Here is a 125,791-nt window from a genome sequence, read left to right as displayed (position 1 = left end):
AACATGCCCAGGTTGTGGGCCCGATCCCCAGTGGGAGACATGCAGGAGGTGGCCAATCAGTGCTCTCTCTCATCAATGTTTCTATCTCTCCTTATCCCTTCTCTCTAAAATCAATAAAAAAAATTTTTTTACCCTGGCCGGTTTGGCTCAGCAGTTAGAGCATCGGCTTGTGGTCCAGAGAGACCCGGGTTCGGTTCCTGCTAAGGGCACGTACCTTGGTTGCAGTTTGTCCCCGGCCCTGGTTGGGTTGTGCGGAAGGCAGCCACTCGATGTGTCCCTTTCACGTCGATGTTTCTCTCTCTTCCTCTTTCCCTCCCACTCTATCTGAACAAAAAATGGAAAAATGTCCACAGGTGAGGATAAAAAAAAAAATTCTTTTCTAAGGGAAGACTAGATAAAGAGGAAATCAGTTTTGAAAAGAGCCCCTCGTGTCATGGTTTAGAAGAATACTGAAAACGTAAATTGACTCCATTGCTCTTTTGAGATTTATTTCAGTTTTGGCTCATCTTCTTTTTGGCCTTGGGGCCTGACCTAGTGCCCACAGTACCGTATGTTCCAAAGGATTTGCGTGAAGAATGAACAAACACATCGCTTCCTGGAGGTGAAGGGGAGTGAGCAGGCAGGAACATCTGATTTGATGCCCACTAAAAAACCACGTGCCTCTCAAATATTAATAACCTACCCAAAAATGCATTGGTGCCAACACTGGACATTTTAAACACTTTAAAATATTGTTTGATATTGTGTTGGTTACTATCTGTCCATTGTACTTGTTAAAATATACAATAATGTAATTTAAAAACATGTTAATAAGTTGTTTATGCATTTTATTAGAGCATTCTTTATTTTATTTTTATGTACTCCGTAAAGCAGGTAGACTGCTGCGCGGCTTTGCATCAGCACATTGCTCTTCCCTTTGGGCTGCACAGCAGTGTTTCTTCTCCGTAGCCAGGCAGTGAATTGTCTTCATGCTCTACAGTTACAAATCAAGAGTGAATTTTTAAACTACCTGTTGCATTTGGAGGCCCACTATGTAGCACTTGGGTTGTACTGTTTTGATGTACTACTAGCAAATCTAGGCAGCATTAAGAGAAATAGGGAAATCAACGGGATTTAGAAAAAGAAAAGTACTTCCATTTGAGAATGGTTTGAGACAGCCACGCATAGGCGGGCGGAAGCGTGCGGTGCGGGTTCTCAGCATTAGCCTGTGCCTGCGTTTCCTGGAGAGCTTGTCAAACCACACATCGCCGGCTCCACTCCCTGAGTTCTTAGAGTATTTGATTCAATAAATCTGGGGTGGGGCCTGTGAATCTGCCTCTGAGAATCTCTCACACGTACCCAAGTGATGCTGCTGCTGCTGCTGCTGGTCTGGGCATCACACTTGGAGAACCAGTGGTTTGGAGGCCTTTAGAAGTTGGACCAGAGCAAGAATGAGGGAAGGGGAAGGCTTGAGGTTGGCCCGGGTATCCTGGGAGTGCAGCAGCTTGGTAGAGTGGAGCCAGGGAAGAGGGTACATAGACAAGTGCTGAGGACTGAAATGTTGGGGTGCAGTGGGAGGGGCGGCTGGAAGGAGAAAAGCTTCTGAGATGGGGAAGGAATGGGCAGAGGGTGATGAGGACACGGAGGCCAGGGAGGGCCCCACAGACTGTAAACGGGAGTGAGGACGGGTCTGGGGTGTTGGCTGCAGAGGAGGGACGGGCTGTCACTTGGATGGTGGGTGTGGTAGCTGTGCAGGCCTCACCTTTCCATCACTTTTAGGCAGGTCCCATGACTGGGTCGTGAGATGTGTGACTTGGGGCCACAGCGTCTAGTGTGGACTTCCCTTCATAAGATCATCCAGAGGCCACAGTCCGGGAGTCCTGACTCACCACTGCCTGCTGTTGCCCGTCCCTGCTAATCATCATCAACCCGGAACCCAGCTGAGCTCTGTAAACCAGAGACAAGGGTCCTCTGTGCACCGAGTGACCGCCGAGTGTTGTTTTCCTCCTTTCCCACCTTGGCCTGCCTGGCTTAATAACTTTAATATCTGTGCTGCCGTGCGTCTAGGCTCCTTAGCATAACTTGTATAAGCCGATTCCGAGGGTGGGTGCTGACAATCCGTGTTATGAAGGTCAGGTTTGCTACAGAAAAGAAGCCCAAGAAGGGCGGTGCCTGCTGCCTTTGGGACCCCTGTATTCCACTCCTGCTGTGGTTTCACAAAGCTGGGACAAACATCCCCAAATTTTATTGTATATTTTATTTTAAAGGACTCCTCACTGTCTCTGAGGATGGAAGGCATTTCTCTTGGGTTTTGGGAAAAGGGGAAAGCCTGCCCCAGGGTGTTCTCTGTTATTAGCAGAGCGAAAGGGTTTAATATCTGCGGTTGTACACTGACTGCCTGGCTGTGCCTGGGGCTTGCTGGCCAGGAGGCGAGGAGCTGCTGCCTGCTGTAGACTCTCCCAACCCCTCTCATCCGGGTCCATGCTTTTCCATTCCCGCTCGGCCCCTCCGGGCCCTGGGTGTGATTCCTCTGGTTAGTGGACAGGACTGGACAGACAGGAAGATTTCACAGTCCTGCTTCTGTGGAGAGACAGTGTCTCGGAGCCCTACCACCACCTCCAGTTGTGTTGGTTCTGTAGGAGAACCCACAGCACCTAGCATGTGGTGTCCTCATTACTGTGATTGATTATCCCGGTGAAGTCAGCAAAGGGAAAAGGTGCATGAGTGAAGTCCGAGGAAACCAGGCATGAGCTTCCCGTGTCCTCTCCCGGTGGAGCCCTGTGGGACATGCTTAATTCCTACAGCAATGACTTGTGCCAGCACGTGTAAAATGTTGCCAAACAGGGAAGTTCATTGACATCTCAGTGCCCAGGGTTTGTTCTGGGGACTTACTACGTTGGCATCCTCTGCATAGGTAGGTACCGAAAGTTCAGACTCCCAGAAGGAAAGCAGATGTTTATCATAAACTACATTGTTTGTGCAAACAGGTTAGGGAAGGGAGCCTCTCTTCACAGCCCTGGGAATGGTGGGAACCTTCCCCAAATCCAAGTTCCCAGCTGCCAGCCAACGGCCAACCCTGTCAGCAGACCTTTCCAAGGATGTTAATGCTTTTGTGCACAGATGTGGGTGAGGCTGCAAAGTGAGGGTGGAGGACGCTGCGTGGGGGAAGGGTCTGTCCATGCAGCTACTGAGGCTGTGGCTGCAGCCGCTTCTCTCTGACCAAGGCTGAAGGGGGCAGACATGCACTTGGGTCTGGCACTCAGATTTGGTTTCAGGATAAGTGGCATTCCTTTGGCAGAGTTCAAAGCTCTATTTGTTCATGTATTAATTCACTGTGGATGCCTGTACTCTGCCAGGCATTGTGCCAGGTGTCAGGATGCAGTGGTGAGCAGAGCGAAGGCTGCCCTCATGAGACCCACGTTCTCCGGGGAGACAGGTAAAGAGGTAATTACATTTCATTATGATGAGGGCATCCTAAGGGCCCCAGGGCACCAGGCTTAGTGGGTGTCAGAAGGCATGGAGTTTATGGCCTGGGTAGGAATTATACCTCCACTACTTATTACCTACGTGACCCTGGGCAGATAACCTAGTCACTTGGTGTCTGAGTTTCTTAAACTGAAAACAGGGAGAATTTACATCCATTTCTTAAGGTTAATGTGAGAACTAAACAAGACAATGCATGTAGAGTGCTTACCTCAGTGGCTGGCACAGCGAACGTGTTCATTAAATAATGGTTTGGTGACATCTAGGAAGGGTGTGTTAGCCAGAGGGAATGCATCTGCCATACCCGCGCTCTCAGAACCCATACATAAGGCTTCCCTGTCCCCCTCCAGCCCTGGGCTTACAGGTGCTCTGTTCAGCTCTGCTTACCGTTCGGAAGGCAGAGACTCTGCTGCTTTTGTTTTTTTGGCTCTTGACAATACTTTTCTCTTTTCCTGAGATGCCTCAGATCCTTTTATCAGCCTAAGCAACGTCCACGTGTATTATTGAAACCTAACTCAAGTGCCTTCTCTGCGAAGGATTTTCCAAACTCAGATCTTTGGACAGAATTGTCCTCTCTCCTTTGTCACATTCCTCTTCCATGGTCACTCACATCTCTGTGCTGGGTTGCAGTTAGTTGCCACTCCATTAGACTGGGTGATTCCCTTGGGCAGAGAAGGTTTGGTATTATTTGTGTGTACAATGTCAATCAGAGTGTTTGCTAGGGAGGAGCTCAGTGGTTGTCCAAGGAGAGAATGAAGGAATGATCATTAGGTTGGACTAGAAAACTCAATAGGAAACGGATTCAATGTCAGCAAAATAGGTCTCTGCCTTCAGAACAGAGCTTACAGTCTAGAGGGGGAGATAGGTGGTAAACAGGTAAACACAAATATATAATTAGATACTGAGAAGTGACTCAAGGAAAACAGTCTGGTCCGGCAGCAGGTGCAAGGGGAGCTGGAACAGGGAGAAATGGGAGGTGCAAGTGTTGATGCCCTTGTCTGTGTGTGATTATCTTCTGGAGGCTGGAAGGTCTATTCGGGCAGGGAGATACACCAGGAATCCTCCAGGTGGGGCTAGAAAGGTGGATCCAAGGTTACCAGTGCCTCAGGGCAAGAACCACAAGGAGGTCTAAGTGGACACCTGGGAGTTTAAAGTGGTCCACTTGGGAGCATGGAAAACTGAGCTTTGCATATATTCATTAAATTAGATTTCCCACAACCTTAACAAGTAGGTGCTATTATTATCCCCTGTTTACAGATGAGGAAACTGAGGCCCTGGAGAGACTAAAAGACTTGCCCAGGTCACTTAGCTAAGTGGGAAGCTGGGATTCAAGTGCAGGCAGTCTGGTTCCTAGTGCAGGATCTTAGCCTACTCCTTGCTAACTCTTTCTTTCTTTCTTTTTTTGTTTTTTATCCTCACCTGAGGATATTTTCCCATTTTTTTGTACAGATAGAGTGGGAGGGAGAGAGAGGAAGAGGGAGAGAGAGAGAGAGAGAGAGAGAGAAACATCGATGTGAAAGGGACACATCGAGTGGCTGCCACCCGCACGACCAACCAGGGCCGGGGACAAATTGCAACCGAGGTACGTGCCCTTAGTGGGAACTGAACCCGGGTCTCTCTGGACCACAGGCTGACGCTCTAATCGCTGAGCCAAAGTGTCCAGGGCGACTCTTCTTTTTAAATATGTTTTTATTGATTTCAGAGAGAGGAAAGGAGAGGGAGAGAGAGATGGAAACATTGACCGGCTGCCTCCTGCACTCCCCATATTGGGATTGAGTCAGCACCCTAGGTATGTGCCCTGACTGGGAATCAAACCGGCAACCTCCTGGTACATGGGTGAGCCATACTGCCAGGCCTGCCTTGCTCTCTTAATTATGAAATAAACCCTAATATTATTTATTATATGCTGGTTCCTGAGCAAGGAGAGACACCAGAGATACAATGATACATATGGTCTGGCCAGTTTGGCTCAGTGATTGAGCATCTATTCATACACCAAGAGGTCACTGGTTCGATTCCAGGTCAGGACGCATGCCCAGGTTGTGGGCCCGATACCCAGTGTGGGGCATGCAGGAGGCGGCCAATCGATGTTCTCTCTCATCCATGTTTCTGTCTCTCCTTCTCCCTTCCTCTTTCTCTAAAATCAGTAAAGAAAAAAAAAATAAATAAAACCCTTAAAGAAAACAAAAGATACACAGGACATTGTAAATACCATGTAGGTCATCTTAGAATACTGAGCGAGACAGACCTATAAAAACAGAATTTTTTGAAGTCAGTTAAACCTTATTGAGACTAACAAGAAACTTTCTTTTCATTGTACCACTGGCAGAGGGAAGTGTTTTGCTATTTCAAATGTGTCTGGTGGCTAAACTGCTCACGAAATATATTGTTTAAGGGATGGTGGGTTGACTCATTAAGTTAAAATTCACTGTTTATTTTTATAAGAGTTTATAATAGGAAGAGAATAACTAAATGATGGTAACAGGTATCTTAAATATAAAATACTATCAAGATGTAATTTGAGAAAAAAATAGAACCATTTATATAAAAAAAATATTTGTTTACACTGAAAATAAATAAAAATAATTCAGAAATGTTTTATAGAAAAATGTACAATGAAATGGCTTAAAAACCCGTGGCATTTCCAGAACTTGCCCATCAGGGTCAAGTGGAAGTTCAGGGACTCCAGGAGGTAACGCACTGTCATTTTCTGGAGGGAGGTGTCCAGGGAATAACGCAGCCCATTGGTGGGAAGTTGGCTGGTGATGGTGGTGGTAGGGCCTCCTGCAGAAAGAGTTTCTTGCTACAAATTCCACATTTGGAACCACCGAAAACAGCAGATTTGGGGACGAGAAGGAGAAGGAAGAGGAAAGCCTGTAGCCGGGAGGAGGTCGTCTGAGGGAGCCATACGAGACTGTCCCGTCTCAGAAGAGGCAGCACCCCCTCCCCAGGGATGAGGGAGCAAATGCTCTGCCTGGATCAGGTGCGCGAGGCCCGCTCTGGAAGCACTGAAACAGTAGCTCGAATCTCGGCTCTGCCGCTTAGGAGCCCACGATCTAGGGCAGGTTGCTCAACTCTGAGCCTTGGTTTTCTCCTTGTAAAAAGGGGTCATCAATTCTGCCTTCTCGCTGAATTGGCGTGGCTCAAGTTCCATTGCTCTTTTGGTGATTCTTTGTCTCAGGCCTGCACCCTGCATTCTTGAACCGGGAAAGTTTTGTCCAGCCTCTCACGCTCTGAACCAATGATCATGAGCTCTTTTTACAAGGGACAGAATCTGGCTTTGAGAAGAAGAGTGCGTCTTTCCAGCTTTTCTCCGAGGTCTTTGTATCTCCTTCTGTAGATCTCCAGATCCTCACAGCCACCGCTCATCTTGTTTTGTTTTGTTTTTTAAATTGAATTCTTCAATTACCGTTGACAGTCAGTGTTATTTTATATTAGTTTCAGGTGTGCAGCATAGTGGTTAGACAATTATATAATTTACAAAGTGATCCCCCCAATAATTTTAGTACCCACCTGGAACCACATGTAGTTATTATAATATTATTGACTATATTCCCTATGCTGCAGGTTACATCCCCTGACTATTCTGTAACTACCAATTTGTACTTCTTCATGCTTTTACCTTTTTCACCCAGTCCCCCACACCTCTTCCCATCTGGCAACCCTCAGTTTGTTTTCTGTATTTATGAGTCTGTTTCTGTTTCGTTTGTTTATTCTCTTCTCCAGATTCCACATATAAGTGAAATCATATGGTATTTATCTTTCTCTGACTGATTTATTTCCCTTAGCATAACACCCTCTAGGTCCATCCATGTTGGAAATGGCAAGGTTCCTTTTTTTATGGCTAAATCATATTCCGTTGTATATATGTGCCACTTCTTTATCCATTTATCTATTGATGGACACTTAGATTGTTTCCATATGTTGGCTGTTGTAAACAACACTGCAATAAATGTAGAGGAGCATATATTCTTTTGGATTAGCGTTTTGGGTTTCTTTGGCTATATACCCAGTGGTGGATTTGCTGGATCATAAAGCAGTTCCATTTTTAATGTTTCAAAGAACCTCGATTCTGTTTTCCACAGTGGTCGCAACCAGTCTGCATTCCCACCAACAGTGCTGGAGGGTTCCCTCTCCTCTACATCCTCGCCAACCTTGTCGTTTGTGGGTTTATTGATGGTACCCGTTCTGACAGGTGTGAGGTGATATTGCATTGTGGTTTGCATTTCTCCGATGATTAATGATGTTGAGCATCTTTTCGTAAGTCTACTGGCCATTTTTTTTTTTTTTTTATCCTCACCCGAGGACATTTTTCCATTTTTTACTCAGATAGAGAGGGAAGGAGAGAGAGGAAGAGAGAGAAACATTGAAAGGGACACATCGAGTGGCCGCCACCCACACGAACCAACCAGGGCCGGGGACAAACTGCAGCCAAGGTACATGCCCTTAGCGGGAACCGAACCCGGGTCTCTGCGGACCGCAGGCCGACGCTCTAACCGCTGAGCCAAACCGGCCAGGGCAAGTCTACTGGCCATTTTTATGTCCTCTTTGGAGAAGTGTCTATTCAGGTCCTTTGTCCATTTTTTTAAAATTGGATTTTTTTTGGTGTTAAGTTATACGAGTTCTTTATAAATCTTGGATATTAACTCCTTGTCAGGTATATCACTGGCAAATATGTTCTCATTCAGTGGGTTGTCTTTTCATTTTTTGATGGTTTCCTTTGCTGTGCAAAACTTTTTTAGTTTGATGCAGTCCCATCTGTTTATTTTTTCTTTTATTTCCCTTGCCCAAGGAGATATATCAGAAAAAATAATACCAAGAGAAATTTTGAGATTTTACTGCCTGTGTTTTCTTCTAGGAGTTTTATGGTTCTGAGTCTTATGTTGAAGTCTTTAATAGATTTTGAGTTTATTTTTGTATATGGTATAAGAAGGTGGTCTAGTTTTATTTTTATACATGTATCTGTTCAATTTTCCCCAAAGCATTTATTGAATAGACTTTCTTTACCCCATTGTATATTCTTGCCTCCTTTGCCAAATATTAATTGACCATATTTCTGGGTTCTCTACTCTGTTCCATTGATCTATATGTCTGTTTTTATGCCAGTACCACGCTGTTTTGTTTTCTATGATCTTGTAGTATAGCTTGATATGAGGTGGTGTGGTGCCTCCAACTTTGTTCTTTCTCAAGGTTGCTGTGGCTATTGGGGTCTTTTGTGGTTCCATATAAAGTTTTGGATTATTTGTTCTAGTTTTGTGAAATATGCCATCGGTATTTTGTTAGGAATTGTATTGAATCTATAGATTGCTTTGGGTAGTATGGGCATTTTAACAATATTAATTTTTCCTATCCATGAGTACAGTATATGCTTTCATTTATTGGTATTTTCTTCAATATCTTTCTTCAGTGTCTTATAATTTTCCAAGTACAGGTCTTTTACTTCCTTTGTTAAATTTATTCCTAGGTTGTTGTTTTTCTATGGAATTGTAAATATGATTGTTTTCTTAATTTCCCTTTCTGATGGTTCATTATTGTATAAAAAGCAACTGATTTCTGAATATTTATTTTGTATTCTGCTACTTTACTCAATTTATTTATCAATTCCAGTAGTCTTTTGGTGGAATCTTTAGGGTTCTCTATATACAGTATCATATCATCTGCAAATGACAGTTTTACTTCTTCCTTTCCAATTTAGATACCTTTTATTTCTTTTTATTTTCTGATTGCTGTGGCTAGAACTTCCATTACTATGTTGAATAAGAGTGGTGAAAGTGACATCCCTGATCTTAAGGGAAATGTTTTTAGTTTTTCCCCATTGAGTATGACATTAGCTGTGGGTTTGTCATATATGGTCTTTATAATTTTAAGATATGTTCCCTCTATTCCTATGTTGCTGAGAGTTTTTATCATAAGTGGGTGCTAGATTTTGTCAAATTCTTTTCTGCATTACTTGATATGATCATATGATTTTTATCCTTCATTTTGTTTATGTGTTGTATCACGTTTATTGATTTGCGAATATTGTACCGACCTTGAATCCCCATAATTAATCCCACTTGATCATGGTGTATGATCTTTTTTTTTTAATCCTTGGGTAAAGTTTTTTTTTAGAGAGAAAAGGAGAAAGAGAAAGAGAGAGAGAGAAATATCCGTATGAGAAACATCGATCGATTTCCTTCCATAATGCCTCAACCATTGATGCATATACATCATCTCATTTATTATTAAAACCACCACTGAGATGTGGTCTTATTTCAGTCGTACAGAGGATGAAATAGGTTGAGAAGGGTCAAGTAACTTGTTCAAGGTCACATGGTGTTAAACAGCAATGGTGGAATTTGAATCAAGCCTTCCCCATGTCACGCATGGAGTTGGGACGGCTGCGCACCGCCAAAACGGTGAGAGTGGCGTGGAGGTCGCATGCCAGGAGCACTAGGGGGAGGACACAAGAAACAGGAAAAGGCCCGAGGCGGCGGCTGCTGGTTGCTGGGCAGTGGCTTGTTTCAGATAGCTACTGGGCTGGGTGCGAGGACAGGATTGGAATGTGAGGTTTGGTGACGTCTGAATCTGGTAATAGTTTAAACCCAGTAGTGAGTACGTTCTGAGGATAACTGAAGAGAAGGGGCCAGTTTGGGCTTGAATCCAGGAGAGCCGCAGTTGATCTTCCTGAACTCTTTAATAATTCTTTTATGTCACGTAGACAGTGTTCTGGTGGGTCACTTGAGTAGCAAGTATGTAAATATATGTTATCTATGAAAATAGTAAGCCAGAGAATAAAATGACTTGCATAAAGCCATCTGGTTTATTTGTAGTAGAGCTTAAATAATAAAAAAGAGAAATAGTTCCTTCCCCTACTCTCCTACTTTTAGTAAGGCTTTTCCAGCTCCCTGGAGCAGACCACACCCTGTAAAATAGCCTGTTTGTGGCATTAGTTCATTTCCATTTTTATACTTCTAAAGCACAGGAGCAGTTAAAATACCAGTGAAGAAGGATGCCCATTGTTTTCCTCCAGCAGAAACAGAGTAGAAATAATCAGTTCAAAAGGACTGTCAGTCTGGTCTGTGAATCTTTATGTTCAACTTTAATCATTCAGAAACAGATCTTGAGCATCTTGACATAAAGGACATTTTGGATCATGTAAAAAAATATAGGGAAGTGATTTTTAATCAGAGAGTTGCATTTGCAAAGAATTTCTAGAACTCAGGTAATTAACCAAATTAATGCATATTTCTAAAGAATTTCTAGAATTATAAAGAAAATGCCATATAATTACATATCTGGATGGAGAATTTTGACTAGATTTCACGCCCCCCTCACCCCCTGTGTTATTGTCTTTATGTACTATTATGAAGGAGTTCATACAAAAATGACAATTTTAAAACATGAATAAATAAATAAATTAGAAAACTGAACAATCTCATTTATGGGAGAAAAGCAGATTCTTTCTAATGATTTGCTAAGGCAGAATTCTTTTCCTAATGAAAGACCCAATTTTAATTTGTGTATGAGCTCATCATAGATAAGAGTCACTTTGTAAGAGTTGTGTGTTAAATGCATAAAACATTCCTGTAGAAAATGGAACATTGAAACAAGCCATTTACAAAGTATTGTGTTGCTTTCACTGTAGTAAAACAGCTTCCAACGGGTAACAAGTTTAACCGGATATTTTTTTTAGCTCAGGCTTCGTTTCTTATTTGAGAGGGTTGTGTAGTAATTTTTATCACGCGTCACTAGAAATACAATTTGTTAGAACAAAGCCTGTTGTGTAAGTATAATCACATCTTCCTGCGCGATTGAATGAGGGCTGCATCGGAGCCTCTTTTCAGCCCAGGCAGCTGAAGCCAGCCAAGTTCAGCCTATAAAAGAATTCCTGAGACTAACTGGTACTAATTGTTTGCAGAACAACCAGTGGAAATGATATTCATGAATACTATGGAAATAAAATTTTCCAAATCCAAATGGTTTATCCTTTGTTTTCACCACTTTATTGTGGTCAGATTATTTGTACAACCAGGCCCAGTGAAGTGGGCGCTCTTAATCTTTTATTGTTGTTGGAAGATAACTTAGCATTCATCTGTCCCGGCCTCTCGTCTTATAAATGGTGAAAATTGATGCTTAGGGAGCAGTTGAAGGGTTATTTAAATTACTGACCTTTAAACATTTTTTTTTTAATTTGAGAGAGAGAGAGAGAGGAATGGGGAGTGAGAGAGAAAGAGTGTGTGTGTGTGTGAGAGAGAGAGAGAGAGAGAGAGAGAGAGAGAGAGAGATTGATTTGTTGTTCTACTTATTTATACATACATTGGTTGATTCTTGTATGTGCCCTGACCGGGGATGGAACCCACAAACTTGGCGTATTGGGATAACGCTCTAACCAACTGAGCCACCTGGCCAGGCCCTTTCATCTTTTTGCTCACACATTCCCATCTGAACCCTACCATGTATATGAGTATATTAATTTATAAATGATACACTTTAATGTAATTAAAACATATTAGTTTTCAAAGTACATATGAACACTTGAAAACATAAATAAACTGAAATTTTAATGGATGAGAGAAAACAAGGAAATAAATGGTTTAATATTTTCTTTCCACACCCCAAAGATTGTTCGTGTGTGTATCCCACTTTGGAGACCACTTATTCAAGTTAAGAGAAATAAATAGAAAATGAAAAGAAACTTGCAGTTGAGAATAGAGAGAATCTGTAGAAGACGATTCAAGATTTTGGGGGTGGGAAGGGGTCTGGGACACTTATTCACCGTGAGTATCTAATTTAATCAAAATTACTACATAATGACTTCCTTTTCTATTTTAGTCCTCTTTATAGATGAGTTTATTTAGACAAGGAGCAGCACAACTCCCATGGCATATTAAATAGGAAAAGGAGAGCTTGAAGAAGTTGGTCAGAGAGGTGTAAAAGTCAGAACTTCAGAATGACAGAAATGGCAACTAAAACTAAACGTCACAAATGCCAGTTTATTAGCTTTAATAAAAGTGTACCTGGGACCTCCAAGGATGACACTGGCCTTTAGTTATAGCTGGATCCAGAAACTCAGTGTTGTCACATTTTCATTGGTTCTGTTTTTTTCAACTACGAGTGATGAGCCCTTTCTACATGAGGGGGAATATGACTGCCAACAGCCCTAACTTCCTGTCAGGCCTGGTTAGCAACGTCAATGAGAGGGCATTTCTCTCTGAATGTCATGTTTTCATCCCAGGGAAGACTGGTCGACCCAGTCTAGGTCATGTGTACCATGACCCATTAGGTGGGCCTCTATGATGAACAATCCAACTTTACCATGGAAGGCCGGCCAGGAAGGTCCTCAAAGCTGAGGGGAGAGGCTAACAAAAAAGGGGGCGGGGGTAGTTTCAGAACATCCCCAAACAATGTATTTTCATGAGGGGAGAGCTCACCCATGTTGGGTTGTAGAGGTATTTAACAAAATATATTTAAAACAGAAAACAATCCAAAACAGAAATGATTCTCAGTGACTTAATCTTTGCCATTTGACTCAAGCAAAGAGTGTGCAGCGTTGAGAAATGCATTGCTGTAAAACCACCACTGCCCCCCTTCATTGGTCAGAGTGCAGCCTGTCAGAGGTCTCTGTACAAGGAGCAAATCTGCTTCTGATTTCAGTTCACCCAGGGGGTGCAGGCTTTTTGGACCAATTATTACCAGACCCTGAGATAAGTCACCTCCTGCACCATTAGCACTGGAAGGATTATCAGCCTCAAAGATTTATATGCGGATTAATTGGGGAGTGTACCGTCGATAGCTGTGTTTAGAACCACGGTCCTCCAGTAAATCATTTTCATTAGTGCTTTACTCAAAATTCTGGAGCCTTATATAATACTGACGTTGCAGGGAAATCTGAGTGAGCCTTTTTGTTATTTATCAGTGGCTTGGCCTCAGCCTGGCCCCCACCCCTACCCCCCACCTAGAGTTTAATAGTTCTGGCTGGGGATCACAGAGCATCTGAAAACACAGCGGCTCCCTGCTCCCAGTATTGCAGATTACTTCAGTTGCTTCAGCTGAACAGTGACCAAGATTTGCAAGACCTTGTAGTGACAGAGACAAGATGAGGTACAAAAAATACATGGCTATTCTGGAAGCAGCAGTTGGCATCACTCCTCTTAACAAAAGAGAGCTTCTCCCTGAGAGCAGAAGACACGTGAACCTTTGGCAGCACCCTGGGTAAGCAGAGGAGGCCAGACGCTTGGTGGGTGTGTGGGGGCCTCGCTGGAGAAAAGGGTCATCTCTGTCGTGAGGGCAGTAAGTGGGGTTCTTCACTGCCACCTTGGTGGGTATGGCCTTTCCATATGGATTTAAAAATAGTAATGAAAGTAATGGTGATAATACTCTAGAAAATCCCTGGTGTAACAGCCAAGAAGATGAAGAAGGTGAAGTCCAGAGCAGATTTTTACATCTAGATATTTTACTTTTTTTATTTTGAAATGTTCCCCATGGTCTAGCAATGTAGCAATTCTTAAAGCGGAAGTGAATGTGCCTTATTTTTCCTACAGTGTGAGCATTTCTCTGATTGAAGAGTGTGTGTAGACCGTTTCAGGGAGATGCTTTTCTTGGAACAGCGGTTTTTATTTCACATCTTTTTCTGAAGCCCCACTGATTTTACCCCACTGAAGAAGGGTTTAGACGTTCTTTTCTGATGTTCTTGCTGAAGTACCTCTCTGTGCCTTTTACACATTGAGGAGAAGCTTCGTTTAAGGTGTCTGTGAGGTGGTGTTTTTAGAGACTAAATTTAATTTTCAAAACTGAATGGGCCACACATTGGCAATCACCCAAGGATCAACGCAAGGAATCTGTAACTAATAATATTTCTCTTTATAAAGGAGAAAGTCACTACCTTTAAAAAACATCATATAAACAATTTACATTTATATGGAAGATTTAGAAAATACAGAAAAATAAAGGGGAAAATTACATGTAGTCCCACCTCCCTAAGATAATTACTATAATTATTTAGGTTCTCAACTGGGGGGTGGAAGAGAGGCATGGTGGTGATGGAGGGATTTGCCCCCCAGGGGACATTTGGCAATATCTAGGCACATTTTTGTTACAACTCAGGGGGTTTGGGGGGGAGTTGCTACTGGTATGTAGTTCATAGAGGCCAGAGATCTTAACATGGTCAGTCCCCCACAACAAATAATTATCCAGCCCAAAATGTCAGTTGTGCTGCTGTTGAGATATGTGATTTAGGTAGATTTTCTTCCCATCTGTCAAAGGTAGTTTTTATTAGAAATAAATGATATCTTTCTCTCATTTTAAGGATGCTTTAGAATGGAATCCTGAGACAGCATTATTATTAATGATCACCATTGGTATTATCATGTTGCTGTTCTCTTATAAAGCAAAAGGAGTGTTTGTATGTGTTGAGGGGACAAGGGGGATATGGTGACTCTAGGAGGGTCCATGTGGGTCAATGGTCTTCACTGGGGGCTGTGGAAAACATGTTGTGATGGTCAGATTGTGAGTCTTCAAGTGGCCCCTAGACATTGGACATACTGTAACCCTGGGCCTTTGCCGTAGGCGATAGGCGATTAGAGCTGGAAGAATGTTCTATCAGGGATGTAGAAAGGTTCGTGGGGCATACTGGAGCCAGTGATGTGCAGGCTGCTTAGACTGTCAAGTTGGGGAGGACCCTGAAGCCAAGTCTGGGCTTAGCAGGAAAGAATGTCTCAATTGATGAGGGATCTTTGTTCTGGATGTATAATTGGAGAATCGAACAACTGCAACATGCAGCCTCTATATTTATCATTCCTTAGTCTTCCTTTAGCCTTCAAATTTTACAGGTGTGAAACTCAGCCTCATCTGAGTCCTGATCCAGGGCATGGCCTTCAGACAGTAACTGGATGCTGTTGGTTTCTGGCTCAGGGTCATTCATTAAGGGATTCACCCTAAACCAACTCACATGATTCAGATGTGTGAATTAATTGCTAAAGTATTCATTTCTTTTTAAAAAATATGTTTATTGATTTTAGAGAGAGAGGAAAGGAGAGGGAGAGAGAAAAAAAAACATTGATTGGCTGCCTCCCACATGCACCGTGGCAGGGGATTGAGCCCACAGCCTGGGCATGTGCCCTTACCAGGAATGACCCCGAGACCTTCCAGTGCACAGGCTCATGCTCAACCAACGGAGCCACACCAGCCAGGGCTTTCCATTTCTTTTTGGAGATAACCTTTCCCAGCAATTGCAATAAGCATCCAAAGTAGGACCGTCTCTACTTCTCCTCATTTCCCTAAGTCAAGCGAAACAGAAGTCAAATTATTCGTTCCATCATAATCTTTATTAAGGAAAGGTGACTGTTTCTTTAAAAAAACAGAAAACATTTCCTTAAGCCTGATGAAAGTAGCACTGTGCACAGGACAACCAGGTCTTCTTGTACCTGTAATACTTTAAGTACACATGGACAAGGTACTGTTTTGCTGATCCCCATTTTTTGTTTGCTACTCCCTTGTCACTTGACACAGCTTTCCTTTGAACACACTGTTACACTTCACTAAGAATGGGTTATCTTCTACTTTCATTTTATTAATCAACTCGAAATCTTTCAACAGGACCTCCATGTCTTATTTGTCGAACTTTAATGTGCATAAGAATCACTCTGTTGCCCTGGCCGGTTTGGCTCAGTGGTTAGAGCGTCGGCCTGCGGTCCTGAGAGACCCGGGTTCGGTTCCTGCTAAGGGCACGTACCTCGGTTGTAGTTTGTCCCCGGCCCTGGTTGGGTCGTGCAGGTGGCAGCCACTCGATGTGTCCCTTTCACGTCGATCTTTCTTTCTCTCCCTCCCACTCTGTCTGAACAACAAATGGAAAAATGTCCTTGGGTGAGGATAAAAAAAAATAATCACTCTGTTAAAGTGTAGATTTTAATTTTGTCATCGCGGTGGGGCCGAGAATCTGGATTTTAATAAGCTTCCAGGTGATGCTGTCAGCTCAGGGGAGCCCAATGGATGGCCCAAATGATGCTAATGGTTCAGTCCATGAACCACACTTTCAGGAGCAAGTAGCTAGAGGAGCACTTTTCATCACAGCCTACTTGCTTTTTCCTGACCTTGAACCTTCTGATCTTCCTAAGGACTTTGAGTTCCAATACCTTCCCTCCCTGCAGTTGTTAGAGATCTCAGTGGTAAGAAGTTAGGTGTTTGGCTGCGTTTCTGTGGAGGGAAATCTGCCCATGAGCATTCTGACTGGAGATTTCCACTGGGCTGGTGGACTAAATAGTGAAGCCAATATTTCTTCTAATAATTCTGTCTCTTTCATTCTTCTCAAAAAGTATTCTGATTACTACAATATTCAGTAAGTCCTCACTTAATGTCATTGATAGGTTTTTGGAAACTGCAACTTTAAGTGAAATGATGTATAACAAAACCAATTATACCATAAGCTAATTGATATGAACAAGAGTTAAGTTCCTATGGCACATTTCTGGTCACCACAACCTGGGCATGTGCCCTGACCGGGAATTGAACCGGTGACCTCTTGGTGCATGGGTCAATGCTCAATCACCGAGACACACCAGCCGGGCAACACTTCTAATCTTAAACATTGAAATAAATGCGAGCAATACAGACATTTAAGAGACATTAATAAAAACAAGATAATTATTTTCCAAATCACTGGTTCTAGTTCAGGGTCACTGGTGACCAGAGCCCATCTCGGCAGCTCAGGGTGCAAGGTGAGAACCCACCCTGGACAGGACACCCTTTCATCGCAGGGCCGCCCACACCCACACCCACTCAGATTGAGACAATTGAGACATGCCGTTCACCTTGCGTGCATATCTGTGGGATGTGGGAGGAAATGGAAGGAAATCAGAGTCCCCAGAGAAAACCCACGTGGACATGGTGAGAACATGCAAACTCTTAACAAACAGTGGCCCTGACTAGGAATTGATTTCTTTTTTTATCAATGTTGTAAGAGAACCAGATTGAAAGAAATGACATTGCTCAAGCACCTGTTGTCCTTGTAATACTGCATAGTATTCAAGAGCAGTTACTTTTGCATTTTATTTATTTATTTATCCTCACCTGAGGACATTTTTCTATTCTTTGTTCAGGTAGAGTGGGAGGGAGAGAGAGGAACAGAGAGAGAGAAACATCGATGTGAGACAGACACATCGACTGGTTGCCACCCACATGACCCCAAACGGGGCCGGGGACAAACTGCAATCGAGGTATGTGACCTTCGCGGAAACCGAACCCGGGACTCTCTGGTCCGCGGGCCGGCACTCTAACCACGGAACCAAACCAGCCAGGGCTACTTTTGTATTTTAAAACATAATTGGAAGTCAGGTTATGACTGTTTTCAAAATGCCCTGGAATTCATTCAGCACCAACTCCCTTTCTCTTGCTGTCTGCTAACAGGGCCGTGCTTGGCCTGCTTTGCAAACAGCACAGTCACATGATAAGCCCAAACCACCAGCTACCAACCAATTGGCTGAATTGCAAGGTTGCTGAAGCTCAGATTGGAGGATTTATAATCATGTGCCTATTTACCCCACTGCCCAGCACATAGTCAGTGCTCAGCAAATATTTGCCCATGCTTACTCAGTTTTAGTATCGTCACAGAGGAAGAAAAATATACATAAAAGAGAAATTGACACCCAAACACAAAAATACTGATCCGCCTTGTAAAAGTTTGTAGTTTTCTGGCTCTCACATACGTTACCTGAGAATAATTTTACATATTTGTTGATACTGTTGCAAACCGAGAATATAATTGAGTTCTTCCGGCCAAGTGTTTTCTTAATTGAAAGGTGGCCCTAGTCAATAATGATGTACATTAGAAATGCCTGCTTATTATTGGTGGCTCCTAAACATGTCAAAAACTTCAGGAATATCATAAAAGAAAGTTTGAAACCTGATTTAGAAGTGCTGAAACCTGATTCAATTGACAGGCAAGCCCGTTTAATAAAAGCAAACTCTCTTTGGAATCGATACCTGTAGAAACATTTCACATGAAGGCCAAAAGCGTAACCAAGCCCATCTTGCTTGGCTGGCCATTTATTTATCTTTGGAAGTAATAAAAGGAACCATGTATGGGACGGGCTCTAATCCTGTTGCTTGCCTTGTAGGATGTCCAGATGGCCTTGCTTGAGCCACTGCCTACATTTCCTGCTGATCCTTGGAAAAGGGAAATGTGTCCCCTGCCTGTATAAATAAAATCGACACTATCTTTTATTTCCCTTTCATTGTGTAGGGAGTGTTTTGCACACAAGCCACAATATCACTTTGTCTAGCAAACAGAAGAGCGTGTGCAGAACTGGTGAGCAGCCGCATTCTTCCACCCACCGGAGGGTTCTCAGCTGCCCTGTGCGAAGCTGCTAGGGCCCGGGCCCAGCCCCGCAGTGAGCTGGTCTCTCTGTGCTGTTTGAAAGGCACGTGCGGGATTCATAAACACGTCCTGCAGAGCTGTTTCTTGGATTTTCTAAGGAGAAGGGGTAAAAAAGGAAAAGTACATGTCATCTTTTCTACTTGTGGGCAAACCACACACGTAAAGATGAGCCAGTATGATACATGCTGTGGAAAAGGAATTCCTGTTTAGTTTTAAATGTTTTCTCTATTGTATATTTTAAAACAGTAAGTTTTATGTGAAGTGCATTTTACTACAGCTAAGAAAAAAGTTTTCTTGAAATATTTTCCTACCCACGGAATATTTTTTTTAACCTCAAATTTTTATAAGATGACTTTCAGGTGGGTTTATGATGCAAAATTTTATGTGGGTACTGATTTTCTTCAATTAAAAATTTTTTTAATGTATTAATTTGAGAGACAGAGACAGATTTGTTGTTCTACTTATCCATGCATTCATTGGTGGCTTTTTGTATGTGTCCTGACCAGGGATCAAACCTATAACCTTGCACATCAGGACAATGCTCTAACCAAATGAGCTACCCGGCCAGGACAATTTTCTCCAATTTTTTTTTTTATCCTCACCCAAGGACATTTTTGCATTTATCTTCAGATAGAGCAGGAGGGAAAGAGGGAAGAAGAGCGAGAGAAAAACATTGATGTGAGAGAGACACATGGACTGGTTGCCACCTACACAACCCCAACCAGGGACAAACTGCAACCGAGGTACGTGTCCTTAGCGGGAACCGAACCTGGACTCTCTGGTCTGCAGGCCGACACTCTAACCGCTGAGTCAAACTGGCCAGGGCTCTCCAATTTTTTTTTTAAATATGTTTTTATTGATTTTTAGAGAGAGAGGAAGGAAGAGAGAGAGAAAGAGAAACATCGACCGCAGCCTCCTGCACGCCCCCTCTACCTGGCATGGAATCGGAGGCTTGGTGGTGCATGGGATGGCGCTTAACCAACTGAGCCACCCGGCTGGGTGATTTCCTCCAATCTCTGGAGACTGAAAACATCAGGGGCAGCAATTCCCATCCTAGATATAGATCTGAGAAAAATGAAAATATCTACATAAACTCTTGTGTGTGCGTGTTCACAATAGCCAAACAGTGGAAACAATGCAAATGTCCATCAGTTGATGAAGTGATAAAATAGGATACATCTATATAATAGACTATTATTTTTCATGAAACGGAATGAAGTTCTGATATATGCTACAACATAGATGAAACTTGAAAATATTAAGCTAAGTCAAAGAAGCCAGTCACAAAAGGTCATATATTATATGAGTTCGTTTATAGATGAAATCTCCAGAAAAGTTAAATCTATAGAGACAGAAATTGGATTGGCCGTGCCTAGGTTAGGGTGTGAGAGGATGGTGGGTAATGTCTATGGCTTTCTGTTTTTGGAATAGTGAAACTGTTCTTTTTTTTTTTATCCTCACCCGAGGACATTTTTCCATTTTTTTGTTCAGTTAGAGTGGGAGGGAGAGAGACAGAGAGAAACATCAAGTGGCTGCCACCCGCACGACCAACCAGGGCCAGGGGCAAACTACAACCGAGGTACGTGCCCTTAGCGGGAATCGAACCAGGGATTCTCTGGACCGCAGGCCGACACTAACCGCTGAGCCAAACCGGCCACAGCTGCTTTTTGTGTGTGTGTGAAACTGTTCTAAAATAGGCTGTGGGATGGTTATACCACTCTGTGAATATACTAAAAGCCATACATACTATAAAGGGGTGAGTTTATAGCAGGTGAACTTCAGTGCATTTTTCAAGATCTCACCCTGCCAGAAAGACCATGTTGGGTTTTTAACAACACTGTCTTTTTCAGGGTGCGGAGTACCACATTATTATCATCTCCCTGTGAGTGGGACTGGCACCCCAGCTGTACCTCTGGGCACAGGTGCTCCACGAAACACAGACTCGTGTCAGCCGACAGCCTGCTTCACCAGGTACAGTACTTGCTTTTTCCTGTCTGTCATCCACCTAGTTACTGGCTCTCCTCCACCAAAATTTGATGTAAATTATTTCATGTCTTGGAGGTAGTCAAGGCCACCATTTTCAATATTTCTGATAGAGAAATTGTTTGTTATTAAAATATATGTAATGATAACATCCTATTTACTAAAAAACAGAAACATCTGGCTTGCATTTATGGTCTGAATTGATAGGTATAACTTTGGGTGAATGTTAATTAAGGCTCTTCCTGACTAAAGCATGTAAGTTCAACTCCTGTGGTTCAGAATAAGTACCTAGCAAGGTATTTTGGTGTCTGTGGTTATAGATCACTCTGGTAGGTCGCATTTTTCCCATTATCTTTGAGGTAGCAGAATTATATAAAAGACATCAGTCATTGGCTTCTAAAGATTAATTATATACATGCTTTTAGTGAAAGATTAAGGGTGAGTATTATCTATTCACTGATTCAATTTCAAGTATGAATTAAATGAGATTTACAAGGTATTAAACTTTATTTTGACAGATGCTGGGATGTATTTGTTCTTAGTTACACTTTAACCCCTGATTATAGACCAGTCTATGATGGCTGGCTGGGATGGGGCTGGCACTGTTGTTCATGGGCTTGTTCGTCATTCCTGCCTGTTTAAGCTCGCAGCCCCTGCCCAGGTGGGTTCCAGCTACGCATCAGAGCTGGAGTTTAGTGCAGTGTGAATAGCACACAGCTGTTCAAAGCCCAGCGCTCCTGCCTTCTGCTTGTGTGACCTCAGGCACATGTCTTAATTTCTTTGAATCCCGGATCCTTCATTTGTAAAGAAAAGGAATGTTAACATGAAGCTCAATGAGTTCACACATACCAAGCACTGGGCACACACCATGGCCTTTCTTGGAGTCTGGTTGTCCAAGTGGGGACATTGAAAGGGGAAGCCCTCCATTTCCACTGCTCCGACAGGGCTGGGAATGGGTGTTTGTTGATCTGTATGGAGCTCTTAAAGTTTCCAAACATACTTGTGCCTAGACTCCAGAAGCGGTGTTTCTGAAAGATTTCTAGGTGCGATCTATTGATCGAGTCCAGTGACCTGGATGGATAGCATGGAACATGGCACAGCGGGGTTGAAGTGGACATTACCTGTTGGAGGGAGGTAATGACTTGAGTTTCTAAGTCAAGCAGAATCCCTCCTGATAGGCCTCCTGGTTCTGATTTCCTGTACTCGTAACCACACATCTTTCCACATCGGTTTGGTTTCCCAAGGCAGCGCCTTACTACTCCAAGCTCCTCTATGTACGAACACTGAAGGGTGCCTTGACCTGAGGTTTCTGATCATCAGCCTCTACCTGTTCTGCCCTCCTTCTCAATCTTGGAGTCTGGAGAGCACTATTTGCCTGGTGTTTGTTTCTTGATACTTCAAGGGGCTTTATGATCACTTTTCTGACATGGCAAAATCATCTTAACCTCTTTGCCTTCAGAAAGGATGCTAAGAGTTTGAGCAGAGAGAAACTCATTTCCTGGACATGGATTCTCACTGTTACATAATTATGTACCTTAGAGTTATCACAAACTTACCCCATAATATGGGCTTAGAAAAGGTGAATTGTCAGTGTATTGAGTGTCGTCCCATGGACTGAGAGGTCCTGGTTTGATTCCTGGTCAGGGCACATGCCTGGGTTGCAGGCTCGATCCCGAGTAGGGAGCATGCAGGAGGCAGCCGATCAATGTTTCTCTCTCTTTCTCTCTCCCTAAAAAAATCAATAAAAACATATTAAAAAAAAAAAATAGAGTTGTAAGTGAAAGCTTAAAACGTTTACTTCTGTGCACCCGTGGGCCCCTCTTTGCCCCGTCCCCCCTAGGGGCTCCTTAGTCTATAGTGGTACTCAGGGGGCACACCAGCAGCCCAAACCCCTCATATTGAACTGAATAAACCCAGACAGTAGTTCTCAAACTTGAGCCACATCAGACTCCCCTTGAGGGCTTATTGAAAAAAAAAAAAGATTCCTAGATCCCACCTCCAGTTTCTGCTTCAGTCAGCCCGGAATGTGAATTTCTAACAAGTCCCCAGCAGGCTGATACTGCTGGTGTCCAGACTACACTTTGAGAACCACGAACCTGGAAAACACTTTTAGTAGCTGCTTTGGAGCATGGCTTGTTTGTAGACGGTGTGTGTGGCCAGTTTTCCTACGGGTGGTGAAGAGATTCTTCCTCAACATTTAATGAGCCTCTCACAGCGCTGCCTGAGGGACATCTGGAGGAACAGAAGGCTTGTCCCAGGGGATTGGGGACTCTAATCTGGAATCAGTCATTGCACTGCTGTGTGGAAGGGGCTGCCCTCACCCCTGACAGTGCGTGTGAGCAGTGGCCTGAGGCGGTGACTAATGGTAGGCGCCCTCATGGTAGGTGATATTTGAGAGGAAACTTGAGGATGCAACGTCGTGGACCAGGGTTGTGAAGAGGGGAGAAGAATCCCGGGGGCAGAGACTACATCATAGAGCCTAGAGATGCTGCCCTAGGCTAGAAGACTCATGTGTGTGTGGGGAGACTTCCATTGTGATTCCAGTGCAATGTGACGTATCAGCCTGCAGTACCGGCAGGGAAAGGGTCACGTTAATGTGGGTGCTGCTGTAGGGCAGTTGGTATGTGCTAAACGTTTTAGCTGCATTGTCTTCCTTTACTTCCCCTGCCCACCCTCTGAGCTGTCGTCCAACTATAACCCTAATTTGTGTCCCTTTCCTAGGCTGCAGTAAAGACGTGCCTGCACTGGGTAGCTTGAACAATAGAAATGTATTGCCTCAGGTCTGGAGGCTGGAAGCGTGAGACCACGCTGTTGGCAGGTTGGTTCCTTCTGAGGGTGGTGAGGGAGGGTCCGGTTCCAGCCCTCTATCCTCGGCGTGCAGACGGCCTCTTCCCTGTGTGTCTCACTGCGTCTGAATTTCCCCTTGTGTAGAGACAGTAGTCATATTAGATGACGGACCACCCTAAGGACATCACTTTCACTTGATGTCCTATGTAAAGGCCTATCTCCAAATGAGGTCATATTTTGCGTTACTGGGGGTTAGGACGTCACCCTGTAAAGTGAGGGGTCACAATACAACGTATCACACCGCTTTACAGACGAATAAATGGAAGCTTAGAGGGTTTAGATAAGCTGCTCAAATCACACAGACCTTAGGCTGAACCATGTAAACTGGCCATTTTTTCTAGGTCAAAAGAGTCGAATCGTGCCAATGCCATAGGTTAGACCCAAGGAATAGCCGAACTGGGACTCACTGAAACACAGGCCTGTCTGACCTCATAGTCGTGCTCCTTCACCCAGTGCTTTGCTGGCTTCTAGCGTTGTCTTTGTTTGTGCTGTTTCCTCATGGTTCACTGGGAGGAGATAGATGTGTATTTATTGATTGATAGATTTGTATTTATTCACTGGGACACAGGGTACTAAGTCTGTTAGTTTGAGGTTCTTACGTTTCTGAATAAGATGTTCTTATATTAAGAAGACTGTGGGAAATTATGAAGCATTTAAAATTCATGAAAGAAAGGGGCTATATTTTCAAGATGTGCTGTTTTGCTGTTAAAATACCTGTAAATACACAGGTTATCTGAGTATAGATGTCCAATCCTTAATTTCCCTCTCAAAGCTGTGTAATGTTTATGAACAATGTGTTAACCTTACACTTGTATTATAAGTACATTTACTTGGAATTTTTTCGGCATTTGGGGATTTCAAGCAACTTAATTTCTAGCCACAGAGATTTTTTAAAAAATGTATCTTTATTGTTGAATGTATTATAAATGTCCCCCTTTTTTCCCCCCATTGACCCCTCCTCTCCAATCCCACCCCCCTCTTGCCTCCCCCCCACTATTGTCGGTGTCCATTGGTTGTGCCTATATGCATAGAAGTTTGTTGTTTTATCTCTTCCCGCCTTCCCTTCCCCCTTCCCTTTGAGAGGTTCATCAGTCTGACAACTAATTTGTACTTCTTAATTTTTTAATCTTTTTCACCTATCTCCCCAGCCCCCGCCCATTTGGCAAGCAACAAAAAGTTCTCTGTATCTGAGTCTGTTTCTGTTCTGCTTGCTCATTTTGTTTGTAGATTCAATTGTTGATAGATATGTATTTATTGACATTTTATTGTTCATATTTTTGTTCTTCAAGAAGACCCTTCAACATTTCATATAATACTGGTTTGCTGGTGATGAACTTCTTTAGCTTTTTCTTGTCTGGGAAACTCTTGATATGACCATCAATTCTAAATGATAGTTCTGCAGGATAGAGTAATCTTGGTTGTAGGTCGTTGCTTTTCATCACCTTGAATATCTCTTGCTACTCCTTTCTGGCCTACAAAGTTTCTTTTGAGAAATCAATGGACAGTCTTATGGGAGCTTCTTTGTAGGTAATGAACAGCAAAGTTCTCTTGCTGCTTTTAAGATTCTCTCTTTGTATTTAACTTTTGGCATTTTGATGATAATGTGTCTTGGTGTGGACCTCTTTGGGTTCATCTTGTTCGAGACTCTCTATGCTTCCTAGACTTGTATGTCTATATCCTTCACCAGGTTAGGGAACTTTTCTGTCTTTATTTTTTCAAATAGGTTTTCAATTTCCTGTTCTCTCTCTTTTCCTTCTGGCACTCCTATGATGTGAATGTTGGCATGCTTGAATTTGTCCCAGAGGCTCCTTATACTCTCCTCATTTTTTTGGATTCTTTTTTCTTTTTGCTGTTCTGATTGGGTGTTTTTCGTTTCCTTATTTCCAATTCGATGGTTTGCTTTTTGGCTTTACCTACTCTACTATTGATTCCCTATAAATTATTCTTTATTTCAGTTAGTGTATCCTTCATTTCTGACTGGTCCTTTTTAATGTTGTTGATGTTCTAAGTTCCTTGGAGTTCTCCTTAAGTTTCTTGAAGGTCTCACTAAATTCCTTGAGCATCTTTGTAACTAGTGTTTCGAACTCTGCATCTGATTGATTGCTTATCTCCATATCATTTAGTTTTTTTTCCTGGAGTTTTGTTTTTTTCTTTCATTTGGGACATGTTTCTTTGTCTCCTCATTTTGGCTGCTTCCCTATGTTTGTTCTATGTATTAGGTAGAGTTGCTATGTCTCCTAGGTTTTGTAGGGTGGTCTATTGTTGTAGGTGTCCTATGGGGTCTAGTGGCACAGTCTCCCTGATCACCCCAGCTGGGCCCTCAAGGTACTCTAGTGTGGACTGTACACCCTTCTGTTGTAATTGAGTCTTGATTGCTGTTGGCACATCAATGGGAGGGATTTACTCAGGCTGATCAGCTGCAAGGACTGGCTGTGCCCACTGACCAATGGCCTCTGACTACCTTGGAGGATCGGCTGTGCAGGGGCCCATCACACAGAGCAAGACTTACTTCTGCAGGGTTCTGGTACCCACTGAGTCCACTACTTGAGTGTGTCACTTGTTGAGGTGGTTGGGTGGTGGAGCTTTGATGTGGTCTGATGCTTTGATGTGGTCAGCACTGGGTGTGCTGGCTCTGGAACAAGGTCAGCCACTGCCTGTGTTCTACCCTGAGGCCACCAGGCACAAGCTACAGAGTAATCTGCCAATGGCTTCTTCTTGTGCTGGGCTTGGAAGTGCCTAGGCAAAGCCAAGCTGTGAGCCAAAGCTGGCTGCTTCTAGTGCCAGGCCTGGGGCAACTTAACAAGAGGTATGGGGCTCACTGAGACCAGATGCTGCTTGTTTGAGAGATTTTAGGAAAATCTGAAGCAGGATCCAAGACAGGCTAATCCTATGGTAAAGCCACTGGAAACAGCTTGGGTGGGCCTGAAAGTTGGGTGGGGCAGGACCTCAGGGAATCACCAGGGTGGGGCAAACAGTGTGAGCCAGGTTGCTAGAGTCCCAGATATGGCGGATGTCTGGGACAGCTCACCACAGCAAGTCTGTCTAGGAGAAAGCTGCCCCACCAGCTCTCACCCCAATGTGGAACAATTCAGTTCTTCCCCGTATGTCTCTGGTGACTTTCAAGCTGCCTTCCCTTCGTGCTGGAGTTCAGAGGGGGTGCATCAGGGTAAGTCCCTGTGCAGGCCCTTTAAGAGGAGCTGCCTGGGGCTCCAGCAGCCGCAGCCTCCCTCAGCCTCAGTCCTGCTGGTTTTTCCAGCCAGAAGTTATGGGGATTCTCTTCCTGGCACTGGAACCCTGAGCGGGGCACCTGGTGTGGGACGGGGACCCCTCAGTCCTCAGGAAGGACCTTCCCAGCCGAGGTGTCCTCCTGATTTTTATCTGCCACATGTGGGTGTGGGACCAGTCCGGCCGCCTCCGCCCCTCCTACCAGTCTGGATGTGGCTGCTGCTTTAATCCCGTAGTTGTAGGACTTCCATTCAGCTCGATTTCAGGCGGTTCTGAAGGATGTTTGTTCTGTAGTTTAGTTGTAACTTTGATGTGGGTGTGGGAAGAGGTGAGACCGTGTTTATTTATGCTGCCATCTTGACCGGAAGTCTAGCCAGAGAGATTTTACACAAGGTTTTGTCAGGCCCCACACAATAATTCCATGTTCTCCCAAGTATTTAAAATAAAACAGCATTATGCCCTGGTCAGTTTGGCTCAGCGGTTAGAGCATCAGCCCGTGGATCAGAGTCACAGGTTCGATTCTAGTCAAGGGCATGTACCTCGGTTGCGGTTCATCCCCAGCCCAGAGTCGTGCAGGAGGCAACCAGTCGATGTGTCTCTCTCACATCAGTGTTTCTCTCTCTCCCCCTCCCACTCTATCTGAAGATATTTGAAAAAATATCCTCAAGTGAGGATTAAAAAGAAAAAAGAGCATTGCTTCAAATACTTGTCTGTAAAGACTTTGTCACTTTAGTAAAACTAGCAGACTTTCATCATGAGAAATTGGTATACCATTTAAGTTTAAGGAAATAAAAATAAGATGGGTTAGAAACATGGAAGTAGGGTACGAACTGACAACCCTCAGAAGGGGAGGGTGTGGGGAGGGCAGAGATAAACCACAGAACTTATATGCATGTACGCATAACCGATGGACATGGACAACAAAGCCGGGGATGGGGCGGGGGTGATGGGGAGGAGGGTGTCAATGGGGTAAAAAAGGAGAAACATCTGTAACAAAAATAAAATTAAAAAAAAAATAAATTGGATGGGTTTATTCTTACATTTTGTTTTTCTTTAAAGATTCAAGGAGCCTTCTTTTTATTTATTTATTTTTTAAACATTAAAAAAACATTTTTTAAAAATTGATTTTAGAGAGGAAGGGAGAGGGAGAGAGAAACATCAATGAGAGAGAACGTCGATTGGCTGCCTCCTGCATGCCCCTCACTGGGAATTGGGCATGTGCCCCCGACCAGGAATCAAACCGGCGACCTTTTGGTACATGGGGCGACACTCGTCCACTGAGCCAGACCAGCCAGGTGGGTTTGTTCTTACTTTCAAGTGTTTTTGTCACAGTCTCACATGTTTTCCAAACAAAAATTAGAGTGCCCAGCTTGCTCATGAAGTCAACAGACAAATGCTGGCCACCTGGCCTATCTCTGGCAATCTGAGATATCTGGACATTTTAAGTATAGCACACAGATGACTAATACTCAAAAGCTAGCTTCTAAAACATAAAATGTTAATTATACACCTGCATGTTGAATACAATCCAGAACCTAAGAATTAACTGATAACTAGTGGATCGCAAACCCAGGGCTCTCTCTCTCTTACCTTTCACAACTGTATTTCTTAAAAGAATTCTCCCTGCTTATTCTCCTTTACCAACACCTGTCCTTCTCCCCAACACTTTCTCCTCCACCTGTTCCAGCCACTTTGGAGTCTAGTAACTGGTTTCGGGTGCCCTGTGGGCTGGACACTGCACTGCCTGAGGACATTTTCATGGTGTCCAGCTCTTCCCTGGCTGGGAGCTGCTGTCTGATGTGCAATCGGCAGTCAGAGCGCTGAGTGGCTGCCCATGTTGGCCCCTGGTGCTGTGGCTGTGGGGAAGCCTGGAGGCAGCTAATTGTATGATTCCCAGGTAACCTGATGAAACTGAGGTAAAGAATTTGCAACTAGCTTCTGGTTGGAAGGGCTGTCATCATCGGAGCCCTGATTTTGGTACTTGATCACATTGTCATCAGTTGAGTGGTTTGGAGGTGATCCAGTTGTACAATGAGATTAGACAGAACACCCTGGATGGGATTTCCCCACCTAATCATAATCGTATTGCTATTTGAAATAATTCTTGATTTTTGAGAACATGTAATTATTTTATTTTTATTAATATTTTACATTGGCATTGTAATATTTATTGATATTCAAAATCAATATAATTATGTGTGATTGTTTTTAATTCAGATGTTAAGTCTGGTTACTAAAATAATGCTGCCAACCTACTCTGAAAGAGGCTTCATAGTATGTTAAAGTTAAATTTCTCTTCTGAAGGCTTTAACTCAGCAGAATATGTATAGTAAGAAAGAGGGATGCTTTCCCAAGATGTAGAACAAGAATCAAAATACTTTAGCACCTACAGTTCCAGCAGAGGCAGAACTAGATCAAGGAGAGAGAAGATGGGTAAAAAATAAATTGTCTTTGGGATTAATAGCTAGGATTGCTTCTGAAAAACAATGGAAAAACACTTTGTATATGTGATTTAGTGTGCAGAATGTAAATCCCAGAGAGCTCTAGATCTCTTGGAAATAAATCTTAATTGATTTGTTTAACAACTTAGATAATAACTTTCGAGGCAGGAAAAGCCGAGAGCCCCCTACATTCCTGTAACTGAATGACAGATGTCGCTCTTGTGTGAATCTCAGCTTCACATCCCAGGTTAGCAAGGAATTTGATGTGCCTTCTGTAAACCTGATTTTATTCACTGTGGCTCCCCATGCTGCTTGCTTGTCTTCAGTGCTCGGGGAGTGGTGGAAATGAGCTTGATGCAGTCTTGTCCGTGCACACTGCCAGGCAAGCTGTACCAGAGATCACAGAGACCCAAAGGCGCAGAGACCAACATCAGCTGTCCCACTCACACCAATTATTCATCTTGAAAACACACGGCAAGAAGCAAGGCGAAAGAGATTAGAACACGTTAACATCATTAGGTTGGGATACAAACAGGATAAAAGGTCTACACTTGTGGAACCCTGTGCTTGCAATGTTCACGTGGTGTCTGCTTTCCCGATGACGATGTGGTCACAAAGAACAGAGGTTGAACAAGGGTCTCAGCACATGCAAGGTATCTGAAGCCAATTCATGCTTGCTCTGTTGGAAGAATTCAGGGCAAGAATGCCTGGCCAATCGCTGTAGCTCACCAGTGATTTGTGTTTTATCTGGTTACTTGGGGCTAGAATTGGACATATTGAGTGTCACCAATGGGTGATCCGTTTAGGGATGACATAGCTGTCAATCAGAAGGTAACATGAGCTGAGCTTTATATATTAATAATATTTTATTAAATAGGAAATATGTATTTATAAGAAAAATTCTGTTATATAATTTATATTATGATATATCTAAAATATAATTATAAATAAGGTATTTATTAAATTTATGAAATATGATTACTATTTAAGATTTGCTTTGTCCTTCCACCCCTTCTATTAATAACACTCTCCTTTGTTTCATTCTTTTCGTCTATATTTAGCACACAAATTCTCCAGCTACTGTTTTTCTTTAACACATCTTACAGTTACTAACTTACTATCTACACTAGGTATATCTTATGAATTTTGCCTGAGTCTCACAAGCTACTTGCTTTCTCATTATCACTGCAAAATAAATATTAGGAGTTTCATCCATCTGATTTTTTCCCTGTCCGCTATACCAAATTCCAAAATAACTTTCAATAGGAGAATTTATTTGGCAGATTATAGTATTCATACAAATAGAATATTATGCAGATAAAAAAAGGCATAGCTCTATATTGCCATGAAAAAATAGTCAAGCAATATTCTTGTGCAGAAGAGCATGTCCGGTATAGCTCTGGTGTATAACACTGCCTACGCTACCCACATGCTGACCTGTTCGCAGAGGTACCCGGAGGGATGCTCCTCCAGTTACTAACAGTAGTTTGCTCTGGATAATGACACTTTAATTGCATCGTGCTACATTTTTATAATCTGCTGTATGGTTTGGGTAAATAAACAAGTATCATTTATATAAAAATGATTAAAATCCAAATTATGTCTGCATACAAACATCTATGTAAATAAACATAGCAAAAAGAATCAGAGGATTAGGCCTTTTCTTTTGTAAACCAAAGACAACATTTTGCAATGAGAAAATTATCTTCTGACCTTCAAAATGTTTTACCTTCCTTCATTATGATAATCTTCCTGTCCTGTGTCAGAGAATTGCAACACTGTCCCTTTAGCATAATTTCCCAAATCTCCCTCATGATGAGACTGTCTCACCTGTGGCCCCTTTCAGACCAACTGAATCAGAATCTCTGGGACAGGTCTTGGGTGCATCTGATGATTATTATCATCAGGGGAATTCAGGACTCTGTCCTATAGGAACAGAAATGTCAGCAGCCACATTTTCCATTTCTGTTGAATGCCTCCCGGAAGCGGCCTGCCCTGGCCCAGCTGCCTTTGTTTTAGGAGGCCCTGCTAATTTGCATGGCTGCCCTGGAAAACTATCAGCTTGCAACATTTTTCTAAGGCTCCTTTCAGGTCTGAGACTTCTTTTAAAATCTAGGAGACTCTTTAACAACTTTAATCTGTGTCCATCAGGGACACTGAATTCTTAGGTGAGAGGATTCGGGTGATAATTTTTTAGAAGCAACTCAGGTGTTGCCAGAGGCCCCTCTGGTTTCCCTGGAGGACTGTGGCCTCGTGAAGCCCATCCCCGGGCCGCTCACCTTAGATTCCCTCCCAGCCAGTGAGCTGAGGGCCTTTTTACTTAGTGAAAATGTATTTAAAAAAGTACTTATTGCCTTGGCTGGTTTGGCTCAGAGGATAGATTGTTGGCCTGTGGACCAGAGTCTCAGGTTCGATTCCAGTCAAGTTCACGTACCTTGGTTGCGGTTTGGTCCTGGCCCTGGTAGGGTTGTGCAGGAGGCAACCAATCGATGTGTCTCTTTCACATTGGTGTTATTTTCTCCCCCCCCCCCCTCCCTGCCACTTTATCTGAAGAGTGGGCAGTGATGATGGGACCAGCGGGCAGTGATAAGAAGGGGCTTTGGATCTGACAGACCTGAGTTTGCATTCTTCTTCTTCTTCTTTTTTTAAAGAGTCCTCATTCTTCTTATTTTTTTTCTTTATTGATTTTAGAGAGAGAGAGAAAGTGAGAGGGAGAGAGAGAGAGACATCAACGAGAGAGAACATCAATTGGCCGCCTCCTGCACGCCCCCCACTGGGGTCGGGCCCACAACCTGGGCATGTGCCTGACTGGGAATCGAACGGGTGACCTCCTGGTGCGTGGGTGAACGCTCAACCACGGAGCCACTGGCTGGGCCTGAGTTTGCATTCTCACTCGCCATCTGCTTGGTGATGACCCCTCTCTGAAGTGGTCTCCTCATCTCTGAAGGTGGGCGCCTCGTAGCAAATAGGCAGGGGCACTGTGAGGATTTGCAGTGAATGAGCTAAAGGAGTGTTTGAAGGCTTTGGCACATAATATTCATTTAATTGACCATTGTTTATCAGCATTTTACTTCTTAATGGAGGATGAAGAAGTGGCATCTGTCTCTGAAAGAGTATGGGTTTCATATAGTCTGCAGTGTAAGCAGGACTAAAATCGTAGAAGCTGTCTTTGGGCTGAGGGCAGCCTGCAGGAGGGGAGGACTCCTGCACAGGGCAGAGCTCCCTCCCTAGCAGGGCCTGTAGACCGGACTGTGCTCCAGAGTTGCTTCTAGGATCTCCAAGCTTGGAGATGAATCATGCTCTGCCCCAGCCCTGATTGACCAAGATGACCTTGACCTCTGCCTGCCATCCTGAGCACTCCCAGACCAGCCCCATAAGTCCCCTCGGAGTCTGCACTTGGGCAGCCTGGTACCACAAGCCAGCCCAGACATCCGCCACCTCCTTCCAACTAGAACTCCCCACAACACCAGTCCAGAGCCTCCTCAGACTCATAATCCACCCGGCCCACAGCTGGCTCTGAATTGCACAGCTAATTTTTTGGTCAACTTTGTGGCCAGCTGAACCTATCATATGCCCAGAAACACCATGGGGAGGGGGCTGGTGTTTGGGATTTGTGCCATCGGGAGGGAGAGGAGATGGCGAATGGAAGGTACCACCCATGAGAGTTGAGAACTTTCTCTCCCTGAAGGTCTGATTGCTTTGTTTTCATCACTTTTGCACTTACTCGAACATCTTCTCGTTGTGGTAATACTAACAGCCATGCCAATGTATTACCAATAGTAACAATAATAAAGTTTACAAAGGAGGATGTCCCTTTCTGCTGTAGTTCCTCTCTAGGCTTCTCTCACCCTAAGCAGACCACCCACTGCCCCCATCTTTTCAAACCTTTGCACCCTGCTCTCAAACATATGTTTCACGGTGTGCAAAACAGTTGGACTCCACCTCTTTGCTTTAACTCAAACTTGGCTCTTTCCTGAGGGTATTGCTTTCTGGTAGCCACCTCAGGGAGTACTTCCTACTTTAGATGGGACAAGAAATCTAAGCAGGAGCCGGCTCTGTGGTCCAGGCAGAGCAGCTCAAACAAAGGCTCTGGGGCGGGAATGAGCTTGGCAGGATCTCAAGAGCAACAGCCACAAGGAAAGGCCAGTGTGGCTCCAGAAAGTGACTTTGGGACGTTGGAGGATCAGTTGAGGATGGAGAAGGTAGCAGGGTCAACTCATGTAGGATTTAGAGGCAGTCTTATCACAGGCTGCTGTGACAAAATACCACAGCTTGGGTGGCTTAAACAACAGACATCCCCTCCCCCCCCCACCCCCACCCCAGTTCTGGAGGCTGAGAAGTCCAAGATCAAGGTGCTAGTTCTTAGTGAGGGACCTCCTCCTGGCTGGTAGACAGCCACCTTCTTGATGTGTGCTCATGTGGCCTTTTCCCGGTGCATGCACGTGGAGTTAAACTGTGACAGCAAGAGTAGTAGGAAGTAACTAAAGTGAAGCCATGAAGGACCGAGCAGAAGTCTTGAGGCCTCTCCCCTGGATATTATTATATAGAAGCTAAGGGATAGCTGCTTGAGGAAGGAGTCCTTTAAGAGAATATGCCCGGCTACTGATATGGTTGTTTGGACTGAGCAATGTAAGAGAGCTCAGGAGAGAACAGGCAGCTACCGGCAAGGTGACGAAATCTCAGGCCTTTTCTCTTGAAAAGTACCCCTCCCTCCCTTGGGCTCAGTTTTAGCTGCTGCCTCCGCACTTTAGTCATACCTGTGCCTGAGCAGTTCCTGTGCATTGTCATTGCTTGTAAGCGTGTCTTTGTCTTTATCCCACTGTGAGTAAGCCCCTTGCCTCATTGTATATTGCCTTTATCTTCTCCATACCCGTCCCAGGGTACATGGTAGGCATTCAAGAAATGTTTGTGGAAGGAGAGCATCTTTATGACTCCAGTCTGCTCTTCAGTGTACAAGGCCAAGTGAACAGTTCAATTAACCTGTAAACTTTTCAATGTCAGACAGTTTTGCTCTCATTTAATGAGACTTTATAATCCTATTGCAAATATATATGCATATATGCACAGATATGTGTATGTATATATGTATATGTGTGTCTCCCCAAATCTTAACATTCCAGTTGTTTATCACATTTATTTGAGGTCTACTGACCAAGTCATTTCAGAGACTTTTACATTGTAATTCATGCTGAAAGTGTTGAAAAATTGTCCAGTGCACAAACAATGAGTATAATTTAAAAAGAAAATGCACACAATCCTATCCTTTCATCAAATTATGTTGCTAAATACTTTCCAATTCTTTTCTATAGTTCTCAAAATGGTTTCATTGTTGCCATCATAGGATAGATAACATTTGTGTTCTTTTTCATTGATTACCATGTCATTCTCCTTGTTGCTATATAGACTTCCTCATTAGAATGTTTAATAATGGCCTGCTAGGCCAATTCAGTTGATTTGCTCTACTCTATAGCCCTCCATCACTGGACATTGATGGTTCCCATCCTGCAGTCTTATAAAAAGGCATATGACGAAGTGCTGCCTCACCCAGTCACCCACCGTACTCCAACCTGCAGCCCCCTCTTTCCAGTGAAACAGCTCTGGCCAAGATGAGCAGTGGTCCTCTTCTTGGTTAGCATCTTCTGTTCTTATCTTAACTGACTGCCAAGTTGCATGTTGTTGGCTATTCGACTTTTTGGACTCTTGGCTCCAGTGGGGTTTCCCCCCCTTTCTGGCAGTTTCTCTTTGGTCTCTGTTCTGGGGACTTGAGCTTGCCACCTAATTATTGGCACCTTAATCCTTTCCAGCTTCAAATCTACAGCATGTCTCCAAAGACAGGCAGACCATGTTTTATTGCCCTTCACTTTATTGTGCCTCAGAGGTGTGTTTTTTTAAAAAATTGAAAGCAAGACCTTCTACAAGCAAAAAGATTATGACAGTACTTACTATATTATTGTGGTCTGGAACCTAACTTGCAATATCTCTGAGGGAAGTCTGCGATTTCATTTCCTTCCACAATTTCAGCTTTGTTCCTTTAAATTTTTATTGAATTTATTGTGGTGACATTGGCCAATAAAATCATATAAGTCTCAAGCATACAAGCCCATAACACATCATCTGTACACTGCATTGTCTGTTCACCAGCCAAGGTCAAGTCTCCCCCTCCATCACTATTTATCCTCCCTTTACCCTGTTCCACCTGCACCCCCACACCCACTGCAATTACCATACTGTTGTCTGTGTATAGGAGTTTTGTTTGTTTGTTTGTTTTGCTTAATCTCTTCACTGTTCTCACCCAATCTGTTCTCTGTATCCATGAGTCTCTATTTTTTTTTTTTTTTTAATTTTGTTCATTAGATTCCACATATAAGTGAAATAATATGGTACTTGTCTTTCTCTGACTGGCTTATTTCACTTAACATAATACTCTCCAGGTCCATCCATGCTGTTGCAAAGGTAAGATTTTCTTCTTCTTCTTCTTCTTCTTCTTCTTCTTCTTCTTCTTCTTCTTCTTCTTCTTTTTTTTTTACAGCTGAGTAGTACTCCATTGTGTGAATGGACCACAGCTTTAAAAAAAAAATTTTTTTTTAATTGATTTTAGTGAGAGAGAGAGATAGAAACATGGATTGGCTGCCTCCTACATGCCCCCCACTGGGGATTTGGCCCACAACCGGGGCATGTGCCCTGACTGGAAATCGAACAGTGATCTCTTGATGCATGGGTCGATGCTAATCACTGAGCCCCACCTGCCAGGCTCCATTGATTTTTAGATAGTGTGGACGAGAGAGGTGGGGGGAGAGAGAGAGAGAGATTGATGTGAGAAAGACACATCGATTGGTTGCCTCCTGCACAACCCTGACCAGGGCTGAGATTCAACCTGCAAGCCAGTTACATGCCCTTGACTGAGAATTGAACTTGAGACCCTCTGGTCCCCAGGCTGACGCTCTAACCTCTGCGCCAAACTGGCCAGGGCAGGCTGTTCCATTTTTAGTGTTTTGAGGAAACTGCTTACTGTTTTCCACAGTGGCTGCACCAATTTGTATTCCTACCAACAGTGCACGAGGGTTTCCTTTTCTCTGTATCCTCACCAACACTTGTTTGTTGATATTGATGATAGCCATTCTGGCAGGTGTGAGATGATCTCTCATTGTGGTTTTAATTTTCATTTCTCTGATGATTAGTGACATTGAGTATCTTTTCATAGGTCTATTGGCTGTCTGTGTGTCCTCTTTGGAGAAGTGTCTATTCAGGTCCTTTGCCCAATTTTTAATTGGATTATTTGTGTGTTGATTTGTATGAGTTCTTTATAAATTTTGTATCTTAACCCCTTATCAGATATATCATTGGTGAATATGTTTTCCCATTCAGTGGGTTGTCTTCTCATTTTGTTGGTGGTTTCCTTTGCTGTGCAAAACATTTTACTTTGATGTAGTCCCATTTGTTTATTTTGTCTTTTGTTTCCCTTGCCTGAGGAGATATATCAGAAAAAAACATTGCTATGAGAAATGTCTGAGATTTTATTGCCTATGTTTTCTTTTAAGATTTTTATGGTTTTGAGTCTGACATTTAATTCCTTAATCCATTTTGAGTTCACTCTTGTGTATGCTGTAAGAAGGTAGTCTAGTTTCATTCTTTTGTATACATCTGTCCAATTTTTCCAGCACCAGTTATTGAGTAGACTGTGTAACTCCACATGTAAAAAAATATGGGCTATAAATTACTTCTCCAAAGAGTTATATTGATTTATACTGCCACTAGCAATGTTACTCTATCGATTGAATCATGTTTTCAACAACAATCTGAATCAGAACTATTTATTGTACCAGAACATTGATATTTCTACTCTATGAATATTTCATCATTTAGAGCAGTGTAGTCCATGAGGATTCTGCGATGACAGGGATATTCTGTATCTACACTGTCCTATACTATAGCCATTAGCTGGGTGTGGCTACTGACTGAGCACTGGCAATGTGAGTAGTGTGATTAACAAACCACATTTTTCATTTTCTTTTCATTTTAGTTCATCTAAATTTATATATATTAAATACCACAGCACAACTCTAGAGAGAAAAGAGGAATAACTGGGCAGAGGTAATCGCCACGTTCTGGATTCCTTTCTTCCTTTTTAAATACTAGTGGTATAAGCTCATCACTAAGGTGTGACCAGTTCACAAACACAGTCATTGTTATTATTAGTCAGCAACACCTAATCTGGGAAACATTGTTTAAATGCTACTCAGATCAGGAGAGTAACACCTTACTTACATCAGGAATACAACCGAAACCTCGAAGTCTGCAGACCTGCAGGAGACTGGGAAATGTTACTCACAGTGATTTTTATTCAGAGGCAGGCACTTAGCTACGCCAAAGGAGGCCAGGAGCCTGACACTTCCAGAGAGGCATCTGCTGGACTTGTTTTTCCATATAAACTGCCAAACTTGTTTTGATTAGGCAGGAAGTGAAGCAACTTTTCAGGGAGAGAGCCCAACATCTGTATCCTATCAGACCTTTTTACCTTTTTTACCTTCTACTTGTGAGCCGAGACAGAGTTTTGCTTTTCAATTAAAGAGATGAGCAGGGTGGGCTGCACTCTTTTCTCTTACAACGTGGTTTCCTTGGACTTCAAATCCCAAGTTATATTTTTAATCATCGTACCTGTTCTGATTCTCCAAATACATTGCATGCCATTAAAGTAAGGAAGCTTTTATCTTGCACAATTCTTTGTACATAGAGTTCTCTACTACAAATACATGTACTGAGTTGAGTTAGATGAATCCTGTTAAATATTTGTGACCTACTGGTAGCCTTTTAAAAGCTGATGGTGAGAGAGGAGTTTCAATCTATTGGAGTTGTTGGAAACGTGTCAAAGAGATAACATGGAGTGTATTTCCTCAAAAGTCATGTTTTAATATTAACACCAACGTTTTATATTCTTGGAATTCGGGTAGTCAGTTGTTGAGCGGAGAAATGTGGGGCACAATGAATGCCGTGGATGTGTTGTGTTGGCCGGCCGGGCAGGCCTCTAGGGAGGACAGAAAACTTTGGCGTTACCCCGGTTTTTCCTTTCGGAAGAGAACTGAAGAGGCTCCGCAAACCTCTCCAAAAAGTGTTCGTGCAGGATGCGCACGCGATCCCAAGGTCAGCACCGGCGGGCCGGCCCCCAGCTCCCCGCCAGCCACGGCGCTTCCCGGGCGCGCGCGCCTGGAGCAGGACCTGCTGGCCCAGTGTGCGCCCCGGAACGAACCATCGGGCCGCCGGGGGCGGGAGGGAGTGCGGCCGTGGGGGCGGCGGGACGCTGCGGCCACGGGGTCCCCTTGCCCCCGCTGCCATCTCCCGCCGTCAGCCTGGAGTCGTGACTCGGCCTGCTGCGGGCCCTCGGGGGCGCGGCGCCGGTGAGCCCTCCCCCTGGTCGCGCGGGGGTGGTAGCGGCCCATTTGAGAGTTTCCCGGGCCTCGCGGCCGGCTCAGAGGCGCTGCGCGCGGGCGGGGGCGGACCTACGCGGCCGCCGCGGGAGGAGGGACAAAGAGGTGGGTCCCCGCTGGCCGGCACCCAGGCAGCAGCAGGTCCAAGGACTGACCCACAGCGTGGAGACGGAGGAGGAGCGGGGCCCACGCGGGACCCGTGCCCGAGATGCTGGTGCGAGGAGATCGCGGGTTTCTACCCCGGCGGGAGCTGTCAAGTTGGCACCATGTAAGTGACCTCTCGCGTTCATTGGCCGGGAGGAGGGTCGCCAAGAGCGAGCCCGGGAGCGCGTGGTGGGCTCCTCTGATGTGCTGTAGGAAGCTGGGATTCTCCCCCTCGGAGGAGGGAATGAGGGCAGGGGTGGGTTGGTAGCCTCCGGGACTCCTGGATTCTCTCTCTCTCTCAAGTCACTTGGGTTTCAGATTAAGTCACTGAGTAGGGGAAACTGTCTTGAACTCTCTTCTAGACCCTGCTACCTCGGAGGCATGCCTTGAGCCTATCACCTGATGTGTGCCTTTGTGTTTTCTTTCTCCGTTTCAAACCACACTCTCTACTTCATTAAAGTTACAGGCATGTGTGCTTGAGACAAACTGACCACTCTTTAGAAACCAGGATCTTCATTTCCCCTTTTAATCAGCTGCTTCTGCAATATAAGTAAAAGTTGTTTTCAGTGGGGAGTGGAGACGGAGTTTCGGAAGAAACCGCAGAAAGGGAGTGATGAATGCTTTCTACTCTGGCATTATCTTACCTGTCATTAGTTCCTTTTCTTTTATGTCTTCAATTGTCAGGTTTCCGCTTTTACACAGTAGTCTGAGTTATAAATAATCAGAGTTTCACTGCAGGGTTTTAACATTCTCGACGTGTGGACAAACTGGAGAGTGAATGCTCCCGAGCTTAGTAATGGAATACGCCTCCCACCTCTATTTTAGCTTCAGTTCTAAGGCAACGCTGCTTCCTTGGCAGCTGTCTGCCCTGAGTAATGGTTGTGGTTTCCCAGCAGAGACTCTTCCCATCCTAGAAACTGCCCTGTGATCACCCCCCCCCCCCATAGCAGAAAGGGAAAGAGGCCCTTTTCTTCACACCTGTAGGTGGTCTGTGCTGGGTGCACTGCTCATTTGGGGAGAACAGGTCCGTCTTTGTCAGGATCACTCCTGGAAGAGACAGTCGATGGGAAACATCTACACACACACCTGGGAAGGACATGTTTTAAGTGAGGAGTTAGTAGGAGTAATTGCACTTGTAGCAAAGTGCCATTTAATATCTCGCCTAAGAGAATGAAATGGGACTATTCAGTTTTTCACAAACAACTTCACTGCAGTGTGGGGAATACCGATGATGAGAGGGTACCTCTACCACAGTCTTGTTGGAGAAGCAGGCAAATCATTACGACTGATGAGTTCCAATTAGAAATATGGACCAGATGCTGTAGCTTTTCCTTTTTGGGAAGATGAGGGGGTGGGTGCTTTCCTAAGGCAATGGTGGCTTTTGACGTGTTTCTTGAGCTTGTCCAGAGTTGCTGCCAGAGATTGATGAAGGGGAATTTTCTTCCCTGAAATACTGCCTACAACATTTTTCCAGGACCAGGCAGCTAATAACTTAATGAGCACCTACTGTGCTTATCACCCTGTGAGGGGTTTCTGGTTGAGCCATACTTAAATTTGGCCTTGAAGAGTCTGTTAGACCTGAACATTGAGGACTGTGTTTTAGACTCTGCAACTGTGGGCGCTGCCGGGATACCTGTGGCTGCCAGAGGGGGTGTGCGCTGCAGGTGTCCTGGGCGCACGCCTGTCAGGGAGGGATGCTTGCTGGGGAGAAAGGGTGGTATTTGAACAGATGCCTTACAGTGTAAGCTAGTAGGAAAAATGGGGCCAACAACGCCCCCAACTCATAGTGTTGAGTGAGGACTGAATGAAGTAATGCAGGATGTCAGGCATGTCGTGCGTGCGAAGTAAATGGTAGCTAGTAATACGAACCAAAAAGAGCTGAAACTATGTAAGTGTTGGGTCCTGGGCTGATAAGGGATGTGGGATCTAGAAGTTAGATAGGAGGTGCCAGGTGGGTGTCCGGGGGAAAGAGAAAGAGTTGCTCACCCTCTCTTGAAAGTCTTTTAATGCCAGTAAGAGAACTTGAAGGAAAAAAAAAAAAAAGTAATAGAAATCCCTGTTGTGTTCATGACTACCTTTTCTACACAGAAGTGAACCAGTTTCCCAGTAACCATGCCACCCCACCCCCTATACAGGGAATATTACTATTTTTGAGGCACTGATATGCTTAATACCAATGAATTTTTACATCACTCCCTGGGGAATTCCATTCGCCAGGACTTCTGCCTACATTTGTTTAACTTTTGATCGAGTTTTTTGTACATTGACAAAAGGTCACAGGCCAGCCATTTATCTTCTGCAGAAGTGCCCGAGAAGGCAAGGGAAATGATAAAATTCCAGCAGTGACTTGAGTTTGCAAGGTTTTCTCTCCCAGAGGTTTTCTTTTTAGGAGGCAGATACATTCTTGAAACTAGGCCTGGGCTACCTTAAGCCCTGTGTACTGTAGTTTCAAAAGTCCTGCGGATTTGGTTGGGAGTGGCATGAGGGCGGGCGTGCTGGGTGGGGTGAAGAGGTGGAAGGGTTAGTAATCGCTGCTGAAACCTCAACGTAATTCCAGGAATGTGAGGCATCAGGGAATTATTTTTTGCCTAACCCCTAAAATAAATCCTGGTAAGAAGTTGTGGCTCCAGATTAATTTGTCTAGGTTGAGAACCGACTTCCTATAAAATGCCTCATGGGTTAATTACACCCTAAGCAGTCATCAGGGGGCCAAAAATGGCTAGCCAGAATGGCCTTGGGCCGCCAGCCTTGGTGTTGAGAGGCATTGTCCCTGGAAAAGTGGGTAGGTGGGACAGAATGATTATCTCAGGTGTTTTACTGAGTTTCTTGATCCTAAATCCAAAGATACGTACGTGTCAGAAACAAAGACTGAGGTCAGATTTAATACCTGGTGGAGGGTTAAAAACGTCATTGTTTATGTGATCTTTCTTAAGGTTAAAAAAGAAAACTTCCCTAAAGCTATTTAGGGCCTATTTCACCCCCACAGGAATTTTTTTTTTTTTTTTTTTGATGACCCTTGTTAGTAGATGCTTATATATAGCTAGAAAATTTATGAGGGTCTGCGGTGGCATTCCCATTTAACTTTTTTTTTTTTTAAAGACCACATAACAGCAATGGAAAAAAGTGATCAGGTCCTGACATCAGTATTGACGGTGCAGTTTGGAAGGTTACCTAGGAAAGCGGTGATGAAGCTTGGAGCTGCCCACATTATTGCAGAGAGGCGGAGTTCCGAGGTGGAAAGCCTGCTCCACTTTTCTTAACTTGATTGGGAAATGCACTTCTCAGAATAAACTGGGTGACTGAGTGCTATACTTGGTGATTGACTGCTAGAGTCCCAGGCCTGCAGTGACTGTCCAATGAAGGTGCTGGTTTCATTTTTTTTTTTTTAATTCTCACCTGAGGATATTTTTCCATTTATCTTCAGATAGAGTAGGAGTGAGGGAGAGAGAGGAAGAGAGAGACATGAGAGGGACACATCGACTGGTTGCCTCCCGCATGACCCTGACCGGGGCCTGGGACGAACTGCAACTTAGGTACATGCCCTTGACCGGAATCAAACCCATGCCTCTGGTCAGCGGGCTGACCCTCTAACTGCTGAGCCAAACCGACCAGGGCTCATTTTGGTTTTTATTTTTATTTATTGATTTTAGAGAGAGTGGAAGGGAGAGGGAGAGAGAGATAGAAACATCCATGAAAGAGAACAGCGACTGGCCGCCTCCTGCACACCCCACGCTGGGGACAAGGCCCACAACCTGGGCGTGTGCCCTGACCAGGAATCGAACCATAACCTCTTGGTGCATGGATCGACACTCAGCCACTGAGCCACGCCGGCTGGGCTCATTTTGGTTTTTAAATGACTAGTCCCTCCATCATCAGCCGGCCATTGCACCCAAAGCTTCATCAGCTTCAATAACCTGGGCGCTCAGATGAGAGACTAAATATTGAAAAATCACCTGAGTTCTATTAAGCACTAGCTCTGCCTCTTTTGCTGTCCCCAAACAGTGTTTTCCAAAGGCAGACTTATAGGTGGTACAGGGAGGGAGGGACATATCCTGTTTTTCAATTACTATGCATGTATTTTACTTGAAGAATTAAAAACAAAACAAAACATAAAGCCAGCCACGTAACTCATTTATCTCATGGATAGGCTACTTAGAATGAGGCAAAAATAAGTATTAAGTAAAACAGTTCAGTTCAAGAAAAGTAGTGAATTATCAAGGATGTGTGTTATGAGAATATGTAAAAAATTGTGAAGACAGTCCTTCAAATCTGAAACTTGGGAAATATTGCTTAAAATATGAGTGGAATGTTAATGGAGAGCTACGTGTACCTGGACATCACCTTCAGGAAAGTTGGGCACAGAGTGGCCCAGAAAAGCCAGGAAAGTTGAACTTGATGGATTTTATGTCTTAACGTTTGCCTCTTCCCCTTGTCCACTGAGCTCTCTCAGTGTTATTGCTGGCTCGGTGGAGAGAATGTCTTGCCCAATTCCCATTCCTTTCTCCGCTGCCGACAAGCCATCGTGCAGTGTTTAAGGTTTGTTTGTTGGTATGACATTGGCAGGATAGAATGGAAAGGGCACTCCTGGAGGACGGCACTGTTGCCAAGTGCATCTCATTGGCCATCCGTCAGTGCTCAAGAATGGAGAGAGCCAGACAGCCTCACGTGTAATTGTATTTAACTTGAGAAGTGCAGCTTCCATTGGTCTGTGAAGTAGGTTTTAACAAGGAATGTCATATGAATTAGAAGTCTTGAGAAAGGACAAAAGTAACCCTGCCTTGACCTGGAGAAGTGAGTGATGTGAAATTCACTAGGTAAATAAAACCAGGAGAGAAAATACTTCATTTAGGTCACCAAAATCCCTGCTTATGTTTGTTCATGCACACCATTTTTGAGAAATCCCGAGCCTTCAATTAGTAACTTGTACTTTAGTCATTTTAAATCAGTACAGATATTTGTTTAGTGCCTCTGCCAAATGGTTAAAGTTAAATCAGGTCTTTAACCTTAGAAACATAAGGGAAGTTTCCTTCACCACATACACACCATTGTAAGTTACAGACCTTAGCAAGATACATTTTTGTAATAATGTTTAACATTCAGACTAGTATTCTGCCTGATTATAACATTCATGGTTACAGTTTCTATTTTTTCTCTGATTTTATTTATTTTTATTACAGATGTTTCTCCTTTTCCCCCCCTAGACCCCTCCCTCCCCATTCCCCTACCCTATAGTTTTTGTTTCTGTTTCCTTTACCCCAACACTCTGCATGTGTGTTGAGGGGAAGATTTGGGGTTGCAGGAATGGTGCTGGTGGAGAAAGCATACCCTTGGTAGATCGTCATGAATAAAATGCGTGTTCGTGTTTTAGGAAGATGAATAAACCCCCAAATTTCAAATCATACCGTTAATCATGGCAAAGATTTTGTGTCACATCCTTGAATATGGATATTCATTAAACTTTACCTATGTGCATATGTAAACATGGATTTAGAATTAATTAATATGGCAATTATTATTTTTATTGCGGACTTTAATCATCCATATGAAATATAAACATTGTGTTTGTAAGAAAAGATGGCATCATCTTTTGAAACTTTAATTATAGTGTGTCTCATTGATATACCCTTGTAAGCATAGGATTAAATATGTACTGTAGTTATATATTTACAGTTAGTACAATGTCGTTAGTCACAAGTTAGAGGTGTGTGGAGGGAATGTACATAATATATTGTGGGAGATGATTATTAGGGTGTTGGGTGTTGGTAGGTAACAGTTATTAAGCTGTAATGAATAGATAATGAATAAAAGCCAGTTCTGTCTTTGCTATTGTAATACAGAAAGCTTTGGTAGAGATGAGAGAACACAGCAGGTGCTTTAGATTTTGTCACTTGAGTTGAAGGTGCACAGGGGAAATGATGCTTTCTCGTCATCAGTAGGAATTAATGAACTCTTCTAGAACACGGAGCTTGTAGGACTTTTGTTCTTCCCAGGAAGGAATAAAGTTCCAAATGTAGCTGCATGTTCCATTCATTGAGAACCATTTGTTATCACAGTCTGAAAGGAAGTGTTCCCTGTTCTAGGTTATGGGGTGTCTTATATGCCTTCTATAGCAGTGCACCCTGGGCGGATGGAACTTGATGATGGGGAGCAGGGAATGTGTGCTGTGAGAAACCAGCAGCCCGTCCCCACCCCTGGCAAAGCAGAATGAATTGACTGGAGGCAATTAATTTAGCACATCTAACCATTTCTGGTTTTGAGAAGAACGGTCCTTTCGCAAGAACTCCCTGGTGAGCTCATTTGTAGAAGCCCTTTCCTCCCTACCCTTCTTCACTCAGGCTGAATCTACTGCTTCCTTGCCTGTGGTTGGCTAGTGCTCACATGCTGGTGTTTATGAGAGCCCCCATCACATCTGCTATGGCCAGCCACTTCTAGTCACTTCCGGTCAGCCGGAACCCCTCCCTGGTCTGAGTCATCTCGGTAACCCCAGGAGACGGCACCAGGCACATCACTACAGACCACACCACACCGACTTGATTGGGGAGGGCTTGTTGCATAAATGAGTAAGAACTGAAGATGCACTGAGAAGTTAGATCGGACTACTGACATTTCCATAGTGAGTTGATGAGATACTTGTAAGGGAAAAAGTGAAGAAAGACATACAGTCTGGCTGGTGTGGCTCAGTGGTTGAGCGTGGACCCAACCACCAAGAGGTCGCCGGTTCGATTCCCGGTCAGGACACATGCCCAGGTTGTGGGCCCGATCCCCAGTGGGGGGCATGCAGGAGGCGGCCAATCGATGTTCTCTCTCATTGGTGTTTCCATCTCTCTCTCCCTCACACTTCCTCTCTCTAAAATCAATGAAGGAAAAAAAAAAAAAAGAACGACATACAGACCAGTTCTGAAACGGCATATCAGCTCTACCACTAGCTTGCTGGGTGACTTTGTAATTCCGGTTCTCAGTCTCTTGCAGTGGTTCTCAACCTTCCTGATGCCGTGGCCCTGTAATACAGTTCCTCATGTTGTGGTGACCCCCAACCATAAAATTATTTTCGTTGCTACTTCATGACTGTGATTTTGCTACTGTTATGAATCGCTATCGGAAATAGGTGTTTTCCGATGATCTTAGGCGACCCTGTGAAAGGGTCGTTCGACCCCCAAAGGGGTGACGACCCACAGGTTGAGAGCCGCTGCTCTACAGGGAAATGAGTCCTTACAGTCGATGGTCTCGGAAGTCTTTCACAGTGCTTAGGTGCCTGACGGTCCTGAGTGTTTAGGTTTAAAGCATAGAGAGCATTCTAAATAATTTCTATGGATTCTTGTCATCATGAAATGCGTCCATGCTCCTTAAAACAACGTTTGTGTTCCTTTATTTGTATTTTTTTCTCTTAAAAAGAGATCCAGTGGATTCTCTCTGAAAGGCATTTGTCTCGAGGACAGACTGGGAACCCGAGTGGCTGCAGTTGTTTCGCTCATGAAGTGATGGCAAGATCTATTATTCAGTTGCAGCTTAAATAATGTACCAGCACAGTGCGTGCTGGGTTCTCGTCCTTACTCTGCAGCCCGAGCCAGCAACCAAAACTATCTTGCTGAGAGCTTCAAGAGAATCATTTTCTCCTTCCTCTCCCCTCCACCCTTCCCAGTAAAAGCCGCATACTGGGAGACCCCAGCACCCCCTTCTTCCATGGACTTCTCCCCCAGGGACCCTATTGCTGCAGCATCAGCACCGTGGGTAAGGCAGGCCTGCCCCGGGAGCCCTTTCCTGTGTTCTTCAAAGATGCTCTGACAATGAGCCTACTGGTTGCTCTTGCAAGACCTCACTGCTCACTACTGTAAAAGCCTCATGCCAGCTGAGTCCCAGCGTCCCTTTAGGCACATCTGAGCTTTCCAGCGACTCCAGGCAGAGAGAGCACTTCACCTATCTGGGCTGGTCTGTTTAGTGTCTGGGTGAGTTTTAAGAGGGGAGAGAGATTTGTGGCATCTCAGACACCCATTGAAATGTTCCAGAAATGGAACTGGAAACATTTGTGCTTTTCCTTCTGGTGTTATTGTTAGAGTCTAAAAACAGGCAAGTGGCGACACATCGAAATGAAGAGGCTCCGAGTTCGTTTTGGTTATCGGTGGCCTTCTTTCCAGCTGAACCTACCTTCAAATTTTAATCAAAGGTCCGGGAGAAATATTTAGTCTGCTGATACTGCTAAGTGCACGGTTTGCAGATGTCTTTACTCAGGAGTCAGGAAGAAGCGGGGAAAGTTGACTCAATTTACCAAAGAACTGAGGTTAAAAAAATTGGTCTGAAACCGAGAAAAATTTTCCCATAGAAACAGTGGTATCCAGAGTCTGCCTTCCCAAGCCTGCTTACTCATCCTGAAACTTTTTCTATATTATTATTTTTATGGTGTTTCCTTGAAGTATAATTTTCATACAGTAAAATGCACAAGAGCTTGGTCATTTTTTATTTTTTTTTATTTTTTATTGTGGTCAAATACACGTAGTGTAGAACCAACCATTTTAAAGTCTACAATTCAGTGGCATTTAATACATTTATAATGTTGTGCAACCACTACCACTGTCTGGTTCCAGAGCTGGGGAGCTTATATGTGAATGTGTTCATCTGTGCATCTAGATAAAAAAAATAGAACTTTTTCAGGTTCTCTCTTACCACTTTTTCAAATGCTACCACCCCCTTACAGGGGAACCCCTCTCCGACTTCTCTCACCAGGGAATAGGTATCCTCGACCTTGACAGGATCCATGTAGCTGACATCACGACCTTGCGTCTGGCTTCTTTTGCTCAGTGTGACCTTTGTGAGATTCATCTGTGTTGTGTGGTTCCATAGTTCTTTACTATTGCTGAGTAGTATTCCACGGATGTGAATTTATCATAGTTTGTTTAGCCATTTTTTTGTTGATAGATATTTGGGATATTGTCAGGTTTTTTTCCTTCTCCCTATTATGAAAAAAGCTACTATGAATATCACTGGCACCTTATTTTGTGGACTTGGCATATGTTTAACCTTCATCCTGTAACTGAAGTCAGGAAGACCTGGGGTTGCCTTCTGTTGTCTTACCAATTCCTTCCTTGGCTGTCGCTGTTTACTTTGCTCATGTTTAGCTGTAACGTGGGCATTCCATACCCATTCAGTCAGGGTTCAGGGGAGAAAACAGACAACTTTCTAGCTATTTCAAGGAGAAAGATATTTACTAGAGAGAGAATTTGGTGCCTGCAGAACAATGGACAGGCTGGAGGGATGAGAAACCAAGAGCCCACCGCTAGCTGTCAGATTTGCCCCACAGAAAATTGGACAACTGCTGCCACCCAGAGTCAGGACCTTCGCAAAGCCCTTCTACCTCCTCAGCCTTCGCAGCCCAAGGCAGCTGATTGGGCAGGGAGCTTGGAGATGGCTGCGGAGCTCAGGCCCCTCCTGGGGTTGCAGCGGCCACCTGAATAGCAGTGGTTATAATTTATCAGTATCACCGTTATCCCTGAAGCCCATGAGAAGACCGGGATGTCTGCAGTCGTGAGGCTGCTCTCTATAAAGCACAGTCAGAATCATTCCTTTGACTTCATGGTCGCCTGCTGGAGTACGATGCCACCGAAGACCCACCTGTCACACCAGGCACTGTTCTGTTTCCTCATCCACTGCTCTGTGATTCCAGAGACTCTTCTCTATGAGTAAGCTTGAGAAGTTGTAACTTGCAAGCTTAGACATTGACGCGGACACTGTAAGGTGGCTTACTTCTAAGACCCGCTGCATTACCATCTAACTTTATGAAACTTAATGAGTGCTTTCTTTTCACAGTCATTCTGATTTGTTCGTTTTTAATCAAGTAAAAGGGGATATATAAATCAGACTTATAGGTGGGCTAAAGAGGATATTCCCTTTTTCCCCCTCTGCCTTTAACTTTATCTTTTGACAAATGAAATGGGAAGAGATTAGATTTTTGTCCCATTCTTGGGATCTCATGTTGACAGCATGCGTTAATCTATCAAAATATTCGGTGATAGTGGCTGTCCTGTTTCTAGCTTATATTATGAAATAGGAATCATAATGTTCTTGAGGCATTTAAAAATCTTGAATCAATTTTGGCAAAATCCTTCCTATAATGATGGCACACGTAGAAAGAACTGATTTCTTCTTTCTTTAGAATGTCTGTGAATCTTCTCTCATTTCAATAATTTTCCCTAGAACTCTGACCGATTTTCCCTTTTCAGGGACCTTACTGTTATTGCTTTGAGAAGGTGGTCAGTTAGAAACAGACTGACCAAGTGATTTATTGGTAACATTTTATTTTAGGCTTATATCTATAGTGTTATTTTGGAAGGTTCCTTGAAGATCGGTTTAAAGCAATAAGGGAAGCAAATATTCTAAGGTCCAAGATGAGCATGATCAGTAACTTCATTTTAGCCACTGACTAGCAGAGAGAGCGAGCTGGCTGCCCTGCAAAGCTGTTTTGAATTTGACTCTGCTAGAAATCTATCGACAGGACCCCTGTTTTATCTCTTTCGCCAGACTTATCCAGTCAGCCAGGGCTAACAATGGATGTCCAAACAGTTTACAGTGGCTAATACAATGGACAAAGGGCTCCACTGTTTGGAGAGTGGAAAACAGGGCCGAAGGGGAACTTCCTAAGGGCATTGACCTAATTCACTCCTTCGGCAAAAATGATTGGTTTTAAATATGTATGTCTGAGCTGTCAGGGTTTCAGCTGGTAGTGTTACAGCCTGAAGAAGAAATGTGTGGTGCTACTGTGTGTGTTTTTGTGGAGTGCAGTCTGTATTTCTATTTGATAATATCCTTAAATTTTTTTTTTTTTTTTAAAGCTAAAGTCAAGTTCTGGCATGAACTGATATTCCACAAAAGTCAGGGGATTGAGAAAGGTGCAGAAATTGTACCATCACCCTCCTCAGTCCCAGAAACCTCTTCCCCTTTGGGAATTGCTTAGACACCCACTTTTCAAAGATAAAATCCTCTGTAGGCCTTTGCTCTATGAAATGTGGGAACCGGAACTGGGTTAAAAATAAAGATCAGTTCAGGCATTGCTAAATTTCTAAGAATCGTGTTTGTGATTTACTTTGTCCAGAAGACACATTGTCGATGCTTTTGCTATTTGTCCCCACAGATTATTTGCAGTCAGTATGCAGTGCCTCCGAGAGTATCTCTGGCCTATTAATAGAAGAGGAGCAATGGAGAGGGCACATGCCCCCCTGCGGGAAAGAGCCTGTTGGGCTCAGGAGTAAACTCCCACTAACAATTGCATTGTTGTTCTGAGTTGCTGCGTGTGATTGGATGATTAAATATAAAGGTTGACCTGATTGGATTCTATCCCAGCCATGAACTGTCCAGATAAAACAGCAGTAGCATATCATTGCAGACAGTCACCAGACTTGTTCTTTTGGCTTTATATTTAGGATAATGATTTATGCAGTGAGTGTCATAAAAACTGGAGTGCTGTCGAGTCTCTCGGTCTCCTGTTTGCTCCAGCTGGGTGTATTGGTTCTGTGTGTCGTCGGCTACTTGGATGGTCCATTCTTCATGGGAAGCAACATAAGCTTTTTGATTGGGACGGATTGCATCAGAACGAATGCTTGGAAACAGTGAACTCTGAAAAGTGTCCCCCTTTAGGCATGAACTTCAGTGCATGTGTCTGTCCTTTGGGAAGAGCAGCGAGGAGGCCTGGCTTCGCCCTAGTGGGGGGGGGAGGGGGGCTCCGTTTCATGTTGAGGGCTCGGCTGTGAGTTCTTGAGGGCGTCTTTGGCTCTTTGCCTTCTTAGGCGTAGAATAGTTAGTTGCTCAGTAAATGAAGAAGGCGAAAGGCAGAGAAAGGGGAAGGTGGGCCCCGAAGGACTGAAGTGTGGTGAGCGTGGGTGTGCATTGTCTCCCCGTTCTCCCGAGGTTCTCCGCCTCCCAAGAAAGCACTGTGCAGGCGGCTCGGAGACCATTGGAACCTGAAGCCCTTTGCTTTATGGGACTGACAAATCTAAGAATATGCATTTATGGAGCTTGTAAAACAAGCTCTCCACTGTGTCCTTGTTTTCTATAAATATTATGGGTGTGTCGGGGCAGGCTTCCTCCAGCTGACTCCTGATGTTCGTGTAAAATGCCCGTGTACGAGGGAGCCCGGGACACAGGCAGATGCTGTTGGTTTGCTCTGTGCTCCAGACTTCACGTTTCTCTAGCGAATCGAGGGGAGGAAACCACGCGGCTGATGTCATGTTAGACCCTTAGTACAACTCTCACTGAATACTCCCAATCATGGGGGGGCAGTTGTTACAACTCGATTTTATAGGGGAAGAAACGGAGGCTCGGAAGTGGTAAATAACTCGCCCGAGGTCACACAGCTAGTGTGACGGGGAGGGAATTTGAGCCAAGGTCCATTTGACTCACTCGAAACCTGCAGGCTCTTTCAGTTGTGCCAGCCTCTGCCTTTCAGAACCAGATGGGCCAAGAAATAGGAGGAGATGCCAAAGAGATGGGGGAGAGGCAACAGACAGTATCGCTCTGTTGATCGTTAGGAGTTAAACATTGTCTTTGAAAGTGTTAAGGACCACCAGCCATCCCTGCCTGGGAATCATGAGTGACAATAATGTATCAGTGTTGTTAAGAGATGTTTTCCTGCCCTGGCCGGTTTGGCTCAGTGGTTAGAGTGTCATCCTGTGGACCAGAGAGACCTGGGTTTGGTTCCCGATGAGGGCACGTACCTACCTCGGTTGCAGTTTGTCCCCGGCTCTGGTTGGGGTGTGTGGGTGGCAGCCACTCAATGTGTCTCTCTCACATCGATGCTTCTCTGTCTCTTCCTCCCTTTCTCTCCCTCCAGCTCTATCTGAAGATAAATGCAAAAATGTCCTTAAGTGAAGATAAAAAGTTTTTTTAAAAAAGATGTTTTTCTTCTTCAGTGACCTCTCTCTGTGTATCCACTACTGAATGAGGCCCCCCAAACTCTAAGATGAGTAAGGCACGACTTTATGGGGAAGTAAATTATATAGACAACTAGCTAGAATCACAATTTTATTATAGAAATAGTAAGAATATGTCTTGTCAAGTGAAAGTCTACTTTCTTCAAGTTCAGTCTCTAGTCAGAAGTGACTGTGTTATTCCATCAACCCTCCCCACAAAAAGCAATTATCAAGACAAACGCAGATGGCTACAAAGCACGTGGATTGTGGAATTAGGAAGAAAATCTTAGATATGCTGTGTTTGGGAACTTGTCTTTTAGGTCAGAATTCTATCACAAGTTTCCGAGGGTCAAAGTGTGTGTGTGTGTGTATTTTAAATATATTTTTATTTTTTTATTTTTTTATTTTTTATTTTTTTAATCCTCACCCGAGGACATTTTTCCATTTTTTGTACAGATAGAGTGGGAGGGAGAGAGAGGAAGGGAGAGAGAGAGAGAGAAACATCGATGTGAAGGGACACATCGAGTGGCTGCCACCCGCACGACCAACCAGGGCCGGGGACAAACTGCAACCGAAGTACGTGCCCTTAGCGGGAACCGAACCCGGGTCTCTGCGGACCGCAGGCCGACGCTCTAACCGCTGAGCCAAACTGGCCAGGGCTATTTTTATTGATTTTTAAAGAGAGAGGGAGAAGGAGAAAGATAGAAACATTGATTAGAGAGAACCATCTATCAGCTGACTCCAGTACGCCCCCTACTGGGGATTGAGCCCACAACCTGTGCATGTGCCCTGACTGGGAATCAAACTGGTGACCTCTTGGTGCCTGGGTCAATGCTCAGCCACTGAGCCACACCAGCTGGGCTCAAAGTACATCTTTTAAAACATCAGATGCCTCCAAGAGGTTTAGGCTACCAGACACTCACATGTAAGTGTGATGTAGAACAGTTAGATACTTCTGATATGTATCTGAATTTTTATTGGGGATAAAAATAGAGAGGGGATTTTGGAGCGAGACACTGTGGTGATGGAACAAGCCATATGGAATGGCAGGTGTTTGCCTTTGGATGGGAAGGGTAGGAGGACATTGAAAACCAGCCCAGGGGGTAGAAAGAGCTAGGAAATCTCCAAGCCTTCTTTCCTGTTCCTCCCAGGAATCTTACTAAGGATGCTTTTGTCTCTTTCTCACTCACGGCATGGTTTTCTTCCCCCGGATCCAAACACCAGTGCGCTAGATGTGCTTCCACGGACAGTCCAGCGCGGCTACACTCTGTGACATGTTGACTCTTGGTTGTGTGCTCAGCCAGGACAAATGCAGGACATTGAATTTTGATCGGAATCTCAGTCAGACTTCATGGTGGGTAGTGGAAACTTCCAGTCTTTATAGCTCTCTTTAAAAGTTTCTTCTAAAGCAGTGTTTGCCCTAGGTCTCGGGTGCCACCTCTGCATGGTCTTTCTGTGAGGTACCTGGACAGCATCCCTGCCTGGGATCAGGAGCTAAGGCCTCACTTCTCTGTGTGCGTGACATTTCTTCTCACAGTCTTGCCCAGGACGTGTGTTGATGATACTCGCACGAGTCGTTAATCATCTACTAGGAGGAACATCTGAAGTAAGATTTTTTTTTTTTTTATCCTCACCCGAGGACATTTTTCCATTTTTTGTTCAGGTAGAGTGGGAGGGAGAGAGAGGAACAGAGAGAGAGAGAGAAACATCGATGTGAAAGGAACACATCGAGTGGCTGCCACCCGCACAACCGACCAGGGCCGGGGACAAACTGCAACCAAGGTACGTGCCCTTAGCGGGAACCGAACCCGGGTCCCTCAGGACCGCAGGCCGACGCTTTAACCGCTCAACCAAACCGGCCAGGGCTGAAGTAAGATTTTGATCTCAGGCCGGCTTCGGAATGCGATGGGAAATTGTGAACCGGTTGATTTTAGATTGGGTAAACTATAACCAGGGACGTGTCTGTGCTACTACAACCAAGTGCAGTTCACTTTGAATTGACCTAATTTCTGGATTATGTGCCCACTAAGAACTCACTCGTTATTCATTTAGAAAGGAAATGGACAGGCCCACGAAACTGGATTATCCCCAGACAGTGGCTGGGTGCCCAGGACGGTCCCCAGGCTTGTTGGCGGCACACGTGAAAGCCAAGGAAGGAAAACCGAAATCAGAAGCGTGCGCCCCTCCCTGGGTACCACTGTGAGCGCCTTGCCGTGAAGACCGTGTCTCGGTGGATAGACCCCTGCACATTCGTCATCTGTCACTAAATGTTGCTTGAGTTAAAACTAGGGAATTGGCAAACTACAGCCAGCTGCCCGTTTGCTTTGTTTGTTTGTTTTTGTCTGTTTTCTGCTCACTAGCTAAGAATGTTCTTCCACTTTAAAGGAGTTACGAGTATCTACAGAATGCTAAACTGTATCAGTTATGTGGCCCTTACAGGAAATGTTTGCTGGCCCCTGGCTCAGAACTTACAGAATTTCTCAAAGCATGTTCTTTTGCCTTCACGGGGTAGTTATGTCAGGAAGCTGACTTGTGAGAGATTCTGGCTTCACGAGGATGCTCTTGTCCCGGGTCCCTCTTGGCTGTGGGAGAGCAAAAGAGAGAAGGGGATGGAGGTCAGGGCTGGTTTGCTTCTGGTTTCGGTTGAGGCAGGTGACTGGTAACCGGCCAGTAGGGGAGTGCTGAGTCCAGACTTCTGGGTTCAGCAGTAACCCCAGTACAAGAAAATGTGGAGAAGGTATACTTCAAAGTGCACTTGATTTGGGGGTTGAGACAGGCCTTAACACTGAAATGTCCCTTGCCCACAAAGAATTTCTGTCTAGATTTTGGATGTTCTCTCTTCTCTGGATTCCATCTTTGCGAGGGGTGCTGTTTGTTGTGTTTCTCGGTTGTTGACTGTTTCAGTTCCAAACCATTCATTCTTTCCTGTCAGAGAAAACTTCAAAGGTATCATAAACTGCCATCATGGGTTCCAAGTCCTGAAGAAACGTAGCCCAGAACTGGAATTAATGATGTTCTTCCAGCTCAGGGGATTTGGAAAGGCTTGGGGTTAACAGACATTATCAATGACTGATACCCTAGCTCAACATGCATTAATTGCCCTGGTTCTCTGTACTATTCCAAGCCTTTCTACATCATTTTTTTTTCTTATCCTCACCCGAGGACATTTTTTGCATTTATCTTCAGATAGAGCAGGAGGAGGGAGAGAGGGATGAGGGGAGAGAGAGAGAGAGAGAGAGAGAGAGAGAGAAACATCAATATGAGAGCGACACATCGAGTGGTTGCCACCCACATGACCCCAACTAAGGCCAGGGACAAACTGCAACTGAGGTACGTGCCCCTAGCGAGAACTGAACCTGGGACTCTCCAGTCCACGTCTGCGGGCTGATCTCTACCTGCTGAGCCAAACTGGCCAGGGCCCCAGCCTTTCTACTATCTAAGAACAAGCATCCTTGAGGGTGAGGAGTGTCCTATGTCAGTAGACCTTTGTTTTCCAAGCCTGTGCCACCATAGATAACTAAATGTTGAATGACAAAATGCAATCTATTTTTTAAATCTTTGATTAAACTTATGCCACATTGCCCTTTATTAGAATGGGGATCATTTAATACAGGAAATACCTCTCATTTATGTGGTACTTGACTGTCTATAAAAACTTCCACATACAATTTTTGCTTCATTTTGTGAGATGCTCATCACCCGAGATGCTCAGAGAATTTAGGGGTCATATAGCTGGTTAGTGACACACCTGGGACTTGACCCACTGACCCCTGGAACAGCTGGAGACAGCTTAGCATGTTATGCTATTGTTTGTACCCCCCCCCCCCTTCCGGGAGGCAAAAGCGTGACCTGAATCTTCTTGGCAGATGCAGTAGAAGTCCTTACTTGAATTTTCTTTCAAAAGACAGGTTTTGGTTTCTGCTGTGGCCCTCTTCAGATGGACACACTTCACCCTGCAGCTTGTCCCCTTGGTCCTTTGACTTATCCTGGTGCATCCCTTTCTCAGGACGCCGAGCAAACATTTCTGTTACACGCCCTATACAGGTTTCTGGGCCACCCTTAAATAATGTACTGCAAATGTGTCTTTAGAACCTGACTTAGGAATTCTAGTTCTCTAGTCTTAGCTCACAGTAAATGGGAATCTTACTGGGGCTTAAACCCTTGGCTGGGCCCCGGCTGCCCTGGGAAAGCCCTCGCTGCAGGTGGAACCCAGAGCCAGGCCTCCCCTGCGCCCTTCCCGGCTCCTGGCCCCGCCCACCTAGGCTTTCATTCTTCCCTGCTTCTTAGTCAAATGAGGAATTTGGACTCAAATAGATAAAACTACAAATCCACTTGTACTACCTCCAACTTTTTACTTATTTTGCTCAGGGATGGGGCCAAGATGCTTCCTGAGACCCAGGCTCCCCATCTGTGTTCCTGTCTGTGCCCAGTTTCGTGGGCCACATGCCGACTTCCACAGAGTCACTAAGAAGGAAAGCCTTCCCTGGCCGTTCGCTCCTATTCTAGACCTTTTTGTGTTTTCCCTTCACATTTTCTACCGTTGCTGGCTGGCACCTCGATTTAAGCCTGACCCCCTCAGCATGTGAAGGCAGGACCATGCTTATTATCCTCACTGTTTGATCTCCAGTACTCAGTACAAAGCCTGGCATGAAAGAGGTGCTCGATAAATATTTATTGAATGAACTGATGAATGGATTCCACTTTCTGCGTGAAACTAACTCCTGTAACTCTTCTTCCTGGAAAATCATGTCCTTCCATACCTATCATTAGGTCCAGTGATCAACAATTGGAAAGTGCTGCCTTTTACTCTCCAAATGGTTTAAATTCCTTTGAATATCCCACAGTGCTCAGAGCAGGGTCAGAAACATTGTCTGGTGTGGACTGTAATACGTTTTCATTTAATGTTAATGAATGGCAACTAAAAGTATAATTTTTCCCTCTTAGTCATCGTTCCCCCTTCACTATTTACACATTTAATTGGCCTCTTATAAAAGCTATAATGGTGGGATTTTATAGTGCTTATTAAAGTCTGGTTCTAATTTCCTCCAAATTACATTTGAAATTTGAAAGGAAACAGCAGTGTCTCCCTTTTTATTTCTGCATTCTTGCGCCACCTAGTGGATTTTGTGTGTTTTACTGTACAGAGGCCATTGCTGATTTCCTGATAATTACAAATTCAACAAAAAGGAAGTGCTGGGTATTCTTTAGGCTTTAAGATTGCATACAGTTTCTTTACACAGTTTATATTATTAGGCAGAAATGGATTTTTCAAGACAGCTCAGCACTGTTAAATTTATCATTTTAAAAGGAAGTTGCTTCGTGTCTGAAATTTCCCATGTTATCCACAAAGGAAAACAATTTGGGAGAGGGGTGTGTCCTACACCTTTTTAATGGACTGTCAGTTTATATAATAATGGTAACAAGATGCTAGATTGAAGAATGAGGTTTATTCCTAAGTTTGGAAACAAGTCTGTTTCAAACATCTGAACTTCTTTTTCCTTTTAATGTTGTCATGAGAAAAAAAAATGAGAATCCTATGTATTTTCATGTAACTTGCTTCCGTTTCATCTACTCTGTTTTATTGTTAAGTCAAGGTCATTAGTAAGGCTTGTTGGTCTGCATTTTCATTATTATTGTTTTTTTCTCTATTGATATTAGAGAGAGGAAGGAAGAGGGAGAGAGAGAAACAGCGATGAGAGAGAACATCAATTGGCCGCCTCCTGCATGCCCCCTGCTGGGGATTTGGCCTACAGTGCATTTTCGTTATTTATAATAGTTTGTCGTGGGCTCCTATGTGTCACCTGGGTGGGGGTGGATGCAGGAAGTTCTCTCCTTTTCCCTTCCTGTCTCTGGTCTTTCCAGCCCCCTCTTACTGGATGTGTTCTAGAACCACCCAGAGTTCTTTGTTTTTCTCTCTCAATTCCCATGAGATTCCGTGTACATTGTGCTACACGTACCATGCAGGAACACATTCACTTATCAAGTTTATGGTATTTTAACTATGTAACAAATACTATGCCATTGAAGGCATAAATTATAAATGCTTTAATCTTATCTATCGATTAATGGTTTAATATAAAATTTGTGTGTCTCTTACAGAGAGCCAGTGAAATTAGTGTTTTCAAAGTGTTATTCACTCAGTTTTATCTGCATGTAGGACAGGGTTTGCCTTAGTATTAACTATAGTAGCAGAACATTGGAAACTGTTTCAAAATTGCTAGGGACATGTTAATAAGTTATTTACTAAGTGTGGCTGTTTACAAGTTTAATTTAATTTAAATTAAATGAAACCTTCAGTTCCTTCCTGGCAGTGGCCACATTTCCAGTGCTGAGGAGCCACTTGTGGCCACACAGTGCGCAGTGCACAGGGCTGCTCTCGTGGCTCGGGTCCGGCGCGGAGCCCTGCTGGACCAGCGCTCCTCCGGCTGGACCGCGCACGCTAACCGCAGGCGACTGGTGAAATGCATGTGCCTACCAGCAGGTCCCAGGTCCGACTTGAAATTGTGCTTTTCTAACAAGCTCCCAGGTGTTGGCAATACCATTTCCAAAGGTTAGGTCTTTAAGCCCCTGCATTTCTTCCCAGTTCCGCTGGCAAGGCATGTCTTTGAGCCTCAGGATGCTGTGGGTAGGCTTACTTTCAGGGAACGAACCCGGAGCATGGAGAGACGGCGGAAGTATTGAGTCCGCCTTTTCCGTGTGAGCCATCTGAAGGTGCCTGGGGTCTGGGAGGGACAGTGTACCCTGTGTTTCATAGAAGGCCAACCCTGCTGGCAGGATTCACCTGAGCACTCTAATCATTGGTTTTCTAACCTGCCTTTTGGGTGTTTATAATTTTCTTTTTCCTGGTGTCTGTCGTAGGGTGGTGGTTTGTATGTGTGTTTGTTTTTTTTAAAGTGAAGCTATGTTTTAATGCATGCAGGCTTAGTCAGGTTTAAAATCATAGAGTAGACAGGGCTGTGTCTGTGTTGCCAAATTAGCACCTTCCTTTTTGGCTTATTAATGGCTTCTTTGTAATTACAAATAAGAAAGGTCTGTTTAAATTATAATGATACCTTATTGTTTAGTGTACCAGAACTGTGAACACAGAGGTCTTAAATATAACTTAATTATCTGCTGATGTTGGTTTGCCTCATAGCTTGTTAAAATTGGACTCACACAGGTCTGGATTTGGACTGCGACTCGCCACCTAGTGGCTGTGGGGCCACACGCAAGTTCCTTAATAACTCTGGGTACATATATAATGTATAATGACATGTATCCCATGCGTGAGTGTGTGTTTTAAATTAAGACTTTTTTAGAGCAGTTTAAGATTCTCAGTAAAACTGAGGGGAGACTGTAGAGATTTCCTTTATACCCCCTTCTTCACCCATGCACAGCCTCCTCACTATTAACATCCCACACCAGAGGGGTACATTTATTACAGTTGGTGACCCTATATTGACATCTCATTATCACCCAAAGTCCATAGTTTACCTTACAGTTCACTCTTGGTTTGGATATGGGTTTGGACAAATTTATAATGACATGTGTTCCATCATTATGGTATCATACAGAGTATTTTCACTGCCCTAAAAATCTTCTGTGCCCTACCTATTTATTTCTCTCTTCCTCTAACCTTCTAACCTCTCTCTCTCACTTGAATTCCTTGTTCACACCTCATCTGGAAGTCCTTTGCTTGTGGAGAACACCCTGCACTCCCCACCCACTCGGACTAGATCCGAGGCTGGCTCTGGCCAAGCTTCCTGAGGGCAGTGTTGTACATGTATGGATCTTCATTTGATCCTCCAAGCTTGGCACCTTGCACTTGGTAAACATTTGTTGAATGAATAAAGAATTAGTGATAGCATAATTGCACACCCGTTTCATAGCAGCATTATTCACAACAGTCAAGAGGTAACTGAAGGTAACCCAAGTGTTCATTGCAGATGAATGAACAAAATGTAGTCTGTGCATACAGTGGAATATCATTGTCTCAGAAAGGAAGGACATTCTGATACTAGTTACAAGGGTGAACCTTGAGGATATTATGCTAACTGAAATAAACCAGACACAAAAGGACAAATACTTTATGATTCAGGTTGCGTGGTATCCAGAGTAGTCAAATTGATGGAGATGGAAAGCAGAATGGTGGTTGCTTGGGGGTTCCAGGAGGCGGAAGTAGGAGGTTGTTTAATGGGTACAGAGTTTCAGTTTTGCAAGATAAAAGAGGTCTGGAGATGGCTGTGCAACAATGTGAATGGACCTAATGCTACTGAGCTACACACCAAGGAATGGTTGTGATTTTTTGTTGTGTGTGTGTGTATTTAGCACAATTTTTAAAAAAGTATTAGCCTGGCCGGTGTGGCTCGCTGGTTGAACAACTACCCATGCACCAAGAGGTCACCTAGTCAGGGCACATGCCCAGGTTGTAGGCCCGATCCCTGGTGGGGGACATGCAGGAGGTGGCCAATCCATGTTCTCTCTCACCGATGTTTCTCTCTCTCCTTCTCCCTTCCTGTGTCTCTCTAACATCAATTAAGAAAAAATAAATAGCCCTGGCCGGTTTGGCTCAGCGGTTAGAGCGTCGGCCTGCGGTCCGGAGAGACCCGGGTTCGGTTCCCGCTAAGGGCATGTACTTCAGTTGCAGTTTGTCCCCGGCCCTGGTTGGTCGTGCGGGTGGCAGCCACTCGATGTGTCCCTTCACATCGATGTTTCTGTCTCTCTCTCCCTTCCTCTCTCTCCCTCCCACTCTATCTGTACAAAAAATAAAATAAAATAAATAAATAAATAAATAAATAAATAAAAAAGAAAAAATAAATAAAATAAAAATAAAATAAAATAAAGGATTAGTGCAGGAAGAAACTGACTTCTGGAAATCTGGAATACTGAAATTCTAGGATGCTTTGACTTTTGGACAGTATGCATAAATTGAAGGGAAAATATATTTGTTTCCTCACCAGAGAAGCTCAAGGGATTTCCTCAGGACTGTCAAGAGTGTAGGAGTGAGCCCAGCTGGTGTGGCTCAGTGGTTGAGCGTCGACCCAGGCACCAAGGTGTTGCCTGTTTGATTCCCAGTCAGGGCACATGCCCAGGTTGTGGGCCAAATCCCCAGTGGGGGACATGCAGGAGGCGGCCAGTTGATGTCTCTCATGGATGTTTCTATCTCTATCTCCCTCTCTCTCTAAAATCAATACAAAAAAAGAAAGAAAAGAGTATAGAAATGAATTGCCTTAAGTAACCCCTCCTTTCTCCCACCTGGATTCTCTGCACCCCAAAGCCCAGTGAGCTAAGGGGCTCTGGGTGAGCCTGGGGTGCAGGGAGCCTGCCCACATCTACACAACTGGGGTTGAGTCCTGGGCACTGACTCGGCTTCCAAGGGTCCTCCCTCAGTTGGGCTCCTTTGTACTCTCTGCCCTCTTCAGTGTAAGATCTGAAACAAACTTTCATTCATTTCCCATTCTGTTTTGCTGTTCCAACACTTAAAAAGAACTTGTTCTTGCAGAGCCCAAGGGAAGGACACGAGCTTTTGTTCTTAGAGTCCAAGAGAAGGACACGAACTTTTGAGTGCCTACGTAACCTTAGTGATTCAGCATGCGTGCTTGGAGAGCTTGCCTTGTTGCATGCTGCAGCTGGCCCTCTGAGGTGTGGGTGTATGATCCCCACTTTATAAAGAAGGTGACTGAGAGCCACGGCCCACAGCTAAGTGACAGAATAGAGATCGAGCCCCAGATCTTCTGCCATTAAAACTCACATTCTTGCCTCTGTTTCAGGTTACTTCCTATAGGGTCTCCATCTTGTGCTCAAATTTATTACCCATCTCTACTGCAAAAACCGGATGGTACGCCCTCACCCGCTCAGTCTGGTGCATCGGTGTCACACGCGCGAAGTAGAGAATTATCACCTGTTCCAAAATCCGACACCCAGTTCTCAAACCCCAGGCGTCTCTTCCAATCTTTTCTCAGTGTTCAGAGACCTAAAGTGTGCTTTCCAACACTGTACTACCCCACCCTCCCCCCAAGTGGTAAAGACAAAGAAAGAAACAGATAGGAGGCCCTCTGTTTTTCTTTTATCTATTAAACTTACGGAAAGGTCGGAGGGAAGAGAAAATTGCTGCGTGAGCACCAACTCCCCAAGTCTTATCTTCCTCTAGGGAACAGACCTCATTATCTCCAAGGATGTGAAACACCTTATCTTCGTGCTTTTTAATTTCTATGTAACATTAGCATTTCAGTTCACCTGAAATGTTACCAGTTCAATTCCAGCCAGCTTACACTTTTGTGTATGTGTGTGTATATAGGAGGGTCACTATAAAGAAAAACTTCTGCGAATATTCCTTTCTCTAGTATTGCCCTCAAATGTCCCACTTACTGAATTCCTGCTTAGATCCGAAATAATTTTATATGCCCAGAAGGAACATGGACTCTGACTCTCTGACCCCCTCGCCTGGGAGAGGGAGGATCAGAAAGCTGCAAAAGTGATGCGAATCCAGACAGTGTCGTTCCCCCCGCCCCCCCCCCCCCCAGTGGTGCTGTTGAAAGCATTTGGCATCTCTGCTGTATGGATGTCACTGTGCAGGATGACAGCAGGATTTGCTGGGAATGTGGGCCACTGTTGTGTGGGCCTTACGTGACCACGTGCAGTGGTGGCCGTGGGCGAGCAGCCTGGGACGGAGGCAGTGGCCTCGCTGATCGCTCCCCGAGGCCATGAAGGCTGCTCAGGTCCTGCAGAGGATGTGGATCAAGGCCGTTCAAAAGCTGGGCATAAGGAAAGGCCATGTGAGTCTCTCTGCAAGCTCTGCGCCCCTTTCCTTTCCCACCCTTTCCTTTCGGGAAGGGGGTGTGGGGGGCAGCAAATTCCTCCCACACGGGCTCCTTTTTCCTCGGGCTTGTCCGTGCTGCTGGCCGCGTTCAGTAACGCTGTGCGGTGCAGATCGCGGTCCGTGGCGGGCCTTTGAATCTCTTGTCTTATTTTTAGCGGACCTGGGTGAAACGGATAGCCGCTCCCCGACCTATGAATCAAAGGCTGCTGTTTTCCAGGGGCTGGGACTCTGGAAGCCGTGTTGCTTCCTGGGGAAAACGGAGCAGACTGCCCCGTGTAAGATGCTTGTGTTGGGGAAGTTCTTGTTTTCAGGAAGAACTTTTTGCTTCCTTATTCTGCAGAAACCTGTATTCCTATTCTGTGTTTAGGCTTCTACGTTTTAGGGAAAAAAAATGTTTTTCTTATGACCTTATTGTGTAGTTTGGGCAAATGGAGTACATGTGAGGCATGTTGATTTTCATGGGGTGGAATTTTTATCATGTCTCTTATGGGCCGGTTTTAATTAATCTTTACCTTGAGATTTGCCCTCCATCACTGGGAAGCAGCGATTTGTGGACAAAGAGCCTACAGTTGCCTGTGGAGGGGGAATGAGGCACTGAAGACTTTTGCTATCTGCCTCCTGGTTGTTTTTTTAACGTTTCCATATTCTTTATATAAAATACAGGATTTTTACCTGTCTGGCCAAGATTTTTCAAAGGAAAGAAACTTTACAACAGCTAGAGGATATTTTTAAAAGACAGCTCAAATAACTATCTATCTGTTTCTTTCTCTTCATTTTTCACGGAAATACCTTACTGTTAACACAAAGCTTATTTATTTATGGTAGAATGAGCTCTCTTAACTTTTCATGTCCTGTAGGAATGACTCACCATAATACGGAGGGGATTGTTATCAACACTACTTATGTGCAAAGTGAAAGTGATGAGAAAAAAGTGGGGAAAAGTACTCGGAATGTCGACTCTGGGGATGGAAAGGAGGCAGGAGACTTGGGGTCCTCTGCACCTGCCGCCCCCAGAGCTAACCTCACGCTCGACTTCTTCCCCTCCTGCCTTCTAGACCCCTCTCTCAAATCACCGCTGCTGTCTCCTGCCGAGCCCTCCCTGCAGTAGAGATGATCACACTTTCTCCTGCTTGTTCACCTTGCAAAACTGCCACTGTATTGGGAGTATTTTTATAAGGTCCTTGGCCAGGAATCAGGTAGCCCGTGATGTTGGCTCATGCGCTCCCTCGTATTTTAACTTACGAAATGTTTGATGCATGTGACAGAATTATGTATCTAAACCATAAAGCATAATTATAAAACAAGTCCCCATGAGCTCATCAAACATATCCATGGACCCTTCCCCAGGATGGACACAGAGCTTGTACCCACCACTCTCTCACTATGCCTTATTCCTGGGCCATTTCATCCCGAATCTCATGTTTCTCATTCCCATGCTTTTTCTCCGTAGTTCTGTCATGCACACCTACATACACGCAAACATCCCTAAACAAAAGATTAGTTTTGCTGGCTTTTTTTTTCCTTCATTGTGATAAAAACTAAATAACGTAAAGTTTAGAGTCTTAACAAAATTCTTACGCAAACAGTACAGTAGTGTTAAGTATATTGTGGGGAAACATTGTTTGCCTTTTGACCTATGAAGATGATCTTGCACTCTACACATTCTTCTGGGATGTTTTTCGCTCGACGGGATGTTTGAGATGCATACGTATTGTGTGCGTGGCTCTACTTGTTTTTGTTGCTGTATAACTGCATTTTAATAGTACGTCACCATTTTTTGATGCAGACTGCTCTTGATTGATATTTGGCTTGTTTCTTGGTGTTGGCTATTGCGGACATTACCGCTATGAATACTCTCTTGTGCATCCTTCTGCACATAATCACATTTTTCCTGGGCCAGGAGAGGAATCACCTCGCCGTGGAATATGGGGCATCTTTCTCTCTGATACATTGTGTTCTTCCTCTGGCCCGCAAATAAAGTGCCCCTAATGCTAAACGCCAGCCGCTAGTATTCATGCAGATATTCTGAATATTGATAGGGTCTGATCTGTGCACAGCCCGGCACGGGGTGGGTGGGGCCCAAGCCTGGAGATTCAGTTTGGAGGGCAGAGCTCAGCTCTCAGAGACTCTGCTGCACCCTGGCAGCCTGCTCCCGGGGGTGCGTGCGGGGCTGCTGTTCCGAGGGATATGTGTGATTATGGGATGGTCTGTGTTTCTGAAAAGACAATACTGTGTATAGAAGAGGCAGGGAAGATACTCAGTGATTTGCTTTTGGGGAACACCTTGGTTGGTAAACTCCACATGGGCTTTAATTGTTTTACTCACCAATGTATCCCAAGTTCCACGAACCACATGTTTAGCGTGTTGTGGGTGTTAATAAATATTTTCGAATGGATGAATGAATGCACGAATGAGTGAGGGCATAAGTGAGGGAAGAATCTCAATGAATGAGGGGTTTCCTCTGAGACCTTTGCAAAAGGTCACAGTTCTATGGACTAAATACACATAATTGTATATTTTAAATGCTCAAAGGAGGTGTTAAAATTAATTTTTCTCCGATTTCCTTACCTTTAAGATTTAAAATTTATCACTTCATTTAATAGAATACATATAGTTTTTGTTGTTGTTAATCCTCCACAAGGATATCTTTTCTACTGATTTTCAGAGAGAGTGAAAGGGAGGGCGGGATGGGGAGAAAGAGAGAGAAACATCCGTGTGAGAGACACACATCTACTGGTTGCCTCCCACACGCGCCCTGACCAGGGCCAGGGATCGAACCTGCAACCCAGGTATGTGCCTTTGACTGGGAATCGAACCACCTACCCTTTGATGTGCGGGCTGATGCTCTATCCACTGAGCCACTCACACCAGCCAGGGTGGAACATATATTCTTTTAATATTTTATCTAAGTAGTTAATGGTTTATGTCACAATTCCTTAACCCTGAGTAAGCAGGAGACCCTTACAATTTGATCAGACTTCTATCAAGTTGGTGAGGCCTTTAGGCACCTGGCAAGGTACTTGATTAAAAATTAATTTAGTCCTACTGGTAGTGGTAGGGGATTAATCCTCTCTCTGGCAAATCTAATTTAAATCACCCCTGCAGGTAGTACAGAAATACTTAGCATAATCTCTTTATGGAAGAACAGAGAATTCCAAAAGCCAGGTTTGTTCTACTTGGACAACACTTTAAAATAAAATTTTTAGGAATTTATTTATTTGGCTAAATAGTAAAAAATATTTAAATCTAAAACTTTGAAGAAGAAGTTTGCTGGGGTTTTTCTTTCTTCTTCTTCCTTTATTGCTTTTATTTATTTATTTTTAATTTTATTTATTTTTTTATCCTCACCCGAGGACATTTTTCGATATTTTGTTCAGATAGAGTGGGAGGGAGAGAGAGAGAGAGAGAAACATCGACGTGAAAGGGACACATCGAGTGGTTGCCACCCACATGACCCAACCAGGGCCGGGGACAAACTGCAACCAAGGTACGTGCCCTTAGCGGGAACCGAACCCAAGTCTCTCTGGACAGTAGGCCGATGCTCTAACCACTGAGCAAAACAGGCCAGGGCTTGCTTTATTGGTTTTAGAGAGAGAGGAAGGGAAAGAGACAGAGAGAAAGAAACATCGATGAGAGAGAACATAGATTGGCCACCTCCTGCTTGCCCCCCACTAGGGATCAGGCGCACAACCTGGGTATGTGCCCTGACGGGCAATCGAACCAGTGACCTCTTGGTGCATGGGTTGAGGCTCAACCGCTGAGCCACCCAGGCCGGGGTGTTTTTATTTTTGAAATCAAAATGTATTCTAAAAGTAATGTGCTCATATAAAAATATTCTCTGCCATGCCACAGCTCCTGGGGAAATTTAATATGTTTTGATATTTATTCCTCTAGTTTTTACCCTGTAAGCATATATATGAAAATAGAAATGAAAACAATGATTTTTGTATATTGATCCCCCAATAAACATTTATATATAGATCTCTATATATATACATATATGTAACCACTTACCTATTGTTTGATATTTCATGATATCTATTTAAAAAATTATAAGCAGATGTAAACAAATTTATATGTATGTCTGCAGAAATGTGTTGTGCAGATATTTCTGTAGAATACATTTCTATAAGTGGAATTGATTGACTAAGGGATATGCAGATTTAAAATTTTGATACATATTGATAATCCCCCCCTGGAAGGTCTGCACTAAGTTATATTCCCACCTCTTCCACCAACAGTGGACAGACCAGAAAATAAAAACTCATTGATTTCAAATTCAGTCATCATGATGAGGAAACTTTTAAAAAATTGATGGAAGTAATTATTTTCAATGCCCATGTATTTCACTGTATTGGTTCGTTTAACCTCAATATCACACCTAGCAGTGATTGCCGTGGTATTGGTTAGTTTTTCCTGATGATTTTAAATAATTATTTTGCAGAAGGTGCTGTGTAATATTTATTCTTTTTTTTTTTATCCTCACTCAAGGACATTTTTACATTTATCTTCAGATAGAGCGGGAGGAAGGGAGGGAGGAAGAGAGAGAGAGAAACATCGATGTTAGAGAGACACATCGACTGGTTGCCACCCACACGACCCCAACTGGGGCCGGGGACAAACCTCAACCGAAGTACCCGCCCTTAGCGGGAACCAAACCCGGGACTCTGGTCCGCAGGCTGGCGCTCTAAATTAAGGGCTATTCTTAATTAGTAAGGAAATAACTATATTTAAAGAAGAGTTGACAACTGTATGTATGTATTTATTTATTTTTATTTTTTAAAGGTGTAAAGGGTTTTTGTTATTTGTAACACAGGCACAATTATTTAAAGTTAATACATTTTTATTTAAGGAATTTCACATGTTCTGAGTCCTTCCACACACTGCCTTAGTTTCTCCGGAGTTTGACTCGTTAATCCCTTTTTTTGCTCAATCCAGTTGTCATTTCAGTCAGTCCTATATGACAGGAATAGAGATGATCATGTGATCACAAACTGTCTGGTCACTAGCAACCTAGAAGGATTAACTAGGCAGAGGACATCTGCTAGACTCCAGAGATCTGAGGAAGCTATGTAAAATCTCCATTGCTAAAAATCACCAATGGCTACTACAAAAGCACATATAGCTTGTGTTATATTTATATTGGACAGTGCTAATCTAGACAATGAAAATAAGGGTTAAGAAAATGTTCCCAATAGGCTGAATGCTACCAAGGTAACAAAAAGAAAACCTAACGGGAAAATATTTTGTGGTCATGTCCACAGCAAATGGGAAATTGCTTTCTAAAAGCCTTGGTAATGAACATATTTCATCACAACTTCCAGAGCAATTTACTTTGTTGCCAGTTGCCAGCCCCAAGGTCCGGCATAGTAAAGTGCTGAGAAGGTGAACTTGGGAAGCACTCATGCCCCTGAGGTCGTTTCCAGGGAGCAGAGGATTGGTTTTTACCAGGGGCACACCAAAACCCAGAGGTGCCAGGAGTTAGGTGTTCTGCGGAAATGGAAAAGGATGATCAATTCTGATCAATTGTGTTTCTACTTACTATTTCACTTTAAGAGAACTGTTTTTAAGAATAGAGAACTTTATTAAAATTTTGGAAAACTGGTGTTATACTGGCACAGGTTGGAAAATGCTGTCCTAGACGTAGACAGCACAATTCCAGAGAAATGACTATAACGAACACTTCGAACACCAGACCAGAGGCGCCTGCGTTGCCAGCCTGACCCCCCTCCCAGTGTGCCACCGAAGCAGTGAGGGCCACTGAATGGGATAGAAATGTTCTTAACCAGTGTCTTTGTCCTGTGAATTGAGTGCTGAATGGGTAGTGTATCCACCTCTTGGCTTATTGAAAAGAAAACCTGCCCAGCTGGTGTGGCTCAGTGGTTGAGCGTCGACCCCTGCACCAAGAGGTCGCCGGTTCCATTCCCAGTCAGGGCACATGCCCAGTTTGTGGGCTCGATCCCCAGTGGGGGGCGTGCAGGAGGCGGCCACTCGATGTTCTCTCTCATCGATGTCTCTCTCTCTCTCTCCCTCTCCCTCTCCCTTCCTCTTTCTCTCAAATCAATAAAGAAAATTTTTTTTAAAAAAAACAAAGAAAACCTTTCGAGTGCCTGCTCTGTGCCTAGCTCGGTTCTCAGAGATACGGGACAAAAGTGACTGAGTGAGATATAGACATATACCACAGATCCCAGTTCTTACCTTTTCCAGGTACCCCTTTATGTTCTCTTTTTAGCTGCCAAGGTGACTTGAATTCTATTCTTTAATGTTTAATTTTTAAAGAGAATTCTGGTCTCTTGGAGCCCGATGGTATTAGCTATGGAAATGTCCCAAAATGAAGTGCATGGGTGGGGGTGGGGGTGGGGGTGGGGTGGATTTAAGGATTATAAATTCCTCTCAGTTCGAATAATCAGGTATAGTTAGTCAAGAGCAGGCTGGTTTGCCTTTCTGCTGCACAAACAAAATTGCCTTTTCCTAACGCCTCTCTGCCGAAAGGAAAAGATGGCCTGCCAATAAGCCAGTTCACAGAATTGCCTTTTGTGCTGAGATTCCCTCCCAAGCCTAAGAGTTTGTTTGTTTTCTTTTTCATTTTATTTTTCCCTTTGCTGTTTTGGAAGTTATGTTACTCTTGTTATTCTTATTGTGGTTACCCCAGAGATTTTAACCTGTAGATTTAATTCAATGAAATTGAAAATCAATCAACAGTTTAGCTGTGCTCCAGAATAAAATTATTCCAGAATAGAATAATTTAATCATATGAAAGTCTTCTGCATGTCCACGCCTGGCTGCCCAGTGCTTTATCGCTATCGTATTTGTTTAACTCCCCAAGTATACATTATTATGTTAGTTACATACAGCCCATGTGTGTTCAGGCTAACTCACATTTCTTCTTGTATCTCAGGTCTTCCTTCTAGGATTATTTTCCTTCTTAAATTTATCTTTTGGAAATTCTTTTGTTGCTGGTTTGTGGAAATAATCTGTCCCAATTTTTGTGTTTTAAAAAAAAATTCTTTTTTGCCCTCTAAATCAACCGATATTGGTTTAAAGATATTATTGTGCTGACTTCAGGCTTCTATTACTACATTTGAAAAGTTGGCTGCTTTTTAATTGTTGTTCTTTTACTAGTAATCTCTTCTGTCTAGCTGCTCTCAGGTCACTGTATCTTTTTCTGTAGTGAGATTTCCATGCGTTTAAAAAAGTTTTTCTGTTTTATTTTTTATTGATTTTTAGAGAGAGAGGAAGGCAGAGGGAAAGAGAAACAGCGATGTCATCAGTTGGCCACCTCCTGCTCGCCCTCTACTGGGGACTGAGCCCAAAACCTGGGCATGTGCCCTGACCTGGAATCGAACTTTTCAGTGCAAACTTTCAGTGCGCAGGAGGACGCCTAGCCAACTGGGCCACCCCTAACCAACTGGGCCACACCGGCTATGGCTCTTTTCTTTTTAAAAATTTGCCCAGCTGATCATGCCCTGGGCTCCTGAGTCTGAAACATCCTCAGCTCTGGAAGAGCATGAACTTTTCCGATATTGCATCTCTCCTCCATTCTCTTATCGCCTCCTTCAGAAAACTTTATTTTATTGTTGACGGTATTGCAGACATCTCCCATTTCTTCCCATTTGCGTGCCTCCACCTCTCCCCAGCCCGTCCCAAACTTTAATTAGACACAGTGTCTAATTCTCACTCTTCTCTTTCCTTTGTTCCACTTTTCTGAGACATGTGTCTCCCAGTTCATTAATGAGTGTCTTCACCTGTGTGCAGTATGTGGTTTAACTTGTTTATCTAATTTCAATGGCCACATTTTTTTTATTCCTACAAATTTTATTTGCTTTTTGTTTTTTGGATCGGCTTGGTCATTGTTGATGGTCTTTTGTTTTTCCATTATATTTTCGATGTCCCCTTTTAATTTCTTGTGATGAACATGATGCATGTTTTAACATTCTTTTTTGGGTCCGTACCTGCTATTTTCAATATTTGCCATATTTGATTCTGCGGGGTTTTTTTTCATTCAACTCTCAGCCATTGCCACCTGCTTGCTGTGTGTGTTGCGTTGGGAACTCATGTTCCTCAGATGCGTAACTCGGGGACTCTCGGAAGCCTGTGTTAGCACGTTCCTTGGAGAGAATTGTGTCTGCCTCTGTGCACTTGGGTCCTGCCGGAGCAGAACCACTTTGAGCTGGAGTGTTTTGGGTCGTGTGTGGTCACATCCGTAATGTGAATTTGAGCCCCAAACCTTTGTGAGTACGGGTCTGTTGATAAGAATTTTCCAGTGAGATATTTTTAGTTATTTCCACTGTACCCAGAGCCAAGGATGAGACAGGCGAGTGTCCTGCCATCTCTGTCTGCTTGGTGTTTTTGCCCACAATACACCTACTTTGATCTGACCTCCACCCTGTTTGGATCCTATACTTTATCTCTTTTCCCAGCAGCCTCCTGTAAATAAATGCTTTAGTGCTGGCTTATCTCTCTGGCTTTGAGCTTTCTTGGCATTTCTAGCCTTTAAGAATTTCCTCTCAAGGCAGCCTGTTTTATTTATTTATTTATTTATTTTATCATCCTCACCCGAGGACATTTTTCCATTTTTTGTTCAGATAGAGCGGGAGGGAGAGAGAGGAACAGAGAGAGAGAGAAACATCGACGTGAAAGGGATACATCGAGTGGTTGCCACCCGCACAACCAACCAGGGCCGGGGACAAACTGCAACCGAGGTACATGCCCTTAGCGGGAACCGAACCCGGGTCTCTCCAGACCGCAGGCCAATGCTCTAACCGCTGAGCCAAACCAGCCAGGGCCCAAGGCAGCCTGTTTTAATGCATTATTATTATTTTTAAAATTATACCCACTATTTTTTCTAGACATCTGTTTTGGAATGCTGTTAGAAACTGAAGCCCTGGTGGTCCATATATGCATTTTCATTTTTCACATCCAGCAATATTGATGGAAAAAGGGACTTCACAGATTCCCAGTTGAACACTCTGTGATAAGACCATGGATTTATTTGGACATAAAAATGCAGAAAACTTGTGTAGGAGATTACCTTTGACTGGAAGAGGCGGGAGTGATTAAAAAAAAAAAAAAAAGAGTGAAAGATACCTGCTTGAAACTATCCAGTTCTGTTTTTAAGGTATTCTATAATGACACTGTTTTGGAGTGGTGATAGTAATAAAAAGGCTCCACACTGAGTGTTTTATTCTTTTTAGGCTGTATCTCTCACTATGTAGTTTAGTAATTTTCTAGGATTGTTAAGAATGCCATTTCATTAAAGGATAGTGGGTTTGAAAATAGGCAGCACTATGTTCTTGTGTATTGAAAGCGTTAGCTGGACTTCTTTATTTTTATCAAAACAAATTTTTAAATCTTTATTGATTTTAGAGAGAAAGGAAGGGGGAGAGAGAGAGGGAGAGAGAGAGAGAGAAACATTGATGAGAGAGAACATTGATTGGCTGCCTCCTGCATGCTTCCCACTGGGGATTTGGCCCACAACCTGGGCATGTGCCCTGACCCGGAATTGAACTGGTGACCTCTTGGTGCATGCGTCAATGCTCAACCACTGAGCCACACCGGCTGGGCTAGCTGGACTTTATATATATATATATATATCTCCTCACCCGAGGACATTTTCCCAGTTTTTGTTCAGACAGAGTGGGAGGAAGAGAGAGAGAGAAACATCGACGCGAAAGGGACACATCAAGTGGCTGCCACCCGCACGACCAACCAGGGTTGGGGACAAACTGCAACTGAAGCACGTGCCCTTAGCAGGAACCGAACCCGGGTCTCTCTGGACCTCAGGCCGACGCTCTAACTGCTGAGCCAAACCGGCCAGGGCCAGCTGGACTATTTTATGTTGAGGTATTTTGAACTATGGCTTTTTTGCTAGCATTGAAATGTTGTGGTTTTAATCAGATTGTCTTTGCTTGTTTTGAAACAGGCCCCAGGTATGGAAGAAGTGATATGGGAGCAGTACACCGTGACCCTACAGAAGGTGAGAGCTGCTCACTTCATACGTGCCACAGTCACATTCTTGAGCTTACAGATCACAGCTCTCGCTTACTCGGCCCCGAGCGCAGACTCCCCTTCCGGTGCACAGTGCACTGCAGGCCGCCGCTGGCAGCAGTCACCGCGTCCACAGAGCTCTGCATGCCACCACATCTCCGTTGTTGTTAGCGCCTGGCTAATAGGCAGTTCTGGATTATGTAGCATACCCTCCTATCCCCACACAGAACAGGTTGTGAGAAAATAGAGAAAGAGAGGGGAGGAGTGGACATAACCTGTACTGTTCAAGGACATCGAGATAACCTCTACAACTCTTATCATTTTGATTATAATGTACAGAAAACTTCACTCCCTCCATGAGTTTGAAGTTGAAACTGAATTTTAAAACATTGGTTGAGCAATAAGGAGCAATTAATATAATCAGTCCTGGTTATATTAAGAAGTGTTGAGTTAATTTGATTTTAAAAATATCCCTCCTACTTAGCCCTAGCCGGTTTGGCCTGCGGTCCGGAGAGACCCGGGTTCGGTTCCCGCTAAGGGCACGTACTTCGGTTGCAGATTGTCCCCGGCCCTGGTTGGTCATGCGGGTGGCAGCCACTCGATGTGTCCCTTCACGTCGATGTTTCTCTCACTCTCTCTCTTCCTCTCTCTCCCTCCCACTCTATCTGTATAAAAAATGGAAAAATATCCTCGGGTGAGGATAAAAAAAAAATATCCCCCCTACTCAACAGTATTGAAGGTAGAAGTAATACCATGTGTAAATATATTTTACTTCATTGTAAAAGTCATTTTACAGGTATTGCTCCTCTTGATTAAATGAGATAATAAGAACAGCTTCCAGGACAGGGAGTTTAGCATGAAGCCGTTGTTTCCTAAATGTTAGCTCCTTCCTTTTTTTTTTTTATCCTCACCCGAGGACATTTTTTCCATTTTTTGTACAGATAGAGTGGGAGGGAGAGAGAGGAAGGGAGAGAGAGAGAAACATCGACGTGAAGGGACACATCGAGTGGCTGCCACCCGCACGACCAACCAGGGCCGGGGACAAACTGCAACCGAGGTACGTGCCCTTAGCAGGAACCGAACCCGGGTCTCTCCGGACCGCAGGCCGACACTCTAACCGCTGAGCCAAACTGGCCAGGGCAGCTCCTTCCTTTTTATTCTGACAGCAGATTCCAAGGTTAGGCAGGGTGGGTGTTAAGCCCACTCTAAACAAACATGGCCACCGAGAGTGGTTTCTGTGCAGCTTCGTGGTCCCCAGGTCTTACCCCATCGAGCCTCCTTGGTCAGCATCGCAGTGATTTCCTGGGCCCTGCAGGGGTCTTATTCCTGCTCTGAGTTCCCCCAGTCTGTCTGTCACTTCTCAGAGGAACTGTAAGTTCCTCAAATGGAGTCTTCCTTCTGCAACTTCAAGCCCTGTCTTGAGTGAAAATTTGGTTTCTGAGTGACCGTGTATTAAATTAATCCAGGTAGGAAAAAAAAATCAGTGCTCAGTGCTGAAACTTCTGGGGGCAATCCTGGTTTCATGAGTTGCGGGGTTCCCCCGTGCAGGCCTCATTTTTCACTTCTCGTCATCTTCTGACTCTTCTCTGTGCCCTTCCACCAGCATATCCCATGCCCCTTGAGGTGTGGACCCCAGTTTGGCAAAGTGAGAGACACGTTAGGCCTGGTACAGAGGATGGAGCTTCCTCTGTGTAAAACCAGGAGCGAAGTGATGGTGCTGCCAGATTCCAAGTCGTGGGATTAACGGCCAACCAGCCTGTTCTGTGTTGGGAATTGTCACCAGTGGGCTTAGCGGGCTTCACGTGGGGACTTCTCTTGGGGAGAAATTTTTTATTCTCTGAGTAAAATAATCAAACCCCGCGTTAGGGTTATAGTCACATGTACCCGTATCATCTGGATGGTACCCGGGGGCCCAGCTTTTGTATACACTGAAATGGACTAGGATTCTGCGTTATCTGGGCTCACAGTTACTCCTCTTGACCATGGAGGTGATTAATCTGTGTTTCCATCGAATGTGCACGTGGAAAAGAATTCAGTGCTTTGCCGTCTCGTGAGATCTCAGAACTACGTTTATCTTCAGATTGTATTCTGTCTTTAAAATCCATTTAGTTCTTTTTTACCCTAGATTAAAATGGGCCCATCAGCCCACCTAACCTGGGAGTTAAAGGTGTACTTTAAAATTTCGGTTTTAGCACAAATTCACGTGTGCCCGGAGCTGTTCCAGCTCCGGCCAGGACAGGAGAACAGGTAGGGTACGGCCCTATTTGGACAGAAATTGTCATTTCCCGTCCCCTGCCAGCTTCCAGTGATTACCGCAGTCTGTGCTGTAAATCTTTGCCAGCCTTCATAAGGCTGTTTGTTTTAGATAAGGAATTTCCCTTTGTAATCCTGTCAGCTGAGCACGATGCTGCCTGATTGTGTTTCTGTAAGCCCACTCTGCCTGGGCTGTCTGCCCCTGATTTTATTGAGTGCTTGTAAGAAGTCCCGAAAGCCACTTATGGAAGGGTTGTTTTCATTTCCAGTCATTAATTATTTGACTTATTTACTTATTTTCTCTTACCCTCAATGAATAGGATTCCAAAAGAGGATTTGGAATTGCAGTGTCTGGAGGTAGAGACAACCCCCACTTTGAAAACGGAGAAACATCCATCGTGGTTTCTGATGTGCTTCCCGGTGGGCCCGCCGATGGGCTGCTTCAGTGAGTGTCTTCCCTCCCGCCCAGCCCTGCCAGCCCCACTGCATGGCCCCAGGCGGGATGCTTTGGGTGATGTGCACTGTTAAAAAATTTTTAAAAAAACATATATATGTGTGTGCTTTTATATACAAATATATGAATATATATGTGAATTAGGACCATAACATACCAGTCCTTTGGGAACATCCAAACTTTGGAGGAAGGAGAGCAGTTGTTTCCTTAGGAAGGTAGTTATAAATAACTATAATTCCTGGGTGTAGGGACCATTTCTGAACATGGAATATAGAATTGGCATTCCCCTCCCTCCAGTGCTTACCCAACACTGTTTGTTATTTATTTTAAAATATATTTTTATAGATTTTAGAGAGAGAGGTGAGAGGTGGAGAGAGAGAGACATTGATGTGAGAGACAAACATGGATTGGCTGCTTCCTGCACGCTCCCCGATTGGGGATTGAACCTGCAACCTGGGCATGTGTCCTGACCCGGAACTGAACCAGTGGCTCACCGGATGATGCTCAACCAACTAAGCCACACTGGCTGGGGCAACACTGTTTTAATTTATGTTAATTAAGAATTGAATGAGGATACTCTGGCTTAATGATTATGAGATTTGTAAAAGGGATATAGACATTGGGAAATTTTACTGCATGAAAACCTAAGTTTTCCAGCTGCTACCCTTCTGGTCTGAAGAGATAATACCATTTGAAAAAATGCATATCTGAGTCCCTCAGCATCATTTCTCAGGGCAGAAGCTAAAGTCAATCACGTGACTGCCACAGCCAGACTACTCCAGAGTTTTGTTCCTATTGGCATTCTAAGTCTCCGTGGTCCTATCAAAGTTAGAAGTGTTTCAGAGAGCAAAGCAGAATTTTAAAATGATTTCTGAGATGAGATAAAGTACGAGTTAGGGTTCTGTGACCTCAAAATTTCTTCAAGAATTTGAGGCAGCCGGACCACTGTGGCTCAGTGGAGTGAGCATTGTCCCATGGACTGAGAGGTCCCGGGTCGATTCCCCTTCAGGGCACATGCCAGGGTTGCCGGCTTGATCCCCAGTAGGGGGCATGCAGGAGGCAGCTCATGGATGTTTCTCTCTCACATTGATGTTTCTCTCTCTTCCTGCTTCTCTCTCTAAAAGATCAATAAAAACATATTAAAAAGAATAATTTGAAGCAAGCTCTTGACTTCCTCCTATCCAAAACACAAGTGGATATAAACCTTCTTTGAGGGGTTTTTGTAGACTTTCTGAAGCCCACTATGCACTTGGGGTAAGGAGGCCTGAGGCAGTTCCTCTGTGTTCAGACCTCCCGTTGTCAGGTGGCCCCTGGAGGGACCCTGTAGTGGGGGCCCTTCTCCCCTGCTGGTTTCCAGTAGACACACTCAGAAGTGGGCTGAAGGACTCCTGGGTTCCTTCCCCAGGAGAGCTCAGACCATGTCGACGGAGTAAGCCTTGGGAGTCATCGAACACTGAGCCCTTTAATAAGTATTTCAGGTCAATTTGCTGCCTCTGTTTATTCCTAAGTAAAAGATGGACAGTAAATAGATGAGTTGCTCACATCCATTTTGTTTTGTTTGCAGAGAAAATGATAGGGTGGTCATGGTTAATGGCACCCCCATGGAGGATGTCCTCCATTCGTTTGCTGTTCAGCAGCTGAGGAAAAGTGGGAAGATCGCCGTCATCGTAAGTTCTGGGTTTGTTTCAACTCGCCTCTGTAGAATTTCATTTTTATGCCCAGGAGAAAATTACCACTTGCCTTTAAGCACTTGACATAATTGTATAATCCCGGGGCCGCTACCTCTTGCATCCCCAGTACTTTAGGAGGAGGATGTAATGGGTAATGTGAAGATATATGTAAATAATTCCTCCCTGCCTCTTTCTCCCAACTTCGTACCACCAATGATTCTTTTATCTGAGTGAGTTTGCCTTCAGAGCCAGGCTAGACAATGATTCCCTAGGAGAACGAACGAGATCGAGAACAATGGTAAAAGAGCCTTAACTTAGAAAATAAATTTTAGCTCGGAAACTCATTTGTAAAGGCTCAAACAAGGTCTGTTATAGCTTCATCAACGAGAGTTTCTTAGGAGACAGTGGCAGGCTATAGCATTCATTCATGTGCTCTCTCATGCATTTAGCAGACATTGGTTGAGAATCAACTGTGAGCCAGACGCCACTTGGCCCTGGAGCAGGTGTGTGCTGCCAGGAGTTCACTCCAGTGGGGCAGTGGACACACTGAGCGAGAGGTCAGTGTAGTGAGTGTAGGGCAATGCTAGGGAGATGCGCTGGGTATGTGGTGTTTCATTGCTTTTCAACTTTATATTATGAAAATAATATATTACTTCAAACAAAAGTTCAAAGAGCAATGTGATAGACACTTATATATCTTCTACATGTTTATATTCTGCCATATTTACTTATTTTTTTCTCCATGTGTCTATGTAAACACATATTTTTAGCGAACCATTTGAAGGGAAGTTGCAGGCACGACACTCCCCTTGTGCTGCAGCTCGCGTCTTCTAAATTCTTCTACATGACTACACAGCTCTCTCAGAAAATTAATAACAGCTCTATAGTGTCATCTAATATCCAGTCCATATCCTGCGATTTCTTTGATAGACCTTTTTCTTCCCCATGGGGTCTAATCAAAGTTCATTCATTGCATCTGGTCCTTATCTTTTGTCCTTTTTAATCTAGGAGTCCCCCCCCCCCCCATTACTGACTTTTGGGAGAATCTAGGCAGTTGTATAGAGACAGTCTCACTACCTGGATTTCCATTTTTATTCCTCAGTGATTGAAAGTCCCCCGGTACTTTTCACACTGAGTAGCAGCAGATTTTGGAGGCACTGTGTTGAGAGCTTTATACTGCTTGTCTGACTTTATTCTCAACCCAGTGAGGTCTTTTCTGTCCCCGTTTTCCAAAAGAGGAACTTGAGGCGTAGGGAGCAATTTTACTGGAAGGGGAACCAGAGCTTTTAGCCACTGCATTTTCTCACGTTTAACTGTGATTGTCCTACCTCCCCGCGGTGTTGTGGTCAACAGGTGGTCAAGAGGCCTCGGAAGGTCCAGCTGGCCCCGCTGCAGGGTGGCCTTCCGCTCAGTGAGGATGACCGGGCCTTTGAGGTGATGGATGACTTGGACCGTCGAAGTGCCCACAGTGGCTACAGTGACCGGTACAGCGAGAGGAGCCGGCTGCGCAGCTGGGAGGACAGCCTGGAGAGGGGCCACCCCCAAGACCGGCCGCGCAGCCGGGAGCAGGACCGCAGCCGCGGCCGGAGCTTGGAGCGGGGCCTGGACCACAACGACTACGGCCGAGCCCGAGACCGGAGCCGCGGCCGCAGCCTGGAGCGGGGCCTGGACCACGACGACTACGGCCGAGCCCGAGACCGGAGCCGCGGCCGCAGCCTGGAGCGGGGCCTGGACCATGACTATGGGCGAGGCCGAGATAGCGGGCGCGGCCGAGATAGCAGCCTTGGCCGCGGCATCGACCAGGGCTACGAGCGGGCCTACAGCCCGGAGGTGGAGTACAGGCACAGGGCGCAGCCCGACGCCCGGTACGAGCTGTCGCGGAGCCGCGAGCACCTCCGCTCGCGCAGCCCCAGCCTGGAGCGGAAAGGGCCGCCGGACCACGCAGGCCAGCCGGAGACAGACCGGCCCATCGGGGTCCTCCTGACGAAAAGCAAAGCAAATGAAGGTAGTTATGCTTGATGAAGAAAAGCACTGGTAGAATCATAGCTAACTCTTACTGGCACTTACTGTGTGCCAATCACTGACCTAAGTCCTTTGCACTAATTAGCTCATGTCATCCTCATCACTACCTCATGTAGGAGGAATTAGCATATCGTCCATTCATAGAGAAGGAAACTGAGACACAGAAAAGTTCATTGACATGCACAGGCTGCAGAAATTCAGCTTTAAACTACTAGGCCAGTGGTTCTCAAAGCAGCATAAGTATCACCTGGACACTTGTTAGAAATGCAGATTCTCAGGCCACAGCTAAACCCTTCTGACTCAGAAACACTGGAGTGGGAACCTGGAATCTGCATGTTAACAAGCCTTGCTGGTGAGCCTTGTGAAGCTTAAATTGATGAAACCATAATACTCTAGCATTCTGATTGCATTTTTGCTCTCAGCCAGGACCTGTGCTGTGTGGTATGTAGGAGAATTCCTGTTTCACAGGTGGGAATATCGAAGTTCAGAGAAGTTTTTGGTGTGCCTAAGACAGCATAGGCACTTGGGCCTCGGGAATGGAAAAATACCGGGTGGCTAGGAAGACATGTTATGGCCAGGTAGCCAGATAAGTAGCCAGATAAACTGACTACAAAAATGTTACCACCCCACGTCCGGCCAGTGTGGCTCAGTGGTTGAGCGTCGACCCATGCACCAGGAGATCAGGTTCCATTCCCGGTCAGGGCACATGCCCAGGTTGTGGGGGGCAAGCAGGAGGTGGCCAATCAATGTTCTCTCTCATTGATGTTTCTATCTCTCTCTCCCTCTCACTTCCTCGCTCTCTAAAATCAATAAAGGAAAGAGAAAACAAAAAAGGTACTACCCCACCCATTCCCTGCTCAAAAAAAAAAAACCAACATACTTTTATCTTCTAACCACTTGATTTTCCTACCCTGACATGGAAAATTTCACAGGCCCACCTTTTTTTAAAAGCCCATCTTTTCATGCAAGTCCACTTTGTACCCAGTTTATAAAAAGCAGCCAAGCAGAGCCAGCCCCCAGCCAGTCCAGCGCACCTTCCTTTCCTCTGTGCTGCCTCCCTGGTGCTCGAGCCTCAGCTTAATAACATCTGCCTGGGAACTTCTCTATAGTTTCCTCTTGAATTCTATCTTGGGGGACCCAAGAAGCCCAACTCCAGTAACATGCCCATGCATTAGGCAGCTCTGGCCCAGGCTGCCATCCCACAGTGCATTCCTGGAGCATTTACACACATTTAATCACATCTGGGATTCACTAAAACCCTGTGCAGAGGCTAGCGAAGCTACTAGCGCCTGCAGTTCAGGTGAGGATTCTGAAACTCAGAGAGGGAAAGCAACTTGCCCACATCTTGAAGCCAGTAAGTGGTGGAGCTAGAACTCAAATTTTCATAGATGATAGGAAACAAGTGGGTGAATGGACAGGGCTAAAGAGCCGGATGTTGAGATAGTCCTTGCATTGATTCTTGGCTTCTGACTGTTTAAATTCCTTGTGACAAATCTTTTCTCTCCTTTTGTTCACTAATTGTTCTCTTTCCAAGGGGAAGAAAAGATAAAGAGCACTCGAGTATGCAGAGTGAAAAACTTTATTGCTTTATAGGTTTGGAATTTGCATTTTATTTATTTATTTTTTTGGTACATGCCCCTAGCAGGAACCAAACCCAGGACTCTCTGGTCCGCAGGCTGATGTTCCAACCTCTGAGCCAAACTGGCCAGGGCTGGAATTTGCATTTTATATAGCCTATCTCTGAGGAATAGGCGTCTTAGGAAGTCTAAGGATTCTGTAGACTTTCTAACTATTTATAATGACATTAATTAATCAACCTACAAGAATTGCAAAACCGCCCTGGCCGGTTTGGCTCAGCGGTTAGAGCATCTGCCTGCGGTCCGGAGAGACCCGGGTTCGGTTCCCGCTAAGGGCATGTACCTCGGTTGCAGTTTGTCCCCGGCCCTGGTTGGTCGTGCGGGTGGCAGCCACTCGATGTGTCCCTTTCACGTCGATGTTTCCCTCTCTCTTTCTCTTCCTCTCTCTCCCTCCCACTCTATCTGTGCAAAAAATGGAAAAATGTCCTCGGGTGAGGATTAAAAACAAAACAAAACAAAACAAAAGAATTGCAAAACCATTCTGCTCCCAGATTGAAAGGTGGACAGGAGAGAGGCTTTGAGAAAGATGACTTGGCGTGAGACCTCCTTCAGAGATGTCCAGTGCACGTTCTATAGGACTTGCACCCAAGGTTCTTGAGTTACTTAAGGAGTGAGTGCTTTTCAAACTTTTTCCTTCTCCTCTTTCCCCTTTTCCCTTTCTCTTTCCCCTCCTCCTCCTGCCATAGAAAGAACCACATTTTACAAACAATATGGATGTTTGTACATTTAAAAACTTGAGCAAAAGTTTCATGGGACAGTGCTTTATGTGATACATTCTGAGAGGTTCCATTACATTTAATTTTAAAATGCTGGTTGAAACTCACTAAATTGATTTGAAGACTCACTAATGGATTGTGATCCACAGTTTAAAAAGACATTGTTTGTCCTAAGAGACTACCCAAGTCATGCCTGGTCTTAGTTATATTATACAGGACAAAAGGAGTTATGACCCTATGCTGATATAGCATTTTATTCCTCCTTGGCCTTTCAGTCCCTCAAACTTAGAATTCATTTTTTTTTTTAAAGTTCCACTTTAAAAAAAAAATTGTTTTTGCCACTTTTTGCTGCGATTACACAATAATTTAGCCATTATTGACCAGAGTTGCATAAGAATTAATCTTTAAAGACCATTGCTGTAGGCAAAATCTACATTTGATTAGGAAAAATGCGATCCAGCTCTGGCCGGTGTGGCTCAGTTTGTTGGGCGTCATCACGGACACTGAAAGGCTGCTGGTTCGATTCCCAGGCAGTGCACATTGCATAGGTTGTGGGCTCAATCCCCAGTAGGGGCCGTGCAGGAGGCAGCTGATCGATGTTGCGCTGTCACATAGATGTTTCTCTTTCTCCCTCTCCCTTCCTCTCTCTGTAAAAATCAACAAAACTGCCCGGCTAGTGTAGCTCAGTTGGTTGAGTGTTGTCCCATGCACCAAGAGATCACCAGTTTGATTCCCAATCAGGGCACATGCCCAGGTTTTGGGTCGATCCCCAGTGGGGGCCGTGCAGGAGGCAACCGATCTCTCTCATTGATGTTTCTATCTTTCTCTCTCCCTCTCCCGACTTGTCTCTCTAAAATCAATAAAAACATTTTTAAACTATATTTTTTAACAATAAAACTATTAAAAAAGAAAAATGTGATCCATTCATATGGATAGCTGTTGCATTTCATGGGCACCAAATAGCCTCCTGATAAATGTTTTAGAAGCTGGTCAACTGATTTTTAAAATTCATTTAAGAGATGTCTGCATACACACCAATAATTCTGTCTGTAACCTTATGAGTGCAGTTAAGAGGATAAAGGAATTGTTACTAGATGAGAAAGAAGTCCTCACCAAAGCTTGTCTCGCCTTCTGTCATGTCCTCCATGAAAGAAGGTGCTGTTTTACCCTCTTCTTTCTTGAGAGTCAGCTTCCTAAGGGGTGGGGGGAACCTCAGCACTTTCAATCATTGTGGTAAGATCTGATGGTAACTTACTGTAAGTCATTTAAAACTTGTCTGTAACCATTATCATAACTTTCGCCCGTGGTAGAAAGTTACTTTGTTTTGTAGTTATACGATTTTGAATCCAAAACAGTAATAATGAAAATTGAATGTATCTCTTTTTAAAACCTTCTAGCTTCCTAAGAATAACCGAAATTCGTCTTTAAAAATGTGTTTTTACAAGTGTAATGAGTAAAATCAGAATAGTCTGATAATTTTTAAAATATGCGTACTTAGTACAGTGTTTTTCTTTTGAGAGCACTTCAAAGTCCACAAAACCTCAGAGCTATGCTGGTTTTAGTTAAATACTTCATTGCTTGGCCTGGCTCATTTACCCCTTTTCTTCACACATGAAATATTTTCAGTGCCAAACCCCACACATTCTAAATTGTTACAGATGAGGGCTGTTCAATTTGCAGGCCTTCCTGTAGGCAACTGCATTGTCAGCAGAATATGCCTGTTAAGATGTATTGAACTGGTTTTTTTCTTCCCAACATTTTACTTTGAAAAGTGTTAATTTTATAGCAAATACTAGCCTTCACCTAGTTTTACCAGTTGTTACATTCTGCCCATTGGTTTTCATTTTCCGTCCTTTTCCCCCCTTTCTCCTGCCCCTTTCCCTCTCCCTCCTCCCTACCGCTCTCAGGACCGTTTCTCAGTGGTGTTCTGGAAACACCTGAAGTATGGAGCGGGCGGTGTGACCCTTTACCCTTAAATATGTCAGCAGGTGTCCCCCGAGGACAAGAACATTCTCCTACATAACCATGATGCCTTTATCACATTAACATTAATATCCCTTTTAATATATGATGCTAAAATTGAGGTTGTTCCAAAATAATGTAAGCACCCCCCCCCACACACACACACACCTCTTTCCCACATTGGATCACGGATCATCAAGTGAAGGTTCATGCATTGCACTGATTGAGTTTTTATCTCTTAATCTGTAATAGTCCTTCTGCCTCTTATTTTGTATGACATTGACTTTTTTTTTTTTTTAAGAATCCTCACCTGAGGATATTTTTCTATTTATCTTCAGATAGAGTGAGGGGAGGGAGAGAGAGAAAAACACTGATGCAAGAGAATGAATGCATCATTGGTTGCCTCCCCCATGACCCTGACCAGATGAATTGCTACTGAGGTACATGCCCTTGACCAGAATCGAACCAGCCACTCTTTGGTCTATGGGCCAATGCTCCAACCGCTGAGCCAAACCAGCCGGGGCGACACTGACTTAGTTTGATGACTCCAGGCCAGTTGTCTTAAGGAATGTCCCACATGCAAAATTAATTTTTCATCAATATATATATTTTATCTTTACTGTTGAAAGTATTACAGATGTTCCTCTCCCCCCCTCCCCATGGACCCTTTCCTCTGCTCCCACCCTCCTCTTGCTTCCTCCAAACTATTGTCTGTGTCTCTTGGTTATACATATATGCAGATAAGCTCCTTGGTTTATTTCTTTCCACCTCGCACCCCCTCTTCCCTCTGAGGATTGTCCTAAAAACCAGACCAAGTTTTCTGAACAAGTTTGTGGAATATGTGTATGTTTGTGTTTTTGTCTTCTAGAGTATGGTCTCCGGCTTGGGAGTCAGATCTTCATAAAGCAGATGACCAATACTGGTCTGGCAAATAAAGATGGCAACCTGCACGAAGGGGACATCATTCTCAAGGTGGGCAGACAGTCAGATTCCTGCTTGGCTTCATCTGTGCATTTTCACATCCAACTGGGAGCACAGTGAAACTTTGTTGCGTTGGGAGTCAGTAGTAAGACAAAGAAGAGCAGCAGAATGAGATACGTTTTATCAGAAAAACCAGACTTGGAGATCTGGAATAGCTTAACATCAGATTTTACAAATATATCAATGAGTTATTTTTTTCTTCCCCATTTGTTTAAAGTGTAAGCTCCTATTCCCTAAACTAAGGAAAGATGAGAGGGAGACTTGGTGGTATATGAATGCTGAATATTTAATAGTTTTTGTAAACCTCTCTAGTCAGGAGACACCTTCCAGTAGTAAACCAAACCATCATCTTGAGCTTGGAAGTTAAATAAATTAGCAGAGTAACTTAAGTACACTACAGCTCTCTCACGCTTGTATTTGGGATCCAGGCATGCAGGGTTATATTTAATTTAAAGGATAATTCACTTTTATTCAGTCGCCCTAAAGCCATGTCTGTTTGAATAGATGAGCAAAGTTCCATTTTCAGTAGGAGAAAATATGAATTTCTCTCTCCCCGTGAGTAGTTGTATTGCATGTACCATTACTGTCCTTTATAAACGCAGATAAATGGAACTGTAACTGAGAACATGTCTTTAATGGATGCGCGTAAACTGATAGAAAAGTCAAGAGGAAAACTGCAGCTGGTGGTGTTGAGAGACAGCAAGCAGACACTCATCAACATCCCATCGTTAAATGACAGCGACTCAGAAATAGAAGGTAAAGAAAGGAGGCTGCAAGCTTGGCTGGAAGGGCGGCGTGGCTCCGGCCTTCCCATCTCCCTGGAGCTCAGCCCTCCCGCTGGACGTGAAGCTGCGTGACAGCCTCTGCCTTAGACTTTAATTCTGAAAGAGAAGTGTTGGTCGTCACTTTCTTACTGAAGTGCCTGTTGAAATTGGGTTTCTAATGTGAAATACTGGTGCGCTTGTGAGCTCCCAGTGGATGCTGGGTAGGCCACTGAAGACAACACTTGTTAGTAAAAAGTGTGTGTATGAGCTTTTCAGATAACTAACCACATTCATTTGTGAATTGCTCATCCTTGGTTCTCTCCAGAGTGTGTTTTTGTTGTTGTTGTTCCGTTAATCCTCACCTGAGGGTATTTTTTTCATTGATTTTTAGATAAAGTGGAAGGGAGGGAAGGGGGAGAGAGAGGGAGAAAGGGAGAGAGAAAGATAAAGAGAAACATCCATGTGAGAGAGACACATTGACCGGTTGTCTCCCGCATGCACCCCAGTGGGGCTCGGGATGGAACCTGCAACCCAGCTATGTGCTCTTGACCAGAAATTGAACCCATGATGCTCCGGTGAGCAGGCGGATGCTCTAACCACCGAGCACACCGGCCAGGGCTGGTGTGTGTTTTTAAAGTGGCTATTAATATTTCCAACAGAGAGAAGACAATGTGGAGGATAGCATAAACTATAACAAAGAATCATAATGACTTATATTGGGTATTCATTGGGTAGCAATCCATGTCACCTCTTTTCTTTTAGAGTACTATAGTCATTTCTCAAATATTATTATACATAGGATAACATTTGAACCATGTACAGATTACCAATAAAAATAAGTAATTGTGTCCTGGCCAGTTTAGCTCAGCAGTTAGAGCATCGGCCCGCGAACCAGAGAGACCCAGGTTCTGTTCCCACTAAGGGTACATGCCCCGATTGCAGTTTGTTCCTGGCCCTGGTTGGGGTCATGTGGGTGGCAGCCAGTTGATGTGTCTCTCTCACATCGATGTTTCTCTTTCTCTCTTCCTTCCTCTCTCCCTCCTGCTCTATCTGAAGATAAATGCAAAAAAATGTCCTCGGGTGAGGAGATATATATATATAAATAAAGTATTCATGATATTTCCTAGTTAGCCATCTAGTATTGCCTTTGTGAAGCCAAGTTTAGAAAAAATATGAAGTTCTCAAGTTTTAAAACAGATGGTGATTTTGAAAAGAATTGCTTTATAGAACTTAGTTTAGTTTCCATTATATTAAAGTCTAAGCAATTGTTACTGCGATGAATGCAGTGCAGGGGAAGCACCCGGCACGCTAGGAGCTCGTAGTGTTTGTCTTGCTGTTCAGAGTGTGGTCCTCACCCTGCCAGCAGCTCAGCAGCATCTGGGAGCTTCATAGAGTCGCAGCGTCTCAGGCCCCACCGCAGAACAACTGCGTTCTAACGAGAGCCCAGGTGATCAGTATGTGCGTTAGTTCTTTGGGGTGCAATATATATGTATATGTATGTGTGTGTGTGTGTGTATACATATATATATGCACGCGCACACACACACACAGAGAGAGAGAGAAATTGAGTTTCAAGTCTTTAGTAGCAGCTTTGATGGAAAGTGTTCATGAAAGAGAAACCTAAAATTCTGTATTTGGCTTTCTCTTTATTAATTAATGCCTTTTCCTTCTGACTATTAGACTTTTTTTCCAACTCTGGAAGACTATTAGACTAATAGCACATTTACTGCCTGCCTCTCTTCCGTTCCCCATGTTTCCTAACCAGAGAACAGGATAATTTCTGGTACAGGTCTTAAATATTTGAGTGAAAAGTCTTTTCTTCTTTTTGAAACCAGATGTCTCGGAAATTGAGTCAAACCGATCGTTTTCTCCGGAGGAGAGACGGCAGCAGTATTCCGACTATGATTATCATTCCTCAAATGAAAAGCTGAAGGAAAAGCCAAAGTAAGATGATGTGTCTTTTCCCTCGCACGCGTCACTGTGACTGTGCGCACGCATGTTATTTGTGAGTCTGTCACATGACGAGATATTTACATGACGTGCTTATGTTCAAGAGACGACACCCAGAGCAGATGGTCCAAGATGGGCTCCGTACCCACTCCCTTTAAGAGTGCAGGCGATATTGCGGCTGCCGTTGGCACCGAGACCAGCAAGGAGCCCAGATACCAAGAGGAAGCCCCAGGTGAGGCTCATTGTAAACCGTCGCTTTCAGAAGTTCTGCTCGGTAAATCCAGAGGATGGATGGAAGAAGAGAGAGGGAGCGATTATTTTTTAAAAATCATTCTCAAATATGGAAGAGGCAATCCTGTCTCTCTCTGTTTTAATGCTGAAAAAATGTAAAGAATAATAGCCTTTTTTTCTACGCCAACGGATTGGTCACATTTTGTTATATTTGATTAGTTATGGTCCTTTTGTCTCCCGTTTCTGATCCCAACCTGGAGTGTTTCTGCTCAATATTTCTGACGCCGAGTGTGTGGGGTATTCCCTCCCCACAGCTCCCAGCTCTCCATTCTCCAGACTCCCGCTGGGTTGTCCTGCAGTTCGGTCCAGTTCTGGTACTGACGACCTGGAGTTAGTGCAGACCCCCACAAGTAAAGGGCTCTGCTCCCCAAGATGCCCCCACTTCAGACACAGATTATCACCTTTACTTTTGACTAACCAGCTCTAAACTGGGAGTTCCTAGCACCCCCTTCTTTGATTTGATAATTTGCTGGAATGGCTCACAGAACTCAAAAGCATTTCACTTGCCAATACTGGTTCATTATAAAGGATACAACTCAGGAGCAGCCAAATGAAAGACCTGCCGAGGGCAAGGTGTGGGGGATGGGCGGAGCTTCCATGCCCTCCCCAGGGGTGTCACTCTCCTCATACCTCCATGTGTTCTTCAATCCCGAAGCAATCGAACCCCAGAGTCTTATGGAGGCTTCGTCATGTGCGCGATCGATTATTAACTCACTCTCCCGCTCCTCACCCCTCCCTGGAGGATGGACAGGCAGGCCGAAAGTTCCAGGCTTCTAGCCATGGCTGGCTTATTCCGGTGACCAGCCCTATCCTGAGGCTGTCCAGAGCCCACCAGCAGTTGTGTCTTTAAAAAGCATCCTGACATAGTGATTCAAGGATCTGAAACCCTGATGTTCCAGGCAAAGCCTTGTTTTTATGGAATATGAAACAGTGTGTTTCTTCTACTTCTAACAGCTCGCTGATAGGAACCACTGCTGACTGGAGCTCTGTCTTCAGAACAAAGGACTCTCCTGTCACTCATGAAATTCCAAGGGATGTAGGAGCTCTGTGTCAGGGACTGGGGGCAGAGACCAAATATTAGAGTAAAAGATGCTCCTGGCACCCCGACCCCCCTGAAAATTATGGGGATTTTAAGAACTTTGTATCAGGAACTGGGGGCAGAGACCAAATATATATATTTCTAATTATATCACAGTAATATTTTGTCATATTTGATTAGTTGAGGTCCTTCTATATCTCAACTCTGACCTCAACCCCTTCTCCTAACCCTGCCTCTACCACCCTAAAATTATTATCATGACTCGACATGCATAAATATTTATCCATGGAAAAACAGCATTATTATGAGTTTTTTTAGTTTTAAAAAAATGCTATCTTTTGGTAGATATAATTATCCATCTTGCCTTTTAGAGGTTCATTACTCACTTATTTTGAGAAACCATTGACACCTGCTGTCTTTAAATTTCACTTGAAAGACTTATTTTTGTTGTTTGATGTGATGGCAAATATGTAACAGAAGGTATGGACTTGAATTTTTTGGTGGGTTTTGTGAGCTTCATATTTTGAGAAAAATTCTGTTCAGTCCAAGTTGATAATGACAAGTGCTTCTGAATCCACAGCTCCTCAACCAAAACCATTACCGAGAACCTTTCTTCGTCCCAGTCCTGAAGATGAAGCGATATATGGGTACCTATTTTTGTCTTTTTTTCCCCCTTCTTCTTCCACACAGCTGTCTCCTTAACTGAAACTCAGAAGAATGGTGTTTTTTAACCACAGTTGGTGGTTTTGCCTATAATCTGCCACCTTTAACCAGTCCCTGTTGCTAGTGTTTCTGACAGAGAAGTCATTTGTAGAAGAGTAAAATGTGGAAGCGGGTCAAGTTTGTGCTGGTAACTTTGTCTGCTTTGTCACTTATCTGGCTACTTGTCCAGAATGTGATTCTGAAAATCCGAGTCTGGCGGATGAGTCACAGCAGATGGGTGAGGCACGGCTTACCCTCTGGTGCCCCTGCAGGGACACAGTGATCCCAGTGTGTGTGGGGAGGGAAGTGATGCCCTGCTCTGCATTCGATAACAGGAACCCCCGGCTCAGTGTTCAAGGGCAGTAGCTCCTGGGTTAGGGTGTGGCTTTCTTGAACCCAAGCTGCATATTCATTGGACAAGAGCCCTGGAGTGGGGGCAGGCTTCCCTTTGGAAGGATAGTTCATGCGGCCTTGATATTAACCCGGACCTTGCCCTGTATTTGCTTTCCAATTTTGAATGAACTCACATAAACATTCTATATGTCTACTTCTTCACTGGTAAAGTGGGCCTATATATTCATCTTACAGTCCCGAGGAAGATACAATTATGCATTACATGAGAAAAATGAAAGCGAGACTTAGAACTATAAATTACTCTATAGATAGAAGAACCTAAATCTCTCATCTGCTAATAACGTTGGTCCCCATTTACAAAAACAACCTTCCCTGTTTCCTTTCTGAATCTGAAACCCTTGCAGCCCCAACACCAAAATGGTGAGGTTCAGGAAGGGAGACAGCGTGGGCCTGCGGTTGGCTGGTGGCAACGACGTCGGGATATTTGTGGCCGGCATTCAGGAGGGGACCTCAGCAGAGCAAGAAGGCCTTCTAGAAGGGGACCAAATTCTGAAGGTAATGAAAGCCCAGTCCTGTTTTTGGAAGTTATTGGGAAACAGTGGGGTTTTCGGGTGGGGGGGGATCTTGTCTTACCTAAGGGAGGGGGAAGCGGTCCAGTGTGTGAAAATAGATCAACTGCAGGCTTGTTGCTGCCCAGCCTCAGGGTCTCAGTTTCCCTGGATTGGGCCCTGTCTTCTCAGTCCTGGAACCCAAAAGTCACTCCAGTGTGGGAATTTATAATGTTCAAGACCCGTGCAAAGATCTGTATTAGCTAGATTAACAAAAAAATGGAAACTCTAACTAAAGGCCCAGGAAGAAGATCTTTCAAAAACTCTTGCTGACGTTTGGTTTTTCATCGATTCCCGTCTGGTTGTCACTCTCAAGGCAGTGTGCTGGAACGGAGCAGAGGCGGGTGTTGGCATCGGATGGTCTGGTTTGAATTGCATCCCAGCCTCTCATTAGTTCTGTGACCCTGGTTCAACCTCTGAGACTCGGGTTTCTCTGTCTGTTCAATGGGGATAAGGGTACCTGCCTTGCAGGGACCCTGGCAAGATGAGAATAGATAACACAGACACCCCGCAGAGTTCCTGGCACAGAGTATGAAGGTCAATGTCCTTGCCCTTCTTTATGCATTGGAAAGTAATCTGCCACTCAGTATGTTACTTACATCTGAAGTTGTGCAGGAGGGGGATTTCTTGGTCAATCAAACACTGGTACTTTTAACATTACTGTATATGTGTTTGTGTTGGTTTTAAAAAATGATAACCAACTCAGCTTTGACATTTTATGAGATACGGGTAATGTCTTTCCCACCGACTTCAGAATAAACTTCAAGAATATCAAGTACCCCTTGATGCAAATACAGATGGTAGTGAACTGGCTGCGCCGGAATTTCTGCTTCTGTGAACTCGCATTTCTTCCGTAGGCGTTACTAGGAGATCGGGGAAGAGCATCTGGGCTCAGAGGAGGGGAGTGGACGCGGGATTCCCGGGAGGCAGGCGGCCCGGCCGGGACAGGAAGGCCTCTTCCTTCTTGGCCCTTGGCCCCGTCGCCGTGGTTTAGGTTTCGTTTCTAGAGCACACGGAGGGCAGACTTGATCATGAGCCTTGCTGAAGCTTTCCAGTGACATTCAAGACCCTCTTTGGCTCTGGTCGGATCCTAGGAGACTAAGTGTACCTGAGTGAACCTGTGGTGCCACATGATCCGAGGAAACGTCACTTACCAAGTGCTTCTAATAAGACTCCTGTCCAGTGCCAGCTCATACCAATTTACTCTTGGGCTGATGTCCAAGAAGAAAAAGCATGCTTCCTAACTAGTACAGGGGCCATGGAAAGCCAGGTAGGAATTTGGAAGTTTTTGCTCATGACGATCAAGAATAAAAATTCTTTTTAAAAAAATCCTCACCAGAGGATATTTTTCCATTGTTTTTTTTTTTTAGATAGAGTAGAAGGGAAGAGAGGAGTGAGGAGGGAGGGAGGGAGGAGAGAGAGAGAGAGAGAAATATTGATGTGAGAGACACATCAATTGGTTGCCTCCTGCACCATCCTGACCGGAGCTGGGGATCAAACCCAAAACCGAGGTACATCCCCTTGATCTGGAATCAAACCAGCTACTCTTTTTTGTTGTTGTTCTTTCTTTATTGATTTTAGAGAGAGAGAGGAAGGGAGGGGGGGAGAGAGAAACATCGATGAGAGAGAACATTGATTGGCCATCTCTTGCATGCCCCCCACTGGGTATTTTGCCCACAACTGGGCATGTGCCCTGACCGGGAATTGAACCAGCAACCTCTTGGTGCATGGGTCATTGCTCAACCACTGAGCCACACCGGCCAGGCTGAACCGAACCAGCTACTCCTTGGTCTTCGGGCCAACACTAACTGCTGAGCCAAACCAGCCAGGGGAAGGATAAAATAGTTTTGTATGCAGTGGGGGAAAAGATTTCTCGAATTTCCATGAATAAAAAATAGGGACTTTACATGGGGACTTGACAGGTTGACCTCTCTGTAAGTCATTAAAGAAAGGGAGAGTCACTTCCATGGGCAAAAGCCATGGTGTGCAGAGTTTATATTTACGAAAGTGTCTTGTTTCCTGTTTTCACTTGGCGACAAGGAAGGAACCATGGGAACTGGCTTCCTCGTCCCTGATTGTGAACACATTTTCTGTTGGCTACAAAAGCAGCCCTCAGTTCTGAGAGGGGCGGGAGACGCCAGGGCAGAGAGGCCACGCACCGGCGTCAGTGCAGGATGCGCTCAGGCTCAACGCGGACCGGGGGGCCCTGCACGCGGCTCACTAGAGAGTAAAAGGGGTATTTATTGGAGAGGACTGTCCAACCTAGCCATCCTGTTGTTCTTTGACTTTAACTTGTTTCAGAACACCTTGTCATGGCCAAGTTGAACGTATGTGGTGAACTATGTACATAAACCCATCACTTTTTGTATCACGGGTTGATTTTTTTAAAAAAATCCTTGCCTGAGGATATTTTTTTCCATATATCTTCAGATAGAGTGGGAGGGAGGGGGGAGAGAGAGAGAGAGAGAGAGAGAGAGAGAGATGTGAGCGGAACACATCAACTGGCTGCCTCCCCCACCACCCGACCAGGACGGGGATAGAACCGCAACCAGGATACGTGCCCTTGACCAGAATTGAACCCGAGACTCTTTGGTGCATAGGCTGATGTTCTAACCACTGAGCCAAACCAGCCAGGACTGTATCACAGGTTTTTCTTTTGTCAGGGTGACAGACAGCTTGATGTGTGGAATGAAAACGAGTGGGCTGTACCGTGGCCAAGTGTGTGCCTTGTAAATAACAGAAGTAGACATGCTTTTGTGCGAGGTCTGGCTGTCTCTTTGCTTATTATTTGTCTGGTATGGTTGTCATGTCATACCAGAAACTTTTAGGGGATTAAAAAGAGAAAAAAAGTCCTAAGTTTGCTTATTAACCATGATTTTACAATGTGGCTACCTGGTGTGCTTAAATTTTGACTAGTAAACGTTTTTGGCTTGCCCAGCTGGTGTGGCTCAGTGGATTGAGTGTTGTCCCATGGACTGAGAGGTCCCGGTTCCATTCCTGGTCCTCAGTGCAGAGGTGTGTGCAGGAGGCAGCTGATCTATGTATCTCTCTCACATCGATGTTTCTCTCTCTCTCCTTTCCTCTTTACTAAATAATCAATAAAAACATATTTAAAAAAAGTTTTGGCTTGATGAAAGATCAGTCTCACAGGGCCATAGAGATGGACAGGGGGACCTCTAAGGTTTTCCCCAGCCCCGTGGCCCAGTCTTATTTAAATAAACAAATATAAGCAAATACATGCATATAATAACACACCTGGGGCCGTATATGGACACATGTAGATCTACAGATGGCACAAGAAAGGATCATATACCTAATTGGGGGATGGAAGGAATGACAGTTGTCATTCCATATTGTTTCAAAGGAAAGTTTACCGTGATTGCGTTAGCAGGTCAATTCATTTTAAAAGTAGCAAATAAGTTTTAGTCTATTGCCTGTTTTCACTCAATTATACATTCTAACATTAATTAAATTATAAATTCTAACGTTAACTAATGAACTGTTTTTAGTAATAAAACTTTACTATAGTCCTCAATGATTGAAGAAAGTATTTTATAGGAATTCTGTATCTTTTTACTTCTATAATACACTATTAAAACATTAGGGGCTTTAAAATAATTTTTGCATTTTACTTGTAATTTTTCTCTTTTAAAATGGTTTTAAAGGTACAAAACAAAGATGTCAAAATGTCTATTTCCCCCCCACACACACACATTTCAATTTTACTTGCTTTTTAACTTCCAAAAGCTTTTTTTAAAATCCTCACTTGAGGAAATTTTTCCATTTTTGTTCAGATAGAGTGGGATGGAGAGAGAGAGAGAGAGAGAGAGAGAGAGAGAGAGAGAGAGAAATATTGATGTGAAAGGGACACATTGATTGGTTGCCTCCTGCACGACCCCAACCAGGGCTGGGGATGCATCGCAACCGAGGTACGTGCCCTTGACCAGAATCGAACCCACAACTCATTGGTCCGCGGGCTGACACTCTAACCACTGAGCCAAACCAGCCAGGGCCCAAAAGCTTTTTATAATGCCACCTCCTGGGTCAGTGGGGAATAAATGTTGTGGGTTCCTTGCCAGAAATAAGTGTGTGTCAGAGCTTAAATATGTAAGTCTGTGTATTAGGGTATTGGTCTGCCGTATAAGGCGAATGCTCTTCAATTTCTTAAACTCACATTAAACACCTTCTAGGTGATAGAAGCTGTTGGAGAAAGGTGGAATTGATCAGATCCTTTATTTCCAGGCTTTTATTGAACAAATTTAAAGAATGTTTATGCTTTCAGCTGGGCCAGCATGCTCATTTGCCATAGACACCACCACTCCCTATTGCATTATAGTTGCTTGTTTTATGATTGTACATGACCTCCCTGGCCTCTTCAATGGGAGACTCAAATAAGACCAAACCAACCACAAAAAGTTCTAATCTGATCTAGTGACCAGTCTTTGATGGAATGCACATTCCTAAGGCAGTTGGCAGAGTGGGGAGGCAGGAAGGAGAGGTGATACCCACATAGCCCAGGCCAACAGCAGGGTGCTGGGAAGGCTTGAGCAGGGACACTAAGGACTTCTTTACATCTGAATTTTGTTCTGGGCAGACCCTGATCCAGATTTTAAAAAAAAAATGTTCAGATGGCACCTTTTTATAAACAACTTCTTGTTTTTTGTTTTTATTTTTCCTGTTCGCCCTTCCCATCAGGTGAACACACAGGATTTCAGAGGGCTGGTTCGGGAAGATGCTGTTCTCTACCTGTTAGAAATCCCCAAAGGTGAAATGGTGACCATTTTAGCTCAGAGCCGAGCTGATGGTGAGCAAATTTGTTCATTAGTTTAATGGTGGGGGGAATTGTGGGGAGGCTGAGAGAGGTGTCTTGGGACCAGAAAAGGTAAATGTGGTATTAAAAAATTGAAATGGATTCTAACACCTAATCTTTGGAGACAAATTGGGTACCATATAAATTTCTACAGAAATGTTTCCTATGCACCCACTAAAATAATTTCACTGGTGGTGTCAAGTTGGACTGTAACTGCTTTTCTGAATAGTGATCCATCCTTAAGCACTGCCTGGAGTTACTGAGTCTTTCATATGATGGATGCAAAGAGCCACACCTCCTGGTCAGCTCCCACATTAACTCGTACAGTCTGACAAGTTGCTTCTCCTTACCAGGTCTCGTTGTTTTCACCCATCAGCTGGGAGTTGGTAGCATCTTTCCTGTCTGCTTCAGAGGGTTGATTGACAACTGTGTTAGTCAGGATTCTCCAGAGAAACAGAACCAATTGGGTGTGTGTGTGTGAGTGTGTGTGTGTAGAGAGAGAAAGAGAGAGATTGATTGATTGACTATAAGGAGTTGGCCTAATGATTATAGAGGCTGGCAAGTCTCAAGATCTGCAAAGTGAATGGCAAGCTGGAGACTGAGGAGAACTGCTAATTTAGTTTTAGTCTAAAACCAAAGGCCTGAGAACCAAGAGAGCTGATGGAGTCCACAGGCTGGCAGTTGAGACCTAGGAAGAATGGATGTTTCTGTTGGAGTGTGAAAGCAGGAAAAAACTGATGTCCTACTCGAAGGCAGGAAGAGTTCGTTTTCTCTAAGTCAGGGAAGGGTTCTTCTTTTTGTTCTCTTCAAAAGCCTTCAACTGATAGGTGGAGGCCCACCCACATCAGGGAGTGCAATCTGCTTTGCTTAGTCTACCAGTTTAAACATAATCTCATCCCTAAACACCCAGAATGATGTTTGACCAAATATCTGGGCGTCCTGTGGGCCAGTCAAGTTGACACATAAAATTAATCATCACAGTGGCTCATAAAGTTAGTTTTTTATCCTTCTTCCTGTTTGAGCCATGGTTCCCGTAGGGCCTGTATGCTGAGTTTGCTAAATGGACAGAAGGTAAAGGGATGATCAGGAAAAGAAAAAGCTGAAAACTCTTTTGAAAAGGACCTCTGGGGGGTGGGTCAGGATCAGGGTGGAGGGGGTCAATGGGGGAAAAGGGGGCGGACATCTGTAATACTTTTCAACAGTAAAAATAAATAAAATAAAAAAGAGACCTCTAGCTAAAGCAGAATGCAGCATACAGTGATGCTTTTGTCTTTCAGTGTACAGAGAGATACTGGCTTGTGGCAGAGGGGATTCGTTTTTTATAAGAAGCCACTTTGAATGTGAGAAGGAAAGTCCACAGAGCCTGGCCTTCACCAGGGGAGAGGTCTTCCGAGTGGTGGACACCCTGTATGACGGCAAGCTGGGCCACTGGCTGGCTGTGAGGATCGGAAATGAGTTGGAGAAAGGCTTAATCCCCAACAAAAGCAGGTATCTGAGGTCACGTGCTCCCACATACCCCTCTTTCATGCCCCCCCCCCAAATAAACCAGAGTCTCACCCGCCTCCAAAAGGAAGCCACACATGGCTTCATTATTTGTCCTCATGTCCTCTCCCATCATCTGCTTCTTGTTTACGATGAGTGGCCTAGGACTGTGAACAGCCGCCAGGTGGTTGGTGTGAGTATTTAGCATCACCTAGTTGGTTGTTGCACTTGGCTGGCTTTGAAAGATGTCCCAAGGGGTGCCCGCCGCCTCGCATGGCACACAAGCAGATACGAGCAGCTGCAGCACACCTGCACGCCTCGGAGATGTGCTCTTGTCCAGGGCGTGTCCCTCGTCCCCAACCAGTGGCCACTTGTTGGTTTGCTGACTTATATTTGGCAGGGGTTTCAGGTCTGTTTCCTATATACCAGCCTGTCCGAAGGAGCCATGTTCAGTGTGTGTATTACTGAGCTACTCCTGGTGGTTTTAGGGGGACCGAGCCTTTCTCTGCCTCCATCGGGAAGAGAGAGTTCCCACCTTTCCCACCCCGTGAAACCTCTTCACCGTCAAGCTGTGTCTTCCCTAATCCAGGTTCACGAGAAAGACAGGGTAGACTTGGGGAATGACATGCACGTCCGCACACTTTCTAGCGCCGGAGGTTTACTTCCTGTGGTGTCTCCCCGCAGAGCTGAGCAGATGGCCAGCGTTCAGAATGCCCAGAGAGACAACGCCGGGGACAGGGCGGACTTCTGGAGGATGCGCGGCCAGCGGTCCGGCGTGAAGAAGAACCTGAAGAAGAGCCGGGAGGACCTGACGGCCGCCGTGTCGGTCAGCACCAAGTTCCCGGCCTACGAGAAGGTTCTGCTGCGAGAAGGTGAGGAAGCCACGTGGTGTGGGAAGTGATCCGACAGCGCTCGGAGCCGTCCTCCTTCATTTCAGATTGTAGCTGTCGGGTTCACGCTTACCTGGAACACTTAGACCGCTTACCTGGAAGTCACCCAGTTGGACTTACATCCAAACACGAGAAAAGCTTACGAAAGGGCGAGCTGTGCACACTTGTAAATGGCAGAGTATTTCCACAACCTCAGTTATTTGTGATACTGCCATTCAGAAGTGTTTATATATTACGTCTAGTGACGTTTATCTTGAAGAGGAGGGGAATGAAGGCATAGTCTTCAGAGAAGAGCTGGGCCGATTGGGGACGGGGGAACAGGCAGTGTCTTTCATTGAGACATGTTCTCAGGAGCTATACAATACGTTTGCTTCTCATTTTAACAGCTACAGAGCGTATGTGTTTTCATGGCCTTTCTTGTCTCATTTCAGCTGGTTTCAAGAGACCAGTGGTCTTATTTGGCCCCATAGCAGATATAGCGATGGAGAAGTTGGCAAATGAGTTACCTGACCTGTTCCAAACTGCCAGTAAGTCTATCAGTGTTTTTGTGTTTTTAAAAAATCCTCACCCGAGGATATTTCCCCATTGATTTTCAGATAGCGTGAGAAGGAGGGAGGGAGAGAGGCAGAGAAACATCCCTGTGAGAGAGTCACATTGAGTGGTTGCCTGCTGCATGACCCCAACCAGGGCTGGGGATTGAACTGCAACTGAGATACATGTCCTTGACTGGAATTGAACCTGTGACTCTTTGGTGCACAGGCCGACGCTCTAACCTCTGAGCCAAACCGGCCAGGGGTTATCTGTGCTATTTTTTTTCTCACAAAATTTTAATTTGAAAAATATCGAATATACAGAAAAAATGAAAAATAAACAGCCACGTACACATCACTTGCAGTCGCCGTCACAGGGTGTTGACACTTTGCCGTGTATGCTCCCCCTCCCACCATCGACACCACGTATACACTTTTTAGAATTTCTGCTGAACCATTTAAAGTTCAAGTTGCAGACATAACACTAAGAATAAAGACATTCTCTCCTTCTACACAAACACATCACCATTATCACAGCCAAGAAATCTAACACTGATTCAATAATATTTAGTATGCTGTCCGTTTTTCAGGATTTTCTCAGTTGTCCCAGTTTTTCAATTTGGTCTTTCATGGCTTATTTTTTAAAATTCAGAATGCGCCCGGCCGGTGTGGCTCAGCATTAACCCAGGCACCAAGAGGCCACCGGTTTGATTCCCAGTCAGGGCACATGCCCAGGTTGTGGGCCCGATCCCCAGTGGGGGGCATGCAGGAGGCAGCCAGTCGATGTTCTCTCTCATCGATGTTTCTCTCTCTCTTTCTCTCAAATCGGTTAAAAAAAAAAAAAAATTCAGAATGCGCCCCCCTGGCCGGTTTGGCTCAGCGGTTAGAGCTTCAGCCCGCAGACTAGAGAGTCCTGGGTTCGGTTCCCGCTAAGGGCATGTACCTTGGTTGCAGTTTGTCCCCAGCCCTGGTTGGAGTTGTGTGGGTGGCAGCCACTCAATGTGTCTCTCTCACATTGATGTTTCTCTCTCTCTCTCTCTCTCTTCCTCTCTCCCTCCCGCTCTATCTGAAGATAAATGCAAAAAATGTCCTTGGGTGAGAATAAAATAAAAACTAATTAATTAATTAATAAAAGAAAAGAAAACTAAAATTATTTTTAAAAAAGTTCAGAATGCATGCAAGGATCCTGAAATACTTTGCTTTTCATGTTGTTCTACTCTCTTTTTTTCTGAATTATTTGGTGACATTGATCTTGCGACGAGTCCACGCCACCTGTCTCACCTGTGGGACCGCCTGTTGCTCTATTAGATTTCAGCTACTCAACCTGTGTGTGTCCTTCCCATTGCCTCTCATTGGGTGGCACTGATCTTGGATGTCCCGTTATTGCTGCTGCTGGGTTGGATTATTTGGTAGTCACTGGCTTCTAAAAAGTTATTTAGCCCCTTGTGTTTGCTTTTGCAGAAACGGAACCGAAAGATGCAGGATCTGAGAAATCCAGCGGGGTGGTGCGGTTAAACACCGTGAGGCAAATCATCGAACAGGTGAGAGTTCACCTGAAGGCCATGTTGTCAGAACTGCGTCATGGTTTGCGGCAGTCTTTTTGAGACTAGAGTCTGTATTTTAATAATCCTTAAACATTAATGATGAAGAAATGAGTGTAAACGCAAGATGTTTCTTTGCGTGGAAACTATTGGATATTCTGTGGTGGTGATGTGTTGTGTTTTCCAGAATTCTCAGCATTATACCCAATAACCTGTGAATTCATTTTCTCAGAAATTCGAATAGGTTGGTAACATTAAGTGGACGTAACGTGAAGAGAAATGTCTTCTGCTTTTTTTATTTATGTTGCTAAGTTTTATCTGGTGCCGCCTTTACTTATGAAGACCAACTCTTCAATGCTGTGTGACTTTACATACCATTTACCTCCATTGTCCCACTTCTAACAGGATAAGCACGCGCTCTTGGACGTGACTCCTAAAGCTGTGGACCTGTTGAATTATACTCAGTGGTTCCCGATTGTAGTTTTTTTCAACCCAGACTCCAGACAAGGTGTCAAAACCATGAGGCAGAGGTTGAATCCAACATCCAACAAGAGTTCTCGCAAGTTATACGATCAAGCCAACAAGCTTAAAAAAACCTGTGCACATCTTTTTACAGGTAAGGGAAATTTAAAATGTAGTCTCTCTGCTCCAGAGTGAGAATTACAGAATTGCAAGAATGAAAGAAGTAAGAAAATGATCTGAATAGTAGTAGAGAATAGTAATCTGCAGTACCACTCCTGACTCCTTGAAAAGTAGCTGATCCTATAAAATGTGTGTATTAGACTCATGGCATTTGTATATTTAATTTTGATAGTTTAGAAATGGTCCATAAAAATCCATGACATGCAATAATTGGTCATTTTGATGAGGTTCAAATTTCTAAGTGGAACTGCAAGGCAGGTGACTGAACCTCACACCCACATCCCTGCAAAGATTGTGTCTTTGTTCTCTACTTACCATGCACTGACTCACAAAGTGATAGGCACTCGGTTTCATTGTTTAAAAAATACCCCACAGCCCTGGCCGGTTTGGCTCAGCGGTTAGAGCGTCGGCCTGCGGTCCGGAGAGACCCGGGTTCGGTTCCGCTAAGGGCACGTGCCTTGGTTGCAGTTTGTCCCCGGCCCTGGTTGGGTCGTGTGGGTGGCAACCACTCGATGTGTCGCTTTCACGTCGATGTTTCTCTCTCTCTCTCTCTCTCTCCCTCTATCTGAACAAAATATCGAAAAATGTCCTCGGGTGAGGATAAAAAAAAAAAAAATACCCCACAGTGGAAACTCAAACACTCTGGATGTTGGTTGATATTAAGGATTTATTACTCCTGGTTTTTGGGGAGAGGGGGGGTGATAATGATATTGTGATTGTGTTTTTTAAAAAGTGTAGTTGTCTTTTAGGAATGTTCACTAAATAAAATAGCTACGGATGACCTAATCTACAGGGCTGGGCCAAGGGAGGCTCACAGTTGTTCGTATGGAAAAAGACGCGCAGGTTATGATTCTAATAATACAAAAATAAACTGTGTTTGGCGTACTCACAACTGTAGACTGACTTTTGCCCACACCTGTGTATTTCTAGATGATGTAACCTGGTGTCTGGAATTTGCTTAAATAATCTTCAGTGAGGAGAGTGGGTAGGGAAAGACAAGACAAGACTGGCCAAGAGCTGAGGGTTGTTGAAGCTGGTTCGGGGCGATGCGTACGTGAGAGTTCGTGAAACTGTTCTCTCTACTTTTGTATATGTTTAAGATTTTCCACAGTGGAATACTTTGTTTAAGTTCCTGAAACGAAGCCCGTTGCTGCTGTTACTCGTGAAAGTGAAATGATTTAAGAATGCGACATGTTTTAGTAACTGATTGTGTACACTACCTGTGTAAATGACTAGTTCTGTGAACATGGTCTAATTAAGGGCTTAAAAGGGTTACATCAAGTTTTGGTCATGCCAGTTTGTGGGAGCCCCACGAGGAGACTGTCTGGATGTGATGATGTCTTTAGGATAATGATAGCTCCTTTGAGTTCAGCAGCGGTCATCACCCACCCATGTCACATTAGCCCATCCGACACTGCGGGGGTGCGGGATGGATGTATGCCCACTGCAGACTCTTGTTTTCCTGGCACTGCGTTTCTTGTTAAAGAGTGAGCTGCACCCCTTACCACTGTGGCGGAATGCTGTGACTGAGAGGTGATTTAGCCAAATGCAAAGGATGGCGTGGTCCATCATCGACTGGAGTGTTGAGGGCAGAGTCGTAAGAGCTTGTGCTTTTGATATATTCATACGTACTCTTTCCTCTGTCCTTTTTACTGTCGCTACTATGAGTAGCAATCCTACAGCAATAATAGTTATTGCTATCTTTGTGATAGTGATCGCTAACAGTGGTTGTCTTTTTTGGGCCCTAAGAAAGGCCAGGTGACTCACAGGTTTCATTAGTGTGAAATGTGTACAGTTCAGCCCCGGGACTTAAAGTCAGAGGCTGGTGGGAAACGTAAACACATCTAGTTTCACCTAGAACTTTGAGGTGGCCCGTTCTCACGTACGTTGTCGACCTCCGCTATGGGATTGCGCAGTCTGTAATGGTAGCTGGAGCAGAGCGCCCAACAACTGACCAACAAGTCCGGTTTCTTCCAAATGGCCACTTACAGTGTGGTTCCAAACTTCTGATTTGACTCTTCGGATCTGCGTGGATAGTCCCAGTAAGCACTTTCTATTCCTTGTGTCTGTCGCGCTCCGCCTGGTCAGGTTGTGACTGGATTGTGTGTGTTGTGGCCAGAATCAGAGGCTTTTTATGACTTCGAATTTATGGCACTTGTATGAATTAATAAGTAGGAATAGCAGAGCTGCTGTGATGAACACATCATTCAAAATTGAGGGTTAGGTTGCCTGTGGTGTCGCTAGGCTCAATGTCCTTCTTTTCCCTTGTTTAACAGTAACAAGACAACCCCATCCCCCAGATGAGTATTATTATGACAGTATTAAAGTGGCTGTCCTTGCAGACTCAACTACTCCTCAGTTAAGTGGAGACAACAGGGATGCTTTATTCTGAGATTTGCTCAAAAGCAAGTTAACATGTCAACATAAGTTAAAATGTTAGGCTGCCCCCTCCTCTTCCCCATTAAAAAAATTATTGTAGGATACATTTGTATGTACATGTCAAAAACATTATTTTTTAAAATATAAAGTCTGAATTGCAGGTTTTTTTTTTTTTTTTTCAATTTCTAAAGCTCTCAGTTCATGGTTTGTAGACCACTGTAATGGAACTGTGGACTTAGAGACCCAAGCGGGGCCACCCTTCATATGAAATTGCAAGATTTTTAAGCTATTACAGGACACTTGGGCACCTTTATCAGCGTTCACAGGTTTCATTAGTGTGAAATTTGCACAGTTCAGCCCGGGGACTTTGAGAGTACTGAATAAATGCTGATTGTTATTAGTAATATTACTTTATGCTTATTTTATTATTGTTCAGTGTTACATATTATAAAAAGAAATAATTCTGTGTCATTATGTAGTCATTGAAAAGGCGTGGGGGGGGGAGTGGATCTTGTACCAGCTGAAAGAACCCACATCACAGTAGGCAGATTTTGGTTTCCTAGGGGACTGTAGAGCCTGGTGACCTCAGGAAGCAGATGGAGGGTGTGTGCTGGCTGGCTGGGCACCTCGGTTGACACTTGCCCATTTAGAGGGAATCCCTGCCACATGAATAGCTTGAGAATTAATTTATATACCCTGCAATTCATCTGTTTAAGGTGAAGAGTACATTGGATTTTAATAATCTCAAAGTTGTACAGCCATCAATTTTAGGACATTTTCAGGATCCCCAAAAGAGACCCCATGCCCGTGAGCAGTCCCTCCCCGTTTCTCCCTGCCCCTCCAGCCCACATGTCACTTTTTGCTGTTGCTCTTGGCACTTGCCAAGCTCCTTGGCTGGGAAGGGTGCCAAGGCTGGGGACGGATGCTCTCAGAGTCCCGGGACTCCCAGCCAGGACAGAGGCTGAATGATGGGCCTTTCCGTATCACTTTCTTGAGTTTGAGAAATGTCCTAAGCCTATCTAGGAGAACATAAGTCTGGTCCAGAGGTGGGGAGCAACAAGAACTAACTAATACTGCTTGAAGCCAAAGACTCTAAAAAACCTAAAGAGCAAAAGCCAACAGGAACCCAAAGGTATTGATTCCAAATGAAGGAAAGGTAGCATCATAGTTGTGCACCCACCCATTGAAAAGAGGTCAAGAGCATGAGAGAGATGTTACCAACTTGGATGTTACCTTTATATGGAATTAAGGAAATTAGCTACAGTGAAGTCTTTTTTTTTTCTGTCTGTCTCCCCCCCACCCCCTCCATATACTTGACTCAATGTACATTCAGTAAGAGATTTTATGACCTTTTTCATTTTATTGGGGGACATGAACACATTTTCTGCATCTCATAAATGGCCCTTTTAACTAGGTTTTCCTCATGATAAACGCAGACTTTACTCACTTCATGCTACTCCCAGCTTAAAGCTCAGAAAGGCAGCTTAACATTCTCTATACATTGAGTGCAGATCACGCATTTTGTCTCCAGGGTGTACAATCTCAGTTTTATATTTAAGTATTTGTGGCATCATGTCTTACCCAAGAGCACAGTAATGCTGGCAAAGTACCATAATAAGGATGCAAAAATCCAAGGAATCAAGGTTAATTCTTTTTGAGTTGTCCAACGTATCAGTTTATTCTAATGCTATAAATAATTAATAACCAGGCAAATTGTAAGCTCACTCAGGATTTTCCAAGGTCAGTGTTAGAACTTCTTAAATGAAAGGATGGTGTATGTTACCAGGAAGAAAACTTGAAGCACAGTTACTTACAGAATTTGCTTAATGGGTCTTTTTTGGCTCTCTGTGCAGACTTCAGGACGGATGGAGCAGGATGCCAAACACTTTTACCAACAAGCCCCGATTTTCTCCTGGGTGTCACATAGAATGCCGCACCCTCTAAGGAAAGGCTATGACATTGTGGCTTTAAAAATAATCCTAATTTTTCTGTAGTGTGATCATTTTAGGTCCGATTTAATTTATTATTCAGGACCAATTTGCTTGTTTGGTTTATCTCCATTAGATCCATAAATACACATTGCTGAAGAATGATCTGCACATGCTTTACTTGGTTGGTGTTTTATGTTGGTGCTCCAAATTCATGTTTTTATGTGGGCTGTGTAATGCTAAGGCCATAGTGTCTGAAAGCAAACTTCTGAGTTTGTATCGAGGCTTCTTCACTTTTTTGGTGTGAAGCCCTGGACTGGTTTCACTGTTGTGCCTCAGTTTCTCTCCTGTAGCGTGGGGATGATGGCACACCTCCCTCACAAGGTTTGTGTGAGCATGAAGTAAGCAGATCCATGTAAGGTATTTGTAAAGTGCTCAGTCAATCCATAGCAAGTGCTATTATGTAAGATAAATTGTGTTTGGAATAGAAAATGTGTATTACCTGAATGTATACCTATAGGGCTTGGTTAATCTGTGTGTATATTCTAAAATGTTTAAGCCTATCAAAATGATGTACATTTAAATATCACTTTCAGTATTTTATTGGAGATATCCAGCAGCATACTAGTGTATCGTTTTCTTATTTATATTATACTTGTCTATGTAATGGCCTTTCAAATACAGTACTTTTATATTTGTTTTAGGTGTGTTTTCTTTGCTCCTGAAAATTTACTCTTTAAAAACAAAATTTTAAAGGTAGCTTTTCTGAAAGACAATGTGGAATATAATTCATCCAGTTTTAGGTTTATAAATAAACCCACTTGTAATGCAGATGCGACTAAAGGGATTTAGTATTCAAACATGTGCATACTTTCTCTTGCATTTGCCAACATTTTCCTTCAGATATGACAGAAATGAGTATGAACTTTTTCAGATAAGTTTTTAAGAAAACATTGCTTTGGAAATCGGTACAAACCTTTTTGCCTGCATTTCTACAGCTACAATCAACCTAAACGCAGCCAACGACAGCTGGTTCGGCAGCTTGAAGGACACAATTCAGCATCAGCAAGGAGAAGCAGTTTGGGTCTCTGAAGGAAAGGTATGTGGCACAGATACTCTGCTGAGAGGTGAGAGTCCGTGTTTTGAATCTTTTCTCAAGAGGGTAGTGAATGTAGCAAAGCCATGCCCATTTGAAGGAATTCCCACGTATGTGCTAATCAAGTTTGCAATTTTATCAATTCTCTAAAAATGTAATAAAGTGAAGGGGCTTTTAGAAGAAAAGCAGAATGTGATACGTGCAACCCTACATTCACTTCCCTTTTACTTTTAACGTAGTAACTAGTGTTGTATACCAAGCACACTAATCAGAGCTTACAAGATGTGGAGCTGAGAGATGAAGTGAGAGGTGTAGAAGACACAGTTAAAAATTAATAGAAGAAAAGCAAATGGAAGTGGAATCATTTGCTTCAAGATTGGCAGAGAATGGCCCTAGGCATTTGAGTAGGCGGTAAGAGAGCATTAGGAGACTCGCGCAGGCTTCCGAACCTGGCCAGCTGCTCCTCTGTGGACGTCGCCGATGCACAGCTCTACGCAGGGAGGGTGCAGAGACAGGATAGAGTTTCCTGTGGTGCTGGGAGCCTTTGGTGATAGCCTGCTGTAGTCTAGCAGAATTGAGGGAGCCTAGAGGGACAGTGTTGTTGCAGAAATGAGTCAGTGACCAGTGAGATTGCCGAGCCCCCATTTTGCTGTTTGGGAACTGCATGTTTAGTCAGGGTGTCTCGCACCTCCTGAGTGTGTACAGCCTGCTAAGGCTCCATGGTGGTGACAATGAGTTGGACAGGACAGAGCTTCTGCCCTCCAGGACTTGAGAATCTTGTGGCTGCGTGAAGAGGTGGGCAGCCCAAGGCAGTGTGCAGTTATTACTAGGAGACAAGTACCAGCAGAAGAAGCTGAAGAGAAGCCCGCTTCTGGAAGACAAAGCCCGACAGTCTGAGGAAGCGTGACTCGGTAGCTCTAGATAACATAGATGGTGGCAATGATTGATTGGGTGGAGGGTTCCTAATTTGAGTCCCTGCACAGAAATCAACATAGTCATTTAAAGCCAAGTGATTTCAGGAAACTAAAGTCGACTTCCCTTTCTAGAACACGTCAAGGTTTCAGTCACTTGGCTGTGCCCTTGGGAACTTTCTTGAGTCCCCACTCCCAGGAGCCATGTCACACCCCACTGACCCTCCAAAACAAATTCCTCTAGATGGAAGGGATGGATGATGACCCTGAAGACCGCATGTCCTACTTAACCGCCATGGGCGCGGACTATCTGAGTTGCGACAGCCGCGTCATCAGTGACTTGGAAGACACCGACGGCGAAGGAGGCGCCTACACTGACAATGAGCTGGATGAGCCAGCTGAGGAACCGCTGGTGTCTTCCATCACCCGCTCCTCGGAGCCGGTGCAGCACGAGGAGGTGAGGCGAGGCAGGCCACGGGCCGCGAGGCCACGGGCAGGAAACGGAGGTTCTGGTGTTTCGCTGGAATTCTCCCGGACAGCCACCAATTCAGGGTGCCGTGGAAGGCATTGCGAAGGGTTGAAACAGGTGAGCTGTAGGGAGTCTCACTCCACGACAGTGCCTGCGTGGTTGTGGTCGTGGTCCATGGGAAAGCAGGACAGGAACTAGATGCCCTGGCGTGATGGATAAACAACAGCTTTCTGGGCCGGCTGTCCAAATTGCAGGTGGAACATTATTTTTAAAATACAATATTTACTTGTATTTGCTTGTAACCTTTGATTAGGCTTCTCTTTCTCTCTCTCTGGACCCTTAAGCATCCTCGCTTTTTCTTCTCCGTCCTCCCTTTAACCTTTCTGATCTGCCAGAGCTTCTGAGAGTTTCCCCATCAGTTTCCTTCTCTCGTATTTCAATTTTTGAATTGAGTTCATGATCAAATACATGTCTGACCACGGTACGGTGCATCCGCTGGCCAGTGGGTAGACAGCCAGTGATCCTAGAAATCACATCGACAGGCACTAGGTTAGGACCAGAGCGATTATTAGTTGCACCTCAGAGAACATTGGGATAATGACCTTTGTACATGAGAGTATCCATTATTTGGATAATGATGGCCATGGACTTCCCCTTAGCAACTTAGCTCATTTCAGTGAATTATTTTATTCTTTATGAAATAGAAGTACCAAAAATTAAGGTGAAGGGGGGATAAAACCCATCATGACAAAATTAGTATATATCACTGGACGAGTTGCAAAGAATAAATTAACTTTTTAATGTCTATAGATATCTGTAGCTAATGCTTAAAAACGTTAAGAGCTTTAAGTAGCAACAGAGATTTCACACTTGCAGTTTTAGACTTTTCCTTTTGTACTTTAAAGGGAGAGACTACTACCATGGATGCATCTAGTTTAAAAAACATATCTTAAGCATTTGCTCATGGGAATATGCCTGGTTTCTGCACTGGGTCAGTATCTCAACTTATGCAAGTTAGAAACTTTTTTGCAAGTTGTAAACCTCAGGCCGAACTTCTGCAAGTGCTTGGAACTCCAGCAAAGCAGACGAGGGAGTACTCTTCTCTCTCTGCTGTGATGTTCTTGCCGTGAACGAACCTTTGTGTCTTGTAGAGCATAAGGAAGTCCAGCCCAGAGCCACGAGCTCAGATGAGGAGGGCCACTAGCAGAGATCAACTTAGGGACAATAGTCCGCCCCCGGCATTCAAACCAGAGCCGCCCAAGGTATGTGGTTGGGAAACCCAGGACGGGAAGGAAGAGGAAGTCCACTGCCCTGGAGCCCCCTGCACAGCCGGGGGAGAGCCACACAATGAGATGGTGTTGAATTATGTTTTTAACTCACTCTTTCTCTGTTAGGATCTGCCTTTTGGCCTGTGGGGTTAGGGAAGGCAGAAAGATAGGAAGGAGGGAAAGGAAGTTCTAGGAGAATGTACAATTTTAAAACTGTTAGTAGTTTTTGATGAATTGGTTGATGGAGAAAGAGAAAGGTGGACACATACTGCATGCCCAGAATCACCAAACTGAGACTATTTTTCTCTTTCTGTCCAGTTAGAATTTTCTGTCCACAATCTGATTTACATGCACCAGAAAAGTTCTTACTGATGATTTGCTAAAGCAAACCACCATCACCCTTGTTTACAATGCCTCTTATTATGAGGGCAGCTTAATTTATTTTCTAAGTAAATAATTATCCGGATCAAATTCAATATAAGAACACATGGGTGTCTGCCATATGATTCTTTATTTCTTCTCTGAATCAAAGCTATGACTATAGGCTTTTCCTTAAAACCCAATGAAATTTGTCTATGTAACTCAGGTTTAGATGAGAAGAAAGTGATGATTGATTGGGTGAGCTAACAGAAGTAATAACCTCATAAAACATATCAGTGGAAATTCACCAGCAGGACTCGGAGAGACGTATGAAGGGAAAGGGGCCGTTATGATATGCCTGCCCCGCTCCCCACGCCAGTGTCTTTCATGGTGGACATGGGCTTCACCTCCAAGCCAGGGCATGTACCCTCGATGTCATATGAACTCAGGAGTCCACGCGTCAGTCCTGAAGGCTGACAGGTTCTGAGGTCTTCTCCAAAATTTGAATCTTCTCTAGAGTGAAATTAGATCTGCTCTCTCTCTAGCTGGCTCGCAGGGCTCCCAACACTGCCCAGCATCCTCTTGGTTTCCAGAGCTGTTCCCGCCCTTCTGGAGGAAGTGAGGAAGGGGTCAGGGTGCCCGACCAGTGGCTGTTTGCCCTCCCATATTTGATTCTTTGTTGACCACCTATGGAAACTGATCAGGAAATGGAGTGTATTAAATCACTAATATTGACGTGAAAATAAAGTTGAAAGCCTAAGGTAAAAATAATGTCATTGCTCTCTGCAGGCCAGAACCCAGAACAGACAAGAGTCCTTTGACTACTCCAGATCCTACGAATACAAATCAAACTCCTCTTCAGCTGTTGCTGGTAACGAAATTCCTGGGGCACCTGCCAAGGGTCATCCTCCTCCTATTGCAGCAAAGCCTGCCTTTTGCAAGCCTATACTGAAGCCCGCCACCCCCGTCCCTCCCCAAGAGAGTGAGGAGGCAGGAGAGGACAGTGAGGAGCAAGATAACGCATCCAAGTCTGTCCTGGGCAAAGTAAAAATATTTGAGAAGATGGATCACAAGGCAAGATTGCAGAGAATGCAAGAGCTCCAGGAAGCACAGAATGCAAGGGTAATTGCTTTTAAACCACTGAATTATTTTAATGTGTCAACAGTAAGAATTTTAAATAAGTTGCATTTCAGTAAAATGATCTGCAGTCCTCTTCCCACTGTACAGACATAAAAGGGGTGTTCACATGCATGACACTAAAGGCACGTCCCCTGTGTGTGTCATCTCCAAATTGTCAGCTATTTGTGTGTCCCTTTCCCTTCCAATCAAGAAAGCCTAACATACCCTGCTCGGTGTGCTCAGTGGTTAGAGCGTCAGCCCACACACCAAAGGGTCTCGGGTTCCATTTCCAGTCAAGAGCATGTACCTGGGTTACAGGTTTGATTCCCAGCCCCCATGGGGATGTGTGTGGGAGGCAACCAATCAATGTGTTTCTCTCCACCTCCTCCCGCCCCCAGTCTCTCTAAAAAATCAATTGAAAAAATATCCTGGGGTGAGGGTGAACAATAACAACAACAAAACGCCTGACAATATAGGTGAATAAGCTTTTGTACTTCAGTTCTGGAGTGTGCAAGTGCGACAGAATTGTGCCTCTTAGAAGTTATTTTTCATTAAACTGTCTGTTGTTTTTGTTTGGTATCTGAGTTTTAATTTGCTCCCAGATTTGCTGTAGAAACCTGGTGAACCCCCGTAGATTGAACTCGGTGATACTGTTTGGTATTTTTGTACCATGTGCAAACATAACCTTTCAAAAGTCAAGGAAGAGTTTGGGTAAAAGTCTCGGAGCATATTCTGCCCAGTGGATATGGGAGTTCTCTTCATCTAAGGCTGCCACGACAGCAGGGATTCTTAGCATTTTTCTCTTTTTTAAAAAAAATTCTCACCTGAGAATATTTTTCCATTTATCGTCAGATGGAGTGGGAGGGAGGGAGAGAGAGAGAGAGAGAGAGGGAGAGATAAACAGACATTGACGTGAGAGGGACACATTGACTGTCTGTCTCCCACACAACCCCGACCAGTGTCAGGGACAAACTGCAACCAGGTTATGACCGGAATCGAACCCGAGACCCTTTGGTCTGCAGGCCGATGCTCTAGCTGCTGAGCCAAACCGGCCAGGGCTTTTCCTCTTTTATTATTATGATAAAATGTACACATCACAGCCCTGGCTGGTGTGGCTCAGTTGGTTGGGCGTTGTCCCATGCGCTGAAGGTTTGCCAGTTCGATTCTCGGTCAGGCACATGCCCGGGTTGTGTGCTCCATTCCTGGTGGGGGTAGCGCAGGGGGCAGCTAATCGATGTTTTTCTTTCACATCAAGGTTTCTATCTCTCTTTCTCCCCCTTCCTTCCCCTCTCTCTATAACAAGAAACTATTGTTTGAAAATAAATAAATAAAATGTACATCACATAAAATTTTACCATTTTAACCATTTTTTAGTGTTCATTGACATTAAATACATTCACATTCTTATGCAACTAGCTCTAGGACGTTTTCTTCCTCTCCAGCTGAAACTCTGTGCCTATTAAACTATTGGACAGTTATTCCCCATTTTAAACACACCTCCCTCATCCCCTGGTAACGATCCTATTTTTTCCTCTGTGATTTTGACTACACTAGCAACCTCATGTAAGTGGAGTCATATCATTGACTTCTTGCGACTGGCTTATTTCAGTTAGTATAACATCCTCAAGGTTCATTCAGGCCGTTGCCTGTGGCAGAATTTCATTGCCTAAAACATTTTTCCTGTGGGACATGTACCAGGAGGCACCACACAGAGGCATGGACACCAGAGAGCTGCTTCTGTTTTTCCTCTTCTCCTTAACATGGGGTTGGAAAATGGGACCAGCAGCTGGGGACCAGCAAGCTGACTGTCTAGTGGTTCTTCTTTCCCTCTCACTCCTTTTCCCCCTTAATCACCACAGATTGAAATTGCTCAGAAGCATCCTGATATCTATGCAGTTCCAATCAAAACCCACAAGCCAGACCCTGGCTCGCCCCAGTACACAAGGTAAGGGCCGCTTGGCAGGTGGGGGTCTGCAGTGGGGCTTACCGAGGGCTTGAACTGTAGGAGAGAGTTCTCTTCACTTGCATGTCAAAGTACTAGGAAGACTTTCTTCCCTCGGTCAACAGTCTACCTTACTTATTTAGACACATTTAAGTGTCGAGATTACAGGGTCAGAATTTCATGGTAATTTTGCTTGTGTGCTCACACGCTTGGACAAAGCATAATCATTGGCATTTCAAGTCAGTTTCCCTTGTCACGTTGGAGCACAGATATGTTAAATTGTATTAGGATAGCTCATGAGCAAAATTCCTGGGGCCAAGACCCATTTTGTCACCATTTTCTGGCTCTTAGCCAAGCTCCTTAACTCCTTTGCATCACCCAGCAGAGTCAGGCCACTTGTGCTGAACTGTGGTCTGAAGGGAAGGTGACAGTCAACTGACTGTTGGGAAGGAGCAGCATTTACAAAGTGCTACTTGAGCACCAGGAATTGCCACAGTGTCTTTCTGTTGAGGTCTTACCACTGGATCATTTCCTGCTTCCGAGAATAGAAAAGAAATCACATTTCTTGTGGCTATTCTGACAGGAAGGAAGAGTCTAATTTTACAGCAATAGAAGGCCAGGGGCAAATTTCTTTACCAATCGAACAGTGGCACTTGTAGCCAATGAATCTCAGGGTGGGGAGGATACCCCCTCATCCAGCTGGGGAATTTTTAGGCCTGGTAGCACCGGGTTGGCTTCCTCCTTCACTACGCAAATAGGTGTCAGTCCTGACCTATTACTCCCATCTCGACCGCCATCACTCTGGGAGCCTGCAGCAGGGCCAGGAGTGTCCCTGGTTTGTCAGCACAGTGTGGCCCTGAGGTATGCCATCTGTATTGGGTGATTGCCCACTGTGTATTTAACCCTCTCTCTGTTTTAGTTCCAGACCCCCCGAGCCCCAGAAAGTTCCTTCCAGACTCTATCAGGATGTCAGAGGAAGTTATTATGGCAGTGATATGGAGGAGGAAGAATATCGCCAGCAACTGTCAGAACACTCAAGGCGTGGTTATTACGGCCAGCCTTCCCGATACCGGGACACAGAATTATAGATGTCTGAGAATTGACTCTTCTGTACCCTGCTGTCGCACCTCGGATCAACACTCCCGTGGAGCCATGGGATGGCTCTTTCCAGTTAGAATGCACTGTGGAGATGTGGTGGGACCTGAGCTCCTGTTTCCTCGTGGGGAGCCCAGGGGGCAACCAACGCAAATTCAGAACCGAAGGTTCTACTTGTGGGACTGGGTCTGGGGAGTTTGTGGCTTTTTGCTCAGAATTAAGAGAAACACTGCAGTTTGATACTGTTGCCTGCTTCAGTGGACCAAAATCTGTATTAATTCTGTGCGTATTTTTAACATGTATATTAAGAAGTGATAACTATTTTTCATTAATAGCTATATTTAAGGACCGTTTCAGTGTGAGACAGAATGTGAAAAAAAAGGAATAAAAATATTGTCGGACTCCAACTAAATTCAAAGAAGTATTTTATTACAACTCTAAGTGCCTTTGATGAGAAGTGTCTTAAATTTTCTTCCTTTGAAGCTTTATGCAAGGCCATAATGGACTAAACTGTGACTAAATTTTTATACCAGTTTAAGAGCTATGGTTTTCTCTGCACTGTGTCATCTTTTCGAGGCATTTATCTTTGTAGTATTTTCCATAAATTCTGACTATATATAATAGCTATTCTTGGTAGTTTGGCTACCAATGCTAAATAGCTTAAAGACCACAAAATTGGTATAGAAATTTTTGTTTGTGCTCCACAAAAGCAGATACTTGAGAAAAACACATTTTATTTCCAAACGTGTGTGTATTGACAACAGTTTTATAATTTAATAAAAAGGACATTGCAATCAATAATTTGCTTTGTGGTGGATTTCTGTACTATTTCCCATTTTTAAATGCAACTTACTGATCATAAAAGTGAGAACATGCCCATTGCTGAACACTGGAAAATGGAGACATATAAAAACAAAAATTACTTATAATCCCATCCCTCAGATAGTTTTACATAAAAGTACATTTTTTCTAATTACATAATTGTCGATGTCTGTGTGTGTCATATTTGGGGGTAAATGGTGTTTGTGGTTCTTTTTCTTACCTTTTCTATTTAACATTGTGTCGTGAGCATTTCTCAGGTAGTTAAAACTCATGCAAACATCATTCCTAATCACTGTAAAAGAAAACATTGTGTGACTACATCATAAATAGACGTTCTGCTATTGCTGGCTGTTGGGATTGTTTCCATTTTTTTTCCTTGTACATGAAATATACCTCTTTGTATATAATCCTTTTTGTACACCAGTGATCAGCATTTCAATCCTTTTCTGCAGGTAGGTTCTCAGAAGTGGAATTACTAAGCAGTAGCATAGAAACATTTTTAAAGCTATTAATTAATTAATTAATTAATTTTTTCAAGCTCTCCTCCAACCAGATTTATTGAACATAACAGGATTCTATATGTAAAGTCACCTGGACCTGCTGCTGCAAAACAAGATCCTTTCTTACTAATATTCTGATGTCAAAAGCAACTTACCCTAAAATTAAATCAAAAGTGTCCAAAGCACGGCGAATAGCCTAACCACTGATACCGAACAGTGTGCGAGACAGTTAACATAGACAGGCCTGCGTCCCTGTGACGGCCGCAGGAGAACCGCTGCAAGATGTCGGGAGGCCGCTTCGTGCACTGCCACTGTGATGCCATCGTGTTTCTGGATCATAATGTTCCCATGATCTGATTCTAGACAGACCGCAGGAATATCAGTGGGCTCTGAGGTTAGCGTAGCTGCTTGCTGGGCTGGAACAGATGTCACCCAGCATGCTCATCTGACAGGGTCCCACGAATCCGTGCACAGGACTCCAACGATGGATGAATTCTTCTTTCACTCACGTGTCCTCCAACTGCTGCTCCAAAGTCACCTCCACCCTGACCCAGGGCCCCCCCGCGTGCCACTTCTAAAGCTTTTTATTTTTAATTGCCCATTGCTTCCTAGAAAAGTTGCATAGACTAATACTCCTACATCCACTCTTTAAAGGCTAAAATACACTTAGAATTTAGGCAAGGTAGCTTGGGAATTTAGCCCTGTGTGGATCAAAAGCACACTGAATTTAGGAAAGGAAAAAGTCTCGGTTCCATTAGGGTCATTTATAAGATGAACCAACAACAAAAGGTGTTAAGCTGTGTTTTAGCTGAATTAGAAATTCAGCTTACTCCTACCTGAGTTATAGATATTTCCTTGGTGGCTTCTCTATCAATGTGGGTGCTGTAATTCATAAGCCACTTAGTGCAGTCCCTTGAATTTCTGAACAGTCCTCAAGGCACTGACTCAAATGTGCATGTTTTGTAAATAAAAGCCACCTCTTGTGGACAGAAAAAAAATACACTAAATACATGATGAGTTAGTTCACTTGTATCCTTTAAATACAGGAATGAGCCCCTTTGCAAACCCAGGGAGAGGAGGAAAGGGCTTTCAGCAGGAGCTGGGTTGTCATCTGGCTGCAGCACTTTTATACCCTAAGTGGTGCAGACAGGCAGGGCCTCTGTTTCCGAGAATGTCCCCTAGTGTGCCTGATGGACAACCAGTGCCTGCCCCATCCCTTTTTAATTCATATTCTGCTTTTTTTCTGGGAAGGATTTAAGGCTGCCTACAATAAATGTGGACTATAATTAAGAAAAACGGTGCTAGGCAAATGAGGAAAGGGAAAATACCCAAATCGGAAAGTCAAAGCCCTGAGTGAGAGTAGAGAGTTCACTATACACCTGCTCTCAGGGTTCTGCTTTCCAGAGGCCACTGTGGGGCACGAGATGTGACTGGTAAGTCTAGATCATCCCTAAAGGAGAAAGTTGTTCCAGAATTTTCACCCATCCCTCATTTTTTTATTCTGCGGGGTCTTAGGTTGCACAGTGCAGTCATGGCCACTTAGCTTGCAGGATGATTTTGGAGGTCCGTTTCTTACTGTGTTCTTACACGTAGGGCAGTAGCAAAATTCCAAGGTCCACTCAGTAAAATTTCTGGAGAAAGTACCCAAAGCTGCAAGTGTAGAAACACCACTCTGAAGTCCGGCCTAATCCGGAGAGCAATTCTAGAGTATCCAGGGCCAAAGCCTCCCAAATAGTAATATGACACGCATGAAGCCCCAAGGGAAACGTGTCATCACCCTGGAAAAATCAAAGATTGCCGGTGAGAGGGGGAGATAAAACTGGGTAGATTATGCAACAGAATGCAAACCTCACATGGGAGTTGTAGGATGAGACATGGGACATCTGAAGTTTTGCACTCTCAGCAGTTCTGGGCTACATCCCCCACCTCCCTTCCCCGGGTATTTTTGGGTCCGCACAGGAGTCATACGTCACAAGCAGTGTGCTCAGTCTCTACCAATCAGAAGTGATGCATAACTGCGCCCATCCCTCAGTTTACTGCTCCTGTCAACCCTGATTTTGTGTGAATGAACAGTAATTTGGGAGCCGGTGGGGGAGGGGGGTAGCAGATCTCAAGATCAGGCTTTGAGTGTAAGGTGTTTGTTTGGGAAGTACAGTGAAATTCCACAGTGGGAAACCTGAACTTAAGCCCACCCAGAAACGCAGGTGCACCGGATAAAACACGGGCCTCAGAGTTTTCCCACCCAGGCCGTGGGAGAGCTGGGCTATTTGTTCACAAATTGGCTTCAGGCTTTTAGGGCAGCTCTGTGCGTGCGTGTGTGCGTGTCTGCGTGCCTGCGTGCGTGCACTGGTGGAGGAGCGGGTGTCCTCACCCCACTCCTGCAAGCCAAGAAACGGAGACAGGCAGCTGGAAGGCTGGGCCCCGCCGCAAGGCCTGAGGGCGAGGACGGAGGAGCCCGGAGGCTGTCATGATGGCGATTGGGCTGTGCCTCTGTGGAGTCCTCCAAGGTGAGAGGTTTTTCTGTAGTGTCTTAGCGGGGTGGGGAGAGACATGAGAGGAACTGGAGGATCACTCATAGGGGGTAGGGGGGCGGGAAGCCTCCATACCTGTATTAGTTGGGGTTTTCTAGAGAAAGAGCCACCAGTATGAATGCTCGCTTGCTAGCTCGCTCTCGCCCCTCCCTCTCTGTCTCTCTCTCTCTATATGGAGAGAGACTTACTGTAAGAAATTTACTCACTTGATTTGGGAGCTTGGTAAATACGGAATCTGCAAGGTAGGCCTGCAGGCTGGAAGACCCAAGGAAGACCCGAAGTCTGAGTGCACAGGCTGTCGCCCACAGGATCCTTCCTGCTCTGTTCAGGGAAGGCTCTATATTCAGGCCTGTCACTGGTTGGATAAGGGCCACCCACATTATGGAGGGCAATTTGATTTGCTCCAAATCCAGTGATTTAAATGTTACTCTCATTCCCCAACACCCTTATGGAAACATCCAGAATGAAATTTGACCAAATAATGTACCCCCTGTGGCTTCTCCTAGCCAAGTTGACAATAAAATTAACCATCAGGATACCCCATCCCCTTTACCTTATAGGCCACCACAGCAGCCCCACTTCTTGTCCAGTGTTGAGGTGTGAATGAATGAATGAATGAATGAATGCAGGCATGCATGATTGAACGAACGAAGGAGCCAGAAGAAGGGAGAATCACATGTATTTACACACAGGTATAGGTTTTATGATACATTTATATACTTTACATATTTATATTTTATTTTAAATAAAGAGAAAATTTAATTTTAATGAGTAGAAAAGCCTTAATAATTAAGAGAGGAAAAAAAAGAGATCCAAGTAATGTAGTTGAGAAACCCCAATAAAAATAAACAATTTGACATCTAAAAATAATATTCAGTGAAATAAATGAGATTAAACAAAAGCCTGTGGGCCTGGCCGGGCAGCTCAGTTGGTTAGAGCATCGTCCCTATATGCCAAGGTTTCAGGTTCCATCCCGGGTCAGGGCACATGCGAGAAGCAACCAGTGAATGAATGCGTAAATTGGTGGAACCACAAATCCACGTTTCTCTGTCTCTCCCTCTCCTCCCTCCCTCTCCTTCTCTTCCTCTCTTTCTAAAAATCAATAAAAACATTTTTAAAAAGGCTGAATGGCAACTAAAATATAGACATGTGTAGAGAGAGACAGATAAAGCTCATCCCATTGGCATCCTACCTTTTATTTAAATCCCATTTATACATACAGATAGGAAATTGGCACTTCACCTTCCCCAAACTCGTGACTGCATGGCTCTGCTCGTATTTTGGCATTGATTTTGTGCAGTGACTGGTGATTTCACTGCTAACACACTGTCCTCAGACGCTGTTCCACCTCAGAGAGGCCAAAACAGGTTCCTCCGTCCTTCTGAGTATGAGTCTCTCTAGGAAGGGTGTTTGGGGAAGAAGATTCTGACTGACAGAAATCAGCCTGGGAGAGATGAGTTGAGATTATGAGAACAGTTCTGTCTCTGAAGATAAGAGGGAAAGGGAGTGGAGAGAATGGGGACCCGGAAAAATGAGGGGGAGGGGTTGGAGCTGAGCCAGAAACTTCCCACCTCCCTTTCTTCCTCCTCTAATGCCACACTCACAGGCATGTCTCCCCCCAGCCCCCCAATTCTAAAACAACTCCATTAGAGACTATAGGAGGTACAGGAGGACCCACGAGACCGGTGGGAAGCATAACTGATGAATACACATAAACCTCATGAGAAGCACAGGAAATGGGAACCATTAAAAAGGTTTGAAACAGGAGGGCCAGGTTCTTTCCAAAGGAATGTACCTTTGAGTCAAAAGGTAAAGGATCCAAATATCAAGAATTTAAAAATATCAAGAATTTAAAAATATCAAATGTGTGTTTCACACCAATACAGTGGCATTTTATTACTTAAAAATAGCATGGTGGGCCAGAATATGAGTCCCTGCAGCAGTCCCTACCCCAAGTCAAATGAGTTCCTCCCTGGGAACTAACTGGAGGTGGTTGCTTTGCTCTCTCCGTCCTGCTGAGGCGGCCTAGAGAGGTCGTGAGCTCAAGTTCTGGATCCAAAGTGATTTCACGTTCAAACCCCAGTTTTGTCAGTTATTTGCTTTGCACTTTGGGCAAGTTACTCAAATTTTTTAAGTTTCGGTATTTCTTTCATTTATAAAATTGGGATAGAAAACTATAACGAGCACTATGTCACCGTTTTTGTGGCCGTGTAATAGGATGGTCTGCATGAAATGTTTGAAATAGCTGACACAAAAGAAATGTTCAATAAAAGGAGCTTGTAGTATTACTACTACCAATGGTTTCACCAGACCAATTTAGAAACTTGAGTGCTATCTTAGATTTACTTACTCCTCCCCCAAATGGTGACCTACTTTATTCTACTTAAGAATAATTTTTAATTTGTCCCTCTGTCCTTTTCCCAGAGCCACTATCCTAGTTGAGATGGTTGCAAACTCTCCTGATCTCGCACCCAGCTTGCAGGCAGCACCGTCTAATACTAATCTGAGATTGTCTTCCTTCTGCTTTTTAAAAAAAACAAAAAACAGTGATGACTTCTCCTTGCCTAGAACAGTGTTTAATTCTTTTATTTAATTTTTATTGGGATATAATTGACATAGAACATTGTAGAAGTTGAAGGTATACATTTTGATTTGCAAAATGTTGATTTGATACATTTATATATTGCAATATGATTACCACCTTGGCTTTAGCTAATGCCTCTGTCATATCAGGATATTATTATTTTTTTAAATCCTCACCAGAGGATATGTTTTTTGTTGTTGTTGTTTGGTTGGTTGTTTTTTTTCCTGGTTAATCCTCACCTGAGGGTATTTTTTCCATTGTTTTTTTTAGAGAGTGTGGAATGGAGGGAGGGAGGGAGGAGGAGAGGGAGAGAGAGAGAGGGAGAGACATCTGTTGGTTGCTTCCTGCACAACCCCCCACCCCCCCCACCGGGCAGGGATGGAATCTGCAACCCAGTGCCCTTGCCCGGAAATTGAACCAGCCACATTTTGGTGAGCAGGCTGATGCTGTAACCACTGAGCAACACCATCCAGGGCCCAAGGATGTTTTTTAATTTTAGAGAAAGAGGGAAGGAGAGAGAGAGAGAGCGAGAGAGAGCGAGAGAGAGATCTGTTGGTTGCCTCTTATACGCACCCTGATGAGGGATCAAACCCACAGCCTTTTGGTGTACAGGACAATGGTCCAACTAACTGAGCCACTGGAGCAGGGACTCATTTTTTTTTTTTTTTGTGGTGAGAACAATTAAGATGCAGTCTCTGAGCAGCAGGGTTTAGTTGTTTATCATGGCATTCAAGGTTTTTCTACTGTCCCTGCGGTAGACTGTACCATTGGCTGCAGTTCCTCACCCCTGTCTATATGGCTGTCCTTTGCCGTTTGGCTTTACTGTTTCTTCCACTGCAGAGTCTGAATCTGTTTCCTCATTCCTGGGCTCTGATGGACCATATGACTTGCTCTCCCGCACCTCTGCCCTCCTATGAGAGGAAACTCCTCAGGCCACCTGCTGTCCCCTAGCAGGGTGAGAGAGACGTGGAGCAGACATCCTGACCGAGTCCAGCCTAGATCGCAAATGTATGAGAAATGATAAACAAGTGTTGTGTTAGGCCACTGAGTTTTGGAGTGCAGCAATCGACCTGCAAATTCTTTTTCAGGTAAATCCTGCAAAGTCCATGTGTGTTCCAATTTCATAGGAGGACCTGCCCCCAAACCACTTCTTGAATTCTCTGCTATTCCTGCCACCGGGAATACCCTTCCCTTTTCTTCACCATCTTTCAAAATCCTGGCCACTCTTCCAGGTCACATTGTTAATCAGGCCTTCTCTGATTCCTTCCATAAGCTTTCGCCCTTCACCTGTATCCACTGGTATTCTAATTACCAGTGCACAGACCTGTTCCCCACTCGCCTCCATGTCTCCTTAAATGGAGCGTGTGTGCGTGCACATGTGTCCATTACTTATCTTTCAATCCTCTTCAGTGCCTGAATGTATTCCAAAAATGCTGTTGTAAAAATGGAATGAAAGGAGAAACAAGATGGAATGCAATGACTGTGTTTTATCACAAAAGCAGGTCAGTGATAAAAGACATTATGCCCAGTTGAAACCTCAATACCAATACTGCTGATAAAAACTGGAGACATTAGGAAAACAAGTTGAGAAATGATTCTAAGAACTTAGTTTGGCTAGGAAAAGACAGGCTACTATTAAAGTATAATTTGCAAAAAGATAAAATTATGATTCTTATGAAAATAAAGGAGCACATGTCAAAGATTTTGTGTAGCCCATTACTTAATGAAAGAACCAGTAAGATGTTAAAACTTGTTTAAAGAGCATTTGAGGAACCAGGTATATATAAGCAATTAATTAAGTAATAGTAGAATAAAAATTCGATGTTAAATATAAAACTGGTTAATATCTACAGAAGAGTAAATGATAACCTTTGTAGATATCTTTTCTATGAGAAAACTTATTTGCATATTTGCATCTCCACCAGATAAACATCTACATATCAACATGTAAATTACACCGAGTCTGAAAACTTGGATCAACAGTTTTAGCAATAATTAGTCACTACATAAATTATTAGGATTCATAGTCACACATACTATATTGGTTTAGAGCAGGAATTCTGGCCAGTTAAGGCAATGAAAATATGTACTGAGTGTATCTGTGTGCAGATAAACACAATCGCTATGTGCTGAATGTGCCCCATTGTCTGCCTTCCCCATGAGGATTTTATGAATTGACAGTCTGCTTTGTTCTTTGTGACAGCACTGCGTAGTAAGCACGGCAGGTGTGCCAATACTGCTCTGCTGAGTACTCCGTAACTTAGTTATGCAACTTAGAATCCTTCAGCTAACGAATCCCAACTATGGTAGGGATTCAAAACAAAGTTTTCTGCTTCAAGTTTAGTCTTCCTCTCTTTTCAGCTAAAAGTCCCCTCTATGGGATCTCTCAAAATAGTTTATTGATCATGTTGTATACTTTTCTGTTTACAATATAAAAAAAAAAAAAATACCACTTTAGAACTGAGTCTGCAAATTGCCAGAACCCATGAAACTAATCTGTTTCACAAATATGTTTTGTTTGGCCTGCACAGGACAATGAAAAATGTATCTATTTATTTTAAAATGGGCAGATTTTACATGCATGTTCAGATTTGGGGCTTTTTAAAAAAAAAATGGTCTAGTTGACAGATTTGGGCCCACATCTTTGCAAGACAACCATAAGCTGGGTGGCTGCTGCCCCTACGGAGAGCTCTTACCCAGCTCCGCTTACTAACAAAGCCTTCCTGATGGCTGAAGGCATTGAGTTCGCACCCCTCGCACCCCTTCCCTGCTTCCCTGTTCCTCTTCCAGACCCAAGTGCTCTGCAGCGTTTGTGCAGCTGCAGGGGCAGCCAGGGCTCGGCACCTGCAGAAGCAACGCCTCAGCTCCCCGGCAGGCCCCGTTCTCTGTGCCTACTACAGTTTAATCGGGTTGGAATAAGAAGGAGATGCTTTGGGAAGGGTGGCAGATATATTTTTGTTGCTTAGAAAATTCTCTCCTGAAGGTCAGCTGAGTAAGGACCTAATGGCATTTCTGAGGGCTGGCCATAAGTAACATAGGGGCTTGGGCCAGGAATGAAAAATACCTGGTGGCCAGGAAAACAAATTAAGACCAGGTAGTTAGCAGAAACTCCAGATAAAATGACCAAAAAAATGTCACCACCCCTCCACTCTTGCACAAAAATGCAGAGGTAGCTATTTTATCTCCCTTCTAATTGCCGGTGTTGAAACTACTGCCCGCATGTGGAATCGGTCAGGGTTTGATCGCTCCGTGACCTTTCTGGGTGCTGGTAATGAGCAGTCTGCCATCTTGCCCCACAGTACTGGCAGGAACATAGTGACCAAGCAGTGCAGCTGGGAAGGAAAGTCACCCCACCCTGCAATGAGAAATTCCAAAAGCCCATATTTTTCAAAAAGCCCACTTGTGCCCCACTTACAAAAGCAGCCAAGCAGAGCCAGCACCAGCTAGTCCACCGGACCTTCCTTCCTCTGGGCTGCCTCCCTGGTGCTTGAGCCTCAGCTTAAACATCCATCTGAGAGTTCTCTGGGGTTTCCTCCCTCTTTCCATCTTGGGGAACCCCAGAACCTCAATGCTGGTAACAGCAGTCCACCTTTGTTAGCAAGGTGATTGCAAAGGTCAGAACTGTGGGCCGGTCTGGGGAAAGGCATTCTGAAAAATTCTCTAAAGAAACATGTTTAACTCCTGCCAGTTTGGCTAAGCAGTTAGAGCGTTGGCTCACGGACCACAGAATTGCACGTTCAGTCCTGGTCAAGGGCACGTACCTCGGTTGTGGTTTGGTCCTCAGCCCTGGTAGGGGTTGTGCGGGAGGCAACCAGCTGATGTCTGTCTGTCTGTCTGTCTGTTTCTTTCTCCCCCCTCCCTCCCACTCTACCTGAATAAATGAAAAAGTATCCTTGGGTGAGGATTAAAAAAACAAACAAAAAAAACATGTTGTTTGGTGCATTAACAGGAGATCAGAGAATAGTTTTAGGCCCAGCAGCAGGACTTGTCCCTGTGTCTGTATTCTTCAGGCCTAAATTAATGAACATTTCATAAATAAGTCACTACTTAGCCATCAAGAGATATGCACATGACAGGGGAAAGGAAGCCAACTCTCCAATCTTCTGCAGTTGGACCAAGTGGGCAGAAAGGGAGTCACATGGAATGATGACAATGATCATTCTGCGGGGCAAGAAGGAGAGGTGCCTTCTCTCTAGACATCACTTTCTTGCTTGCTGCACAGATGATTGAGCTACGCAAGGGAAGGGGTCCTGGGAAAGAGCCTGAGAGGCTCAGAGGGAGCTTGTAGCCTCCATCCTCCGCTCAGAGCAAGTGCTGGCATCTCAGCTGATCTGCCTGCAGTCTACTCACTGGTCCTGTGACCTGGGGTAAGTTGCCTAGCCTTCCTGACCCTCAGGCTCCTCATCTGTATAATGGGCATAGCAGTAGCTCTTTCTTCAAAGTGTGGTTGTAAGAATTAAATGAGGCATCTATGTAAGTGACTGACCCAGAGTAGGAACTACGAAATATTAGCTCAACCCACCACCAGTACAAGTGAGCTTCCTTTATTTGACAGAGCATAGGGAGTAGCGAGCCTCTGAAGGCAGGGAGTTAACAAAGCACAGGGATCGAGAGTGTTGGCCCCTGAGCAGATTTCCTGTGTTTGAATGTCTCTATCTGAAAACTACTGATTATGTGACCTTGGGCTAATTATGTCTGTTCTTTGTTATCAGCTCAGCTTCCTCATCTATAAACAAAGTACTGTATAAAAATTGCACAGATCTCACCCTGGCCAGTGTGCTCAGTGGTTAGAGCGTCAGCCTGTGCACCAAACGGTCACAGGTTCGATTCCTGGTCAAGGGCACCTACCTGGGTTGCAAGTTAGATCCCTGGCCCTAGTCAGGGCCCATGTGGGAAGCAACCAATGGATGTGTCTCTTTCACATCAATGTTTCTCTTTCTCTCTCTCTTTCTCCTCCCTTCTTCCCCTCCCTCTCTTCCACTCTCTGTAAAAATCAATGGAAAACATCCTCACGTGAGCATTAACGACAAAAAAAATTGTACGGATCTCAAAGGGTTGATTGTGAGGATCACATGCTATAATGTAGGTGAGTACTCATGGCAGGGCCTGGCATATGTGGCTGATCCTTGAACAACTTGAGGGTTAGAGGCACTCTGCACAGTCAAAAATCCGAACATAGCCTGGCTGGTGTGAGCATCGTCTCCTGGACTGAGAGGTCCTGGTTCGATTCCCGGTCAGGGCACATGCCCAGGTTGCAGGCTCGAGCTCCAGTGGGGGTCATGCAGGAGGCAGCTGGTCAATGTTTCTCTCTCACATTGATGTTTCTTTCTCTCTCTTTTCCCCTTCCTCTAAAAAAATTCAATAAAAACATATTTTTTTAAAAATTTGAACATAACTTTTGACGGCCACAAAGTTTAACTACAGTTGCCCCTTGGTATCTGCAGGATTGGTTTCAGGACCCCTCACAGATACAAAAATCTGAAGATGCTAAGGTCTCATATAAAATGAAGTAAAATGATGCCTGCAGTCAGTCCTCTGCATCCAAAAATTCCCAACCACAGACTGAAATACTCTTTCTGATCCATGGTTGGTTGAATCTTCAGAAGCAAAACTTGTGGATACGGAGGGCCAACTGTATATTTGAAAAAAATCCAAGTGTGCAGTTGAAACCCATGTTGTTCAAGGGTCAACTGTAGTAGATGCTCAACAAATGTAAGTTTTTCTTTCAAAAAATATGTTTGTATTGAATTTTGAAGAGAGAATTAGAAACATTGATGTAGAGCTTTCTTCTCTGCATGTTTGGGTGTCAGATATTCGGGGGTACGTGGGAGACAGAGGTGTTCCTGGGTCACTGCAGCCCTGTAGGGGCACAAATGAGGTCCTTCCGGTAACATGTACTTATTGAATGCCTGGCTACTTGGGCCTCAGGAATGAACAAAATGAGGTAGGTTCCTAGGGATGTCTGTGTAATGAGGAATAAGTGAGAAATCCATATAAAGGGCTTAGACCAATGTCTGTGACATAGTACTCAGTAGGTTGTAACTCTTACTATTATCGTTGTTATATTAGTGCCTTGTTTGATTTATATTTTCTGATTATTAATTATAGTAGTAGAAGCAGTAGTAGCAAGACAGACAGATATATATATATATATCTAGATAGATACAGTCCTTTGGGGATTCTTCCAGTTGCTATGTAGACCCATTCCAATTATGCATTCCCCAAATGCATATGGTTATCATTATTTTCCAAATGGGAAAATAATGATAACTATAGGTGGGTTGAGGAATACCTGAACCCCACTGATCACTTGACCTGCATAAGTCCTCTCTGACTGGTGGACAACAGTGGCATTTTAGGTCTAGAGAAAGTAGTATCAGTTCAAAGCCAATGACTAGGAATCCTCCCAAATTCTGATGATTTCCCCTTTTCCAGTCAATCCATAGTCACCTGGTAAGTGGTGTCAGGACCCTTGGAGGGAGGCTGGGAGATAGAAACTTCTGATGGTGGGACAAGTTCCTTCCTCATTAGGCCCAAACTCCCCCTCATTCAAGGGGCTCTGGGGCGGGTGGACTATCTCATGTCTGGAAATCGAGGGAGGGACCATACCTTCTCCATTACAATGATTCAAGTCAGACTTCTCCTCAGCAAACCTAAAGCTTGTTGTCTTACAGAAATCAAATTAGACATCTGAAGGCTAGCCATCCATATGAGTTCTGGGGACACCATGATCAACAACCTGTGCCCAAGATCTGTGGGTCAGACTGATGATGACTGATCCACTCTCTGCCTGTTGCTGTAGCCACACCCACCAAGTCTTTGTGGATTGAGTGCAGCCTCTGGGATGCCCTCGTGTGCCTCTGAGAAGCCCACAAACAAGGAAAGGGGCAGGAATTGCACTGAGCTTTCTAACATTGAATGTTAGAAGGCTCAGA

General features: G+C 44.2%; 1 protein-coding gene, 1 non-coding gene and 1 pseudogene across 5 annotated transcripts; 1 reads left to right on the top strand and 2 right to left on the bottom strand.

Annotated features, from left to right (window-relative positions):
* The first annotated feature begins 13,502 nt into the window (after positions 1-13,502).
* TJP2 (tight junction protein 2) lies at positions 13,503-113,197 on the top strand. 4 transcript variants are annotated; one of them, XM_036261388.1, is made up of 24 exons: positions 13,504-13,656; positions 20,665-20,785; positions 72,490-72,543; positions 75,128-75,252; positions 76,826-76,928; positions 78,285-78,936; positions 84,137-84,240; positions 84,852-85,005; positions 86,849-86,957; positions 87,068-87,195; positions 88,874-88,940; positions 89,754-89,904; positions 94,653-94,761; positions 96,045-96,255; positions 96,934-97,121; positions 97,571-97,666; positions 99,131-99,210; positions 99,616-99,826; positions 105,158-105,258; positions 106,411-106,623; positions 107,787-107,897; positions 109,053-109,385; positions 111,242-111,327; positions 112,244-113,197. In XM_036261388.1, exons 1-24 carry the CDS (start codon positions 13,541-13,543, stop codon positions 112,410-112,412), a joined length of 3,792 nt encoding a protein of 1,263 aa, XP_036117281.1. In that variant the 5' UTR covers positions 13,504-13,540; the 3' UTR covers positions 112,413-113,197. The 4 variants fall into 4 exon arrangements, with proteins under 4 accessions (XP_036117282.1, XP_036117281.1, XP_036117283.1 ...); XM_036261389.1 differs by lacking the exon at positions 107,787-107,897 and having other exon boundaries at positions 13,503-13,656; XM_036261390.1 differs by lacking the exons at positions 13,504-13,656; positions 20,665-20,785 and adding an exon at positions 38,858-39,000.
* On the bottom strand, positions 67,751-67,871 carry LOC118630360. The gene has a single exon (XR_004959600.1). It is a non-coding gene; the product is annotated as a small nucleolar RNA SNORA32 (small nucleolar RNA).
* A 78-nt stretch (positions 113,198-113,275) lies between the features above and the next one.
* LOC118629308 lies at positions 113,276-116,210 on the bottom strand (annotated as a pseudogene).
* Between the last annotated feature and the right edge of the window lie 9,581 nt (positions 116,211-125,791).

This window comes from Molossus molossus, unplaced genomic scaffold, assembly GCF_014108415.1.
Source record: "Molossus molossus isolate mMolMol1 unplaced genomic scaffold, mMolMol1.p scaffold_m16_p_14, whole genome shotgun sequence".
Classification (NCBI taxonomy): Eukaryota; Metazoa; Chordata; class Mammalia; order Chiroptera; family Molossidae; genus Molossus; species Molossus molossus.
This window is presented reverse-complemented; position numbering and strand designations above follow the sequence as displayed.

What these genes read in the sequence shown, in the direction of transcription:
- TJP2 (XM_036261388.1), top strand. Translation starts at nt 13,541, where the DNA reads ATGAGGTACAAAAAATACATGGCTATTCTGGAAGCAGCAGTTGGCATC. An exon ending in CCCGCCGATGGGCTGCTTCA is followed by an intron (nt 75,253 to 76,825) that starts GTGAGTGTCTTC and finishes TTTTGTTTGCAG; the next exon opens with AGAAAATGATAGGGTGGTCA. An exon ending in TTAATCCCCAACAAAAGCAG is followed by an intron (nt 96,256 to 96,933) that starts GTATCTGAGGTC and finishes GTCTCCCCGCAG; the next exon opens with AGCTGAGCAGATGGCCAGCG.